At 33.4% G+C, this 144,179-nt stretch overlaps 7 protein-coding genes across 8 annotated transcripts; 4 read left to right on the top strand and 3 right to left on the bottom strand.

Annotated features, from left to right (window-relative positions):
* Positions 1 to 17,287: 17,287 nt before the first annotated feature.
* On the top strand, positions 17,288 to 25,173 carry nkd (NKD inhibitor of WNT signaling pathway naked cuticle). The gene is made up of 5 exons (XM_090102913.1): positions 17,288 to 17,626; positions 21,980 to 22,206; positions 22,725 to 22,835; positions 23,082 to 23,545; positions 23,887 to 25,173. The coding sequence occupies exons 1-5, from the start codon at positions 17,512 to 17,514 to the stop codon at positions 24,245 to 24,247; spliced, it is 1,278 nt and encodes a 425-aa protein (XP_089959039.1). The 5' UTR covers positions 17,288 to 17,511; the 3' UTR covers positions 24,248 to 25,173.
* Positions 25,174 to 25,178: 5 nt separating this feature from the next.
* LOC149907808 (metallophosphoesterase 1-like) lies at positions 25,179 to 30,527 on the bottom strand. Its single transcript, XM_090102914.1, has 7 exons — positions 30,193 to 30,527; positions 29,911 to 30,094; positions 29,685 to 29,826; positions 29,243 to 29,409; positions 29,087 to 29,172; positions 25,473 to 25,745; positions 25,179 to 25,343 (listed from the first exon to the last, which is right to left on the bottom strand). The coding sequence occupies exons 1-7, from the start codon at positions 30,289 to 30,291 to the stop codon at positions 25,209 to 25,211; spliced, it is 1,086 nt and encodes a 361-aa protein (XP_089959040.1). The 5' UTR covers positions 30,292 to 30,527; the 3' UTR covers positions 25,179 to 25,208.
* Positions 30,528 to 35,969: 5,442 nt separating this feature from the next.
* LOC149907809 (ras GTPase-activating-like protein IQGAP1) lies at positions 35,970 to 45,846 on the bottom strand. The gene is made up of 14 exons (XM_090102915.1): positions 45,459 to 45,846; positions 45,066 to 45,322; positions 44,640 to 44,717; positions 44,381 to 44,525; positions 42,508 to 43,587; positions 41,597 to 42,429; positions 40,599 to 41,455; positions 40,215 to 40,440; positions 39,103 to 39,267; positions 38,772 to 38,951; positions 38,360 to 38,500; positions 36,952 to 37,102; positions 36,483 to 36,876; positions 35,970 to 36,404 (listed from the first exon to the last, which is right to left on the bottom strand). Exons 1-14 carry the CDS (start codon positions 45,502 to 45,504, stop codon positions 36,050 to 36,052), a joined length of 4,908 nt encoding a protein of 1,635 aa, XP_089959041.1. The 5' UTR covers positions 45,505 to 45,846; the 3' UTR covers positions 35,970 to 36,049.
* Positions 45,847 to 46,374: 528 nt separating this feature from the next.
* Positions 46,375 to 47,204, top strand: LOC149907810 (uncharacterized). Its single transcript, XM_090102552.1, has 2 exons — positions 46,375 to 46,685; positions 46,895 to 47,204. Exons 1-2 carry the CDS (start codon positions 46,375 to 46,377, stop codon positions 47,202 to 47,204), a joined length of 621 nt encoding a protein of 206 aa, XP_089958678.1.
* Positions 47,205 to 49,389: 2,185 nt separating this feature from the next.
* On the top strand, positions 49,390 to 55,940 carry LOC149907811 (GPI ethanolamine phosphate transferase 1-like). 2 transcript variants are annotated; one of them, XM_090102917.1, is made up of 12 exons: positions 49,390 to 49,858; positions 49,927 to 50,385; positions 50,482 to 50,612; positions 50,764 to 50,969; positions 51,067 to 51,568; positions 52,840 to 53,015; positions 53,133 to 53,320; positions 53,435 to 53,658; positions 53,932 to 54,125; positions 54,202 to 54,306; positions 54,531 to 54,722; positions 55,666 to 55,940. In XM_090102917.1, the coding sequence occupies exons 1-12, from the start codon at positions 49,662 to 49,664 to the stop codon at positions 55,909 to 55,911; spliced, it is 2,820 nt and encodes a 939-aa protein (XP_089959043.1). In that variant the 5' UTR covers positions 49,390 to 49,661; the 3' UTR covers positions 55,912 to 55,940. The 2 variants fall into 2 exon arrangements, with proteins under 2 accessions (XP_089959043.1, XP_089959044.1); XM_090102918.1 differs by lacking the exon at positions 50,482 to 50,612 and having other exon boundaries at positions 49,927 to 50,065; positions 50,346 to 50,385.
* A 1,039-nt stretch (positions 55,941 to 56,979) lies between these two features.
* Positions 56,980 to 58,398, top strand: LOC149907812 (methyltransferase-like 26). Its single transcript, XM_090103407.1, has 2 exons — positions 56,980 to 57,409; positions 57,481 to 58,398. The coding sequence occupies exons 1-2, from the start codon at positions 57,363 to 57,365 to the stop codon at positions 58,118 to 58,120; spliced, it is 687 nt and encodes a 228-aa protein (XP_089959533.1). The 5' UTR covers positions 56,980 to 57,362; the 3' UTR covers positions 58,121 to 58,398.
* A 4,818-nt stretch (positions 58,399 to 63,216) lies between these two features.
* Positions 63,217 to 82,091, bottom strand: Sema1b (Semaphorin 1b). Its single transcript, XM_090102919.1, has 11 exons — positions 81,751 to 82,091; positions 74,743 to 74,882; positions 73,629 to 73,725; positions 72,946 to 72,997; positions 67,387 to 67,639; positions 66,773 to 66,966; positions 66,513 to 66,654; positions 65,744 to 66,425; positions 65,332 to 65,657; positions 65,005 to 65,194; positions 63,217 to 64,894 (listed from the first exon to the last, which is right to left on the bottom strand). Exons 2-11 carry the CDS (start codon positions 74,831 to 74,833, stop codon positions 64,672 to 64,674), a joined length of 2,250 nt encoding a protein of 749 aa, XP_089959045.1. The 5' UTR covers positions 74,834 to 74,882; positions 81,751 to 82,091; the 3' UTR covers positions 63,217 to 64,671.
* Between the last annotated feature and the right edge of the window lie 62,088 nt (positions 82,092 to 144,179).

The raw sequence follows: 144,179 nt of genomic DNA on the forward strand, positions 1-144,179 counted from the left end.
ATAATATGCAGTAATTTGAGATATCAAATCTTTTTTTACATTTTACTTTTCTTTTTTGAAGTTGTTTTTCTTTATCGTAGTTATTTTTAATGTACATGTACAACTATGATTTATAACATTTGATTTTTTTTAATTATATCTTTTTTTATCAACTGGCAATTTAGTTTAGTTTTCTCTAAAAATTTCTGGCAACACTCATGATGATATCGGAACGATTTTATCGGACAATGTGAAAGGGCAAATTGTATCCGATATCGGATATCGGCTATCGGCGTCCGATATCCGATATCGGATCGGATAATGTGAAAACGCTCTAAGAAATATACATAATAATTAAAAAGGTAGTCATCCCTGCATTCAAACAAACTCTTCAGTTTTCTAGTATCAATAGTTATGTATAAATAGTAAATATGTACATATATAGCAATTAGCAACTATAGTGAAGACATGAAAGTAATATCTTAATCTAATTATACATAATCTTCTCTTATCTTCTTATATATAAAAATGAATCGCAAAATGTGTTGGTAAGCGCATAACTCGAGAACGGCTGAACCGATTTCGATAATTCTTTTTTTATTATATTCCTTGAAGTACGAGGATGGTTTTTATGTAGAGAACACGTAAATATGTACCACGGGCGAAGCCGGGGCGGACCGCTAGTCTTATATATAAAAATGAATCGCAAAATGTGTTGGTAAGCGCATAACTCGAGAACGGCTGAACCGATTTCGATAATTCTTTTTTTATTATATTCCTTGAAGTACGAGGATGGTTTTTATGTAGAGAAAACGTAAATATGTACCACGGGCGAAGCCGGGGCGGACCGCTAGTCTTATATATAAAAATGAATCGCAAAATGTGTTGGTAAGCGCATAACTCGAGAACGGCTGAACCGATTTCGATAATTCTTTTTTTATTATATTCCTTGAAGTGCGAGGATGGTTTTTATGTAGAGAAAACGTAGATATGTACCACGGGCGAAGCCGGGGCGGACCGCTAGTATAATATAAAAATGAATCCCAAAATGTGTTGGTAAGCGCATAACTTGAGAATGGCTGAACCGATTTCGTTAATTCTTTTTTTATTATATTCCTTGAAGTACGAGGATGGTTCTTACGTAGAGAAAACGTAAATATGTACCACGGGCGAAGCCGGGGCGGACTGCTAGTCTTATATATAAAAATGAATCGCAAAATGTGTTGGTAAGCGCATAACTCGAGAACGGCTGAACCGATTTCGATAATTCTTTTTTTATTATATTCCTTGAAGTACGAGGATGGTTTTTATGTAGAGAAAACGTAAATATGTACCACGGGCGAAGCCGGGGCGGACTGCTAGTCTTATATATAAAAATGAATCGCAAAATGTGTTGGTAAGCGCATAACTCGAGAACGGCTGAACCGATTTCGATAATTCTTTTTTTATTATATTCCTTGAAGTACGAGGATGGTTTTTATGTAGAGAAAACGTAAATATGTACCACGGGCGAAGCCGGGGCGGACCGCTAGTTATATATAGATCTCATGTCACAATGTTTGTCCTCAATGGACTCCTAAGTCCTAAACCACTTAACCGATTATAATAAATTCGCACACCATGTGCAGTTCGATCCAACTTGAGAGATAGGATAGTTTAAACGGGGCGGACCGCTAGTATCTATACTAATATTATAAAGCTGAAGAGTTTGTTTGTTTGTTTGTTTGAACGCGCTAATCTCGGGAACTACTGGTCCGACTTGAAAAATTCTTTCGGTGTTAGATAGCTCATTTATCGCGGAAGGCTATAGGCTATATTATATACCATCACGCTACGACCAACAGGAGAGGAGCTACGGGGGTGAAACCGAGCGGAGCGGCTAGTAATATATAAATCTCGTGTCACAATGTTTGTCCTCAATGGACTCCTAAACCACTTAACCGATTATAATAAAATTCGCACACCATGTGCAGTTCGATCCAACTTGAGAGATAGGATAGGTTTTATCCCGGTAATCCCACGGGAAATGGAACTATGCGGGGTTTTCTTTGAAAACGCGGGCGAAGCCGCGGGCGGAAAGCTAGTAAGTAGTATTATATTATTTTTAATTTAAGAAAAAAGTTAAAATAGTGATTAAATAAAGATAAGTATACCTACCTACTTAGCGGTCAACTTACGGTGGGTAGGTACCTATACGTATGATTGTTTGTAACTGATTGTAGATGTTGTTTCTTTGCCACGCAGTCGTCACGTTTCAAAAAGCTTCCAAACAGATTCTAATTGATGTTCATTTATGGATTAAACTATATTTTATAATGAAATAAAAAGCAAAGGCCTGCATGCTGCGGGCTGATAATAATATAATGAAGATGCAACATGCGCGCATTATCGCGAAATATATCCGAGGCACAGAGTCGCGAACGCTAAGCTAGTGCTAATATGAAACAAAAAATCTTTAAGTAAGTATGTCAAAATACATAATATGTCCCTATGCCAGGTATGGCATAATTTCATATCAACTCAAACTTTTTAGTGTAAAAATAATAACTTTCTATAACAAATGAGCTTTTAAGCTGGTTGGGTGTTTATAGCACGACGTGTGCGGCTCCTTTGAGCTTCGCCCGCCACAGTGCCGTTGCCCACCTCATTAACATAATCGTATGTTTCAAAATCTGGCTGTGGAACAACTAAGTTGGTAACTTCAAAGTTCAAACCACAACAAAGTAAGTACGTAACTACCATGAACATAACGTAAGTTATTTAAATAAATTGACGGTTATATAACTTCAATTTATTTGATGAGTAGTTTTATTTTGTGAATTTTTGGAATAAAACTAACTACTTAGGTGCCACTAACATTTACCAATTAGTGATAATTAGTTTCTTACTGTCATCGAAGTCTATATACAGATTGTTTTTGCGTAATTCCTAAAATTGCTAGTTGCTACCATTAGTACTTACTTACATAAATGTATATATTATCTCCATAATCGTGTTGTGGCTTGATAGAGACTCTCTCTCTCTCTATTTATTATTAACCAATTTTTTTCATTAAAAGAAAAATGAAAACAACTGTAGTTACAACTAGTAGAAATCTACATAGTTTTAAATAATTTCCTTCCTACCTACGTTGAAGTCGAATACCGCGTATGCAGTAGTCACATTTTAGCTTACATAAATCAAAAACAGTTTTGTACCTTATCGACGAACAATCGGCGGCAGCGGTAGCTACCTCTGACGGGGTTTCGTTCCTTTAACGCTTCACCGTCCACGCTAATCGATTTGACTGACATTATCGTCTAACGATTTTTAATGCCCCGTCGTATCTACAAATGGTAAGGGTCCATACTCTAAACTTCTGATGCTTTGAATCACTTGACAACAATATTACAGAACCAAAACTAGGATAAACTTTCCGAGTCATTAATTTGGTATGTAATCAATTCTGCTTTCATTGCAGACTGCAGTATGGATAGATTGTTATATATGTATTTTTAAGTTGTTACCTATTAATTATTAATGCATTGGTAATTTACCTATTTATCAAGTAATTAAACATTGAACTCATAATAAACAGTAGGTAAGCACATGGACTATGAATAAACTTTATCATAAGAATGCATTCATGCATCACAATTCACAACGCATTACCTAATCATATTAGGTATTTAAAAACAAAAAGAAGTATTCACAATTATACAGTAGATTAGATAGATAGAGTAAAAGTATACGTAGTAGGTATATTTTAATTTGATGAGATTTTAAGCAAATCAAGAGATGGTGACGTGGCGTATGCGCGTCGGCGGCGGCGCGGCGTGTCAGCACATATACTTCGTCTAATTGCACCCCCGTGGCGTGATGGATGGCTCGAACCCCGCCTCGTGCACATTGCACCCTCCGCACACAGCGGCGAGCCCCGATACACAAGGGTTGTTCTCAGAAATTCCATTATCGTTCGCTTCGTTTCATTTGACAATGCACCGACTGTTACGATTCGTTTAAAGGCTCTTAAATATCCCAGAACAAATACAGATTTTAAAGAACGTAGGTATTTATTGTTCTTAGGAATTGTACGAACTTACCTGGGTGAGATTCCAGTAAAACTTAATTAATTTTTTCATTGTTGGTACTATTTTATACAGTTGGAAACTTATAAAGTGTTGCATCAAAACTTAAATATTTTATCAGTCGAATAGGAGATCTTACAAAAAAAACTTGACTGATGAGGTGTAATAAGGTTAAATAGCGTCAAAGAAGGAAAACTTTTCAAAAAACATGTACATCGCCTACATGTTTTTTGAAGAGTTTTGAAGAGAAGGTTAGCACTAAGTAGGTAATAAGGTGGTAAATTATTACCTACTAGCGGTCCGCCCCGGCTTCGCCCGTGGTACATATTTCGTAATAAAAGGTAGATATGTTCTTTCTCAGGGTCTAAAGATTATCTATGCCAAATTTCATCAAAATCGGTCCAGTAGTTTATGCGTGAAAACCATACATACATACAAACCTTTCCTCTTTATAATATTAGTATATGTAGATGTCCTATACTAAATAAGTTTGCAGTAAAATATTTCCAGCTACATTTAAAATACTTTTATAAAAATTAATAGGTATGTTTTTACACAAACATGTTAACCAAAAAATACATAAAAATTAACACTTAATACCAAAGATCGTAAATAGTTACACTAATAGTATACGTAGTATATTATTATTAGTCTGTGCTAATAGCTATATTATCACCTGCAACTGATCCGTTGCAACTCGATTCATTTTTATAGTGCCTACGCACTATAAGGGGTTCAGTATCGATTACACATCAACAAAATCCACCTTTTGCGTGCAGTATAATAAAAAGGAAGTGAAAAAACATCAATATTTAGACAGAATTGATTATATAGAGCGTACAACCGGATGCGAATGTACTCACTAGCGGCGCTAATAAATGTAAGAACAGGATGAGATTTTCGACGGAATCATGTTAACTGGTTCGTTCTCAGCGTTCTCTTGTCACAACATCAATAAAAACTGCAATTGCTTTTTTTACTCCAACGAATATGAATTGTCATAGATTGGATCGGAAATCGAGCCCTTTCTCGTTGAATAGCGCTCTGATTTCGCATTGAATTGAATCGGGATCAGGCACACTTCCGTAGCACAAACGCTATTTTAGTTATGAGAAAAGTAAGAACTATAATAATAAAAGCTAGATAATAAAAGAATTTCATTTAGTTTCTATTGTAAGTATTTATGTTACACACATACGGACCCTCACGACTGTAATTTCCTGCCCTAATGGAAAAGTTAGGTAAATAAAATTATACTCCAAGGGTTTGCCTCCACCCTATGGCGCCATTACGTCGCCTTCAAATCCTGGTGAGTGTCCTCTTCAATAAACTAAACCAAACTAGACGTGACTTTTACCCGAATTAGTCTTTAATAAAATTCAAGTAAATTTAAGTACCTACCAAAAGGAAATAGCATTTAATTTTATTTGAAGGGAATTATTGACTAGGTAAATAATATCCTTATTTATATTACCTATCTATATACACAGTGTGTTAAAAACAGAAATGAAGACCACATTACTTACTCTGTTAAAAAACTATATCTGTAGGCAACATCGTCCGCCGAATTTTTTGAAAACCGTAGGTACGAATTAAAAATGTAAGCAAATAGCTAACCTGGGTAATAACTATAATAAATTCGTGAAATAAGAAAGCATATAGAAACACCCACTAGAAATAAGAAGTTATTCTCTCCAGATTATTTACAAGTGTCCGTGATAATTCCTCTAAGGTTTACATTAGGCCGATAATATTTCTTTTTTTATTTACGCTATAGCAATGATTCTCGGCTCTATTTACACAAGTTGATAGATAAAGAGCGATACCGAAGCGGCGTTCTTGTCAAGAAAGAAAAAAACATAACAAATAAAGAGATCCGGGTTCTTAGCTCGCCTGTGTAACACCAGGGGTAGCTTTGATAAAATATCTAAACAATAGGGACATACCAAAATTAGACATGTGGGGCAGAGATTGCTTTCAAATCAACAACTAGTTGGCATTTAATTCATAGCAGGTAGTTCTCTTATATCTGAAGGATTTTGTGCTATAAATATGCAAAATTCTAATTCTTAGGTAGTTACCTAAGTATTGACTAGAAACTTTTCTAAATGTAAGCGAAATCTAAGTAGTACACTAGTTCTATACTAATAGTATTAAATATTATCCTAAGTCGTAGATATGTTTTGGGATATTGAATCACAAATAGGTACCAATTTTATCGAAAACGCCGCAGTACTTAGGGGAAAATAAATTATCTCAAAGAAAGCAAAACATTTTAACGTTAAACGAATTTGTCTTAGTGTAACGAGATTTCGATTTTCAATATTGAACATTGAGTTTTGCGTGCTCCTGCTTCTTCCATTTTCCAGCGGATATTACCGTTGAGTTGATTGTAATTTACTTTAGGTTTCCACTTCTCAGACTTCATGAATAAAATATTATTTCCAGAATAGCAGTTAAATTTCTGATCAGCAAAGTAAATTTTCCTAATCTACAGTCTATACTATACTATCTATTCAATTTTATAATGTTCGTAATCAGTATTAGATGTAGGATTTGGAAATATTCTGTGGCAATGTTATTAATAAAATTATCGAAGTACATAAGTATATATGTATAATGTATATATATGCAAAAACTGCTGATCAGTGATCAGATTCTGTATTATACTTGGAACTTGGATATATAGATTAGGTATGTGAATCAGGACGTCCTGTAAATAAAGATAATTTAGCCTTATTTTTAATCTGTTACTATTTAACATTTTTTCTTTAATTTGCTTAAAAATTGCTGTTAAAATTTTTACTTTGAAGGATGAGTTCATCCTATTATAGATTATGTTGTTTATAGAATCGTCAAATTGATCCGATTCAGCCATTTCGAATTTAAGAGAGTACAAATGGATTCTGTTTATTTAATTTTTTGTTTTCTTTCAAATAGACCTTTCAGTTCAGTATGGTTTAATATAGTTTATACTAAAACATTAAAATTTTGAGAACAGACTCATATGTTATCCGTAGTATGCAGCAAAACAGCTGATAATGTTAGTATACGCCATTTGTGCATGAATGTTGCATATGTACATATCATACTACATACAATGTAATAAGACATAATATGTTTATGCATACAAGACACCTTTGGTATTTTTGTCTGAATATAAGTTGAATCTTCTCGGAATGTCGGAAATAGCGCTTCCGAGTACTCTTGAGTCTTGACTCCGATTTCTTGTCGCTTGTCTCGTATTTATTTATACCTGCTTCTAATCTGATGGCGGCTTCGTTCACATATTGTAGTTTTGTATATATTATATTGTGTAGAAGCATAATATTGTGAATTGACGGTGTAGTTAGTAGTTATACCACAGATAATATAATGCTATACTTACCTACTAGTAGTTATACCTTACTTTTATTAAAGTAGGTACTTACATACTTTATGGAATACACACTTTTGTAACGGAATAATGAAGAGGATTGAAATAACTTAGCCGACTTGAGCTTTTGATATAAGCGATATTTAAGTTGAAGCATTTTTAATTTTACTCCGCATGTGTCTAGCGAATAATTTTTTATCATCTGAACCATCGAATACATCTTCATTATTTTTTGCCAATAACGCTTACAGCATTGATGAGATTGCCCATAGGCAGCAGGTGTGCCGTGTGAGTGTGACCGTGTGCGTGGTAACTGGAGAGCGGCATCGTCGGACCTTTGCCGCACCGTCGACGACGCGCGCGGTGAGATCAAAGCCGCAAGGGTCGACGCACGCGGCTCTCGATTCTCGATCCTCCCGTACCCCGTAGCGGCCCTTCCACATTCACAATAACGATATCTATGGTTCGTTTCGTGTGGCCGCCTGTGGCCTGTGTACCGGTCGAAACGGCGGATTGTGGCAGCAATGCATCGCCCGTCGCGTTCGGCGCGCAAAATACGCTCAAAGAGAACCTACCTCTTTGAACCGGTTATTGTTTACAAACGACCAGTGTATAATCGCCATAAATTACTCGAATGAAATAGCATTACTCTTGCGAAGCGTAGTCCCTCCAAATAATGTTTCTTCCGCATAATTGAAAGTTAATTTGCCATTAAAAGGTACCTAAGCTGAAATTAAACTAAAATTTAGTTACTCATTACATGCCTACCTATTATATATGTATGGTAAAAAAGATAAATGTTTTTACGTTAGGTACCGTTCGATTCTAACTAATACCTAACACTAATTAATTATACTTACCATACTTACTTGTTTTATCCTAGCTTAGTGAGAATGAACACGAATGAGTATGTCGCGTAATGTAAGTAATTGTAACTTGTAACAGTCACGGCCTACAGTCTACAGTCTACATTCTACAATTTATTTGCTAGGTAATTGCTATCGAAAATATTTTGCACCAATTTATTTAATTTTTGCCTTGTGGGGACTGGGGTAAAAGTTTAAACGTGTGTTCACATCTGTTTCACGATTAGTTAATATTATGAAGGGCGTTTAGATGGTCAGTCATCGGTGTCAGTGTCGGACCGAGATTATTTTTTAGCCTCTATCAGAGATCAAATTCTTGACTTCTAGTTGTACGTCGCAACTCGCAAGTAACGCACGCACTCAACTATGTGACCCCAAATAAAATAACAATAATTTTAGTGTCGATTGTTATCATTATCTTAATGTTAAAAATAAGCTATGAGCCTACGAATGACCCTACAGCTTACAAGCTACATTGAATTGAATTAATTACCGGGGTACCTCTTGGCGGGCGCGCCACTCACTGTCTTTACAACATAATTTGCACTTCGTGCGGCGAGATCAAAGCGGCGGCTATTTTCTGTCGGCGCTTTGATCACGATGAAGCCTTTGACTGCCGCCGCCGCGGGGCACGCCTCGAAATAGTCAATTTGGACACTTTTTATACGTATGCTCACAAAAAATAACGTAAATCGTATTATTACTTCTATACCTATTCATCATAAAGCGCATGTGGCTTATATTCAACATTATATTAATGAGTTCATTTACATTCATAATATTTTATGCGCAATATACCTATAGAGAAGTGAGAACCAAAATTATTATAAATTCGTTGTAGGTACCTGATTTAAAAGTGAGGCTTAAGTTACAGATAAAGTAAGTAGGTACGTTTAAGTTAGTACATACACAGTTACACTAGAAACAAAGAATGCAAAATAAATGTAATTTGATGAAGCTTACGCTGAAACCTTACATAGGTAGTTAGATATCAACTATCGAGCAACTTGTCATAATTAATACCCACCTAGGTGTAAGTACCTATGTCTTCTATTTGATAAGTCTAACTCTATAAAGAAATAGCTTATGTTTATGAGGTTGTAGAGGCTAATAAGCTAAGCTGATTTTAAAAAAATATTAGAAAATATATAAAATATATAGAAAACCACACTGTTTGTGAGAATTGTGACTATCATATATAGGCATTTTTGGCATTTGTTATCCCGGTTCTGCGATATGCAACTATGCCTGGGTAGGCGGCTAGTCTTAGTACCTACGAAAAATTATAATATTGTCAAGGGTCTAGAACTCTAGACACCTGTTTATTAGGTACCTATAGAACGGAACTTACGGTCATACAACTTCTTCTTCAACAATACTTTTATATCCAGAAAAAAAATGTTGGACCTTTTAGTTTTTGTAGGTTTTAAATTACCTTTTAAATGCATTGTACGGCTTTATGCTTATTTTATCACCTTAATGAGCCGCAGAGATTGTGAAGTTGAAATTCGTAGTTAGAAAAACGTTGGCGACTTTCGAGCGGTAGCCGACAAAGGGATAAAATATAGACGTAATTAATTTGATGGCGCGCAACACGCCTGGCCCGTACTGACCGGTCTCGGCATTCAGCGCTCTCCGCGATAGCCGATACCACGCTATACAGAGATAGTATCTGCGTGCAGCGGCTACCCGCGGCAGATACGAAATTACTGAACGTACACACAAATGCTTAAATGAAAAATATCACAATAGCTTTTAATATTCCAGGACAACAGCACGACTTCTTTTGATGTCTATAGCAGAACTTTTAGGCACAGTTTGCTATTCCGAGCTTTATTTCAACTTTTTCATAAGCCACGATTTACGTCGCAATCTACATTTAACATTGTTCACTGTAAGAATGGTTATTCATTCGCATTTGTTTACGTTCCACAGAGAGATATGATTTACCTACTGCGCTTTTTTAAAAACGCAATATTGCCATTTAAAGGCTTTATGGAATGATATGAATAAGATTTTACATTTTTACCTTACGTGTTTCAAATACGAGATAGGCGGTCTTGCCATAAAAGCGGAAACATCAAAAGATCCGAGATAAGTATCACCGCTCGGCGCGGGCGCAGCCGGAGAGCCCACGCCCCTATTTTTGGATACATTTAACAGTTTGTATCTTATCTGTTTTATAGATATACATAGCACTTTTATGGCCTCCGACAGAAAAAGAATCAACCCCTTTATAAACAAGATTGGAACTTTATACATTTAATAATTTAATTAATATGCCGCCAGTTTAACAAACTATTCGACCAATTAGGTACCTAGGTATTAGATTAGGTATGCGTTTAATCGAATTATAATTTCCATCTTATAGGTACTAACATAGACAAATATAACCTAGAAGACTTATGATAGCCATAGCATAGGTACTAATAACGAAACGAAACCACCAAATTATGTGCCATATTATGTAATATGTTACAAGATTTCCGCCGCGCCAGCGCGAGCGGCTTCGCCCGAACAGCCAAAACAATGATGATATTCTTTATCTTCAGTTTATCTTCATAGCTAGGTAGAAGTTATACAATTGTCAATTTTGCGAAGCGTGCTAGAATAGTTTCTATTATACATAGTTAATAGCACGTGTCTCAAAAACTAGTTTCGGAACGTTTGATCTGCAGCAAATTGTCGACATGAACGTCGCGTCGTTGTCACATTGCTAGTGGCAAACTGGCAAAGCCGATGCCGACAAAGGGTCGCGCGGTAGCACAAAACTATTGATATCATTCAAATCCCTTTGATACTTTGCCGACACATAACAGCCCCTTGAGAAATAGACTATGGGGTCTATGGAAACCTGTAGGAATTAACATGCCGTGGCATGGCCGTTTAGTTCATTGATCTGTTAACAAATCTACAATACGATATTTTATAAAGAAGAGATGGAACTGAATAATAAAAAAATATATGAATAAGCTAAATTTTTGTACTTTATTCTTTGTCCGGTGAATTTTTTTTCCTGTTTTTTTAGAAGTACTAAGCAACAAACAAAAAAAAGTAAGTAGGTAGGTAGTTACTTCCTTTTATTCTTGTTAAATATGTATTAGAGTAATAATGAAGGTTCATTATGTAAAGGAAATAATCAAACTAGGTGGCTATTAGAACGCAATCGCTTTTAAGATGCTCCGACATGTTCAAAACTGGTTTTGAAGTAAAACGAAACATTCTCGCCGCGAACTGAGCAAGGGAGGAACGGTAATCGTACATTATTACCGCTTTGATGTACCGCCTAACCAGTTACCACCGGCCACGGATTAAATAATAATTATGGCTATGAGAAAGTGTTCAGAATGTCCATAAGTATATACTCAGACTTATCTGCTTCCGACAAGTTACACAACAAGAATATCTAAACTGTAACTGATCATATTATACCTACATCGGTTGATCGTTATGAGTTTCGGCTATACTATAAAGTACCTATACATGTTATTATTTTTCACAACTGTCGGGCACACTGCACTTCCAAGAAATTCAAGAGGGCAAAAGAACAATTAAATAGGGTAATTGCGCTGGTTTGCCGTCCAGTTTCGGTTTTCGTCCATTTGACTGACCTGCTACAATCACGTGCGTGAAACTTGAATACAAACCTACCTTCCCGCGCAAGTTTGCACTTTTTACGTTCCATAATGTGTAAGCAACAGTACTATCAACATGAAAATTTGATTAGACAAGAAGAGAGTTCAAAAAATTAACGTAAAAGTGGCCGCTTCCCATCCGTGCCTTGCAGATGTCATCGCGCGAGAGAAAAATTTGCCGGCGAGAAAAGTTCATGGTAAGTTAAATCACTGTTTTAGCTAGTTTACGTAATGTTTTTGGTACGTATGTTTAGATATAAGCCTATTAAACGCAATTAGAAGTGTTTGTTATACTTTTTTTATAATATTCTTCGAAAAATTAAGTGGACAGATACTAGGTTACCAAATTCTCAAAATATTTGGTTTTCGTCCAAGTGGACGAAAACTCAAACAGCTACGTGAATATTTGTTAGGTTCTTTTTACTCTATCGGACCTTTAAAATACTGAATAGTTTCTCCCGAAGTGATCTTTATTGCTATTAGTTTAGATTTTTTGGTTTCCGTCCACTGCTTTGACAGTGCAGCCAAAATAAAAAAAATATTTAAAGAAGTGGACGAAAACTAAATTTAGCTTTAAACGTTTTAGTTTTCGTCCATGAATGAGTATTGGAGTGGACAAAAATTAAAAATAGCTATTCTTTTGCATTACTTTTCGTCTTTTTTACGTATTGAAAAGTTTTCTATTCAGTATCTTCCTTATAAATAATAATTGGTGAGGGCCAGAGTGCTGTAGGTACCTAATATTGTCATTCATTCAGTCATGTATCATTCTCCTTATGTGAAGTAGAGTCAATTATTCGTAGCATAAATGGGGGTAGGTCAGACATAATACACTGTATTTTTCTTGATTATCATTCACTTGAGTATCATCTTTTATTCTAGGTCTGTTTTGCCAATGCAATATTTTTTTATTCTACTTACTCAACGTATCCTAAGAAAGATCTTATTGTTTTTAGATGGCCTCGAAGGAGTCTAAGAAAGCTAGAAAAAAAAACGCTACGTAGGTACACTGAAGAATCTTTAATAAAGGCATCAGTAAGACAATAATGCATAGTTCAGTAAGGTATAGTATAGTTTATTTTAGTAGCTAAAACGTATTATTATGGCTGTGTTTAATATAGTACGTTTCATTTGATAAACAAAGTATTAGAATGAATATTTCTGTTTTTTGATGTAATTTCTCAGTCCTATAATTATTACTTTATTCATTTACATTGTAAGTAACGCATTCCTTTCTTCATTACGAATGATTAAACAGTCATCACTAACGCATATAAAGACTGCCAAGTGCTACATAGATCTCAGTGTTGACTAGTTATATTGATTATTATTAGTAAAACTAAACCTGTAAGGTAGTGAGAAATTGTGATGTTGATTAAATAAAAGTATATATTTACCTGTAATTGGTTTTTAACTTAATAGTTGACCTACCCTCCTTTTTCTACACGGTGGTCGAAAACTAGCTTACACTAGGACGAAAACCAGTTTTTTTGGACGAAAACTAGCATATACCCTACTTTTGCAGAAAATAATTTAAATAAAAAGATACATCAAAATGAGTTATTTTCACTTAATATCATCTTAAAGAAGACTATATGAGGACTAAATAAAAAAATTATATGTTTAAGGAAGGGTGCTCCAAAATATTTATTTCGCATCACAAAGTTGGCAACTCCCATAACTGGACGAAAACCAGCGCAATCACCCTATTTCGCGGTTGCCAGATAGCGCCTTTTGATGATTGATCTCTCATTATTTAGGTACAGGTCGAGTTTTTACTGGATTAAAAAGCATTAAATTAATCGCCACTCGATTATATTATCATCTCATATTGTGTTTAAACTTTTATACCTAGTAGGGCTGTCATTATAATTTTTTTTTCATTTGTTAGTTACACTTTAGTAGAACAAATGTTGTTACATAAGATGTTAGCTATCTTGTCCTGCGAGGTTGCTGGTGTTTTAAAAGTAACCCTGTACCTATATGTATTGCGGTGGCATCATTAAGAAAATGATCAGGTGACAGATTTACTGAATTACCTATGTATTACCTTGGTGAGTTTCAAATTCATTTGAAGCCAAGACGACTTTTTATTTTCGATTATGGTATTGATTGAATAATTTTCAAATATAATCTTCTGGAAATGGTAACCCTGTGCTAGTACTTTGCTCGCTGCAACCCCATCATTGAAGTTCATCGATATCTCTTGACCTGAATGACTGGCTGATGAGTGAAGCTCATCTAGCGTACCTTCCTTATTAATCGATTATTTTTTGTTTTATCAATCGTAATTCATTGGTTTTATGAATGAATCTTAAATGTTTTGACTAGGTAATTTTCATAATATTATGTTGCAGTTGTAAACAATTGCAAAAATTTTCATTGTAGTGAAAACTCCTTTAAATTTAAGTATTTTAATTATTTAATATAATGTAGTTAGGTCTAGTTATATACTTAACAATTTTACTCAGTTATTAAAAAGAAACTAAGAAATAACCCAAACGATTCGAAAGTGATATATGCCAATAAACGAATAGACACGATTTAACATAACATATCAAAACAAAAAGATAATCATTCGAAATGGTCTGGAATGTTGATAGTGGCGTTTTATTTCTGCTATTCAGTTAGCTGGCGTGCGGCCAGCTGCTGCGGTCGCTCCACTTCTCCTGCGTGGGCATTGCCCACTCACCTCCGTATTTACACCAAAAATTCTTTAATTCACACTCCTTTTATTTATATTCAAAAAACATTTACATAATTACCGTAAACATTTTGAATTACATTCCTATCACTCTATTAAACCCGTTTTCAAGATAGCTCTACCAATTGATTTTAAAGAAGCTTAAATGGGTGAAATACGTGAAATTAATTAGTGCTTGATCTTAACTGGTAGAAAAATTATTGATTATATTCATTGATATAAACAAATAGTTGTATTGTTACGTAAATGACATAGCAGCCTGAGCCCGTATCCTTCGGGGAAGGACTGCGCAATACGACGACAGATGTAAATGTCAGATCCAATTACAATGGATCACGGTTTTACGTTTTGTAGAAAACTCAATACCCACGGATGTTTATCGATTATATACAAGGTGGCAGCCACGACGCTTTTGCCCGAACTTCGAAAATGCCACCCAGGTTGAACGGTGAACCCATTACTCGAATAGCACGAATATTTTTCTAGGTAAAGTTTTAAAGGGTTAGGACGACTAAGTATGACGTCATTGTATTTCTATTCTGTTTGTGGGTTATTAACATTTTTATCCGAAACTCGTGCAATTTTTAGATCAACTTAGGTAAATAAATATAATAATATTTTATATTATGTACTTACCTACATTTTTTTATTTAATACTCTTAGATCATTAAGTAAGATCTAAGTTAATACTAGGTGTGACGTCATGTTATTAGAAAAAATTAAAGTTGTGACATTTTAACTATTCTATAAACTGAAGACAAAAGTAACTATAATAACTAAAGGTTCAATCAAGGAATTTCCTACAAGTTTATTACATGCAGTGTTTGTTATAAGTCATTTTTGGAATACGATCTCATCTCGGTCGCAGATAAATCGTCGACAATAAACCTAACACGAAGAGATCGTAAAATTCTAATTTGAAACCGAGCATAGCGTCCTAACTCCTAACTCCTACCCGAGCTCCGACGCAACCGGACCAGCGAGGCGCCGCTTGTCTGTTGTATAAAACAAAGTAATTTGTACGTTTTCTCTTTATCCTAATCAATTTGCTTCTTATATTTTACTTATGTTACCAATGTTGATAATATTATTGGCAATTTTTTTTTAAATATGAACATTTTGAGCATCGAACATCGCAACAAGATTGGAACATAGTATTTTTGTGTAATGTCACTATTGTACGAAAGTTCTTATTTTGTACAATAAAGAGTTAAGCAGTTACCGAAACGAAACTTTGTTCTCGTTAATGTACATAATACCTACATAGGTTTGTTTACTGAAACGATTAGCCGGAGTCTTAGATTTGTTGTTTATTTTGTAAATGTGTTCTCACTCCGGCGCAAATAAGGCAACTGCTACCTGAATCTACGTGTTAGCTTAGAGCTGCTTTTGTAGCAATTACATCTACTTCAATAATGACCACAGCTCAAAGTTTCGTGTGCTTTATTTTAAACTCGCATCAATTTCAGTTAATCTCGAAAACAGTTACGTCACTCCTTAGTACGACTAGGTATCTGCCTACAATATTATCTTTTTTATAATGATCGTGCGAGGGTCGTCGACCGCTCGGAGGCTGGCAGTGTAGCGGACCTGTAGTATGCGCGTGCGCCCTCTTCTATCTTTGCCCTATACATTTACTATACTTTCTTTGGCCTAGAAAGATATTCTTCAAAATATGAAAGATTTGCTACTTCTAACAATAATCATTTCTATGATTGCTCAAAATTGTAATTTGTATGAAAATTAAAACGAAAAAGTTGTATCGCGTAAGCTGGTTCAACAATTCATTAAACGCTTGAGGAATATAGGTACCTATTTATAACATAAATGTTTATGGTTTATAGTTTAAACATACATATTATATATGTATTAAATTTGGTTAGTAAGGTACCTAGTTTATTTCTAAAATTTTCAAATGAAATGCTTAAAATATTATCCCAGATCTTTAGAATGTATTTTATCATTTCAGGGAATTGTAAAACAAGTTTAAATCTTAATCGGATTATAAAATCGGATCGGATAATAACGAATGTTCGAATATCAAAGTAATATGTACCTATATTCTATAATATGTTTATTCCTTAATACTTTGCCGAAATGCTTTTATTTACTGCATAATAATATACTCATTTAATATATTTATAACAAGAAAAAAAGCTTAAGCTTTTATTCTTAATTTGTAAGTAAATGTGTTGTTATTTTTGAGTCACTGTCTGGGTCTCGAATAGGGTCCGCCTGGAATAAACAACTACCGCCATAAAAATAAAATAATAATAAAAAAAAATTATTATCATCCATCGAGATAGTATGTACTACGTACAATAGTAGTACATATATCTCGATGTTATCATCATCATATTATAAAATTTCAACACAAATAAGTACCTACGGTTGAATAAAAGTCTAAGAAAAACTAGTTGGTTTAGAAAAAAAAGATATATCTAAGAGCTGTGTATACATTAGGCACTGATTAAAATAAGCATTAGCATATTTCTTTAGGAACTAATAAAAGAATCAAATTACGCTTTGAAGGTAGTACAGGCTATTAGTTGAGCAGAATCACAGAATATGAGCGTACGGAACCGAAGCACCGGGCCGTTCGGTCGCACCGCGCCTGCCCGCACTATTCCGCGGTCGCCCCTTCCCTTCTTCCATCCATCAGTCAGTCACTTGATAAACAGCGTGAGAGGTGGTTGTGTTCTCGTCGCGCGTGCCCGACATTCACGCGTACAACTGGGTCACGAGGTCTGTTTACGTGTTGACAAGGAAATCTGATTTACTCAGTGTGGTGAATGATTGTAGTGACTGTGGTTACAAATATTTAGTGTAATAACAAAACGGCGGCGCTTTTGATGTGTACGTGATGTGTGCGTGAGCGCAGCGCATGACGTGCTACGAAACGTTGAGAGCTTCGGCACCCGCGGCGGACGCCCCCATGGCGCACCACTTCGTCAAGTGGTGGCGCAACAAGTTTAGAAATGGATATAAGAAATTTAGCAGTGAGTACTTTTACTTCAATGAAATTACTGTACGAGTAACTAGAAAACATAATATCCTATAAACATATTAAAATAATAGCTAATTAAATGAACGCTAAGGTCATCATAATATTATAGTTTATACGCTATTTTATATTTAGTTAATTAGTTAATGATTAGTATTTCTATTAATATTCTCGTATTTAACGTAGGTAGTCTGGATAGTCCTGAAATCTTGGAAAATATTTATTATTTAAAACATACTTAACATCTGACAAAAAATGTAATTTTTAATTTTTATATATTTTAAACTGTGAATATTAGTAATTGTTGAAAAATGGTTCGTGGTTACACATTGACTTAGCTACAACTAAAATAATATGATAATATAAAAAACTAGCGGTCCGCCCCGGCTTCGCCCGTGGTACATGTTTATTGTTTACGTTTTCTCTACATAAAAACCATCCTCGTACTTCAAGGAATATAATAAAAAAAGAATTATCGAAATCGGTTCAGCCGTCGTCGAGTTATGCGCTTACCAACACATTTTGCGATTCATTTTTATATATAAGAAGATTATAAATGAATTATGAGGCTATATGTTATTTTTAAAACTGAGGATAGGTAGGTATTAACATTGTATCACAAACGCATGCGATGTCATGTTTATTTACCTTTGATATATAAAAAAGCTAGTATAGTTAATAGGTCATTGTTATTTACTCGACGCATCGCGTCGTACAAAAACAGCTGATCTCATCTTAATGTTTTCAGTCATTTTTACAATTAAATCCTTAATTATAATTAAATGAGTAACATGTAGATACTGCTGAATTGAATATTTTTGTTAATATTAGTAAGTAGGTACTTGGTATGCTAAATTAGTAATATCTCCATGTAAAAGTAACGTAACAACAAATTTTAAATATTGTCCCACTTCTTCGTTGTGATTATTGATACTTAAGTGAATTTTGGCAATAATTATTTAAGTTTAATATAAAAGTTATCTTATTAATTATTTGAAGTACATATTGTAATATAGGTACCTATTTCATCTCAAAGACAGAGTAATCTTGTTCTTGAAGTGATTTGAACTATGTGATAATGTGAGCACGTTTTAATTCAAAATAATCATCTAGGTATACTAATATTATAAAGAGGAAAGGTTTGTGTGTGTGTATGTATGGTTTTCACGCATAAACTACTGGACCGATTTTGATGAAATTTGGCACAGATAATCTTTAGACCCTGAGAAAGAACATAGGCTACCTTTTATTGCGAAATATGTACCACGGGCGAAGCCGGGGCGGACCGCTAGTACAAATATAAAAGCTGAAAACTTCAATAAGCTATGCACCATAAAAAAAATAAACACTCATATTATGAAGACATACAATTTCTTTATATTTTCAATTTTCATATTATAAACCTAGTAATGAGGCATGTTTTTATCTAGCGATGAGTACATAAAAATAATGAAACTTCCGCTCTCGAAATGCTTTATTCATCTTAAACATCAAAGTAGTCTGATCTCCCTTTGATCTCGTCCTATTTAGTTTCTATTTCAATTAAAAGACGATACATTTTTCGTTTCATATCGTTCTATATTGTATACGTCAAGCCCTTGAAGTTAAGTTTGTAATATAGTTTTGAATGCAAACCGAGCCGCGCTCATTTGATTAACTTCAAAGAGAAAAGTTAAAAGCACTCGCCGAAGCGGAGACAATGATACCTTTTATTTGACATCAAAGAATTCTCCGCCCCATGCTTTAAACTTTTTTTTTTTTCAAATAGTATGTACCACGTTGATGTATAGCTTGCTACAATTTATAGTAAGCGGCAGACACAAAGCGCTTTTTCGGAGATGTTCGGCTTTTGTTGCATAATTTTAATGTGCCCTTAGCGTGCGGTTATTGTCTCTTTACATTTTTACAACGTTATTTTTCAACGGCCTAAACGTACAAATAAAATATGTTTTTATAACAATAAGCTTGCTTGCACCATTGATAATTTTATTAAAATACTGTAATTTCTATTTCACTCATGATTTCAAATTTTCTTTATTAATATCAGGTACCTATTATCTAATGCTCACACGGCCACGGGGCGCTCTCAATGACTTTAATATCGCCTTAATGAGGACATGAGCATGGTTAACGCGTACATTAATTAGCCGTATTCATTACCAATTAATGACATGTGCATTGTGCATTATCAAGCGTAACGATGCTAAATTTTGAACAAAGCGTTTTCATTCGGATAATCCAAAATTCATTGTTTTCATGACTTTCTTTTTATAAGATTAGGGTACGTACCTACATGGGAATCTGGATTATTTAAATAAGTTTACAGATACAAAAATAGCCTGAATACGGATAACGTTCATTAACGGGATTATCAATTATGAAGTCCTTGAAGATATATTTAAAGAATTTTACAATGAGAGGCATTGTTTTTAACTATATACCTAGTATAAGTTCCTACATAGATAGGACATTCATAAACTGCTTATAAAAATGAATTTTGGGTAACTAGGTATTTGTTACCACAGGACTTTTGACTCGGGACTCGGGAGAAAATATGATTTTGATGATGCTTTTTTAATTTTTTATTTGAAAGTTGTTCACATTTAAATTTTGGCCAATTCTGACAATTTTAAAGGCAGTTTAGTTTTTTGATCATTTTAAGAAAACAAACCACCACGAAGTCGCCATATCAAAGATTAGTAAATAGTTTGTCCATATGCTTAGCAGACGGTTTCTTTTGATATGTTTATAGGCCGGAATTAGTTGAACGTATGTCACGCCTAATTAATAAATCAGAACAAGAGTATCGTATGGCTTGCGAGTAGACACCATAACGGAACAATAGTACCTATTATCAGCATAGTAACTACCGACAGCGTGTCTATTTACAGGAGTAACGTTGCTGTTAATAAAGTCATTCATTCATAGCGTTTGAAATACGAATATAACGAAGTGATTACGGTTGATTAAAAAAAAAACATTCTGAGAAATAAATTGGAATGTGTTTGCAGTGTTTTTATTCACATAGCTATTAATCTAATAGCTAGTCGAAAGATAATGAAAACTGAAGAATAGTAACTGTTTATTATTGATTAGTAATTAATGTATGCCAAACAAATCTTTCATCGTCATATTTTTCTCGAAAGAATTTAAATTTTAAATACATAATTTTAATCTTATATATCTTATAATATAAAAATGAATCCCAAAATGTGTTGGTAAGCGCATAACTTGAGAATGGCTGAACCGATTTCGATAATTCTTTTTTTATTATATTCCTTGAAGTACGAGGATGGTTTTTATGTAGAGAAAACGTAAACATGTACCACGGGCGAAGCCGGGGCGGACCGCTAGTTACTTATACATATGTATATTATATCATTTATAATACATTAATATTAAATATGTACATACCTACTAGGTATTATATTATTTAGATAATAAATTAACGGTACTATAACTATTAAAATTAACTGATGACACCGCATAAAGTTTTCAATCCTAAAAAATAATAAATACTAAACGATGTTTATTGTAAATATCCGTCGTTGTATATTCGTCGATCATTTGCCTCCTCTAAAAGAATTATCAACTATTATTTCTTTATACGTGCTTTTATTGGTAGAATATAGTGAAGGTGTAATATCAGAAGGTGTTATAAGAAAAATAAAATCAGTGGCAGATGTTCGTTGGCAAACTCGGGTATTAAGGCATTGGACCGACGTCGATCCGGGCTCGCAAGGCCTTCCAGGAAATAACTAAGCCCGCCCTGTGAGCCCCTGCCTGCCGTCTTTACAACACGTCCCGCTCGCTTTATAAAAATCGTTTGTATTTACCGCCCGTTTTTCTAACAATTTTAGTATTCATGTATACCTGTATATTATATAATAAAAGATATATTATAATAACAATCGTAGCGTACCCATCATCGCAAGGTCGTATAGCGATTAGCGATGCAGCTTTTATTTAGATATACCTAGGTATTTTACTAATCTTATATAAATTATTATAATATAAACGTGAAAGTTTGAAGGTTGGATGTTTAATGCCCTTGTTCTTGTTTTACAAGTAAAAGCACGAAACGGATTTTGATGACACTTGGTAATTCTGTAGTTTTGTGTCAAGAGTAAAAAACGCATACCTACCTAAGTTATAAAAAAATTAATAAGTAATTATTTAAACTGAATCTTAAAGTTCATATTATGTGCATGGTTTATAAAATGTCAACAAGAATTTAATGAAATCAAATAAAGTTAAATAGTCTCGTAACGATACACGTAACACGATTATGTAAAATTGAATGTCTTTTTACACATAACTAATATGTTATTTATTATTTACTTTTCAGTTGGAACTGAAAGTGAGCGTACGGATACAGAGGAATTGGTCGGGAGGGCCGCTTCCCAATGCTCGGCACCTCCAGACTTGTTGCCAAGTGAAGCGCGCGCCCTCCTCCAGCCTGCCACTCCGCCTCCAGTACCAGTGAGAAACTCTGAACCTTGCTCAAAGAGAATATCATCGCCCGTGCAGAATGCGGACTGCAATGAAAATAAACAGCCAAGGCTCCGCTTCGAGGTAATTAAATTTATTATACCTATTATTTTATTACTAAATGGGAATAATATAAAATCGTAGGAATTTATGGTAACAGTATTGAAGATTATTGACCCATTAATTTATTTAAGTACTTAAAACAAATCCAAAATCCCAGTAAATGCATGGGATTATAAATAGAATACCTTTTATCATGGATTTTTAATAAATAATGAATACTAAATGAACACAAAATTACCATTCATCACGGAACATCCAGTTTATTGAATGCGAGATGAATCATCTATTTACGTCGTATCAGTCTCCGGGCAGGCGGCTTGCTTTTGTCTCATAATCAAAGATCGTAAAGGCGCGACTAGTTTCCTTTTAAAGCTAAAGATAAGGGCGCCGGTCCTCATCAGCCGACATGCGGTCGTTTCTCGGCGCCGTCGATTATCTATATTTTAAACATGGCAACTATCATAGTCCAAATAATTTACCGCTGAGGTCAGCACTTAAATGGGCACAGTCTAGTTAACACTGTTTTTATATTGTTTTAGGAGTTAACTTGTGACGTTGAGCTGCAACATCCGCAGTCTTCAAAACAACAACCGCTACAGTTTTCCTTTACGCTGTATGATCTTGATGGGCATGGACGGATGACTAAAGATGTATGTATCTAGAACATATTTTTATACCCTGTTATACTAATAACTAAATCAAAAATATAGCGAATATGCAAGGAGCATCTTCGTTATGTGATTAACAAGCTAAATTTCTCGCAAAATCGAATTTAAATACTACAAACAAACACTCATCCATTGTTTACATTAAGTAATGTAATAACTTATGTTTCTTGCACCTAAATCGTAAAGAATCTCTTCTGCAATAATACAATGGAAATGTTATCATTACAGGATATAGCTGGAATTGTATCCACAATATATGAATCTCTTGGAAAGTCTGTCACAGTTCCACATTATGGATCTAAGACTATACAAGTACGATTGACAGTAGTCCCTGAAGATGGACAACCTCGCAGTCAAAGGGAGAAAAGGGACGCCAGACGAAGACGGCGACGCGAACAAGCAACGGTTAACACGAGCGCACCCCCAGATTGTGCCGAACATAGTGAGGAAGAACTGCATGAAAGATTATCACATGAGGACGATGTCTCATCAAAGTCGTCATGTTCTGATCGAAAGCCCCCTCCCCAAAGGCCTGCACCCATTTTACGGCAGAGACATCACCGACATCCGCGGAGAGAACATCGAGAACGCAAATATACAAAGAAACGTTCGGGGAGTCTACAGAGGCGGGAATTACTGGAAATCATTCAGGCCAATATGGAAAAAAATCACCTGAGTTTTCAAGCATCAAGGTAAGCAATAAGCATTCATACTTGTGAATTTTTTTTTTCAAATATAATGATAAACTTTCAGACTTTGCAAAAAATGTTTTATCATTTATAAATTTATTTAATTTCAAGCAAATGTATTGGCTTCAAATCTGTGACTGTATTGTTGAATGAAATTCAACTCAATACATATGTATCTATTACTTTGCTTAAAAGTATTATTACAGTACCTACAGTTTGACTATTATTATAAAAAAGTGATTAACTTATGTCAAAAATATGTTCAAATTTAAATTTGTTTTCTATAAGTAGTTATGTTAATACTGTTTGGATGTTCTAATCTAATCCTTTGATTTTCTTTACAGAAAGCCCAGCGATCCATCCGCCTATGAAGACGACATTAGTAGTAAATATCAGAAGATTCGAAACAGATCTCATACTGTGAATGAAAAATCTCATACTTATCATAAAGTGAAAACAGAAAACACAGGAAATGGATATTTGGATCTTGCTAGTGGTGGCGATTCAAACTTGTGCAGATACGATAGATATTTGCATGCCGTTATATGTTCTTCAGCGAAACATGCACATACGGGTTATCATCAAAAGCAAACTGCACCGTCACGACACACGCGCGCGTCCCATCCAGCGAACCCGCGGTCTCGCTCCCACGACCTTTCCTCTCAGACGCAGCAACCGAGAGTACTCCAAATTATATTCTTATAGAACTCAATAAAGGGCGAGCTTTAAACAGCTCTGTCCTTTCGTGTTATCAGTGAATCGGACAATTGTGGTTACCAAGTAGGTATTATGAAGTATTGGCGAAGTTACTTGTGTGAAAAGAAAGATGACAATCTTTTTGTGAGATATGACAACAATATAATTTAAGAAAATCTATTAGCATTCCACATGATTACTTCACTTATAGTTGTAGCTTTAGTATTTATTTTACTGACAGACTCAAATAAGATCTGTATTTTATACAAATTAATAATTGTACTAAATTAAAATGTGCATTGAAAGTTGTAAGAACGTTAGCTTCTCTTGAAAAGATATTTATTTTTTGAGCATTTAAGAAAAGTGCCTTATAATCATTGGTCTTTCTTCACGAATGTCATCATAATGTATTTTTTAGTATTAAAATTTTGAAGCAGTATATATGCAATGCTCATTTGAATAATGTACTTTTTGTATACTTGTATTATAAGACTCGTTTAAGAGTTATAGACTGACTTTAGTTATAGGTGTTAGGTGCTTTATTAGAAATGTGTAAATTATTGTTAAAATTTGTAACATTACTGTATGTACTTAAAAGCTGCTCTCTTTACTCACTAATTATTGAATCATAATGTAAAAAGCAGCATATTTAAATATTATTATTACCATTATCAGTATTCATTCTTGTTAAGAATCTCATTTCTAAAACTTTCATCTACCTCTAATTTTAAATAGATAATTAAGATTAATTTATTATAATTCCTTAGAAGAGTCCTAAAACGTTTTGTTAGCTGTATTTGTGATAAAACATGGTGAAATAAAGTTATGTAAATTAACATCAAATTGTCAATTTTGTAAACCATACATGTAAAAGTGTTTAAGTGCTTGATCTTGTCAAAAATATTTATTGTCGAAATAGAAAATTAATTGAACAATTGCATTTTATTCCAAACTTTTTAATATCCTTTTGTCATCTTCCGAGGGTTTTAATTCTAAATACATAAACAACTAAACAAAGAAACATTATCACAGCTGAGGCTATCATGGTCACTTCCATTGGCAGTCCACATTTATTGACAGCATACTCATTTGGAGAAATCGACACCTACAAGACACAAAATACAACAATGTATCTCTATATATGTATATTATCAAAAAGCTACGAGGCAAATTTTTTTGAAGTAGTAACAAAACCAATGTAATAACGCTAACATAACTAATAATGCTAACTTACCAACATATATTTTGGATCTGGTCTATTTCTCCATGAGAAGGATGGTACAGAATATTCAAGAAAATCAATTTTATCATAATTATGTTTTAATAGGCACCCATGATGTGTATGACCACCAAACACTGCTCTGGGTTTAAGTTTCTTGATCACAAAGTCTGTTCCCTCTTTCGAAAGTGCATCTATTTTCAATCTAAATAATTTATTTCTTTCTGGCAATGGTGGGGCATCGGGCTCTGTGCACACAGAATCGGATACGCGATAGAGTGGAAAATGCTAAAAAAATTCACATCGCATGAATATAATATTTGCAGAACCTGTACAAATATTCTAATAATGCCTGAAAAGTTTATCTTAAGGGCTTGGTCTAGTAGTGCAAACAAATGCATCCTGTCATCCTATATGTAAATAATACAAATGTACTAAGGGAAAGTTGCTCCACTTAATTTTTAAAAATTAAATCATTCGTATGCATAATTTAATATTCGTAATAAGTACCAAAAATGACAATTTGAAACAATTTTCGTGAAAATTACACCGGGTGATTTTTTTTTTATCAGTACACAAAATTTGCGAATACTTTCTATTGATATCTTCAACTTCATGTTTATATAACTGATTAACTTTTACAAAGAAATTTGGACGAAATATAAAAAAATAAGCTTCCCATACAAAATGCATAACTCTATACATTTTTTTCGACCTAAGTTTCTTAGTGAAAGTTGTTCAGTTTAACTAATAAAACGGATAAACAAATTTTGTTGTATCAAAATGTAATGTTTGTGTTAAAAAATTATAAAATAGAAAAATACGCAAATGAAAACAAAAGATATTTATTTCTGACTAGCTTCCGCCCACGACTCCGTCCGCGCGGATGTCTGTCTTCGCGTCTTCTACAGATTTATTATATTATGTGTAATATATAGATTTATATTGATAAACCTAATAAATGTTTTGCTAGCATTCTGATGCTTTATGGGTTGCACTGGATTTATCTTTTTTTTTTTCAATCGCTTGAATGATATAGAATGGGTCCTTGATGGGCATCGAATGCTGAAGTCTCGAATCAATCAATTCTGACAGTAGGCAATTTATGTAAAATCTTGATAATGGTCCATCATTTTATTTTGCCTAAACGTTACATACTTTTTTATATATTCTATTTTTAACGAATTATTCACTCCAGTCCAAACAGCAAATAAGCAGACTTCTGCTTCTGCAACGTTTAGTTGTCCCTGAATTTAGAAAAAATAGTCATGATTCTTATCTATGACAAAAGTGTTATTTTTTGCATTGTATTTCAAATATTATTTTTTTTAACCGCATCTTCCGCATTCATGTCTTTTGCCGGAATTAGACATTTAACTTCTACTAGTCCCATTTTCCCTTTTTGATATGGGAGTGTATAAAGTAAATTTTTTAGATATTTCTCGTTACACTTTTAAAAAGTTATTTGTTTGTGTTTTAACACAACATATATAACACAATAAAATATGTTTTATTATTGTCATTTTGCTCATTAGGTAAAGTAATTTCGATATCAGTTTTAAGTTTTTTGATACCTGCAATAATAACGTCATAATCGCCTGCACATACTTATCGATTACACCCTGTATACAATCCACCATCCACATTCATAATGTTTTCCTGTCCTACTCTCCTTTACGCTGTTCACCGATACATTTGAAATGAGTAAATCTGCTACCACTGAAGGATGTTTCATTGTGATCAGCAAATTTTCACCACTGTTGTCGATTATTTGTTTTTCATTTTTAATCAGCAATTGGGAATCATCAGTTTTGTTTTTTGCAGATTGGTGATGTACCCTAAACAATACGTCGAAAAGGGAAAGCATCAACGAATTATCGTTTTCGTCCTCTTTTTTTATTCTTCGCGTCTCTGTTACTTCTGTTTGTTTAGTTCTCAACACCCACTGAATTTTCTATGTTATTGTGATCTTCCATTACATCTGAGTTTTGATGATGTGATGATAATCCATTCGTTTTAATATTGGTACTTAGAGTTGGTAGACTAAACTAGAAATGGCGGACTAAATTTGTCAGCGCGTCTGTAAAATCAGAATATAAAACCAACATCCTGTATTTAAGTTACAAAATTAATAATCAAACAACATGCCGCTACGTTGAAAATGACTAGAAGAAAAAATTCAAACACCTCGGATCAATTTTGGAGTAAACAAATCATATTCCCCGTATGGGGATTTCCCCGGATGAACTTGGGAAGTTCAAGTTCTCAATACAAGTTTATATTATATTTCGTATTTCTCAAACGAAAAATAAACATTTTTGGAACTTCAAAAAAATTATATTATAAGAAAATTTATGAGCTTACATTAGTTTTAAAGAAATATACATCCCTTTACTGACACCCCGTAAAATAAAGAAATTGTTGCCAATCACCTTTGCAATCTATTTGGTTTCATTAACTTTATGTTCGAACATAATTTTTTTTTCTAGTAGTTACACGCGTATTTTTTTCTTTTATTTTCCATATCGAAATCAAATGTTTAAAAATACGAATATTTGCACAAAACTAAGATAAAAATAATCAATTAACAAAAATATTAAATTTAATGAAGTAGAGCAACTTTCACTTCGGTATGAAGGAAAATCGAGCGTAGAGCACACGTCAGAACGCTCCGGCCCAAGGAGCGCGACTAAAGAAATTCGCTAGGATTTTTCCTCATTATTTTAAATATTTTTTTAATATTTAAAGAATTATAAAAATTCAAAAAAAAATTTTTTGAAGGATTAATACTCATTGGTCTTCAACCAACTCGAATAAATTAATGGAAAAAATAACTTTTAGCAGTATTTATCAATAGATTTTGTAAGGCAAAAAATGGGAAATTTAATGAATTTATAACGTTCTAATTAAGAAAATCATAAGTTTTTCGGCAATTGTATTCAGCAGTTTTTAATAACGACTATATAAGGATAATAATGCGCTGATCAGATTGTGTAAATTGTAATCGGTTGCAACGTAGTGAGTGCACAAACTTAGCTCGAAATGTCTTTGGGGGAAAGAGACTTATCTTGAAGGCCTGATTAAGGTAACATAAAGTAACTTTATAAATGTGAAAAAATTCACGCGCATTGCGTATATAACACTAATTGATAAACAAGAAAAAAAAAATCAGTTTATCATTTCATTAGCCGGGAAAAAATTGTCAAATAACTTGTTGAAAACGCAATTTTGCTAGACTGCAGCCTTAAAAAAAGTATCTTAGAAACCACTGGTTCCTATCTTAATATATATAAATCTCGTGTCACAATGTTTGTCCTCAATGGACTCCTAAACCACTTAACCGATTGCAATAAAATTCGCACACCATGTGCAGTTCGATCCAACTTGGTTTTCTCTGAAAACGCGGGCGAAGCCGCGGGCGGAAAGCTAGTAGTTTATATATGAGCAACAACTACATAATATAGGGGCTGATTTGTATTAAAAAATATTTGTTTGGCAGTCATCATCTATGTCAGCATGAATGAAATTTTTCAAAAGTATGAAAAATTTTCGTTTGGATAATAGCTGAATCTGTGTGGGGCGGGGCAGCTTGTAATGAAATTAATAAAATATAAAAATATAATATATACCTGCATAAGTATGGGTCTGGAATAATTATAATGTTCACCATCAAATTCACAAAATCTGTTGTCCTTAGAGCACTTAGAAAGTTTATCTGAAATATTAAAGCAACTATAAATTTCTAATTAGTTCCAACAAAGTGGAAAGATAAAGAAAGTCCATACTTGATATTAAAGATATTTCATTTCTTGCTTCAACACACATGTTGCATGAATCTCCTTGTAGTGCCATAGAATTAACAAGGACAAAGTGCGAGCCCTTCAATACCAAGTGCTGAACACTTGGAGCATTTAAAAGTTCTATAAACCTTTGCAGTGCTCTTTTCCTTATTCTAAAAATATTATAGAACTTATTCATCATCAAGTAAAGTAGAGAAGTAATCTGATTTTGTGTTAGGCCATTGCCAAAATTTGGGAATCATAAGTTAAATTAAAATAAATGAAAACTATTTCCTTGCAGATCGAAATTAGATGATGATTGATTCTTTGGATGTGATTTGATGAGAGATATATAAACACAGTTTTGTTTACTCTTAAGAGTTTCTTTTGAAGTTGAAAACTTTGTGGTGAACATAATAATTAATAGATGCCTGAATATTAGATATACCTGTTATGAAAGCCTATGTCATGATTACCCATAACAACATGCAATTTTGTATCCTGGGGCACAGGAAATAGTCTATAAAAACGCTCTACATATGCATTAAATTGCTTATCATCAGTCCATTCGCCTTCATCAAAAAGGTCTCCTGTAACAATTGTTTCTTTATAAGTAACTAATTGTATTAAGAGCATAGTAAAATCGAACTAGGTACATATATATTAATAATTACCCAATACAAACACAACATCAGGTTGGTGTGTATTTATAATGGCCGTAAATGCTTGATGCATTTGCCATTCTCTTCTCAACTTATCTAGCCAATGTCCTCTGTAAGGACCCAATAAATGAGTATCTGCTAAAATGAACGCTTTTAAAACTGGCCCAGTAGAGTTTACTAGTTTTGGCCAACTACACTGAAAATATTGTACATTAGGAAATAATATAAAATGATAATATTCAATTGTATTATTAAGTATTTAATGTGGAATTTAGTACTAATATTTAGTAATACCTGAACAACGACTACATAATATATGAGAAACTCACAATAGAGCCCAATACAAAGTAAACCAAAAATGGTAAACAACAGTTTTTTGGTAACACGTCGCATACTTATAATATAGTCATGTTACTTACGAAATGCTTTATGAAAAGAAATGTTAAATATTAACTAAATCAAGCTTCCCAGCAACATCAATAAGATTAAAGATAAAATGCGATTAAGCGATAAGGGAAATCTTGTTTGATAACAAGCAATGACAGGTGATGACAATTGACAAGTAAAATGACATATTATGCGGTTACGAAATGCGCCATGAAAGAAGTCCTACGGCGAACATGGGAACTATACTATTAAAGCAACACAGTATTAGATCTGTGGTATTATGTATAGTCTATGGTGGGATTTGGGAACAGAACGGCCATTTTTTAAGACCAAGCACACGTGTTGCCCCGCTAGAACAATGACTTCAACCTTATTTAATTTAACTTATTCTATAGAAAAAATATGGGCTCAGACGAAACGGAGGCATGTATTGTAATATGTACTTTCAGAATAAATCCGTTTTCATTTCACACACATTTGAAAAAAACACCACGTAATTTATGGACGCCCCCTTAGAAAGAAGTGGGAACATGATAGATTTCTTAGAATTTTTAGAAACTCTATTGTCTATCATTGTTTTCCATATTTCGATACTCTTTCGTAAAATGGAAAATCATCCATCCTCGATACAAATAGTGAAATGGAATTTTTAACACTTTTCACTTTAATTTTCCCTTACTCTGGGGGCATTTGAATTAAATAATAACCAATGCGAACATTATCAGGCGCTGACTGCGCCAATTCAATGAACTGTGCTGCATAAGGCTAAGGACAGATGAACGCGCGGAAACTGGCGCTTCCGCGCGGAAACAAGCGCTTCCGCGCGGGACTGCTGTTCAGGTCACATGAGTAGAAAGACGGAACAGAGACTAAGCTTCTTAAGAACGTGCAAAATTGTTACCTATTTTGGTAGGGTTGTCACAATAGGTTAAGACAAATTAAACAAAACTACCTACTACAACCCAACCTAGGTATGTACACACTTACGATACATACATACATACTTACAAATGCTAAACTTGTAATAATAATGAAAGGTAAAAACACACCATGTACAATTCTCATCTTATTAAAAAAGGACCTAATAAAATAAACGCAAGTATAGGTAAACCAGAATCTGATGGCAATTAGGGAAATCAAAATTTTGAGTGTGCAACCCTAGGGAAAATGGACTGAACGATCTTGATACTGCTTAGTTTTTATTTTGTCCTCAACATCATTAATCACATTACATTAAGTGAACAATACTGTACTTAATAATGAGATATCCACTTAATATTATGTAGGTACATACTTACATGTATAATGTACATATTACTTTTATAGGTATAGGTAATACATATTATTATTTACACATACCCATATTAATTGTATATTCATCATCATTATGCCATGTAAAAATATGGATGTAATGATAATACAGATCAAAACTAGATTGCTTATATTTTTTTATAAAATAAAATAAAAATAAAATAAAACTATGTTTATTTTCGTAAGTATTAACAGATACACACATTATAAAATTCACTTTAACAGCTTGGACTTGACGAATAGCCGTATTGGAAACTCCTGTAATAAGTTATCATAAAATTATATTGTAATCAACAAACAATATTATAGTTACCTACTTATAATATTTTTAATTTAAAGTACCAAAACGGGTAAGTCCAATTTACCAATAAAATATTCAAAATTGAAAATTGTGATGTGTTTGACCCTTCTTCATCGAATGTTTTTCTATACACATTATAAACAACACCTCTTGCTTGTGATCGCAGCGGCTTTTTCGACATTTTCGAAGATTTTTAGACAAAATCCTAAAAATTATTCATCAATTGCAAAGAAGACAAATAATTTGACAACCAATTTGATAGTTGTCAAATAAAGTTGCCACATGAAAATCTTTTATTTCATAAATATAAATATGCCATCAGATTCTGGTAGACCTATAGGTACTGACTTGAAAAAGTAATAATCAAAATATTTACTCACCTATTGTACTCCTTGAGATAGTTGAAGTATGATATATTTTTAGTTTTTCTACTATTATTCATACACACAGTACAATAAACAACCATTTTTGACAATGAAATATTACGTTTTATATTAAAATATTCAAACTTGCAAGTTGCAACTAATAAAACAAACAACGTGCGTCGTATCAACCCTGAGACTGTCCTCTGCCTGTGCAAGCGCAAACCGGTTTTTTCCAGAATCGCTGCGTACGCGACAAGCGGCCAGAGACACACACACATGGCCCCGCGTACTTGTAGTAGTGCAATCGATTCTCGCGTTTGTTTGAAGCTTATTCTCTGTTCCGTCTTTCTACTCATGTGGTTCAGGTGGCGGCAGCAGCTTGCGCGCGGGCGTAGCATCCTAATTCCTAGCGAGAAAATTTAGTGAAAATAGTAATACGCCATCGTATTACTATTTTCACATTATGCGTATTACGCATAATACATTTACAATACAAAATACAAAGTAATATTTAGTATCCATCATTTTTTTTTGTGTGGTGTTTCTCAATGTTAGCCAGAAGGGCTTCTACTGGCTTCTACATTTTAACGCGGACGCGGGGGTGAACTGAAGGTTCACCCTGGTAGCGACATGCGCAAGGGCGTCCGGGGGTCCAATTGACGGGGATCTCGAACGTCGGCTTGGGCCTTAGATCATTACTTAATGATCTAAGGCTTGGGCTGTCGCTTGAGTGGAGGAGGCCGGAAGGGCCCTAATCGGGCGGGAGTATCAATGATGCTGCTTAGGTTTAGTTACTACGCTTTAGCTATTTTATAAAAAAATGTTGTGTGGTTTTATGAAACCACGGTAAAAGTGAAACTGTTCGAACGGTTCCGAACACTGCTTTGTGTAGCGCATGTCGCGCATATATATGGAGAACACACAAAAATCTCGATTACCTGTTAACTGCGCATGCACTAAATTGATTAGTTTTTAAAATAACCTCTCCAACTCGTTGGCCTGAGGACATGTTCCATTCATAAACTGCACCTTCAGAGCCACAGGAAACTAGCGTTAAATCATTTGCAGACCACGCTAGGCAAGTAATCTAAAAAAAGTATTATAAGAGCTAGCGCACACGAGCAACTTTGTCTCAGCAACTATTTTGTCTCCGCAACTATTTTGTCTCTCCACCCATGGGCTAGTATGAAAGTGCGCGCACGTAGCAACGCAACTCCCCATACAAATTGATGGGAGAGACAAAATAGTTGCGGAGACAAAGTTGCTCGTGCGCGCTAGCTCTTAAAGTGAAACTTTTATTACATCGTCTCAAACTTTTTGGTCTGTGTAGCGCATGTCGCGTGTATCGCGGCTGCCGAGTAGGTATAAAAGTTTCACTTTAAAAAACGTGTAAAAGTCTACGTGACTAATGTTGTCTCATCGGAGACTGTTGCAACTGTAGCGATCGCTGTTCGCTGGTATTTTTGTGCCGTAGGCCGTAGCCGTAGCATAAATTAATCGCGTTTGCATAGTACATCGGCATCGTACAGAAGTTAGACAGTATCGCGTTCGCATAGCGACTGAATCTGGGCCCGTAGGGTGGACGAGAGGACACATCTAACGACAGGATCGCTACTGCAGCGCTACAATATAAAAATGTTATATGATGCCAACCATGTGTGTACATTAGTATTAAAATATACCTAAAATTAATTAATTATTGATGATATTTTATTTAAAAATGATTACAAAATAAAACAAAAATAGTCAAATTAGCCTCATTTATTGTACGAAATTAATTAACATTAACATAATTAGTTGAGAATGAGATTAGTTGTAAATATTGTACTAAACCTAAGGTCTTGTTTAATTTAAAAATTGTCAAAGCGTCTTAAAACTAAAATGTTGGTGCATTTAAGTTGTACAATTTAAACATTAATGAAGAACAAAAAAGTACATTCATTATTTAATTAGTGTATGTTAAATAATTATAAATTATACTACTAATTTATAACATACAACATACAGTGTAAAGATTATTCAATAGTATAATAAAAAACCATATTTATGGTTTGAGATTAGTAGTTAGGTACATAGTTTAAATACATTTTTGGTGTATAAAAGGTACTAAATTGTGTAATCAGATTGTAAAGCTATGTATTTACGTTTTACAGTAAATTAAAATATTTTCTTATAAGATCATCATTTCGTTACGGAATGTTAAAATCAGGGCCGGATTTCGGTGAGAGCAGCCAAGGCTACAGAAAAGAAATTGACCCAATAGGGACCTCAGCAAAAAACAAGCAGACAAGTTAACACTTTTCCTGTGATATACGTTTTCATTTCTATACATTATAATTTGTTTAAATATTTACAGGTATTGGAAAACTAGACCAATAAAATAATATGGAGTCTGCACTCCCTGGGTTGTTAATTGTTATCCCGATTTCTATATGTATACCTCGAAATTACCACTAAATCATTGCAAATTAATGGTGATAACATGGAACAAAGCAAATACAGCTCACAGTAATACCATGTAATACTACAGATTTGAATAAGTAATTTAATCCTAATCCTTATAATATAATTCCTATACGCTTAGATTTATATCCAATGACCAGTATGAGTATAATCACAGACAATATTAATTTTGATTGTCGTTTTTGGAGTAAACTAGAGTAGAAATTAAGAAACCACAACGGATAAGTTTCAAGCACCAGTTAATTAATTGGTAAGCGAATTTTCAAGCTTGTTTATTTGAAATAATATGAAATCAAACTGTGATCAAATGATTGTTTATCACCTTCCAAAACGAATGCTACAGCAGAATCAGCAGGATTAAGAAACATGTTAAATGTAATAAAATAATGATGATTTTGAATTCAATTACACTCAACAAACAAAACTTTATAATATATTAATTCATGATTTATGATATAATGATTTGAATCACAACAATACATGTAATGGTCCTTGAAAAAATAACTTACAAAATGAATAATTAGTACACACCATATCCTAATTGACCTAGCATAACCAATACTGTTTAAAAATTAACAGATCTTAATAGGATAATATCACAACAAATACACCATTAAATTCATTCATTCAATTATTATGGAATAACTCTTGGTCTGGCCAAGATCATATCACTATAAGAAATTGTTAACCGCGACCTGACGATCAACTAAAAATAATTGAAAACATACCAACTATGCGATTCATGTAAGAATAGGATCGATGATTCAATAAATACCCATGACGTCATAGGAATTTATTTATTGATTAACAATAACAGTAAGTAAACTTATGAATTTTATATCAATATAAGAGTGAGATATAAAATAAATCGTTTTTGTAATGCAAAAAGAATATCAAGATTTTTTTTTATTTTTTGCCTATTTTTGTAAGATCCATAACGTTTCTATTCTCAGTTGGATTGTTGTATTGAATTTCCTTATGATATTTCAAAAGAATATTAAGAAAGGTACTTAATAAATTTATAAAATTGTTTATGGTGTAAATAAACTTGTCAAAGGATTACATAAATGGTGTTATTAAATAATCGGACGACTAGCGTCCAAATTATGTCTTAGTGTCACACAATATAGAATTAATAGTACATCACTAAGCTTTATGAAGCGCAATAAAGAAAAAAATATTATGTTAGATAGATCTAGTGTATACTAGACTTTCCGCCATACTTAACAACTTTCCTGTCCAATATGCCGTTTATAGTGAGATGGTCTTGCCCAGATCTCAACACATTTGAGCTTATCCATTCGTCAAAGCTTTAATGATAACATTATTTATAAAATTTGCTATTCAATAAGAAAATTAATAAATTGACATTTATTTTAGCTTTGCCAAACATATCCATTATCGCACAGCCCTCATACTGCTTTTGCAAAAGATCTTGTATGTCAACATCAACAGATTCCATCTCTACTCCCATAAACTTTCCTTTTATTGTAAAAACACCATTATGATCTGTTGGAGTAATTTCAAATTGAACATTTTTGAACTGTGATGTTGAAAGTCCATCTATCTCTAACAGAATTCCCCTTTCCAACAATTTAGCACCAGAGTACTTTACTGTTAATTTTGATTTCAATTTTTGAACATCCTTACCGGACCTACGCAAGCACGCATGAACGCTCCTGAAAATAATAATAGAGTTAATCATAATAAAAATTATAGTACTTATTTTTATAAACATACACTATGAGATCACTTACCTTTTTCCAGCATGAAGGTTAGCAAGACACGATTTAATATACTGATCATATGATTTACACTTCTCTTCAAAATATTTTGTCTTCTCCAAGAGACTCTGTTTAGTTCGCGTCAACGTTGCTAACGCGCGCCTTTGCGCTTGTCTGTACTTCCCTTTGTTACACAAATCCAAAGCTATGGATGTGATTAAGGCTTGGTATCCATCTTCTCTCGTCACATAGCCTTCGTCTTCTAACATTTGCAAATTACGTCGTAATTTTGCGATATGTTCACGCAATGACATCGCTTCGTCGGGTCTCGCTTGGCCAGAATATATCCGCCTTTGTACTTTTTCACTGTATTTTTCTTGTTGTTCTTTCGTAGTGCCAATACATATTGCTTCTAGTAAATGTTCACCTATAATATCAATTTAATTGTTAAAATAACATACATTTAACGTTTCATTAAAAATTAGATCAAATATAATCTTACCGTTTAAAAAGGGAATAATAGCGACGCACAACTCTTTAGTTTTAATAAAAAGTTTGTTCAAATCGGTCATATCGTCAGAAGGCGCTTGGAATTTATTTACAAGAGCCAAACACACTTCCAATCGGGCATTTTCTTCGCAATCACCCACTTGCTGTAACGCATAATAATAATGAATATAACAACGTGCAACATGCAGCATGCTCATAGGCTTTAGAATTTTCGCCTTGTTGATTGAATACCGAGGTACTAACCACTGACCCACCCTTGCTCACGAATACGTGTATGTATGTACTTGCATTAGAAAATAATATTGGCTTGACTTACATTACCTACAAAAACTTGTTTTAATAGATAATTTTTATTTAATAGATAGAGTGATTCAAGAGGAAGGTTTATATGTATAATAACATCTATTAAATAAAAAAAGGAGAAGTACTTTTATTTTTAGGTTTCTAATGTGATGTCGTCAAAAATTAAATTTTTTCCGCTTACATTGCAAACGCAGGCTAAACCATACGAGTTTTATCAAAATAATATACTAAGTATTATACACATTGAAAAGGTCTACAGAAAAGTCCGCGATGGTATATGTCTATCTCTTATGGATAACCCACAATAACTTTTTTTTGTCATTTACTTTTTACGACAAATAATGGCTAATTTTCGAAGCGATTTTAACCAATACAGCATTAATCCTTAACCAATTAAATACCTTGAATACATTGTTCATTTAATATAGATCTATATGGCCCTTTACACCGTATGATTTAAGTGAATATTTTCGAAGATATTACAGATTTAAAAATTGCGGGACGTAGCGTTTGCGGCGGTACCGGCCGGCCGCCCGGCTGTCTATTTTATACCCGTGCGAAGCCGGAGCGGGCCGCTAGTATTACATATTTCTATTTACGCGGTTGTTTCATATACTAAAACAGGTATAACTTCGAATAACATTTGTGTTATAGAATTTTGCATTCGCACTTTATCGTCCATAATAAAATAATGTTTGGAGAAAGCTAATCTTATAATATTTAAACCAAGCAAAGAATTTGCGGTAGCCAGAACATTCGTTATTTACCTGGACAATATCATTTTTTTTTATTATAATATCTTATGTGACAAGAATTAAGTAACTTAAAAGAATTAATTTTTAAAATCGTTATTATAAGACACGAAAAATAAACACGTTATATTTGACAAACATTTAATAACATAATTGTTGCTATTGTGGAAAAAATATTCGCAAGTTTTTTTTTACATACGCATATTACATTTTTTTATCGAGGGTATCTCGAAAATACTTTCAAATGTCGAACTTTAGCTAAATCATTGATTTATCAAAACATAATAATATATTATATACACAAGAAGGAAATCAAAGTATAATTATTAATCCTTAAAAACTCACCATCGTAACATCTCTGGAAGCAAGTTGCGCCACGCTGGGCACATCCCCGAGCTCGTCGAGCAAGTCGTTGAGCCGGTCGTCCGCGTCGGGCGCAATCACGTCTTGGTATTCTATTAGAAGCGCATGGGTGTCTACTATTTCCTGAAAGAACAAAGTATTAAGAAAATTCAATTTTACCTTTGACTTATACCTGCATTTGCTATTGATTTTGCAGTTTCAAAAATAACTAGCAGTTTAGATTATCAGCTTTATTTTTCTGATTTCTCATTTTTGAGGGACAGTCAGTCCATCCACTTATTGATAACTTAAAAACATTAAGAAAACTTATCTCTATTTAAAATTTACGCATTTTACAGTTCGCACGAAGACAGGACTACGTTTGTCTAGTCCAGGTTGGTATAATATAACTTACTTGAATAGTTATGTAGATGTGTGGATGATGAAGTAAAGTGGCTTCCGTATATTCATCGACCGCGAAATATTCTTCCAATGTTGGGCCGCGACAACATCGTCTGAACAACTCTTTCATTTTCTCATGACACTCCACTATGAAAGGATTCAGACAGCGGAGGTGACTTGACTCCTCACCAAACTAAATAAATGATGTAATAAAATTTTAATGTTTAGCCTTTTTATTTACACAACAACAAAAAAAAAAACGTTATTTTACGGATATGTTACGTAATTTATTCCAGAAGTAATCAGAAAAAATATCAAGCGGATCAGATATTTTAACAACTCACCCCTTTTTTCGCCGCAGAGAAATGTAAAATTTTAGCAATAGAAGCAAGATTCTTTCGTTGGTCGGTAGTTAGGCAACTGCCATTCGGCATGTTGATTATATGGAATGCATCAGGGGCCACTATCGCAGCATTGAAGAATTGATAGTAAACCAGATTTCCAATCACCTGAAAAGTAATAAGCAGGGATGTAACGGAGGTAGTTTTATCGGAACCGAAATCGGAATCGGAGTTTTCAAATTTGGTTTATCGGAATCGGAATCGAAATCGGAGGCAGGGTCAGTTTGTTTAAAGACAAATAAAACATGATTTATAGTCAATTCTTTTCATTTTTATTTTTTATTATAAAATAAAAAACAACTGTGAAAAAAAAATTGGCATAATTCCAAATGAACAAAAGATAAAATTAATGAATTTAAAGTTTAATTAAAATTAAAACCCAAAATAGCGTGTTACATTTGGTGACATTACAATAAATGAACAATAGCTAAAGCAAATTAAATCAAAATGGACTCCAAAAGTAATGTATTGTACTTTATGAACAAAAGCTTTGATGCTTTGTAACAACTAACAAGTGAAAAAATAATTGATGATAGAGTGCACGTAGTGGGGGTCGGGGGATTCCCCGCGCGACATGTATGAACCTGTTCGGTACAGGCCGTCGCGCGCCGCCCGCTTTGTTTCGTTCGACCTCCGATTAACATCCGATACAAAAGTATCGGAACCGAAGTCGGAACCGAAAGTGTAATAATAATCGGAAGTTCCGACTTAACGGAACCGGAATCGAAGCTCCGTTACATCTCTGGTAATAAGACATTTTGCACTGTACTTGAGTTGAATAAGAAGTGAAGATCAACAAGTTGAAACTAGCAGATTTGATTGTATATTTTTATCATAGCCTTAGAATTGTAACAGGATGTTATCAGTTTCTATAAGTTCTTTTTCCCTCCCTCAGAAAAGCAAGGAATTCATTTTCAAATTGCAATACACTTTAAAGGATACCGCGCTACACGTGACGCAATAAAAGCAAACACTTCTGCAATAACTTTCTCAAAACATATGAAAAAATAAATCAAATTTTAAATAATCTTCTAGCAGAGAAAAACTAAACACACCTTTAGAACATCTTTTTCGGGTGTATGAGGAAATTTCGATGTCAATGATCTGTGTAAAACTCTTGCCATGTATGTAATACAGAAAGGCAATAAATCAGTGGATGATGTTATTTTGTCCAAGAACATAGTTACTACAGCTTTTAATTGAGTCAGTGCCTTTTCTAAACGAGTTTTAACTTCAGGATAATTGAGGGCTTCTTCTTGGGTCACGGAATATGGCAGTTTTCTGTGAATAGAAAAGTATTTTATCATATTAATAATCATTCCTTAGTTATGCGCTACGCAGTTATTTAAACGTGTGAGGATTTTTTCTTTTTATTTAATAAAGTTTCTATACACAAGAAGACCAAATAATATAGTACTAATTTTCTTAATAAAACTTACGAAATTTGGCCTGTTTTCATTTCAGTCTCATTTCTCCAAGCTTTATAAATTTCTACTGGACCTGTTTCAATGTTCAATTCTCTATCCTGTATTATTTTTTCCACTAGAGGTCCTATTATGGTTTGAAGGCTATTTAAACCAGATAATTGTCTCGACAAACTGACTGCCATTTTAAGGACTAAAGGTGTAGATGCTATAATATCGAAAGGTTTCGTGACCTTACAACTAATTTCCTCCTCTAAAGTAAATCTAAAGAGTTTTAATAACAAATATTCGTCTCTGGTATATGCGCCAAAATTATAAAGACTCAGAACGACATTTTGTAGAAAAGAATTCGTTTTATTTTGTGGTATACAAAACAATAGTTTAGATAAATATGTTGGATTTGTTTGCAATTCATAGAATAGATGTTGGTAGCCGTCTAAAAGCCTTTTGCTTTCTTTAGTGAGAGATTTTAGACCCTTAACCGCAGTTGCGATAGTTGCAAGGGACCCCTTTGCATCTTTGTTAACAGTCAACTTATTCATAGAATTATGTTTGACTAAATTGTTAAGTTTCAAGCCGTGAGCAGCGACTTCTTGTAAAGCAATACGATTTTGTACAAGAAGACCAATTTTTAAGTCCATATCGTCAATTTGCTTTGATAGTTCCTGATTTTTCCGAATTGACTGGACAACTTCAGATTTTAATGTCTGCAGTTCGATTTCCCTATCATAATCGTCAGTGGTAAAGTCAAGCATATGTATGAATTTCTTGACAACTCGTAATGGTGGGTTGGGAGAGTGGAACAACGAAGTGAATGCTTCCCGAGCACGTCGGCCTCGCCAAAGAGCCTGTATTTTGACTATTTTTTGTTCCTGTACAAAATATAAAATAATTATTACACATTACATTTAATTCAAAAAACTAAAAGTATAAAGATACATATGAAATAGTTAAATGATTGAAATTCACAAGAGATATTTTAAAGAGAATTAGACTGCATATTATAAATTTACCTGTACTTTGTACCAAGCTAAGGGGTTTAATTTTCTTTCTTGCTTCAATTTAGCTTCAATAGCTTTCATTTTAATCAAAGTTCCATATTTTCTTTGAATCAAAATCTGTCTCCACCATGATTGTATTCTTATTATGGATTCTATATTATCTTTAAAATAATTGTATCTTTCAACTTTTTGTCTCATTAAATAGCCTTTGCAATGTGCTTGAAACTTAATCAATGTTTTCTCAAAATGCATCTGTTTATATGAATTGATGTGGTGTTTATTTGTTTTTTCTATAATAGCTTTAATATCTTTCTTAGTCAAGTAGCGTGCGTGAGGTACAAAATCTTTTGGTGTCGTCCAACTGTATGTGTAAGATTCCACATCTATATAGACAGTATTACCAGCTTCTGTATGGCACACTATCCAAGGGCAAATGTAATGTCCTTTTTTCTTGATGGCCTTACAAAACATTTGAAAATACACCTCTTTACAGGAACTATCAACTGAACTTGAATCAGAGAGAAGTGGGCACATCAACATTTTCCAAAATGTATTTAGATCATTCTTAATTACAGCCAAATTCAATTCAACAATTGCATCAGTCAATTCTTTGACTTTCAATGATTCAATGTTAACATCATTAATAGCTTGAAGAATATCATCCAGCCAAAGATTTTGAGATTCTTTGTTTAACAGCCTTTTCTTCAATGTTCTCATATACAGATGATATTCTTCTTTATGTAGTGTTAGTGGAATTTTGAGACAAGGGCTCTTTAATAATGCTATTAAAGTGTTGACATTCTCTTCTGCAACTGCTTTGTTTATGCAATCAACTACTTCTATCACTGAAAACAAAAAGTGACTCATTACTTAGTTAATACAAGTAACAGTACAATTAAAATTTCATATGAATAAATACATACACTCATCATTATTGTCATCTTTCATGTTAACCATTTCAATTGTGTCTCTTACATCCTCCAATGTTAACAAAGGGCATTCACATTGTTCTTTAAATTTAAATTCAAGAGCAGAAACTAAAGCAGAAAAATATCGGCGGCGGCAATGCGGACGTAACATTTCTAAATGTATCTGCTTAGAGTTAAGGGCATTCCAGACTGCCACTTCATCCCCTCTTTCAACTGCTTCAGAGATAGAAGCTATTGAAGTCAAATAGGACACAGATGCAGCTATCTCACTTTCATTAAGATTTTTATCCAATTCACATTTTTCCAATCTCATCTCTTCATGTAATAATGGCATAGCAAACTTGTTGATTTTAAACTTAAGTCCCAATTTTGGATTTGTTAAAGCTACATATAAATCATCAGGGCTGCCTTCATCTAATGCCCTGTTGACATCAGATATGGCTGATTTATGGCCAACATGTTCAAGAGATTTGTTATTACCATCATAAATGATGCTTTGAAATATTTTATGCCAATTTGTGATGCTCTCTACATCAACATCTTTACTATTTTCTGTCAATTCTTGGACCACATCACAGTAAAAATCAAGGTTATTTGGGTTGTAGTCTTTTAATTTAACCCATTCTTCATTGAATATTTTATGTAAACTATTAACATCATTTCTGTGACAAGCTGAACACAGAGATTTCCACAAGAACTTATAGTTTGTAGAAGTTATGTGTCCTTGAATTTCCACCAATGTCAACATTTCATCATAATCATCAGGGACATAACTGTCATTGAGAGAATGATTATGGGCCACTTGTATTTTTTCATACTTTGCATTTTTCAAAATATCCTTATATGTATCTATCAACCGATTCTGGACATATTTCACCTTAAGCTGAGGGTTCAATAAAGCTGCTGTTATTGGTTTTTCTGTATCTAATAAATCATTGAGTTCTTGTAATGCTTTGTGGGTACTTGTATTGTCATCAATGCTATTGCTGGACAGGATGCCACTGATCTTTTGAAACATTGGTAAAGGATGCTTACATTTTTGCAAGTCCTTTGAAACAGAATCTAGTTGTTCATCTAAAAATGGGAAATTAACATTATAATATTTAAGTAGAATGTAAATTTTAAATATAAAGTCCAATATGGAAATGGGGCCTAGTGAAATATATAATAAGAAATTAAAATGATTTCGTTTTGAGTACAGTAACCAACATCAACAGGTAGGTAGCAATTATGTGCAATATTTAAAGCCTCATAGTGCAAGGGACCACAACTTTCTAGGTGACAAGAGTGATCAAGCAAAGGACCATATTGTGTTCTCTGAGAGTTGGGGAATAACACATCTTAATATACTATGAAAATAAATAATATAAAAAAATAATTTGGAAAATCCAAAAGTGCACGCCTCATAATTTTTTTTTAATAAATATTTATTAATTATTATTTTTGTTTATTTAATAACAATTAAACCACATCGAATCAGACCCTGAAAAATGAAAGGGTTCTATTCCTGAGCATACTCAAGCGTAAGAGAAAAAAAAAGACTCGATTAGTAAAGTATTTCGGTCGCTATCGTGTTAACAAGAAAAAGGATCCGCACATACAGACACACGGACGTCCAAGACAGAACTTTTTTAAACTGTTTTTTAACTAGTTTAAATAACAAAAATGACATCAAAAATATCATGAACGTTAAAAATAGTGTTTTTTCTTAATATGTGTGTGTATGTATTATCTTACAAGTGCAATGTATGATACATAAAGACATTTTAAGTTTGAAAAATCAGATGTTTTGCGCGAAGTGACAGTAGTACCCACCTCAACGCTTCGCTTATGAGGCGTGCAATATTAAAGAATATATCATTCTCACCTGTAAAAACAGCTTTACCAAAAACATCATGAATTATTGGTGCTTTGCCTAGTTTAAATAAATGAGAACTTAATGCATGGATGCAGTAAATTACTCTTGGCATATTCTTATTGTCGTATATATCTGTTGTTTCTGGTTGAAAGGTCTGATAAAAAAAATATAATACCTTTATTTCATTAATAATAGACAACATTATTTTATTTCAATAATAGATACTTATTATGTATAGAATAACAGAAAAAAACATAGTTATAATTACCGTAGGTAATTCAGTTTTCTGCAATACTTGTAAAAATTTATTTATATTATCAGTATGTTTAAACTGTAGTCCCATAACCTGAAATATACAAAAAAACATATTCCAAACACAAATTTAACATATTTACTTATTTTGCATAGATTAGACCTTGTCCTCAAGGTTTCAAGATTTTTTCCAAATAGTGAGAATATTTGATAAAATTAGCATTAAATATGAGCTAGTGTGACCGTATTGTTAATTTATTTGTTGTACGGAAAACATGACAAGCATTCTGCCATTTGAAAAGAGGAATGAATCAAACCACTACCAACAAGGCAAACAACAGATAATATTATATTGGTTTGTAATGCAAAATTTTAATGACGATACTAACTTATTTTTTACTTTAAAATGATATTAAATATAGTGTACAATAAAGTAAGGTACCTTGTATCGCCGTTGATCAATGTCGTATATTTTGTTCCAAGGAAGTAAGTCAGGTGCAATGAAATGGCCCAGCTTAGCCAGGTAAACGCCATTCCTTAAACATTCTTCAAATTCAACAGCTGTAGGTAAGGACTCTTTTAAACAGGCTTCCATCCATGTTTTGGCCTCTTCCAGGCGACAAAGGTACTCGTAAGCAATAGTTCTTTGTCGAATAACATCCATTTCCTGTGCTGTTTTACGAACATCTGTGTCGCCTTCTAAAGTTTAAAATATATTTAATATACACTTTCGAATATCTCACTTTAATTTACATTCTACCTCGTACGTTTATCCGTTAAATAATGCAATAATATGAATTTAATAAACAGAAATTACATTTCTTTGTAAACTTACCATCGTCGATTTTTCCAATAAGTGTCTCATTTTTATCCTTCCCCATGACTTATAATTTATTATATCGACATAAGGCACACCAAACTCGCACATTCGCTTTTATAAAAAACATTAAATTAAAAATTGTTAAAACTTAGAGCAATGCAATAAAAATATTTGTATTTCCAGAGCGGTTACAAATCCACAGATAAGACAAATTATGCCTTCACTGGTGACAGGATGACTCTTGGTGGTAAAAGTTTATTGCTATATCTGTATTTTGGACAAATGGATCAAGAAATGGATATTCAATACGTGTTCAATACTGTGTTCAATACCTTTTCAATACGTACTTGTTTGATTTTATGAGAACATAATTCATTTAGAAATTAAATACTTTTAAAAGTACATATTATTAAGCTATTGCATAGCTTCTATGGCGGGCCTTGAGCGCGGGGACCGAATCCAGAAATTGCGTAACGAAAAACCTCACGCTCCCCACTCCAACGGGCGCGGAGGTGTGGCGTGAAGGCATAGCAATTAGCATGCAAATTGAAAATTTGCAATAGCTTTACCTCGGCAGTCCCCGAGTGCCACACGTCTTTCATATATTCTATTCTATATTCTATTTATTCTATTATATATATTTATTCTATATTCTATTCAGTAATACAATATACATATTATATTTCTAAGTTAATGAAGATAGCAAATATTTCGACATGACCTACGCTACGGCGCTAATCTGTATGAAGGTTCATACTTCATATCTGGAAAAAACAACCTAAAATTAAAAAAAAAACAACGGAAGTCATTTTGCCTTCTATCTTCCTGTATAGTTCATTATCTTTAATTATTAAATTATATGCTCTTTGACCGTTGCAATTTTGTAAGGTTGCATTTTTTATTAAAAAGAACAACGCGTAATTATTAGAGTATGGAAGAAGAGAGTAGTGATACATTTAGAAAAGAATCTCCTTTCAATCCAATTTGTAAATGTTTTCTGGAACCTGCAATTTCTGACGAAGAAGTAAAAATTTCATTTCGTAAAGAACAGGTTCTAAACACGGTAGTAAGAACCGAAACATATCTCCGAGAGCGTCGAATTCCAGAACTTATTCGTTTTCTTCTCACCAAGTTAATATCTCAGGCCCCACCTAAACCAATTGCTTTTCTTGAAAAGTTGATTGATGATTGCATGCTCTTTCGGGCAGGACATGGAGCGGCGCCAGTTCTGTTTGAATCAAGGTAAATACTTTATCATACAGCTGTTGTAGTCTAAGGCTTTATCACTTCAAAGATAGTAGGTACAATAAATATACAATTAGACAAGATGTTTTAACAGTCTGCCTATCGGTTCAGAATTGTCATGAAGTGGTATCAATAACTGTGATCCATTTCAATCAAATCAAATATTTTTATATCCGAAGATCTTAAAATTGTTTTTTTATTTGCAGGCACTTAGAGGCGGTAATTAAAAGCTTTGATCCATGCCAACGAGGATGGTTAAGCGCAGGTCAAGTTCGCAGGCTTTATACTACTTTAGGATTAGTACCTGAAGAATTTGTAGAGGAAAGGGTGCCCGTTGACTTAGTTTTCAAAAGCGTAAAATGTTGTCAAGAGAAAGAGTTATATAATTTACTTGCTGCTGGAACAATCTCGGACAACTACAGCGATTATTTGAAATCTGATAATGTCTCTATCTCTATCAATAATAAAGCTCCAATGGATGATTACTTTTTGTACATTTTTTTCCTAGCGTTTTGACGAAAGTCATTGCTAATACTATTTTATACTATCTACTACTATAATCTTTTTGTGAGGGAGCTTTAGAGGAAGGGGAAAATAACCCAAAATAGGCATAAAATTTGAATGAGACTTTTTAGCGGATTTTAACCGTGATATTATACTGTATAATACTTATTCTATTCAGCTAACTTCCGGGAGAATATCAATAGTAGCGTTGGATATTCTAAGTTCTTTGAATTTCTATGGAAATACGTACAACTTAAGAAAAAAAAAATTGGTTGTCTGTAAAGTCGGTTTACTGACGATAGTTGAACGTGACAACACGTAGGTAGTGATTATATCCTCTTTGGTGACAACGTCCGATTGTGCTTGTTTGTCGCTCGTTCCACGCTCTCGCTTGCAATTCAAGCCACAGTAGTCACATACTACATCTCAGGCATTTGTTTTTCCCACAGATATAAAAACATTACTTGAAGGTTTTTCCTCTTTAATATTGATCAAAGCTTTCTCTATACACGTAAATTACGAACCCCACAGCCGGATACCCCAAAAAAACATATTTACGAAACTATAATATTTTAATTAAAATTAAACTCTACGCTTATGTCACCGGAGTTAAGGAATCATCTTTAAGATATTACTTGCTCTGTGGGAATCATTTTTATTGGAAAAAATTAGACATAGGTAATAGCGGCAGTACACATGGGGCCAAGGCGTTGGGCCAACGTGTTGGGAAAAAATGAAGGATATCAAGATTCCTGTTCACACATTGGCGTACTGATCATTCTGCATTGGCGCTTCAAGGATGGACGTAGTCCGTAGAAGTTCTTGCAGCCGCGGCAATTTATTTATACAGTGCGTTTAATTATTACGTACATGTGCATCAATAACAATGAATGTACTCTGCCGTCTGCGATGATATTATTTTCCAATCTCTATTGTCCTTTTTTATTTCTGTATAAATAAAACATTATTATGTTTAGATTTTTTCAAATGTTTAAAATGTGTACATTTTACACTTAATTTAATTTTAATCTTCTTATATATAAAAATGAATCGCAAAATGTGTTGGTAAGCGCATAACTCGAGAACGGCTGAACCGATTTCGATAATTCTTTTTTTATTATATTCCTTGAAGTACGAGGATGGTTTTTATGTAGAGAAAACGTAAATATTATGTACCACGGGCGAAGCCGAGGCGGACCGCTAGTTACCTATAAAACGAAACTTTAAAGATTATATAATATTATTATATTAAATGATAATAATATGTATTATTTATGTAATAAAGCACAATTTGATCAAAACCATGCTCATTGTATATTGTTATTTAATTTTTAAGAACAAGTAACTTTTTAATACTATTTTACTCATTTTATAAATATATATATTTTTTTTTATCGCATTGTATGAAAGTGAGATAAGAAAAACATCTAGAATAATATAATAAATAGAAAATAAAACATCTGATTTATTGAGATTGGTTTTTATTTTTGTGTAGTTCATGCCGTGGATTCCAAATTATTCCTTCATGTCGATACAATTCTACGAATTGTAAAACCTCATTGCTTGTCCACATCGGCGCCTCGGGCCTCCATCGATATTGGAACATGGTTAAACGTAAATTTCATTGACGCGCAACGATACTGTCTCCGCTGACGAGTAACAACAAACTGAACAAGACACCAACGTGTGAACGCTGTTTGTGGAGCGCGCCAAGATCCTTTGATGTGTGCACAAAAAACCGACAACATTCGGTTGGCCTGCCAATATTGGCGCCAACTAGGCTAATGAAGCCAACATACCGCCAAGTAGCTCTCTACACGTTGGCCCAACCCGTTGGCCCAACACGTTGGGCCCATGTGTACTGCCACCATAAGGGAAACCGCGCCCACATTTTATTCCCGTACGAACGGCGTATTCAGCAGTTTAGTATGAAGGCAGGGCCGTAATTCGTGCGAATAGCAAGCTGTATATAAAAGATGCATATTATGTAAACTATTCGCTTTGAGATTCGCGTCTTAGATGAGAGTTTTCGAATAAGAAGACGAATATTATATTTCGAGGCGAATGGTTAAAAATAATGTGTAAAGGTGTAAATGTACCATTATACTTGATACGGTCAAAACCGCACTATTGTGTATTGTGTCAATGTGGTGTCAATGTCATCAAATGTCAACTGTCATCTATCATCAGTTCATCACAAAACAATTTTATGGATTTTACTGCAGTTGATTCTAAATACTTTTAATAAAAATTAATTTAACCGGAAATTTTATGACTAAATAACAATTAAGTTTCATCAAATTTGTTCAATTTGTTCTATTGAATGTATTTTATGTTTTCTTCTATATTATATTTTAAATAAACCATCCCTTTGTAAACATTGGGTTGAAAGTGGTTGAAACTGAGGGTTGAAATGTTTGGTAATACTTTTCCGAATAGATAAATAAATTAGGAAGAAATTTTTTCAATATGTTTTTTATTGGCATTTTCATTCACATTGTATTTTTGTTCTCAATATTTGACATATATTTTAAGTCACCCATTGTAAAAAATGTTCCTCCTTATCAATCGAGACACGAGCCACTTTCTGATAGGCTTGTTCTTTTTGTAGTAGATGGTCTTAGAGCTGAATCATTTTTAAATTATACTACTATGCCATACTTAAGGTGAGTGTAACATCATTGATTTTAATAAATTATATGTGAATGTACTATATAGTATTTACTATTTTTAGATCAATAGGTAACTCATACGGACGTTGGGGTATTTCCAACACACGGGTACCCACAGAAACTCGTCCAGGACATGTTGCGATTATCGCTGGTTTCTATGAAGACCCATCAGCTGTCGCCAAAGGATGGAAAGAGAACCCTGTAGATTTTGACTCTTTATTTAATCAAAGTTCCTTTACATGGTGCTGGGGTGCATATGATATTGTGGATATATTTACCAAAGACAAGAAATTAGAAGACCATATTTTTGTAAAGAAATTTGACCCTTATGATCAATCGTTTAGCTCAGATAAAAATACTACATTACTAGATAAATGGGTATTTGATGATGTGAAGGAATTCTTACAAAAAGCAAAACATGACAATAACTTAAAGAAAAAATTACAGAGTAATAAAATAATATTCTTTTTGCATTTGTTAGGGACTGATACATCTGGTCATACTCACAAACCTAAAACACCGTAAGTGATTTACTATTTTTTTAATACTACAGAAAAATAAAAATATATTCAAGTATTTTGAGGGACTGGGACTATATACTTTTCTAAAATTTCTAGGAATTTTTTAACTACACTAAAAAATGTTGATGATGGTATTAAAGAAATGGAGTACCTTATAAGGAGTTTCTATAATGATGATGGAAAAACAACATTTCTTATGACAGCAGATCATGGAATGACTGATTGGGGTATATAAATTCTTTTTATTAATTAAAAGTATATACTTATTTTCATAAAATATTTGTATAATTTTGTGTTGTTAGATCATATAAGATCAGGTTCATCGTTGGCTGAGAATACTGTAATCTTCATAGTGAATAGAATAATTTTAATTTCCAGGTTCACATGGCACTGGATATGAGCATGAAACAAGAACTCCATATGTTCTTTGGGGAGCTGGTGTGCAACTAATTCAAGACGAAGAAAAACATATTGATGTTGAAACAAATTTCATGTTTCAGGAACATAGATTTGATTTAAATCAAGCAGACTTAACACCTCTGATGGCATCATTCCTCTCCATTCCTGTACCTGTAAATTCTGTTGTAAGGAATGTTTTAATTTTTCTATCAATTTTCTATACTTGTAAGAAAATGAAGAGATAATATGAATCAACTCTTTACATACTTTCTGTTCTTTTAGGGTCAATTGAAATTAAATCTACTTGATTCTTCATTGGCAAATAAAGCAAAAGCATTATACAGTAATAGTAGACAGCTGCTTGCACAATACAATACAAAGAGGCTTGACGTTGAGGCTAATGCCATATCTATTTTATATAAACCATATGAACCCTTAGATGGTAAGAAGGTGAAAGAATTGATAAGGTTCACAGAAATGTTGTTGGAGCATGCTGATTATGACAAATTGATTATGTTTAGTGAAGAGATTATGGATTTGAGTCTAGCTGGTCTTGTTTATTATCATAATTACTACCAGAATCCACTTTTAGCAACAATTACCATCTCCTTTTTGGGATGGATAGCTTATTTATTACGCACACTGATGGAACAATCCATGATATCACAAATTGATGTGTCCAACAAAAAATATCAAACCAAAAGTAATTTATACAAAAAGGCTGATAAAATTATTTTGTTCACATCAACATTTTTGGGTATACTCTATGGTTATTTAATTTATGGTAAGTTGTAATCATATATATGTATTAGTTTACATTCTCTTGGTTTATTGACAGATTCTAATATTGAATTTATATTTTTGGTTTTATGGCATTCAAATGCTTTTTAATTATAAATTAACAAAGAATAGAAAAAATTCGATCACGAGGTGGGACTCGAACCCGCATCCTTTCGCGCCATTCCGGGGCGGATGCCTGACCAACTCAGCCACTCGTGACCCGCCAGAGCAATCGAATTTATTCTATTCTTTCAGTTTTATGTGTCTGAAGGGACACACTGCGCGCCATCTATTGAGATGATTAACAACCATTTCAACCAATATGAAGCACTTTTCAGGGAATACAATATTGTAACGATGGAACACGACCTTTTTTGTTGAATTTATATTTTTGGTTTTATGGCATTCAAATGCTTTTTAAATATAAATTATTTATTTTTTATTTTATTTAAACAATTAGATGACAGGGATCCATTAATGTTAGTACGTGACTTAAAAGCTAATGTTAGTAGGTACAATATTCAAGTACTATCATCAGTTGACGGGGCACCCTATGCGTAAACCTGTCGCTTTGAATGGACAAGTTTACGCACAAAGTGTCCCATGAAAGATGACATATATCTCTCCGAAATTACCATCAAGAGACTGTTGCGACTGCGCCGCACTCTATCAAATGTAGACGCTGTTTTTTTGCGTATTATCGCCCAGAAATCGTCCGTATGCGCATTAGCGAACATTCCAGACGCACTGCAGTAGCGAGGCAGTCCCAACAGCATTCTAAACGCATTATTGTACATGACACGTAAGGCATTAAGCGATCTATCAGTATAGTAAAGTTTTATGGCATTCAAATGCTTTTTAAATATAAATTAACAAAGAATAGAAAAAATTCGATCACGAGGCGGGACTCGAACCCGCATCCTTTCGCGCCATTCCGGGGCGGATGCCATAAAACCAAAAATATAAATTCAACAAAAAAGGTCGTGTTCCATCGTTACAATATTGTATTCACTGAAAAGTGCTTCATATTGGTTGAAATGGTTGTTAATCATCTCAATAGATGGCGCGCGGTGTGTCCCTTCAGACACATAAAACTGAAAGAATAGAATTAATTCGATTGCTCTGGCGGGTCACGAGTGGCTGAGTTGGTCAGGCATCCGCCCCGGAATGGCGCGAAAGGATGCGGGTTCGAGTCCCGCCTCGTGATCGAATTTTTTCTATTCTTTGTTAATTTATATTTAGAATCTAATATTATGTTAATTATTTTATTTTCAGCACAAAATTTGCCACCTCAGTATTATATTTACTTCTTACTGCCAATAGTGCTCTGGTTATATGCTTTGTCACCAGTGAAGCTTTGGATACTGACTTTGAAGATGTTATTCCATAGACGGGGCTTCACCTTATTGGCTGTTGAAGTTTTGTGTTACACATTCGGTTCAATGGCTATTGTGAGTAATGTATTTTAGATGCAACTTATTATTTTATGAAATGTTTGTTTTTAATTTTTATAAATGGTTATTGACTATTGTTAAATTAATGCATGGATCATAACTGTTTATTTCTAGGGATATTCATTCACATATAGGTGGATGCTCAGTATACCATTGCTTGGCATGAGTTTGTGGCCTATGTTTTCATCAGCAAAACGAAATGTTAACACTTTACTGTTTCTCTCATGGCCAGTGGGTTGCTTGATATTAAGTATTTTTTCAATCTCCCCTGTTATTGGAAAGGATGTTTTTATTGAATTAGTGTAAGTGGATTAATAAAATTTTCTTATGTTTAATATTGAATAACATGATATATAATAATTTTAAATTTGTACCAGTTATTTAAATGATTAACATTGATCTTTTATTTGTTTTAGATATCTTGGTGGCTTTATATGGCTCCTTGTTATGATATATTGTGTATGGTTTATATTGAGCCCTAACTGTGAAGATAAAAATAACTTGAGAGATGTGATTCTTTGCGTGGTGCAAATGGTGATTCTTACAATTACATTACAAATTATATTTGTGCAGTCGAAGAAATTTGATGGTGGTGCTCCAATTTCACAAGCTTTGCAAACTGTTTGTTGGTTAATTACTGGTTAGTACCTAATTAAGAAAAATTTTCCTATCTACAGACGAATAGCATTACGAAAATATATTAAAAATCTTTCAGTTCATATTTATTTAAAGTATGTACAATAAAATTTTCAAAAAGGAATTCTTGTTTTTCACATACACTTATTTACGATGAGGTAGACAGTATCAATCAGTTATAATATTTCCATTGTAATTAAACTTTTAAATTAACGAACACCAATTGCTTTTGCAATGAGTTTTTATAAATACTAATTTTTTTGTAACCCTTTTTCAGCTCTTTTACCAGTGTTGCCACTTTTGTATAGCAAGAGACTTAATAACCGTATTCTCGGCATTAACTCTTCAACAATAATTTTTTATTTATTATTATCTGTCGCACATGAGGGGCTTTTTATTGTTGCGTTGATATTTAATATCACATGTTGGATGTACATCGAATTTAAACTTCTTGACATAGGCAGCAAAGAGGTATTTAATTATTATTATTGTTACTTGAACATGAAATTGGGATAAATTAAAATTTATTTAATTTTTGATTATGCAGGTCACTGATTACTATTTTAATTCGGAAGATCAGACGATGGAAAAGCATATTACATCTTTCGAAAGGAGTATAAGCAGCCATGACTTTAGAAGAGCTTTCTTTTTTGTATCCTTTTAATCTACTGTAAAGTGCAGAATGAAAATAAAAAAAGAAAAATTAGGCACACACCATTTGTCATATTCGTTGATAGCAATCGAATTCTGAAACCTTGTAACATTTTCGGATTAACCAATATATAAAGAATTCACCCACATTTCTATTTTTAACCAAATTATATTGCTGTAAATATACTTGTTCTGTTTGTTATGTATTTCCTTATCGTAAAACAGATTTTATACATCGTACTATCATACTTTGGGACTGGCAATATCGACTCATTAAATTCTTATGAAGTGCGATGGGTCCTGTGCTTTACGACCTCATATAAGCCATTTCTTATTATGGCTTTGATAATCATGAAAACTCTGTCAACACAACTGAGTGTTGCCTGTTGTTTCCGAGCTATCCAAAACTTAACAAAGGTCAGTAGTTCACTTATCTTTGATAAGTTCTCATGATTATTATATTTTTACTTACTTATTGCTCGCTCCGGCTACAATTCAGTAGACTATTATTTCATAGAATTCTTAAGTTAGGTACTTATTTTCTGCATAAAGCGGTGAGAATTCTATTTTAATGATTTTTATTGATACATTTTCGTCAACAAAAATTTTCGTCTGTTCGTATGTTTGTAATGGATAAACTCAAAAACTACTCTAAAGATAATAATTCTTCTACCAAAATTGTTTCCAACTAATAGCAGAAGAAGTAAAGATAGTACTAGATCCCACCGCAAGATTATTGTGTTCATAGTTTTTTTGATGAAACCAAAATTTTATGTATTTTTATAATTAGGAGAATATATATATCGACTAGGTTGCCAGTCAAAATTTGGCCGCAAGCATGTTTAATTAAATTTTTTCTACTTAATCGGTTTTTTGGAAAAAAATTCCGTTCACTTGTTATTTATAGTTTTAATCACGGCAAATTACATAAAGATACTAAAAAACCACGGTTGCCGTTTTTCATCTGGCTGCAACCCCTTGGCAGCCTTGTGCAAAAAGGTATAATTTCAATCCATTTATACGTTACACGTTCATAACGCACATTAATTAATCATAATATATCAAATTAAAGCTATTTTTTTTCTTTTCATTATCATATATGGTTGCCTTATTAAATCCAGCCGCAAATGAGGGTTGCTGGCTGTTAAAGATGATGAATATTAATTAAAATTGCTTGCGGCTAAATTTCGACTGGAAATCTAGTCGATATACATTCTCCTAATTATAAATATACCTACATAAAATTTTGGTTTCATCAAAAAAACTATGAACGCACTAATCCTGCGGTGGGATTTAATATTTTTTTAATTACCTAATAATTATTAAATGATTAAACTTATGCCTTTTGTTGTTGTTTCAGGCTCCAATGGGATATGTTCACGTCATAGTTCTCATATATTCAAATATTATGGGTTTGCAATTGTTATACCATGTTACAAATACTGGCAGCTGGCTGGAGATAGGAACATCAATATCACAATATGTTATAGTACAAATTCTTACATTAATAATTGTCCTTATTAATCAATTAGCTAAAATATTAACTGATGTTGATGCGGCTGTCCTGTTTATTAAATTATTTAAGAATAGAAAGAAATATGTATAGAATATTACATATTAACACAAAAAATCGAATTTTGTATTTATTTACGACCTATTATTGTTAAAAAAAAAGTACTTCGAACCCATTGAGTTACTATGAGAGAGACGTGATAACGTCTTTAAAATCGTTTTAGTCGGGTGACATGTTCAGAAACTTGTGTCACACCAAAACCTCACGAGCGCGATCGCAGGTATAACGAGAGAGAGACGGACCGATCTCCCGTCTCATCTCGAGCGCTGCCACCAATAAAACGTTATCACGTAAACATCTCGATCGTAAACCTACTTAACAAACATGAAACAACCAATTTTTCATAAAATATCGATTAGGAAATTACACTTTTGGTTTAAGTAGGTACTAGACGCAAAAAATTCTAAGTCAGGATATTATCAATTTTGAGGTTCCGTACCTACACAAGAGAAAACGGGACTTATTACTATAAAAGACTTCGCTATCGCCTATCTGTATGTCTGTCCGTCTGTAGGTTGTATCTCACGAACCGTAATAGTTATTTGAAATTTTTAGAGTTGAATTTCTTTTGCCGTTATAATTACAAATAATAATTAAGGATAAGGAACATTTAACTTCTCCGCTTGTCTGACTCGCACTTGACCGATTTTATCTTACAACTTACAAGTGAATAAATGAATAGAAATATTGCTGAAGCATTGTATAGTTATAATATACTGCTATAGTTATAATATACATCATATACTTAGGTACAGTAATTATTGTATATAACACAATAATTATTAACTTATTAAGGGAAAAGGTACAATCTCAGATTATGAAGATGTGGCCTCTGGATCTAACTTTCAGTTGTGACCATTGTCCAAGGCCTTTTGGAAACTACCTAAGTTTTAGTAAAAAGTATTCATAATATAAATATACACCACTTATTATTTATCATTATAGAATTTGTCTTTTATATGTTAAACAGTGTTATAAATTTTGTGATTTGATTTCTAAAAGCCTTTCTATCCTCCTCCGAATAGTTACTGACACTTGAAACTTGAGTCCTCGGTTGAGTCTCTGTCCTCTGATCTGTCGACTGTCAATGTCAAATGTCAACCGGTTACCCTGAATCCTGAAAAGGCTAGCGGCTAGAAGTAGAAGTAGAAGTTTTCTATTTTATAATTATATTTCTAGGCTATATATTTACGAACAAGAATAAAATATTTAGTCCATCACTTTTCTTAAAATATAGATTTATTTTCACTATTATAATACCCAGAGTACAGCGGTTGTGTTTACGGTTTAATTTTTAAGCGTTCAAAGATATTATATTTACCTCAAGAAGTTATACTAAAGCTCAATTATTTTAACTGTATTTAGCAACAGACTTGCCGAACTCAATAAGATACATTATTAAGTATTAATATTCTTAATTTACCACAACAAAAATTTTACTGAAACAATTTTTAAGGCCCTTGTTTTGGGCAGCTTCAAGACCAATGTCCAAAAGCAGAGATTTTGCATCAAGCATTCAACAAAATGATGGGTAAGTGCATGAAACTTAATATATGTACATAATATAAACTTTTTTAAACTTTGTTATTTATGTTTGCACAGGTATAATGGAGAAAAACTTATATATCCAGCTGCTTCCCGAAATAAAGAACCAATATTACAAGTTCTGAAAAGATTTATTCTATGTGATGTTGATCAAATTGAAGATGAAAGCCCATTGTTTCTGGAAATAGCATCAGGGTCTGGCCAGCATGTAGCTCACTTTGCTCCCAATTTTCCAGGTGTCAAATTCCAACCAAGTGACATTGATATGAATTTATTTGGAAGTATTTCCTATTATGCTAATCACTGCCATACAAAAAATATATTGCAACCTATATTATTAGATGTGCGGAACAAGTTTTCAAACTATGGTTTTGAAGAGAGTACAATTGATTATATGTACAGTGCTAATTTGATTCATATCAGCCCATATGAATGTACAATTGGATTATTTCAAAATGCAGGCTCATATTTAAAATCTGAAGCTCTGATGATAACTTATGGACCTTACAGTAAAGATGGTGTCATAACACCACAAAGTAACATTGATTTTAATGCATCTCTTAAGGCTAGAAATCCATCATGGGGATTGAGAGATATAAGTGATCTTATCAAGTTGGGAGAAGATAATAATTTATCACTTATAGACACTGTAGAGATGCCTTCAAATAATTATACACTGATTTGGAAAAAGGATTAGTGATAAAATTGCATAAATTAGAAATTAAATTACATATTTAACCAAATAGAAATATGTATTTACAATACACTGAAATAAGAAGTAGAGCTATTATGTATTATATCAGTGTTGTGATAAACATTTTAAAATCTTAGCATTACATGTATATTGCAATGTTAAAAAAAAAATAATGGTGCTTTTGCATATTTTCATTTTTATACAATTTATTGCATTTTCTGTGGGTTCAGATTTGCTTTGTAACCTACTTATATTTTAATTAAATATGTAAATAAGCTTGTGTACAATTTTATTTCCTAAAATTCCTTATCATTTAAATATTTTATATTGTTAATTTGGATATATTATGTAAAACACACTTATCTGCAAGACCTTGTAAATAGTAATACAATGTTGCAACTTTAACAAGGTCTTGTAAATAAGTGTGTGTTTACAGGAATGTTCTTGATAAAACTACACAACAGTGATTTTGTTTTTGATAAATTATATCACACTAGCTTCCGCCCGCGGTTGCGCCCGCGTGGTGTCTTCGCAATAAAAGGTAGCCTATGTTCTTTTTCAGGGTCTAAAGATTGTCTGTGCCAAATTTCATCAAAATAGGTTGAGAGGTTTAAGCGAGATAACGTAACAGACAGAGTTACTTTCGCATTTATTATATAAGTAGAGAAGTAGAGATAAATTTAATGTTATAAAGTGATTTATCCAGAAAAGTAAAGCACGGTCTGTTTTGTGTACCTATGGATCATCAAAAGGCTATTTGTGTAGAATCACTAATATTATTTACAGCACAGTACAAGTCAAGCTTCTAATGGCTGATGCTTTTATTTATTATGCAGTGATTTGTGTCAGTATCACACTTCTTTCCGGTGCAGCACTGGCTCTGGCACTTTGAATTTGGAGAATATGGAGAATATTTGAATATGGAGAATCTCTTTTACACAGAATACAGATGTAAAACCAGGTACATTTCGTTTATGTAATCAGGTAACCTATTACAGCATAATCTATTTTATTTCAACCAAAAGACTAGTATCAATGAACTTTATATTGACAATGACAGTGACAGGTGACAGCGTCACTTTGGACGGCTATTACTCGTATAGTGCCACAAACTTATCTGACCCGGTGACAGTGTCACTGATGTCGCTTTCTTTTATATAAACAAAAAATCTCAGAGCAATAAACCTATAGAGTACTTGTATCGAGCGTATACAATTTACATATATTTGTTTCTCTCTATCTAAAGAAAACGTCGTATGAAAGAATGAGATAGCTATAGACTACAAGCTACGTTTCAACATAGTCATGGCACCATTTTTACTATAGGTACGTATTTAGATAGATAGAAGGTGATAGTGATGGGATGTGCTTCAATCGATAAAATCGTGAATGCATTTTGCATTTACGGTTTCGTGAAATAATAAATAATAAAAAAAAAAAAAAACAAAATTAATCATAAATTCCAGTTGAATACATTATTTGTTTAATCCTACGAATATAATAAATGCGAAATTATGCGAGAATGGATAACTTTCTCTTTCACTGCTGAACCGATTACAATGAAATTTTGTACATACACACATAGGATAGGTTTTATACCGGAAATCCCACGTGAACGGGAACTGTGCGGGATTTTCTTTAAAAACGCGGGCGGAAAGCTAGTATATATTTTAAAATAAATTTTAAACTTGAAATGTAACTAATTTAAAATAAAGATCAATAAAGTTAAAGGAGTGAGGAGAAAGGCACAGTCAGCATGAATTTTAACAAGTTCATAAAAGGACAGTCTTAAAGAAAACATTTTCCTTATATCCTACTAATAAAGCGAAAGTTTGTGAGGATGGATGTTTGTTACTCTTTCACGCGAATACTACTAAACCGATTACAATGAAATTTGGAAAAATTACTTTCGATCCCGTAAATTCCACAGGAATGGGAACTATGCGGGTTTTTCTTTGAAAACGCATGTATATTAAGTATGTATTTAAATAGTAGTTTCTCATCTATGAGAACTGTCATTTAATCAACCGTTTAATTTTCACATAGTTACACATTTAAAGTAAATGTGTAAAAAAATTTCCAAATAAAAATTCACTCACACACAAATGTATTTATTGTCTAAAGGAACAAAAAAAACGTAAGCGTAAGATTGCACAATTCTTCTAGAGTATCCATCTTGATAACACGCAGGCTCGAAATGCAGTGAACACAATCTAGCAAATTTCGACGGCGTCCAATCTACACGTCTCATGTTTTATACCCATTTTTTATTTAGCTCTGGAAATCTAAAACAAAATGAATTTATTAATAATCTAAAAGAGAAACAACAAACTAAACAGATAAGTCAAATAAAACAACCACGTGGTATTTTTTATTTTTCTGCTGTAGAAAATTTACATCTATTATTTGCTACAACAACTACATATAAATCTGATATAAGAAACAAAATAAATAAATCAACGTTAATATGAAATAGATTTTTTGTCATAAATCGATAATATACGCTAGATGTGTTACAACACTACGGTGGTAAACAAAATGCCAAACGTGATAATATTGTGACATTTTTTAAAAATTATTTAATTCTTTTGTATTCCACAACCCCATAAAGTGGGTAAATGTTACAGTTACAACATAAACTTATAAAAAAGCGCTTGATAAAACCTTCAAATAGGGTTAGAACATAAATATTTATCAATTTGCTGAAAATCACTTACCGATGGAAAGATATTTTTTCATTGTTTTCATCCAAAACTCCCATTCGACTAGTAATAGCCGGTAGCTAAACATACAATAGTCATTTTAGCACACTGACAAATAAAAAGAAACACTATACACTTTATATTTTCTAAATATTTCGTTAAAAACACTTGACGCACTGAGCCCACCAGCTGGTTGGAAAACAAACTGACTGCCGGCGCGCTACGTTTGAAGACAGTGCAGATACTCTATCGCTATCTCAATCTGACTTATGCTGTTATTGACTAAGAGTAAGTAGATTAGAAAATATGTATTTTGTTCTGTCTCAATATAAGAACTCTATAGGTTTATTCCTCTGAGCAAAAAATATTCCGTATGAAAAGTCTGTGAAAATGTGACATTTCAAAATGGCGGCACGTAGTTCCAGTTTTTGCCACCGGGTCAGATAAGTTTGTGGCACTGTATTACAAAATTACAGATTTACCACTGTGTACAAACTACAAAATGTATTTTTTTAAGAAAAATCAATAAGCTATAATTATAGCGAAGTTATTTCTCAAAATAAATAAAGACAAATTAATGATGGCTTTTGATAAAGAGTTTATTATGGAACTTTTTTTAGAAGATAATGTATCATCTATGAATAGAGTTATCATTGCTGCTGCTAATGTTATTAAGGAAAACCATGATAATATAACATGTATTAATGATATCGTTAAAAAAGAAAGTGCCAATGAAGTGAAACGGCATAATTACCATAAATTGTTCAGGGATACTCAAAACACGTATGAGGATAATAAATTTTATGAAAACGTTCTTATTAATTATACCGATGAAGACTATGCTGCTAAATTTATGATGAAAAAGTCCACAGTTCAGGTAAACTTTATAATAAAATAATACTTTGTAATAACTCAGGCCCCGGAATCACAGTCACAATAGAAAATCTATTGTGTCGTGGCCCGATCGGGCCGTTCGGGGCTCAATGGGTTAAATAGAATTTTAAATATTGAATGTTTTTTGGTTTCAATTAAATCTTAGAATTATATTTATATTTTCTTTTTATTTTTTTCAGGCTCTAATAAATCACCTTAAAGATTACATAAAACCAGGGACATCAATTATTTCATTGGATAAAAAAGTCCATATTTTCCTTTGGTTACTAACAAGTGATTCTTCATTTAATGATGTTGCTAAATTATTTAGTTTACACAAATCCACTGTCAGTTATATTTTTCATGAAATTGCCACACTACTATCAGAACAAAGATATCATTTTATAAATTGGCCATCTCTGGAAGAACAACATGTCACTAGAATTAAAGTAAACAGTAGATATGGATTCCCCAACTGTGTTGGTTTCATAGATGCCTGTCGGTTAAAAGTCGGGTCTAAAATGAATCGGAAAAATAAGCCTGAAATTATTTTATTGCAAGCTGTTTGTGATGAAACATTAATGTTTTTTGATATCCACATAGGAGATATAGGTAATACACATAAAAGCAGAGTTTATAAGGAGAGCCAATTAGCTCATGAATTAAAAAATTTCATAGATTTTGATAATCATATACTGGGAAACTCAGAGTATAAGTTACGGAAGAACTTAATGACCCCCTTTACTAGTGATGAAGTGTTGACAAGTGAAGAGATGAAATTTAATGAAATACATTGGAAAACATGCACCTACATTGGACATGCTTTTGAACTGCTTAAGGAGAGGTTTAAAAAGTTAAATCATATTGATATTAATAAAGCTGAATCTATTAAGACATTGATTTGTGCAGCTTGCATCTTACACAATTTTGTTTTACTTCACGAAGGGAGCTCCTATATGAAAGAAGAAGCTGTGCTTAATGATGATGGGGTCACTATTGATCCAAGTATAGTCAAAACTGCACTAGAGAAACGGCAGTTTCTTTGTAATTACATAAATTATATAGATAGCACTTAAAAGTATACAAATCGGCATTTTACATCAACTGCATTATATTTTTTAAATGGTGGATAAAGCAATCAAGTGAAGGAATGTACTATTGAAAAATTTACTGAGTATACCTTCAAGTATGATGTGATACACATCACAAAGATGAAGGGACTGAAAATATTTAAAGGGCACATATTTTTTTCCTCAATGTTGAATATGAATAATGAAAGCAACTCTAGGTCAGAGCAAGATAAGCAATTGCTGGAGGCTCCTGAGAGCAAAGGGATAAGTGAAATAGCAGAAGTCCAAAAAATAAGGTCACTACCACTGCAAGTATAGTATTATTATATTATCTAGTAATAATTTTTAAAGAAGGTTTCTCAATGCCCTATATTTTATGTTAATTTTATATGTACATCACATAAATCGAAAGGCGCGGTTAGATAATTATTGTAAATGTGAAATAAAAGATATATACATTTTTTAAATTCATTTATTTAATACAAAGAATATAAATAATACATATTCTCGGAGTACACAGTCATTTTAATTGAAATGTATAAAATGCGTGTATGTAATAAACATGTATGATTTTACAATGATACCATGCCACACATTGATCAAAAAAATCAAAATTATTTTAAAAGGTGTCCTAATAATAAACTAACACTTTATATCTAAAATAATAAAAAAAAAACTTTATAATATCATAAAACAGAAATAAATTCCGTTAATTAAATAACCTTTGAGTCACGGTGGGAATACTTATTAATTTTTATAGATCTCTGATTTTCTCAGGTGGTACAATTAGCCTTTTTTCATTAGTATCAAAATATTGTTAACTTGTTCTTTTTATATAATTATAAATACTTGAATTTGTTAATTATTTTAATGAGTCAAAATCGAAACCATACTCTTAGTAGGTAAATCGACAAAATAATGTTAAGCTATAAACAATTTATGTGCTACGCATTATGGATGAATGGAGAAAACATATACATATAAGGACTATCGGGGATATCTTAAAAGCTTCGCAAACTTTAAAACATGTATTAACAGATGATTAAACATATTCTATTCATTTTATGCTTCCTAAATTACATTAGGCACTAGATTGGCAACCTACAAGGCACTATGCACTTAGCACAGCAATTTTAATCTAGATAACAACAACAATTTTTACTTTTTAATGTAATCAATTGTTTCTTTTTATTTTAATTACATGTTTCATTTGCTTATAGCTTGTTTCGCTCTATTTTTTATGCCGAAACATTAAAAATAAATTTTGCTAGATATGATACTTATGATTATTATTACCTAAGTATTATTTCGATTTTTGATATTTGAACTAATTTCCTATGTAGGTATATGAAGACCACTATTTCGCTTTATATTAGCATTATATACATATTCATATTTACAGAGCTGCGTAGCGAAATTATATATCTACGTAAATGTGGAATGTATTAGTTATAATAGCTTTACCGATTTACAATGGACACGGTAGTTAATACTGAAAAGATAACATTTTTTCACTATGGGTGTATTTATATATGTATTATAAAATATTACAATTCAATCCAATTATTTTAAAGTTTATACATACTTCACAAACTTAGATTTACCATTCATGTATCATACATTTCATGGATTTGTTTATAAATGCACGTGTATTTACTATTTACCACTGCAGTTTCTTGTCATTTAAAACTAGTATATCAATATTTAAACTATATAAACTGTACAACAATATAAAATATATTTTTATTATTTACAAAGGAAAGAGTCACTATCACGTTCACAACGATGAATGCAAACTACACTTGCTGTTCTCACCGATTTGCTCGGAAGACTTGGCACACGCGATACAAAGTCATAATTCATACTATCACTTTGAAATAGTTCCATACACTGTCTTTTCGGGTATATTTCATATGTAAGTCTTTTTAACTTTTTGTAAAGTGCCACATTTTAGATCCTTGTCGAGAGATTCCGTAGAATTGCGAAGATCGAGTGCACGCTCCTTACCAAGTTCAATGTGCAAATTATCTTGTTTTGCGAGGGGGCACACGTTCGCTACCATATTCACATTTTTGGATCTAGGTGGCATATACCCAGAATTCACATTCAACGGAGTTTCCAACGGACTTAATCTGAAAATAGTTAAAATATCGTTATTTTAAAATAATCGTAGGTAGCTATGTTCGTATTTTGAAGACACATTGATTCAAAGTTTATTAAATTATTATTGACATTAAGTTACCTGTTTAAATGATTGTGTTGTTCATTGAATGGCGAGGTATCGGTAAAAAATGGGTGACGAAATCGCCGAGAAAACAGATATCCGATTACAAAGCCCACCATTAATGTAACTAAGCATGAAGCCACTACAGCTGTTAAAAGTGCTTGTGCGCTATAAATGTTGCCATCTGCAGCTTCCACTGTCAATAAATCTGGAAAAAATGATAAATGTTATAAACAGTTCGCATTCTATCACACCCTCTTATCATTGAAGTTTTTCGAGAGGTTCCGAGGTACATGGAACGAAAATCATGTTAATTTGGTATTAAATATTATTTTATTAGTTTACCTGTTTCGTGCTTATTATCGTTCATATGCTTTTCTTCAGATAAGACGTTTGTTTCGACCACTTCGATTAAAATTTCATTTTGAATATCATCAGTCTTTTGTCGTAGATTCGGCTCAGATTGCGTTGGTTTTTTTGTCGCTGGGTTCCTATTGCTATGCCTATCGTTTGGCAAAAGAGCAGGAAGTTTATTACATATATCGGTCTTCCCATACTCCACGTTTTGTAAAAATCTTTCCGGATTCGGAAACTGTCTATTTCCCACCCAAGAACATTGCTGCTGCTTTGAGTCCCATGCACAATGAGGATCTTGTAATGCTACACATTCCCTAAAAATAGATAATTGCGTTTAGTTAAATATATAGAAATATAATCAAATCAATATTTTGAGTTAAACATGTGATCTTTTTTTTACCTGCATGATTGCACATTTGTGCAGTGAGATAAGGCCACGGCTCGTATGATATCTCCAGATGACACAATAAGTTTTTCTGTTGTAAGTGCGACGTGCATTTGTCTTATGGGCACGCCTTGTGGCAAAACTTGTACTTCAGATATTACAGCAGTCCTCACTGGATTTCTACTGTATTCGTCTACACTTGCATCAAACACTCCTTCATTGGAGGCGACATTCACAGCTTTAATTACTCTTCCGTCATCGGTACCAACATACATAACGTCATATTTATTTCCATTCATTGATTGAACTTGCGGATGTATGGCGATAGCTGAGAATCTGTATTGGAGGCTCACTCTTATAAGGATTGGACGTGCTAAGAAAGATGGAACTGCCTTGTCCATAAGTGGATGCGTTTTTATAAAATTAACGGCGGAGTCAGATAAAGTCCGACTGTCTTCTACGCATGATCCTGGTTGGGGATGTGGCACCTTTTCTTTTTCTAATTGCAACCAATTTGAGTTCATGCTTTCTTGCCCTTTAAATGGTCCCTCGAATGCGTCTAAAATATCTCTCATTGCAAATGCGCAAACGGCTGAGCCACCAATTGCGTTTTGAGGGGTAGTAAAAACTGCATAGACTATATCATTCCTGCTACCTCCACTTCCATATATACCGTTAATTATTTCAGTGGTTGCCTCTGCAAAAAAAGCAAATAATTATAATATGAAAATGATATCTATAGTTTATCCTATAAATATCTCCAATGTTAAATTATTCTACTCACGGATTTCATCGAAATAGAAGGGATAATCTCCAGGAATTGAACAATTCAGTCGCGTTTTTAGAAATGTTGTCCATCGATCACTAAAAGTGTGTGGTCCACCCTTGTCATTCAGACAAACTCTGGCTACTCTCGAGTAAACAGCCTGTGTGAAGATAAAAAGAAAATAAATAAATTATTTACACATTTAATAGATAACTACATAATTATAGTAAATCATATAAAAAATTCTTTAATTTTAACTTAAATTTAGATGAACTTACTTTTCCACAGTTCATGAATTCTACAGCAGTTTCGCGGTAAAAGAAGTAAACATGGCTGGTTGATGCCACTGCGCTAACGAAAGAAGGATCATTCAGTAGGCGTAAATCGGAATGTTCTGTCCTTACTGGTTCTCTATATATCAATGGATCAGTTCCAGAAAAATCAGCTGCCGTTGCCGTGTAGAGATGTCCATCTGGGAAATAAAAAATAAAAAATGAATAGCTGCAAATATACGAAGATATTATTAAAATAAATAAATTAAAATATTACCTACGGTTTTAGAAGTAAGTACATAGTTGTATTACCTACCTAACTACTTATAATGTGAAGTTTACAGAAAGTGCAATGTAACTGTACCGGTAATAATGTTGATTCATATCGTGAATCGTGCTCGGTACAGCCTCTCTGAAGAAGCACGGCTCTAATGGCATTAATATGCTGTTATTGCAAACTACTTTTAATTTAAATGCCAAAATAAAATAAAAAATACAGTTAATACATTGAGCATGTAACGTGAGATTAACCCCTTAGTGTAAAAGTGAAAAATTAAAGATATTAAAATTGGTAGATAATCTCCGTATACCTACGTATCAAAATAAGTCTTAAAAAATACCTGTAAAAATAGCAGTGGAATTGTGTTGCGGGCTGTATGGACATCTCCCGGTACCATCAAATTCTTCTAGGTGGTGATTAGGTGGATGCCGGGCATACCGCCGACACATCGGCTTGAAAGCATTGGTTCCACACACTAATAGCCGACCATGTGCTCGCGCGGCTACCCGTAGATAGTTTTGGCATTCATCTGCTGATTTGCCTTTTAATTGACAAAGTTCTCTATGTGCGTCAGTCGATTGCCATTCCAAACGCTGTAATAAAAAATAGTTCTTTATATTATTCTATTAAGGTACATTGTTATACTGTTTCGCAACATAGGTGTTATTTCACGGAAAAACACTTCTCTGAGAAATTCTATTCAAATTAATTAACGTACCAAATGCCAAATGTATATCGTATCAGTGCATGAAAATTTCATTGGTATATCGTAGTAGATACGCTTCCATATAATTTTGCCATTGTTGTTAATGGCATAATGCCAAAATTGCTTACCGACCTTACGCTTCCAAATGTAAAATAACATTATAGTTTGAATATGTGTGCAAATTCCAATACGTATTATTGCGACGAATAGGTAAGAACGATTCGATCGCGTGTTCATCAATCATGGGTTCATAACGTGACTACGATAATTCCATCAAATCATTGCGCATGCATGATGGAGATGTCTCTGGTAGAGTCTAGAGACCGCTTCATAGAATAATTAATCGATAATATTTATATGCGAATATATTTATAATACGTCATGTCTAATAGATGAATTATAAGCTGCACTTTCATTTATTTTAAAATTATAATGTCTAATTATAGATTTATAGTCGATATTATTCATAATTAGATAGCCCAATAACTACACTACAATACCTATGTATTTATCTACCTACTCATGGCTACGCACATCGTGAGAAAACCTATTCAAAAGTTTTGTATATATATGGGTCATTATACAAAAATGGGGTAACTTTTGAGGATATTTTGTTTACTATATTTTTTATATCAGATTGTTACAAATTAGGGTGTATATGATAGCTAATCTAATGAATATATTGTTCCAAATCGGGCCAGCCACTTTTTTAAATAGATTGTGAGATATTTTAAATTTTCTGGATTTGGCCTCCAGGGGACTGACGAGGCTAACATGGTACTGATAAAAAACTATAACTTGTAATATTCTTAAAGAAATTCAATGAAAATTACTACAAATCTCGCAGTTTTAATAATGGCACATGTCTTTTACGTACTTAACATGTTTAAAAATGATAATTAATAATATGTGATACTGGGAAAAACAATGTCTCAATTTTCAAAACAGCCTTCTGATATTTAACGCAACGTGAATATTCTTACTCTCTTACATAACTTTTACTACTTTGAATTAGTTTTACTTGATATTTTAAGTAATTCACAAACAATAGAAACAAAAAAACGGCCAAGTGCGAGTTGGACTCCTAACAAACCTATTTTTTATTATGTTTGTAACTTAAAATTTACATTTTTAGCAATTTTTCCTTTATCTGTGTTATAAGACGTTGCTATTTACCGAGTAGAAGTAAACTATAGTAGACTGTATACACGGCAAGCATCCTGTGTGTTTTTTTATTCCCTTGCGAATATTGAATTTTGTGGAAATTTGCAGTATTAACGGATGTAGGTATCTTTTGATTGCGTTGCGTTATAAGTTTGATTTTTTTACAGCCCCAAGGGTTCTTAATCTTGAGTATCCAATATAAATTTCAGATTGATACCTCCACGCGTTCCAAAAAAACGTCTTAACAGACAAACGGACAACAAAGTGATCCTATAAGGGTTCTGTTTTTTCCTTTTGAGGTTCGGAGCCCTAAAAATCTACCAATATTTATGTTAAAAGTACTAATTATTATAAAATTAAAAACCAAAGGCTCGAATGAAAGTCTCATCTGAGTTTTCATAAGAGCCCCTTGACATTTTTATAATGTTATTAAGTATATTAATTAACTTTTATGTTATTTTGAGGTAATTTTACTTCACAGTATTATACGTATACGTATTTATCTGATAAATATAAAAAGCTATGCCCTGAAAGCATCAAAATCAATAATTAAAAGAAAATAAGATCTTTTTAATAAAATTATTAGTAGTTTGTTTCAATAGCTCTTTTCTTTGCTACTGTTTTTTAAATGTTTCTTCCCTAGTCAAATTCAGTTTCTTTTAGCGTGGCGCATGATGTTTTTAACTGAAATATAATATAGAAATGCTTATACCAATAGCAATCAAGATAAAAGTTCCCAAAAATGATAGAATCATCAGTACTATGGGGCCCCGTCAGTCCTCTGGCGCGATATCTGACAAAGGACTGATGCCAGCGGATTGATGAAAAGGGACTTAATATGAGGTTATAATCACAAATTAGGTTTTTTTGCCTAATTTCTAATATCAACAAACTATATTTTTACAAATCATAGTTAACCATTTATATATGAAAATAAAAATCGGATTAACAATAAAATAACGACTCCCCATAGGACTGAAATGTTGACTGGCGCAGCAAGATTTTAGAGGACAAACACAACCCTAGCGCTGGTACAGTTATGACGGCCGTCAAAATATGCGGTGCACAAGTAACTTCATTACCAACATTAATACTTAGACAGGGATTTGACCTCGACTTGGTGATATTTAGCGAGAATTTCGAATTTAAAAAACACACAACGGACTGACTAGTGAAAACGATGACAAAGTTTAATTTTATTTTTTAAATAAGATGGAAAACATTGCGTTTTGAAAGTTGTAGTATATAATACTATGTACATCAAAGATTGTAGTGAATTAGTAAGTTTTCTTAAATCGATGATAATGTTTAAACGATAGTCACTTGATTGTTGGTTTTCGGAGTTGTGACATGCCAAAGTACTGACGTTTGAGGTATTAATTTATTATTTTTATTCATTTGTATTTTAAATAAAGGAGTGAAATTGAGTGACCAAATAAAGGACGCTTCATTGTTTTAAAATAGATTGTTATTTGAATAAAATATAATAAGACTTTGTTTAAATTGGCTGATGACATCGAGTTACCCCATTTTTGTATAATCACCCATATATATATATATATATATACATATTGATATATGGTAGTTGGTACAGAAGTTAAACAATAAAAGTAAACTATCTTTAGACTACAAGCCCGCATAGGACAAAAATATGGGTCAAATGAACCACCAGGGGACATATGTAGAACGATAGCAGAGCAAAAAATAATAAGATTCATCACTGTGCCGTCACTTGTAAACTGTCCAACTGAGTGCAGATGAGAATTGAAAAGTACAGGTAGACTCGGTAAATTTTGGTCATATATTTTTGTACGGCATTCTTAACCATCGATAGATCCATTAAAAATAATAAGAAACCGCTCAGTGCCGTACAAAAATGGTGGTCCACCAAGTCGGAATTTTTATTTAATTTCCGAGAGTTACCGGGGGTAAATTTGGTCATTTGACCATGTACGGCATCTGTGTCATACTATTGCTATACTGCTTTTAATCCATTATTCCGCAACGCCGTACAAAAATCATGGGGACAAGGGGAAAAAATCGAGAGTTGCAATCCCCTCTCTTTCCCCACTCCAGGGGGTCATTTGACTAAGTACGGCTTCGGTTCCAAAACATTATCTAGCACTCAAAAGTACTATTAAAAGCAATGCCGTCAAAAAATAATTGTTCTTTTAAATGTATACCAATAATCATCTTAATTTCATCGAATTCTTAATATAAAGAGCTGTAAGGTCATTTGACCCTGTACGGGAACTTTTTTTTTAACATGATATTGTAAAATTCAATTGTTGTATAGTATTGCCGTTCAAAAGAAACCGTTCTAAAAAAAGTTATAGAGAAATGCAAAACCAGAAATTTTGTTAAAGTTTAAACATCGAAGATTAATGAAATATAATAGTTTTCTACACTTTATCCGTTGTTTTAAATAGTATTAACATAGATAAATTAGGAAAAAACGATGCCGTACATTTTTGTGCAGACCACATCTTTTAGGCTGATGAAAGCGATGAAAGCTACAATTTTAAGGGTGCTTTATGGCCATTTGATACAGTACGGCATTAACATATTTTTACCCAACTACGGCAAAGCAAAAGGTGGGTTATGGTTGTTGACAGGTCATGTATGTATGTTCATCTATTCCCTCGTAACTTCTAAACTACTTATCAGAATTCGACAAATGAAATATCATTAGAAGCGTCTGAATTGTTCACTGGATAACCAGCGACTAGCTAGCTAAAGGCTATATGGGGTTTCACAAAATCTAATGTGGCGCCCTCTAGCGGACAAAACATACAGAGTAAAAAAATAAAGTTAAGATAAATATGCAGTGTTTGGTATCATTTGAAAGCGCTTTACTTGTACATTTTGAATATGTATATATTACTAGCATTTGCTTGTGACTTTACCTGTATTCATGGACTGATTGCATATAATTCACATCTTTTCGTTCATAGCTTTTTTATTAGTTCATCAATTTAACGGAGTCCATTCCACCTGACTCCGACTTTCCAAGGTGATAATTAACCACCTCGAGCTTCTTAATATTAATGTATATTTATATTTTATTATAAAAATATAAAGCAAACATTTCGTTATATGGATTTTTTTCTTTTTCAGATTTTTCCCCTTTGAACCAACGAAAATGTACGGCACATGAAAAAATATTATCTATGCATAAAATACTTTAAAAATAAATTTATTTCGTGTTGTGTCAAATGACCCCCTGGAGTGGGAAAAGAGAGGGGATTACAACTCTCGATTTTTTCCCCTTGTCCCCATGATTTTTGTACGGCGTTGCGGAATAATGGATTAAAAGCAGTATAGCAATAGTATGACACAGTTGCCGTACATGGTCAAATGACCAAATTTACCCCCGGTAACTCTCGGAAATTAAATAAAAATTCCGACTTGGTGGACCACCATTTTTGTACGGCACTGAGCGGTTTCTTATTATTTTTAATGGATCTATCGATGGTTAAGAATGCCGTACAAAAATATATGACCAAAATTTACCGAGTCTACCTGTACTTTTCAATTCTCATCTGCACTCAGTTGGACAGCTTACAAGTGACGGCATAGTGATGAATCTTATTATTTTTTGCTCTGCTATCGTTCTAGATATGTCCCCTGGTGGTTCATTTGACCCATATTTTTGTCCTATGCGGGCTTGTAGTCTACTTGTGAAACCTCCCGTTAGCAGTAGGATGTAGAGCATACATAATGGGTTAATATAGCGCAGTGACAGAGAGTCTTGTGTTTGCACAAGATTAGAGACATAAACCAGAAGCTAAATGCTGGCTTTACTTGTCATTTGGCTTACGAACGGTGCGAAATTATTGGTTATATGCATACAGATATGATACATATAATATATGTCGTGTAGTGTTATCAAACTGGAAGTGATAAGATAACACTTCATTGCATTTTGTTAAAATGAAATCGAGTCTTAAAAATATTGATTAAATATAAGTAGCTACATATTTAAAAACAAAAAAAAAAAATATATTTAGTGCTTGTTTAAATGCTTACCTGTTCAGTATTTTCGGAGAGGTCATATAAGCTGAGGTTGTAGACCATACTCCTGTAGAAAAAAAAAGAAATATTACTTCTTAATATTATAACTCATATAGCAAGTTCTGCACTCATGCATTGAAGTATGTAATTTAAATATTGAAAAAAGAATCGTCCCCTCTTTTAATCATTGAGAGCGCTTGCACATAGAAAATAGCCTGACTGTAATTTGACTGCATTCCTCACATATGGGAATAGAATAGAAATACCAATAAAGGCATCCGATACAGGCAATTATGTAAAAACAACGAAGACCATTTCAATACAGATGCACAAAAGTGGTTGCGCGCAGCTGCTCAAGAATATTTAGTCTGCTGAATAGAGACATTGGCATTCGAATTATTCGCATACACAATGAAAACATCGGAAGTTTATTGCGTTGCATTTATAGCTCATTTACAGCATGTGTCTAGCTCAGGAATAGGCTCTACAAAATTATATTTAATTTTCAATTATGCAGGTAGGCCGTAGGTTCATAATTTACAAAAAATCGTTTTAGAACTTAAGATCTATTCAGTATCTTTTAATATTTTGAGGTAGATAATAAGGCGTCTTAAGTTCATTCATTATAAAAAATATACTTATACTATAATATCAATATACATATATGTAGTAGAAAACTCAAAACAACAATCACTCACCTTCCTCCAACTAAAATTGAAAAATCATCTTTATCTAAAATACGGAAGTGGTTTGGTCCCGTAGTGTTGCCCACGAACTGTTCTGAAGTTTCATCGCCTGCAACAATGCAATTTATTAAAACTTCTAGGTAAGCTGCTAAAACGTGGTGTAAAGATGAATTATTTGCTCAGTAAATAAGCGAGTCAATAGACCATGTGTGTGCAGTTGCCCTACAACACCCGCTTAACCACGTTATTTGGATTCTGTTACAGAATTCCGCTTAGGGTTGCCAATATAACGCCTCATTGATTTAAGCACGCATAGTTTATTACCCTTCGGTCAACTAGTCGTTAAAGTTTGTATTCAAACATAAATATCGATCAGTAAAACGCTTAGGTTGTTACTTGTTCATTGAGCATTTTACTATGTTTATTAATAAAAATATACCTAAACTTTACATAAATGTATTAATTAGGTTTGTATTTACTATTTACTCTTAATTTTTTTTTATCTAATTTATTATATTATAATTGAGAATGTGGATCATATGTGGGTTTTAAACCTCACTTATTCATGCATTGAACAATGGTACCATTGTCTGACGATAAATATAACAATGAAATTTTTCGATTTCATAACAATTGGTTTGCAGTTCTCACGTGTCAATCTGTATAACTTTAGCTGGCTGTTTTACACCTACTTCTTTGGAAACGCATAAATGTGGAAATTTTAGTTAGGAATATGACCCATCGCTCGTTTACACAGTAATATTGATGTCAAGATTGATATTAGTATTGATGACGAATAATGAAACAATGATCTATCGTACTGGTGTTATTGACAACCATTCATTAACGTTTATGGATTGAATAAAAATTAAGCGGCAGTTTAAGTTGTCCTAACAATTTAATTGCATATTATTTTGTGTTGACATACTTTTTAATGTAAGTACTTGTTATTTCTATTAAATAGATAATGGTTCTCTGTAAGGACTTCAGTAAAAACAAAGTTGACTAACATGGTACTGGTAGATAACTACAGGTTTTTTGGAATGCAGCTGTCGTAAAGGTAGACCTATAAAAATATTTAACCAAAAACTTACGATTAATAGTTCTAAATCTCTGTTTCACTTACCATATTTCACATGTATCCGAGCATTGGCATCAGGCATCCACGCGTGGACAGTGGATGCTAAAAGTATTAGGACCGCGCTGGCGACGGCCATTTTGATTTAGAATTGGATTCTTCTTATTAGCTCCATTCTTTAGTGCACTCTGAAACAAATGCACCATCTTTTTAAATATTGTAGCAAAATTTAATCATGAAATTGTCTTATAAATAATTCAAAGGATCTTCCGTTGATGTATGCTGGATAGGGTTATCCGCCGCTGAATGTATTATACTTTATTTGATCGATACTCACATACATTATGTAACTTTTGAAATTATTTTATCAAACTCAATACGGCTAATATTGCTGTATATTTTCAACATTCTTTCGATGGACATAATTCAAGACAGCTACGTTATTATTTAGGTAAACTAAGAATAAGTAGTTTCAATTTGAACACAACAACGTTTAAGTATTGCATTAATTGTTCACTAGATACCAAATTATCGCAAGGTAGATACGTTGCGATAAGATAACCTATAGGTGCCTACACTAAATGCACCTGTTCCATGTAATGAAAGAACTTAAAATTACAAAGAAGCATCGTTACTCGTTAAAGCATTAATTGAAGAGTTTTACATGAGATATGCAAATAATCGTGTTTTAAAGAAACTGCTCGGCGAGCGATAATTCTCATCATCGCATCGTCCATATGAAGCACGCAGCATGCATCCGTGCGCGTCAGTCAGGATTCGCATTCTAGTTTTTTACACTAACTATTCTTGTGATCGTGAGAACTTAACTTGACTTTTTTCTGAATGGGAATATAATTTTTTTACTCGCTACTGCATACGCTTTGTGAAATCACTTTGTGCATTGCTTGCAATTTTCTTTGTAACATAATTGAGTAGATATGTTATACTCAGACATTTTATATGACGGATTTATTTAATACTAGCTTTCCGCCCGCGGCTTCGCCCGCGTTTTCAAAGAAAAACCCGTTCCCGTAGGATTTCCGGGATAAAACCTATCCTATGTCCTTTCTCGGGTATCAAAATATCTCTATACCAAATTTCATGCAAATTGGTTCAGTAGTTAAGGCGTGATTGAGTAACAGACAGACAGACAGAGTTACTTTCGCATTTATAATATTAGTATGGATGTATAACGAAGCATAAAGTTTCAAGAAATTTAATTACTGCAATACCTACTAAACAATTGTTGATATATAAACGACAATGTTTAAAAATAGAAACCCCAGACTTGACACATTAACATACATATTTAATAATACAGAAGTATTGTGCATCGTTTAATGTTACATATTCCCCGCTGCAATACCTAATATAATTAAAGCGTTTGTTATGTTTGAAAGGGTTGATAAGTACAATGTAACAGAAGGCGTGCGTGTGGGTTGCAATGTACGTTCAGATGCGATGGTATAAATAAGAATGTACCGTCAGCAGTGCTTCAACCTAAATTCCAATTATAAAGTTACTACAATAATTTCATTATTTAAAAATATTCATAAGTTTTTAGGAATGCGTCAATTGTTTAAAAATAAAGCCTAGAAAACAATCAAAGTTCTATCTAGTTTCTCATTTCAATTATTCACTCGTTTTAACTTGTTATTGGATTTTCATGTATTTCATTAGTTTCTGTGGATATACTCTGTGGAATAATTGGCGATGTTTATGCATGAGCCACACAGGAATGATATTCTTTTATAGAAACCAGCCTTGCCTGCAGTCAACGACATCTGTTATGAAGGGTAATAGCAAAAGTAATAAAAATGACATAGCGTACACTAGCATCGAATACAAAATAAGGAGATATACATTATACACGTAAAGAAGGCATTCAGATGAATACTTAATAAAACGGGTTGGAGTTCTATGGTTATGTAAATGTGTTAATCGAAATGCCGTGTTCGTTTATAGCTATTTTATCCAATAACAATGGTATTTTTATTTATATGTAGCCTTGTTGAAGATTAGATATAATTTATTTGGTCTATTTTCCATCTTATTTATAGAGAGTTGATTTATACGAGCAGCTATATCGTGTTATAAATGCCTATTAATTAGGTACGTTTTTAATACATTATGGCGGCTTCTCAACCGGATTACCCCACGTTGTGGCGTGGCCGAGATAGGGCTGTAATTATGAAGATATGTGGTTGATATCCGAGCCTTGGGCAGTGGTAATGCACAAACGTCCCTTGCGATCCCACGAGACTCGGGAAGTCGCGGTTAAGTTTTTTATCATGTATAGCAGGAGAAATGTATCATATTAGTTTTCATTAATCATATATAAAAAGTGGGTCAGTAATCAGTATAAGTTTATATTTAAGTATATGTAAAGAGGAAATTTTATAATTTTAATGCATTTAAAAAGTTAAACTTTAGATAAGGGAATGTAGTTAGTTATTGCAATAAGAATACTTTGATATGTTAAGACTCTACCTGCAACTTAATGTTAACACTTAACATTTAAAAATAATTAATGCTCTATATAAGTTTGAAAATATCGCCTTGACTGAATGTTTCTTAATGGGTAATAATTTTACACAATAAAATTTAAACTAGTTTAGAAATCAGAAAAAAATCACTAACCAGGTTCCATTAAGTTTTATAATAAAACCGGCTTCTATTAAGTTTTTTAATAAAACGACAAAGAAACAAAGTTAATGGTTATTTTATATTTTATATAATATTAAAATAAAGCCAAGTATGTTTTTCTTAAACTTGTTTTATCTTTTAATTTGAGATATTGTCGATATTATAATAACAGCTATCACAGACCAACAGTAGATACTACAAGAGCCTACAGTAGGTTTCAGGAAGAGCCGGTTCGATAGTATTTTATTGAAGACGCATAATATGAATAGCTATCTATTATTTAAGTTTAAACTTACAAATCAAGACTTTTCTTTAATACATTATACAAATTTGTATTATACAAAATATTGTTCTCATATTCGATTTCCTACCTACGTACTCTATAATCTTTTTAACTCTATAACTTCCTATTCGATGGTAATATTTTACGAACTTAATTCGTAAGACTAGACAGGTTCAATAGAAATGATACTAAAATTATTATTATACATATCGATGGACCTATAGGCGCTTATTTTATGCGTTAAGTATGCATTTTGTAGTATCTATTTATGTAAATAAAGTAATTTAATTTTTTTTCTCTATAAAATTAATGAAATTCGTTTCTTATTATTCGCTTTAGTAATTACTCTGAAGATGACGTTATCAAATTATTTATTGAAAATGTCTACATTATACAAATAACTTTGAACTTAATCATCTGTGAATTATCCTATAATTACTGTCATTTGTATATGAATATTTAAACATTATAAAGCAATTTACAATCGTTATATACCTATGTACACAATTTGTTCCACCCTAAGTATGCATCTAAATGAATATTTCTAACTCAACATTTGTTAACGAGCTGAAACATTAGTATTGGAATTTGGGCTGTAATAGATACTATAAAATTTTGTTATTAATATTTCAATTCAGCATATTGCGCAAATGTCGTACACAAAAAATCCAATAAAATATTCAAATGTAGGTAATATAATATGTATATTGCTTACATTTATACCTAATCGTACCTAAACGAACCACTATATTTTTTGCAAGTTGCTGTAAACATTTTATAACATATTAAATTGAATTCCTAAAGGGAATTGATCATACGGTTCAGAATCAGTATATCCAATCATATAACAGTTTTCTTATTACTATATGTGAGAGAATTACAACAGAGACTTGTTATGTGGCTATACCTTCCTATTAGAATGTACTCTTTGGTGTACAATATAATGTCGATATTGAATTGATATGGAATGCATGGGGTTACGGACCATACTACTACGGTTTATATTTCTTGAGTCAGTAGCTCGAAGGGATAGTCTCCGACATATACATATATAAATAAGGAGCACCACTTACGCTACCTGATATAAGCAAGTACTATATGTAAGTTAAAGATTAAAGCTGATGATTGAACGTTATAAAATGTAGTATGTGATAATATATTCTTAGCATACAAGATTTTCTATGAAAGATCGTGGTATTATTAAATACAATTATCATTATCTTGTGTCGTGTGTATGACGCATGCGCCACGCAGGACGTTGATAATGCGATTCATTCATTAAAAACTTAGTTGTGATTGTACCATTGATTTTTCTATTTATAAGTCCAGAGAAAGATATATTTAATTTAGTCAAGGATTGGTCATCTATCACTTTGCTACCAGTGACGGGGTGATTTTTTATGAGTACCTATAAAAAATAAACTAAAAATACAATAGTTTCAAAGGTATGAACTGAAAAAAGAATTGTACCTAATACAAAAACGTATTAAATATAATTACTTTAAATTGATACAGCTTTACTATAGTACATATAATACGATATTGCTAATGTTACCTGAGCAGACAAAAATAATATGGTATCAACAAAAAAATAAAAATGTTTTTAGGTAAAATAAATGGGTCTAACCGTTATATTTGCTACCAGGTTAAGTTGTTATTTAACCTCTATAATTAGAGCGACGCTTGGATAGAGTAATTACAGTTCGTTGTGAGTGGCTTATTTCGAAAAAAAAAAAAGAAAAACGTAAAATATATAGAGGAAGCCTTTTGTTTCGAGCGATTTACTCTATGTATCATTGAAACCTTATCTAAAAGAACAGTTACTAATTTTTAGATTATTTTTGATAACATGGCAGTGAATCAGTATTAAATGTCGTATTTTGACCCAGTCACGTGTTTCTAATGTGTGTCAGGTTTATAATTTCAATTTTAATGAATCAATACTGTATTGAATATGTTATACTCGTACATTAATGGCATGTATCACATTACTAATAACAGGATAATTATTTTGGATTATCCAAGTATAACATTAGGTTAGGGTTTATGTTGAAAATTTAGCCTTATTTTTGACATGACGTGACGACTTTCTTTTTTTACAAAAGTGTTCCTGCATTACAGGGTACATAATTATTACAATCAATGTTTATGTAATTATTAAATTATTAACATGCTCAAATATATTTTTAATATTATATCTAATATTTTAAAAGTTTTGGTTATTTACCATATAAACATTAGCTTATTCAAAACGAATAATTATAGAGTATGTTATGTAAGTATGTCTAGTAATAATAATATAATTTTCCTTTAACATTTCATATTTTTTTATACAATTCATTTTAACATTCACCAATCGAAGTTCAATGTAAATATTGTTTCGCCGTGACTTAAATTTAATATCCAAAAGTCTATTCCTGTGAAACTTGTCTGAGCAATAACTATGAACTTTAATCTCATTTCTATACCAATATACAAAAGTTATAGAGTTTGTTTGCTTGAACAAGCAAATCTCAGGAAGTACTGGTCAATTTGTTTTTATCACTGAAAATTATTTCAGTGTTAGATAGATCATTGATCGAGAAAGGCTATATGCTCGGTATATATCATCACACTCCGACCAATTGGAATAGAGCAATGTAGGTAAAACAAGACAACAAGATTTTTACTTGATTATCTAATTTTGTAATTACTATTTACTAATAATTATTTCAATATTACTGTATCATTACTGATGATACTCTGACTGATGATACTCTACTGATTACTCTTAATACAAATTGATATGTTATTGAATTAGATACAATTACCCATATTTTTAATGAAAATGAATTAAACTTCTGTAAAGTTATCTAGAACCTTTAAATAAAATAATTCGAAACCCAAAACTCTACAAAATCGAATATGTATTAAGAAAAACTAAACGAGTCCGTATGTACCATATGTAGAGACTCTTATATGTGAAATTACTAGTCAATAACAAGTCAATAACTGCGTTAAAAACAACCGACTTCAAACTTGCACTTGCAACATTTACAAATACAGACAAAAATGCTCATAAAATAAAAACTACTGGGCCTATCCGAATAAATTTTTTATGGGACCAATTCGACACCATCCCGCATCGAACAAAAAAAGAATCACGTAAATCGGTCCAGAAACCACGGAGTAATCGGGGTACATACATAAAAAAAAAAAAATATACCGGCCGAATTGATAACCTCCTCTTTTTTTTTGAAGTCGGTTAAAAAAGTTTACAAACTTTCCACCAAAACTCTACATAATCGGTCATGTTTAAAAATTCAAATGAGTAGATACTAGATATAACAACTTCATTTGAAACCATGCTAGTGTGTAGACTATAATTAATATGGTTGAAATTACACATCGAAAAAGTGTCAAAAACTTTACATAATCGATCATATTATGAAAATCTAACGAGTCAATACAGCAACAACATTTGAAACCGGGCTAGTTTGTAGAGACTCTATTATAGTTGAAAGTGAACAAAAACTTTTGTGCTTTAAGCTCTACGGTTTACCCCGTGGAGCGTTGACTTGCCTGCGTCCCTGTGCAACGGGCCCAATTGCTTTTGTAGGGACTCCATGATTTACGATTAGCTTTTTTTAATCTTTTTTGAACAAAAAATTTTGGACCTTTGTTTAATGGTTCTAGGCGACCATAAACGAGTTATAAATAATGTTTTGTTTAAAATAATGAAGTTTAGAATGTTTAAAATAATCATTACATTTAATAGTTAGTTTTAATATCTATGAAATGTTATAGAAAGTTTCGTGGATATTATTGCATATTTATATAATTATTGTACTAAAATACCTACTATAATAAGAATTAATAATATTTTTAGTATCCATGTAGTTACTTTTAATTGAAATAGTCACGTCTTGCGTTTAATTTATAATTTAGGTGTCATGCAAGTAAGCAGTTTATTATGATTATGCTACAGAATGCAATTTTACGCTGTGTCCTCTGTAAACGTTACATATGGTGACCCTAGTTTAGTGTCAACAATACCCGCTCTTCCCTTCCCTACATCTAGGACTTTTTGTAACGTGCATGCTCCACTGTCTACAATATTTATAGCAAACTCAAACGTGGACACTCACCCGCGTAAATTATTCACCGTCTTAAGTAATCCAAAGACATCCGTATCACTGTTTTTAGCTCACAGGTCATCGCATCGTTAGTACACACACTCCTGATTATTAACACTCTTATAACTTTTTAAATAAACGGGTCACCGACCACATCAGTATCACAAGTCGTGTATCACTTCGGCATCACAGAGTCGTAACCGGTTTGTTAGTAGGTGTAGCGTAGACGTAGCTTGGCGTTGTTTACAGTGAGCGCGCTCAGCGCTGTCGACGTGGGACAAGCTGGCACACACCAACGTACACTCGCGTCGCACTCAGGCCCGGCACTGGCCTGGCACTTGGCGGCGGGCGAGCGCGGGGAGCCCCGCTCCTCTGAAACTTTGTAACTCGAGGCCCGACTGGCCAACTCGCTCGACTAGCTTTTCTATCTCGTTTACTACATGCGCGTGCGTCGTTGCCACGTTCACCTCTCGGTCTCGGCGCTCCACGCGTTGCCAGTTTCACATAATTTTTTGTTTTGTGTTGACGCTTTTAAATGAGGGGCCATAAAATAGAAATGGATTTCAAAGAACAATTTAAGAGCCGAACGATAGATGTTGATACAAAACGAAGTGGATAGCCGTTGTAAATACTAACTCTATCAGTCAGGGAAAATGTATAAAGATAAAGCTTTTACGAATAACGTTAAGAGTTAAGTTGATGCCCTACCGGTTGACCTGCCTCAAACTTTCTATTGTAAGAGAAACTGACATAATGTAGAGTCCGTAGTACTAATATAAATTTGTATTTTTCCACGTTTCTAATAGAAAAACGTTCGATGGATTTATTAAATATACAAGCTTGCAAAGGTTGTAGAGCGCATTATATATTCGTATCCCTTATCTAAGGTAGACAGGACGCTCTATCTTAGGTCCGATATTGGGGAACGTGTCAGGTGCTACCATTTGGGTTGATACCTGCTCCTTTAGTATTATTATCAGATTTATTAAAGCTAACCTTTTTTATGGAACAGTGAAATAGTATATGCATTAACTTGAATCTTTGGTTCAATGTATGTACATGGGATATTTTTCTTTCTTCATAAATTTTTTATAGAGCATTTTGTATTTGAATAATATTATAGTTTTCTCGAGTCGCAGGTAATGTGCCTGCCATTTATACGCATCTGGTGGATCTTCATGTTCCTTTTATGAGATACCAGATTTAGATTATTTATTGAGCCTGGTAAAAATAGCCGATGGCTTATGTTAAGCGGGTTTACGAATGAAATAAGAAATATTCGATAAACAAAAATGCTGTTAACCCATAATGTAATGTAAGAGTGCATGTATTTGTGTTTTATTTTTATAATTATAATGACTTTAATCGGCTTTATAGCAAATATGTAGTAGAGGATAATAATATATTAAATAAGATATTACATATTACTAGCGGCCCGCCCCGGCTTCGCCCGTGGTACATATGAAAAATAGATGTTGGCCGATTCTCAGACTTACCCGATATGCACAGAAAATTTCATGAGAATCGGTCCACCCGTTTCGGAGGAGTATGCAGACTAACATTGTGACACGAGAATTTTATATATAAGATATAACGCCTCAAATCGTTGCAATCATAAAGATAGAAAACATTAGGCATGAACCAAAATTCATATCATTCAATATGTAGTCCTAGGAGGCACTAAATCATCTTGACTTTGTCCTACAGTGAAACTATGAAATCAACTTTCCTATACTGTAATTGAACGTTTCATGAAATAGTTCGTCTATAATAGAAAAACATTTCACCCAATCCCGGCCATATAAACATAAACTTTATCTACATTCACGATATCCATTTAAGTAAAGGCAAGTACAGTTGAACAGAGTTGTAAATGTGGGTCAGAACCAGTTTTTGTTCGAACTCATATGTAACAACGCACTCCTTTAAGTGTAGAACGAACGCCTATTCGGTAATTAGATACATTATGATATGTTATGGAACTGGAAAATACATTATCATCTCGTGGGCGGCCGGGGATTTCATTGTTTATTTCAATTACATATTATAAATTACAATTAACTATATGTTGTATCATCATCCTCCTCGCTCCCGGATTTGATGTCACCTATGTATTCTAAGCTCCTGTTATATAAATATACCTATCTATATAAAAAATACATGCGTATATACATGCCATAGAGTATAAAGTCACTTACAAATAAGTTAGCGAATAACACGTGCTCGGAACAAGGCATTGAGATTTATTTAACTAGTGATTTGATTTTCCTTACCTGGCTAAAAGGTTAGGTTACCTTCCTAACAAAAAATGTTCCGCGTATAATGGTAGCATATTTATTTTGAGTTATACTATTTGCGTATATTCTTTATCGTGCGTGTATTTTGCGTGTATTCTTTATCCAGCTATATAAATGATATTTTTTTGGTAAATCTGGCTGTCATGTGGCAAAGATCAAGTTTCATGTTAGCATTTTTTTTAAATTCATTCACTTTTATAATATTCCAAAATTGATTGACATAAATTGGGTGGATTTTTTCTAAAGTTAACTAAAATTATGCTATATTTTCTATTGTAGCTGAAACACATTCTATCAAAATACGTCCGTTGTATGAAATAATTAGGTATGTTGGCAAATTAAACGCAATGCGTTTATGAATGGCAATGGTTATAATATGAGCCATTATGTTTTACAAAGCAATGTTAACATTCTCCTTTAATAAATCATCGTCATGTTGTATTACAATTTTTACTCAAAATAAGTCGCTTTCGCTTGTTCTTCAGACGAAGCAACTAATTATTAAATATTATTATTAGTCAAAATAGATTTATATTTTTCGTTAAGGTAAGTACATCTTGTATATTAAATAATTTAATTTAATAAACCTTTTCGTTAAGGTGTACATATTTAATTGATGTATGGAAAGAAGAAAGGAAAGACATGTACCTACAAACTGTAGTTTGACTTCTGAATCCCTCTCATAGGTACTTCAATGAAGTGAGAAGTTTTTTGGAATACTTTCAATGTACCCAATTTTTTTTTAATTTCATTATCGCACGAAATAAGTTCAGGGTTTACATTTAACTTTTTTTATTTTCATACTGAGGTCGCTGTAACGTAAAGTTCATTAGCATAGTATCTAACCCAGTTCGCTGTATCTAGCTAATTAGAATTAGCGTCTTTGTCTTGTGATAACATTTCTTTTTATCAGACAGTGACATTAAAAACAAATTCGTGTTTCATATCGCGTGGTATTCGTACCTACTCTTGATAACGTTAATGAATTGGATTGATGTATAATTCTCTAAAATTATACTTCTATAAATTTATAATACTTAAGACTCCGCTTTCTGAAAGAAAAGAAAAAAAAAGAAAATCCTAGGTTGATTATATTCGAGTCTCGAGTGTTATATAACCAAGCATGTATTGCTATAAATGGGATATCTAATCGCTGTGGTTGTCTATAGATTTATTTTTTATTCAATCACACACTCGCCGTTATCTAATTAGGATAAAAAAATTACAAACAGGTATTCATAATCACCATCAGAAGCAGGTAGGTGCAAGGTGGCCATAGCGTGTCCCAGTCAATATTTGAGAGTCGAACATATAATATAACTCCGTCTAAGTCGGTCGCTCTATTCTCTAGATTTACGACAGGATATGTCTTATCAGCACTATATCATCATGTTCTTCGAGGACTATGTATAGTTTTTAGTAAGGGATAATAAAAATGAATTATCGAGGGTAAATATGAATATAAATATGGCAATAATCTGAATTTATATTTTACGTAAACTGAAACTAAACTCTACCATATTTATATTTTTTATCTTTTACAATAAAAAACAAACTTGAGGTTGGCGAATTGTTTCAAATCCAATTTTTTGTTCCATTCAAATTTGTTTCTTTTTAATATCCAAGATAGAATCTTCGGAACCGTTAAGAACGAAGATACACCGAATAACTTCTTATCTTTTAAATGATACAATTTATAATTAACTTATGACAGATATGGCATTTAAACTACAGTAGGTTCAAATTTCGGAATCTGATATGATACGCTTTATAGCGAAGCTTATTTGCATATCAGAGGCGGGTGTGGTTAAAGCTGAAGGGGACAATATATTCCGGAGAAAGACGTTACTATCTCATTCAGTACAAAATAGTACTAAGAAAGGTGGAGAATACTGGCGACTTGCCATTACCGTTTAGATATTTAAACGCGAATTGCTTGCAGTGCTGCAGATTAAAGTAATGTTAGATTATTACTTAAGTTATAGCTTGAATTCAATTTCAATGTTTAAATATTTTTTTAAAGAAATTAAGTTAATCGTACCAAAATAGTTTCTTTGTGTGGGACAGAATATTTAGACTGTTGCTTAAACCTTCTCCCTCCTTTTCTTTTCCTTCACCTTATTTTTTCAGCATTGAATGCTGTTTATAGTTTATGAATATATCAGAATTTATGAGTTCACGTAGAGAAGTTATATGAATTTCAAAGACTATCACAAGCTGTTCACTAAAATAAGATATCTGATCCCAAGCCAAGATTGCAGACACATTTTTACATAAATGGCATTTAGCGCTTTATTCACATTAGTAGGGGCGGAATATCAAGAAGGGTTTAACGGCATCATCCTCCATTTAAGCGAGCCACGAAACCACAGTTACATCGTTTTTCAACTGTTCAGATAAGACGCCTAGTGCGCCATTTGTCATTACCACCCCGCTTCGTGAGGTTCGTTTTTCTTAAATTATCACTCGTTTACAGGGCTAAACGAAAAAGGGTAGAGATAATAGAAGAATAAAAACAGACGGCAAATTTGTCGCGTTTCAATGTGCTTTGTTTCATTGCCTTTGCTAGTGGTAAAAAAAAGATATTTCTATGTTTCAATTTTAATTGCATTATGATTTCATTTTTTCGAGAATGACTTAGTTTTATCATCAACGGGGTATTATGATCATATATACACATGTGCAATTAATATGGTCCAATATTTGATGAAAATACAAAACCAATCTAAAAACTATGTACATTGAAAACTCAGATAAAATCTAATAAAATTTTCTAATTCAAACTTCAATTAGGTACCAACACACATTTAATTAATTTGATAATGAGCAATAAACAGTGTGTAAATTTAGTTGAAATGGAACGTTCATTTGATGATAAGCGTCTATTTGAGGTTGGTAAAGCGGATCAAAGCATTATTCTGAGAGATATTACAGGTGGCACAAAGCGCGGGACATGTTCACTGCCGCTGACGATCTAATTCCAAACAAATGCAAATTGAACGGGTGCGGGTGGGTACATGCTGGACATCCGCTTAATAGCGGAGCATTGTGTTCGTTTCGCTAATGGCCGGGTAATTGTTCCGAGGTCACAAACGGTCATACGCCTCACCTGGATTCTGCACTCTTTTATCACAGCTTCGATTCAGCATGCCATCCCGTATTTTGAGCATTCAGGCCATGTTACACGCTTGAAGAGTGCGGAGTAGAATGCGCTTTGCTTTCATCTAAATACGAAAATCAAACTTTTCTTTCAACATTTTATTTCCAACAATCAGCAAAAGATTGTTTTTGTAAAAACGTATTTTAGTTTTAGCTGCCTGATCCGGCTCACTCGAGTTGAACGGGGAGTGAAAAGATTTTGAAAAAGATCCCGTTATTCTTAGTAGAATACTATGCTAAGCAATAATATTCAACTTCTCTATAGCAAAATTTGTTAGAGCCTAGGCATTCAACGCAGAAAATCAGATAAGTACGAATATTTACACGATTGGCCGTCCTTGTTCGCTCGATGTCCACAGGAAATGCCTCATTGTGACCCGTGCCCATTGACCATCGCGATATTACACGCTGCTGGTACCACGTAATCATGGCCGGAGATACCGCCGTATCCTATTTAACAATTTTATTTTCGGCATCACTCCTTCGCCCGGTGATGAAACTTGCGTTCATCTGATTTAAGCAGCTAAATTCAATTGCTGTTCTTAATCGAAACTCAATGGGTCTATAGTTTTATTATCATATCATGCGTTTTGCAACAATTTGAAAAGGTTCTGTTTTTGGTAATGAATGTTTGTAAGCATAATGATGTAGTTTACGCAAGATGTAAACTTTAACGACGTGAATTTTGATTATGTGATGTTTAAAGTATAAGAGTGGTAGAGCATTATATAATTTTATTAAAAGTTCTAATCAAAAACCGAAATGGATTAAAGCAGCTCCGTGCATGTCGGAGACTATCATGCACGTAACAGACGGTTTAATTGTTTTTCTTTCATTATATCCTTTTTAGTTAATTATATTTTGACGAGGTTTTTCTTGGCGCAGATAGTGTGCTATTAAAATATGACGTCACGCATTGCTACAACTTCCCACGCAAAATTTAACTCTTATCGCGTCAATTAAATCGCATTGACCCGCTCTGACCGGACCTTTGTCGCCTTCTTTTAACCATTTAGGCAGATCATAGACAATATTTTTAATGACGAAGAATGTTCATAATGATGATACCTCTAGCCGTTTTTAATCGTCTCTAATGGCGTTTGAATGTATTTAACTTATATTTTATTTTATCAGTTTTTCGTATTATGAGCATTCGACAAAAGTTTGCATTTAGATGTATGATAATCTCAAGACTTGGTGTAGTAACGTCCATGTGACTAGGTCAATCATCAGTATCATCATTGTTCATTTGAGTATTAGTGTTCTTATTAACTGGGTTCTATTAAAACTATAGGTACACCCACATATCTGTGGGTACACCTATTAAGAAGTCAAATATTGAATTTCGTTACATGGCCCACTGGACACTACGACGTTCCTATTTACATCAAAGTCATTTACTTAACTTACTTAGGACTTCGCTTGATAATTCTAACATGGGTTAATCCCATTACCGGACTTTGAGACTTTAAATTGAATTAATTAATAATAATTGGTTACCTTTTGAAGATTCTTCAGTCGAAGTAGCAACTTCGAGCAAGGAACTATCATCAATTTAATATGGCTTACCTACTGTATTACTGTTTATAAATTAATTATTATAAAAGTAGAAATACATGTGGCCAATTTTGGGATAAGTAGAACATAATAATATGAGCACAGGAACAGCTTGGAAATTCTAAATATTACACAGCATACAATTACATACGTAGGTACCTACTATAAAAGACATTCAAAATAATAAAATGAAATTAAAATTTATAATTACATCTTAGCTTCCGTTTGCACAGGAACAAAACGCGTGTAATCAATCTTAAACAGTGAGCGTGAGAAAATAAAACTAAAGTCAATGGCCGTGAGATCGCAATAACAAAAGTGGCTTCCAACCCGCAAAATGCATTTTCCCACTAGCTATAAATATTTGTTGGGAAATACTTTGTGTCAACGCTAAAACATGGTGTCTGTTTCTAATCAGCAGGATTGAAGAGATAAGGACAATGGCTTATTTTATTCCCACGTGTTAGGTACAATGGCCTTATGTTCTTAGCGATCTGTGAAGGATTTTACATCAAAAACTCATTTTAAATGAAAATTTAAAATTAAACGTTAGCCGCTAGCAGTTGTTTATTTGTTTGGGCAATGAACTAGTAAAAATTTCATCTATTCGTTTGGGTTGAACTAATGTTTTTGATCTGAAATTAAACATCTGTTTTCGACAATTCGTTTTTCAATAAATAATAATTACAAACATTTGTTGCTTGAATACCAATTCAAAATTATATTGGTGTAAAGGAATGCTTCTATATCATCATGTTATATAGGTATTATAAACGGCGTACCTATCATTATTTATAATTAATTTATTCAACACGGTTACTATTATCATGCACTTGGGATGCTTTGTTATTGAATATACATACATGTAAATAAGGTCACAATTAATGCATAGACGTGTGGGCATCTATACACATTCATTATTAAATCGGTGCCATCTACAAATATCAATGGTTACGCCCGATAGCATTGTTAAAAATATCGTCAATCGATGTGTGTGGTATCGTAGGATCACATTTGTTAGGCTTCGAACATTTAAAACATAACCGCACGCTTTATTTAGATTCAACAATCGCGAAATTAAAGTGAAAGTGTGTTAACCAGCTACAGTTGCAGTGGTCTCACGCACGAGTCTAATTGCCTACATGCTGGCGTTGGACATCCGTCCTAAAACGTTGTCCTTTTGTGGCATTTCGCGATGTTTTGTATTTATGTTGAGTGGCAAACGGCGGAAATCCATAATGGGATGCGTCACTGCAACTGCATATTCAAATTCGTCAAATAGACAAAACATTTTCTGAACGTGCTTTTTTATTGTGCAAAAATACTGGCCTATTTGCATTAATGATAGTGTCCTGCAACATAACAGTACTGGCTTTATATCGCTGACGGTGCGCTATTAGACGCTGGTCTAGTGATTTACTATAGAAATGGGACAAGAAATACTATATAATATAATATCAGCAATGGCCCACCTGAATGTAACCAACGTTTTGCTTTTTACTTCAACAATGAAATACTTTTATACATTTCTGTGTCGAAATATTCGAGCTTTAGCTTGGGATATAATGTGCCTACATTTAATAAAATTGAAATAAGCATTGCCGTTATTTATACGAGAAAGTAGTTTTCTGACAAGGAATAAATATTCAAATATTTTAAGGAGAAATCAAATTTATATAAAAACTTATAATTATGATTTCTGTAACTAGCTTAGAAATACATACGTTAAAATACCGTACATATACCGTAAATACATTCGCGGTGGTAATACTTCAATAAAGTGGAACATGGTGGCATAAATATGGTCTTTGTGACTTCAGTGTAAAAGAAATGTCCATAAACATTTTATATTATTCTAATTTTTCTCATAAACTTTATTTATTTTCCTTATGCGCGTTCTATTTTCACGTACAGTCGCGGATATTACGCGTTTTAATTTTAACTGCTCTGACGCCGAGCGAGCGAAATATTAAACTTGTAATATATCCGGCTCTGCGGATGAGTAGATACATTAACTGTTGCACTAATCGCTTCACACAGACTATGTGAATGTAAAAAGCAATGACTGTATTTGATGTATCATTGCATCAATTTGTAAGCAGAATGTGACAGTCTCGTCTCGTTTGCACCAAAGCTAAAGCTATTACAATATGTGAGTGGAAAAGATGTTTTCAAATTGACAATTTGACTCTCTTTATGTGCAGTTAGCTTGCAGTGAGACCAGTGAGACACATAACGATGATCGTTTAATTTTTCTTTAAATGATATAGTTGATATCGTGTAAATAAATATTTAAATATGAAGCAAATGAGCAATACAATAACAAATCAGCCCACAACGTTTCATTTTAGAAGGAAATTAGTTGAAACGTATAAACAACAAAGTAATGAAATGGTATCGTTCGCGGAACAAATAAAGTGCGCCTAGCGAACTAGTGTTTCCTTATGGCACAGACTTGCAGACTGTTGTTCGTTCGCTGCTTCATGCAACTACTTTCCGGGACAAAAATAATCCACAATCGACGGCATCCGCTATCGAACAGTCTGTATAGGTACCAGTCATGATCAAAATATCTTCACGGCGTTGATGCAACCGAGGAAATATGGACTTTACTTTGATGGCAGTAACAACTATTATAAATGCTATGCACTTTGTATAAAAATACTGTCATGTTACGGTACACCTTTACCAGTCCGATGTTTTTAAAACACGTCGATTCACTATAATTTTAACATGAGATTTAGATTGGTTTTATATATAGGTTTTAAGAACCTTTCTTATGTCATAAGGAAAATATTGTCTTTGCGTGTGACGCATAGTCTTATTGGTAAGCTGCTTCTGCTATCGGAAGTCAGGACCGGTTCTCAGCATTCCTATAAATCCTCCAACGCACTATCCCTAGCAGTTCACTGACACCATAATACTACACTATAAAGGTAAAACGGTCCAATTGAAATAGAACGCGACTTGTGAGGTGTAACTAATCAATTTTAATGTATAACAAAATTCAGAGATCCTGCTCAAAAATAATTATCAATGCCCAATAAAATAAGCAATCTATGTGTGATTTAAATCATTAAATATCTAACCACTCACGCTTTTAAAATTCAATGCATAAAAAATTTATTGGTTACGTTTCAAAATATTTTAAATTTGGTATCCATAATATAAAACTGAACATGAGAACTTATCAGGTTCTCATTAAAGTTTTAATCAAAAATAAAAAACGAAGTGATCATAGAGCAAATAAAGTTGTTTTACACAATGGTATGTACTTTATAAAATTCATATGAGAAATTCGAAGTCATGTAATTGACTTGCATTCACCTTGTTCGCCAAGAGCCAACACTAAAGGGAAAAAATGATGGGAGAATAAAAAATCAAAAGGTAGGTCTTTTATCCAAGTACTTGGCTCGGCTCACAGGCACGTGTGCGCGTGATCGATCTATCGGAGTTGCGTGACCTATCAGCTTTTGTTCTCGTCAACCGTGATATTAATAATTACTCTAGAAAAATCATTACAGCATTATTACATTTTAAATGCGTTAATCTTAAAGTTGTGAAGGAACAGCTCACCTGTATATTTTTTTTGGAATATGCTTGTATCTAAAGAATCAGAACATTTTGTTAAACGTTTAGAGTTAAGTATTATTCCGCTAGTTAACTAGACTGAAAGTAATTTTAGCATGTTATTGCTAAATGCATGTTGTACAGGAATTGATACATTGTCCGAATGAATCATGTCTTCGATGTAGATGTTTCACCCAGTGCAAAATCATAATCAAAACATGTTGAAGCCATTGATTTTCAAACAATCAAACTGGTATTGAGCTAAATGTAATTAGATCATACATTATTTCAAATAATTTTTTTTATGTTTGGGTACAGGTATGGTTGGTATGGTTAATTTAACGTAGCCCTTAAAGACATTAAACGAAAACAGCCTTAAGAGGCTGTTCTGTAGAAAGCTACATAGTTATAATAAAATATGTTAATATGATGCTATATTCTCTTTTAAAGATATCAGTTTGTGAATTTCCCGACAGTATATTAAGAAGAATTAACACCAAAAGGTATTACAGAGCCTATAAAATTAGGTAGGTAGGGCAATTCCAATTATCCATGCAATTTTAATTACGGCAACAAAGGGCTGGGACGCAAATGAATGCGGTACCCACCTTGACATCATTATTGTTAATAATGTTAAAGAGGAATTTAGCAGCACAAAATATTACGGCAATTAGTGCCCCAGAAGCAAGGTCAACTGGCAAATTGTTGTTAATCTAGATCGATCCTAAATCTTGCAACTTGCGAGTTAAGAATATTATTCAATCATGAACTGCCTACTCGTGCCAACCTACAGCATTGTTGGGATTTAAATTTCGCTTTGCATGACACTCATATTTCAATCACTTAACTAGCTGTGCTTTGTACTCGCTTAAATAGAATTTAATGCACTTTTAATGTTCGTTTCAAAGTGGGAACCAATTAGTCGCGCAATCTTTCGTGTTACCGCGATCGTAGTGGCTAAATAAATTGCTGCGTGTACAGACCAGTGTGCTCGTACATAAGCTATTGAGTCAGAAAGAATTACATCACATACCGACATATTTCCTAGCCGTGGTCTATATATATTCATTGTCTGCATAAAATGTATCATTCATGGATATAAATCATACATCTAATGTTTGTTTGATATGTTTTGCAATATTGGATGCTAAGCATTTTGATGTAATGATTATTATTTTGAATCAGCGTCGGACATAATATCAATGATAGGTGGATATGTAAGTTGCAATAAACAACTTTATAAAGTAAGAGACTTGGATATTTAAAATGAAAAATTGTCATTAAAACACGTGTAGGTACTGCAATTTGTAAAACTCGTTATGTAAAGCAATATTCACAATTCGAGGGAATGTTAATTCATCTATTATATAACTAATGAACAAATAGATCTAGGGCATAAATGTATTTGAATTGTATTTAATTTTATAACTGAATTTGCACTGTGGATGATAAAATTGCTAGGAATTCGATCACGTTGTTATTGGATGTGTGAGACGACGGAAGCTTTTCTTCGAGTCCCGACACAAATAACTGATTACAAAAGAGCAGCAATTGAGATGTCATAAACGCAGGAAACAATCAAATTGAAACTTATGCCAGTTTGTCATAGGGTAGGTAGAGCATTCCGTTGTTCTGAGATCCGACCCGACCCGACTGCGACAGAATGTGTAATCCATACTATAATATTATAAATGCGAAAGTAACTCTGTCTGTTACTCAATCACGCCTAAACTACTGAACCAATTTTCATGAAATTTGGTATGGAGATATTTTGATGCCCGAGAAAGGACATAGAAAATGACGCAATCCCGGAAATCCCACGGGAACGGGAAATATGCGGGTTTTTCTTTGACTGCGCGGGCGAAGCCGCGGGCGGAAACCTAGTATTTCTGTAAACCACTGCATTGAAAAAATTTTCTATGTACATTTTGGTAGAGTACTATTGCAATCGTATCTCTATTTGTACCGTCGTCTGTAATAAATACATGGGTTATTTGGTAAATAGGTATTTTAAGTAGGATAAATTGCGTAGCATCCGTGGTTATGTATATCATAATTATATGGCAGCCAAAGACCGGATATATTTATTATTGACATACTTACATAAAAAATTCATATTCAAAATGTACGTCCCTCACTACTGGGTGGAAAATTCGACAAAAATAATTTCAGTTAGAGAAAGTGTAGAGAACTGTAACGATTATTTCCGCTGCTCCTATTGTTTGCAAATGACTCATCAATGTTACGAGTGTGATTATATTACAAAACTACGTAATATCGTGTTTGTACATACCTACTATAAAATTTATTAAAATGTGTTCGCACACGTATATGAATTGGATATCTATACGCATCGAAAAACAGAACGGAAACCGGGCATCAATATCTTTCGTTCAGTTTCCTTATGAGAAAAAATATATTTGTCATATGTGGGAAAGTAATAGGATAAATCTTCACGGACGAAAAGCGGTGAGCTCTTCGAAGCGTGTGCGGTAGAGCGGCGGGTGAAAGCTGAGGTTACCCCACAGACTCCAAATGATGTGACACAGCACACTTCCCAGTCTGCGGTCAAAATGACTAAACTGTTCGTGAACTTCTAAAATCGTTTTTTACAAAGCGATGTCGAGTAAAGCCATTAAGGACAAAACTTTGGAAGTACACAAAGCAGTGATAATTTTTCTGAACAACTGCGATCGCGTAGATTGTTTTTAGATAATTTATTAATTCGGAAACTTTTGTTTGTCTAATTACATTTTTGTTAGATGATGGACGAAAAGCGATTATTAAAGTTTAAGTGAACGGACATGGCCTGCAGTATTTCATTAGCTAGGTGCAATGAGGCACAAATTGGTGGACGCAATCGCGTCGACCCGGCTTGAATCTCATTAACGGCCCAGATTGATAGCCCTGGAAAATGCTTCAAATTATTTTACGCTACATTGATATTGAATATTTTCGACGGCGGTGTTATAAAAGCGGTTATTAATTACACATTTGAACTTTGAAGTATATTTTATTAGCCGTTCGTAAATAATGTTGGTTTCGACAGCATCTCAGCCAGGTAGGATCAAAACTTAGTCGGAGATACGGAATAAAAATCTATACACATATTTATAAAACAAAATTTTTTGAATGTTTTTAGATTTAGAATTCATGATTTAGTTGATAAAAAATCAATTTCTTTTACCACTATCATTGCAGCATATTGTCACGTACGGTAAGCACGACCAGCGACCCTACCGCTGTTAATTTAAAAGTCTTTAAGAAAGGTTTACTCTGTATGAAGTCTATTTGAACCCGGTTAACAAACTCGTATATAGGTAACTGGTAACGGTTTGTTACGCAATAGACCGTCGACCCGCACTCAATGGAACCCATTCGATCACTTATTACCTATATGCATGGAACGAGTTACGATGTTCCCCCTCCAACATATCAAGCTGAAGACGTTTTGATATTAAACTATAATAACTTAATGTTGAAATCTACCTTTAGGAATTTTTCATTACATGTTTGATGATTAGCCATTATAAAGTTTTTGTTACAAGCATCGCGCCTATGGTTAATACAAGACCACAATATTAAAATATCAGCATTTATTTAGCTTATAACATGGCATACAATTTGGGTAACAGTTAATAAGGTGCATCAAAGTTCTACTTTTAGGGCAATGAATGGTTTTTATTTGCAAAAACGTCACACATAAAGATTAATTCCTAAGGCGATCTTCACAATGCCCCGCATCACGCTGCAATCTGCATGTTGCGTGACTGCGTGTTTAACGTTACTTGTAAGTATCTCCGTTTGTATAGAAACCACGCACAGTCCACTATCCAACACACTGAAAATGCAACCACGCGCGTTCATGCGGATCACGCGCATACACGCGGAGAAACATGTATCCCCGCGCGTAGGTGCGGGGCGAGACGCAAGGTTTGGCACACCGAATCCCGCAGTGCCGTGCGTCGTGATGCTCAGTATTGCACGACAACCACAGAGAACGGCGAATAAATGAGAGCCGCCGTGCGTGAATCTACAAACGCACCTACGCGCGTGAGTGCGCAAAAAACCCGCACGAATCACGATGATACAGATCTGCACTCCCGCAGGAACGCGCGTAGGTGCTTCGACACGCAACATGCAGCATGATGCATGGCAGTGTGAAGATCGCCTAAGATTAATTCTTATTTGTGTTGCGCATAAATATTGTATCCTATTCATTGATCACCAATAAAAATAACATTCAATTATATGCCTTATATAGAGAGTTTAATTGATATTTTAACATTCCTTTTCAAGAATGTGGCAGATAACCAATTTTAGTCAATTATTTTTTTCATTGAAATAGATAAAGGTGATTAGATTGCCGGATTTTTTATATTATGGTAGGTAGATAAGTTATATTCATGTGCTGTGAGGATGTGTGCTAATTTCTGCGATGTAGAACCATGTTTTGTGATTGCTATTAAGTATTAACTCACACCCTTTGATCAAAAATCATTCATACACTGAAGGATTTGCTCAGGGGCGATATAATTTAGCCCCTTTAGACCTCGGAAGTTCCTGTACAGATGGATGGTCCAGTCCAGCTGACCAAGTTATTATTTCTTTAGTTTGTAGAGTTTATTGTAAATTCATCTCCATAATTCTATCAAGCGATTACTATTAAGAAAAAAAATAGAAGAGACCGCTAGATATATTTTATTATTTATTTTATATTTATTACGTTACTATGTATACAATCTAATAAATTTATTAGGTACATATTGTATGTAAATCATTGAAGCCCTTGTCGGCTATGCATTATAAATGCCTTTAAATAACTTTACAAGAACCCTGAAACAAAATTGGATTTCAGAATCTTGCTCGCATCGTATCACTTGCCTTTGGCATCAAAAAGGATCGTCTATGATTATTCCCTTGTAGTCCCTTTGGGAAATAGCCAATATTAGTGAGTACACATAGTTGTTTTCACGCACGTACACAGCAAATGGATTCCAAATTTTCTAGGGATACGTGAGGTCACGCCGCTAACGATCAGTGTACCTTATTCAGTGACGTTCTTTTTTTGAGGAAATTGCCTTCATTGTAGACTGCCCAAAAGAAACCCAACTTATCGGCTCCATTAATTGTTGCGTGATGTTTTTTTTTATGCGTAACAAATACATTTTTTTCTATTAAGATATACTTAGTACTTACCTACCGTAAAAGATAGCAATTATATAACCATGTTTTTAATTTACTTATTCAAAATAAAGTGACGATATAATGTGTGATTTTTAAACACCTATTAATTGTTTTTATCATCACTTACAATCAATTAAGACTTATTTGGGCATACCTATTTATATAACATGTAAAAAATTGAAGACAATTGACCGTCATAAAAATTGTTATGGAGTATTAAATGTGTGCTACGGTTCATAGTAAGTGTGATAGGAATAAATTATAATAATTATGGATGCAGTAACAGGCCGAAGACCAACATTAAACTATACGCTCATATTTGTTATTCACAAGTGGATGTTATTCAGAGAATTGCCGTTCACGAGTATTGTTTATTCGACGGTTGTTTGACTTGGGTTTGTTACGCTGCTTGTATATACGGAGTTCATTTGTGTATGCAGTAAATAGCCCAATTCATGACGTTTTATTGAAGGAATAGGCCTTTAAACACATTAATCATGAATTCGTATTCAATTTTGCAATCCAATTAAGTTTGCAAATGTTATTATTTATTTACTAAATAAATTAGAAATCCAAATTATAATATAATGATTATGTAAAGATTATATCTATATTGTCAAATGATAATAATTTTAACAGGACCCTATTGACAGACGATGTTTTAATTGAATTGCCTTGTGATTTCCTTTACTACATATAATACTATCGTGATGAATGTATAAGCCAAATTCGCAAAAGTCCCCAACTGCCTCATGTCCGTCTACGGAAACCATTACTCAACGTACGGATTCTTTTTCATTGGATATCAGTAATGTCGCGATCAGTCAACCGACCATTATTTATCAGTCGCTTTTCTCTCCTCCATTATTCGCTAGATTACGGTTCAGCTTTATCTCATTCGAAGAAAATGTATTCATTTATTTGAAATGAAAACTTTCGTGGAAGATGGTAAAGAGATTTGAAGAAAGATGGAAAATTTTGCTTTAAAATTTATTTTATTTATTAGAAGCATAGCAAAATATATAATATTTTGTACATATTATGTAATACGGCTATGATATGGATACTTGTAGAAAAAATTAATAGTGTAAATAGAAGTGAAATATTGGAAGAATTGCAATATTTAGCTCTGTAAGTCGACGGAGAATAATGGAAGACAAACGACTCAGATCACAAAAATGTAATGGTCGCATTTGGCTTTTCACAAAACATTTGGCTCATTAGCGGCTCGCCTCGTATTTTGTTGTTTATGATGATAAACTTCGAACTAATTTATTTAATCTGTATCCATTCCAGAGAAATGATATACGTTTTATTTGCATAGAAAATGGCTAACAGAACATAAATTAGGTTCAAATTTTTATGCGTACGCTGTCCAACATTAGCGAGAACCGAGAGCATCAAAGGGTTTATACGACATGAACAGGCGCTCTATTTTCGTTTACTCCTAATCTTGGCTGACTTTAGCGCAGAGGACGCGTGATCCCGCCGCTGGCTCGGACGTGAATTGCATGACGACATCGCACTTCTCGCAGTGAAGACGTTACCACTCCGTTTGCATCATATCTGCTTTACATAACAGCACTCTATTGCAGTCACGCTGAATGTCAACTTCGAGGCCGAGACCTCTTTAATAAATGTCTATTCAAATCATTCGCTCGGATTTTATTGTATGGGTGCACCCGAGAATAATTGTCTGTGATTGTTCAAATTAATCGTAATTACGATTGATGTTCACGCTATTGCTGTCGGATAATTCTTTAAGTTTTTTACATTAAGGTCAGGTTTTTCGTTTTTGTAAATGATTATGAAAAATAGAACTGTGCGAACTTAGACTGATGAAAGATTAGTATTATTAGGTAGGTACTTGTATATTATAGTTTTAAAAATGACTGGAACTTAAAAGTGTTCCTAATTGGTTTTAAAATTAACCTTGTACCTACGTATTTATCAGAGCTTTGTAATTAGATACAAACTACCTGTAGGCTGTACGTAACCTTGTAATTAATGATTAAATCTTCAATAGTAAATAATTTTAAGAAACTGGTGATGCAGTATCAGTGATTCATAGCTGTTAAGCTAAGGACTGAATCATGGACGGCGCTAAAAGATGTTCTGAGAATAGCAAATACTTAACCTTGACAATCAGAAGTACTGGTACAGTCAGATCTGATTTGATTTTCTTATTTTGGACTTAATACTACATGCTTATCTGGCTTTGAAATGTTCGTTAAATCCATTTGGTCCGGGAGCCAGCAGCAGATTTTATGACCAAGTTCCTCTCAAGCGGTAATTAGTAAAATGCATCAAAGTATAGTATTATGAAGCCTCGTGAACGTCAGCTGGAGCTCGGTTGGGGGGAAGAGCGGTTGTAGCCTCCCGTATCAGCTGACGGTTTTTCCACCAAGATACAGCCAGCTCACATATATATTTATCCACAGTTACATATAAGCTATCATCAGGTAAATTTTTGTTTGAGAGGAAATAACGGAAAATAATTTTTTCTTTAAATTTAACTTTCATGTTCGAGACACCAGCTGACGTATAATACACCATATTGTAACCAGCTGACTATTTTTTTTCGTTGAGATATTGGGTTAGCTACAATTTGACAAATTTTTAGCTGAGAGGAAATGAATGAATGAATGTATTTTTTTTCCTATGTGCGTGGGAGGCTACAACCGCTCACCCCCCCAACCGAGCGCCAGCTGACGTTCACGAGGCTTTATAATACTATACTCTCATGCGTCTGACGAATTATCTCTTGAGAGGAAATAGTTAACCAAATTTGCACCTGGCTCCCTAACCAATTCCTAATTTACTTATACCAATGTAGAGAATTGATGAGAACACATGCAAATTAAAATAAAGCACTTACTTGTTAGTTAGTTATGTTAGTTTTCCAGAACGATTTCTATTAAATTTTGTAGAAAATCCATACTTTAATATTATAAATGCGAAAGTAACTCTGTCTGTCTGTCTGTTACTCAATCACGCCTAAACTACTGAACCAATTTTCTTGAAATTTGGTATGGAGATATTTTGATACCCGATAAAGGACATAGGCTACTTTTATCCCGGGAAAATGACGCAATCCCGGAAATCCCATGGGAACGGGAACTATGCGGGATTTTCTTTGACTGCGCGGGCGAAGCCGCGGTCGGAAACCCAGTTATATATAAAAATGTTATTTAAGAGCCATTGGTTTTAAATATCGGATGAAAATTTTGATAATATGTCCCCTTTTCCAAATATAATTCATGTGAATAGGTGCTATTTAACCGTACTTTAGGATTGTCATTTGCACGTTCGTTAAGCCGTATGTTTATGAGGTATTTGAGGATCAATCGGTATCGGTGCTCGTAAGGATCAAGAGCGTCAGATGTGTAGGTGATTCTGTCGAATAAAGATAAATGGGTCTATGAGTGCGGGTGCCCGGGTGTGAGGTGCGGGCGGAGGAGGCTTCGGCTAATTGGCTGTCAACAACGAGTCCGGTTCCGAGTGCTGTGCTTATAGCTTCGAGCATACACACTGACTAAGTAGTCGACGACTTATTGACATTGGCACATTTTCGTAACAATAAGACGTAGAAATAAACAATGGGGTTTCTAGGTAGGATGTAAGTTGAAGGCGTATTGAGAGACATTTGTGTGACAGGTAGGCGAACTAATCCGTTTTGTCTTGCGAAGGACAAATAATATTTTTAATCTGTAAGCGTTGCGGCGTGCTCTATGGTCACGTTAGTTGCAAGAGTGGGCTTCATTAGCATTATGCGCTCATTAACGGTACAGTCCAAGTTTCATAAATACTGGTAGAACTTGTTTCTTATACACGTTTGAGTTTGTTTTTATATAAGAGGGTCATATAGTTCTTAATGGGTGACATGCTTCTTTCACCAAGAGATATCTATAAACTGATAAAGTTATATTATTATCTTATATTTAATCTTATTTTAGGTTTATATTTAGAATATTTTCTATTCCTACGCACCAATATATACGCTTGATAATACTATACGAATAGTCTAGTATGTATTATGATAAATGCTCATAACACGATTAGAGCTTACACAAGGTCATTTATTTAGATCAACATCGTGAATGTTTTGGGTGTTTGATGGCCAGATTTATTTGGGTTTATGCGTGCTGTTTGTAAAGCCAATAAGCTAAAGCCAATATGAAGATAAAAAAATTGGTTGTACTAATACTGTTTCTTAAAACTGGTTGTTAGGATTTATTCTAATGTAATTTTATTTCATGTTAAAGTCAATTTTGTTCTCATATAATACGTAACTCAAATATAAATTGCATAGAGCTGTAAAGAGTGCCCCTGACCACAAATTATGGAAGAGGCAGTAGCTGTAATGTGCAGCGGTTACATAATGCCAGTATTGTGGCTAAACAATGCTCTCATACCACTCATATAACATGCTTTCGAGACTTATTTTTTAAATTACAAAAGAAAATATAAACAAGTTGCATTTGCATCTAGAAACGATTAAGGTCTACCAAGCGGAGTACTTCATAAATTAAAATTAATTCAAGGAAAAACTCAGTCTTTATAAGTATCAGAAATGTTTCCTTAGAAGTACGTTAATACCTATTTCTTAAGAACTAGAGTTTCTGATTAAATTCAATAGATATTTATTATATTTGTAGGTATTATGTAAACACCCAACAAGAACTGAAACAGGTTATTTGTATTTTTTTAATTTTAAAATAATTACATAAATGAATATTAAATTTACACGGTAATTATCGATTAAGGTATCTATCATCTCTTTTAGCAAGATCAAGCTTTTTGTAGTCCGCCATTATTTCGAGGCGAATAGAATAATATAACGATGAATAAATTATATTTTAATGGCGAGTGGGCTGGTTTTTTGTAGGATCGGTGTACCTTTTTTGTAATCAATTTTAGATTTGGAGTGTAGTCGTGACTTCAACTCATGAATCTCAACGAGCTTCCGAGTAATTTATATTATTTTTCATAAACAGCCTTATAAGGAAATCATTGTAAGCGCTCATGGATTAGCTAAACATTAATGTTTTCATTTTACAGGAAACCTTAATAGTTATCGACCGTTGATACTTCAATTAGTGCCTATTGATCGTAATTAATATGTTGATATTGACTTTGTATACAACAGTTGTATAGAGTTAATACCTGATCATGATAGCCTTAAGTTCTATCTTTAGAAACGCCAGGAATAAATAATCGAAATTATTTAATGTACCTGTAGAATAATTAATCTATATTGAAGACTAGCTGAGTAACTAGGCTTTATTACTAAGTACCTAGTCTTTAAGGCGATTGTGAAAACTGTTTTCCATGAAACATGAGACACGATACCTTAGTGCTTTGCCTCGAGCCTGATCAAGCGTGCTAGAAACGCTCCAGTGACTATAGATATATCATTAAATATCTCATTTTCACGTGGTGGGAAAGAAACCTATAAAGATTACAGTTCCCACCAGGTTTCTTCTATGTAAGTTGTCTGATTTGAAAAATATCATAATTGTTTACTTTATAATTAACTTTAAAAACGTACCTTTTTAAAAGTGTAGTTTAAAACAGAGAAAGTTCTCATGGATTTTATATTATTTTCGATTTTTAGAAATAGATAACAAATTTTAATATTATACCCACAGAACATATTCTACCTATCTACATATTATTAGATATTTTTATTGCATTTAGGATGAGAGTAAAGCGCATCACACACGGTGAAGATACTATAATATTTTATGTTTTAAGATTCTCTAATATAAAATATTACAGTATCTTAAGGTATCCGGTATCAGCGTTCTGACCATCATTTTTCTTTTTGTCATTGCGTACTAAGACCCCTGTAGAACCGCCATCCTGTTACAAATGACCCGAAACACTGACACAAAATTTCGGGTGTGTGATGCGCTTTAAAGCTCAACGAAGCCCTACATCGGTTGCTTGTAGGCTTATTTTTTTTTCAAAACAATAAATTTGCGAAAGAAAACATAACATACCTATCACTTATCATACCTAAAATTAAAGTGAGGTTATTATCTCAGTAGCTACTTATTATTTTTATCTAACTAGAACCGCAGTATTAATATGTGCAAGAACCCAACAAAAAACTGATACTCTTAGTTTAGAAGACACGCCAACCAGTGCCATAACCATAATAAATAATAATATAAAACACGATATTCAAACGGGTTTACGTTCATTTATAATATCTTTTATCGCATATTTTTATAATTTCCGGTGGAAAATGTCAACTTTGGTTTATAATAATTATTATTTAGTTAATTATATTTCATTCCCTCTACATTTAAATTAAATTAAAAACATGAATAAAGGATGGAATTTTATGATGCTAATCCAATAATCTTTGAAGGATTAACGTAAACCTATTGAATACTTTTATAATGAGATATTAGTTTTTATTACATATCATAATACCTAAACATACGATGATTATTATATAAATTCCATTATCATTATTCTTATAGAATCATAACGTTTATTACTTACATGTAACAAATAAGTCATTAATGATTTTTTGTGCTTATACATAAAATAATGTTATATTGCATGACGAATACTAAGAATCTCTCTAAGCAATAAAATTAAAGCAGTAAATGGAAATCGTGTGTACACTCTTTTCTCAAATGAGACGCATTGGGGAGTCTCAATTATTCCACCGACAATATCCCGGAATGTCTAATTTCTTCACGTAATTTGGTCGGAATTTGTCCCCAGCCAGTGGATGCCGTGAACTATTTTTATTGTTTTTGCTTGTTTCCCATTTACTTCCTTCCCCTGGGAACAATACAACTTGAAGCGGGAACTAACCAACTTTTCTCGAAACAAGTGTATTGTGAATTGCACGTCGTCTCTCTGCCGGCGTAACAACGTTTTATTTGATGTCTTTCTTTTTGATTTATACAAGGTTATGTGCTAATGTTCACACAGGTTATTTGTTACCTTTGCACGAGCAGTACTGCGTCAAGATTAAGGAGAAGTTTAATCCGTCTCACCTTTGTTAAGAGCGCGTTTCAGATGTTCTGTAACAATAAAAAAAGGTTGTTGTTTATTACAAAAGTTTACGACGTTGCGTGGCTTTGACATTAAAGAATTAGAAGCTTGCTGTAAATATCAGGTAAGAAATTCTTAGTACGAGTAGGTAAATACTTAGTTTAATGATGATTAATTAGTATTGTAAAATCGTTTCCTGGTTGATGTCAGAAATACATCTAAAGAATTGACTTTTTATTGGCGGTATGGGTTTTATTTTTGTATGCTTTGAAACTTTTACCGCAAAACGTTTTAATGTATCCTTACCTATCTACCTCTACTACCTATCAGATTTTATGCGTAAATAACAAAACTGGCACTAAAATTCGTAAAATTAACGACTAAAAATTGTCATCAATTAACAATGTAAACAAAATATCAAAGTATTGACTCAGCATTACCTACAGTTTATGTTTGGGAGCAAAATAAAGGGAGACAAGTGATTTTGGAATGATGCCAAGATGGGGCCTGTCGAGCCCCACTCCATTTGCGCTTTACATAACTTCGTATTCAAGGGATCATTAATCTTCCTAGTTTCATGCCAAACCAACTTTAATTTTAATAAACGGCTTTACCAATACACTGGTATTTAATTAACATACCAACTTGTAATTAACATTCATGATGTCTTTAACCTCAATTATGAATTTGGTAATTTAACACATATTAATCAATCAAATCGCATGCAAGAAAAGTATTAAGCTATGTAATATCAAATTACACTTATATTATTAAGAAGTACTTAAAGACTTAGATGAAAGGTTTATTATTCATAGATACAATAAAAAATGTGTTTTTTGTTCATTACAGTCTAGTTTTCATTTCTTGTTTAATAAATTAGGCAGACACAGTGCGTAGTGAAAGTTTTGTAATAATAAAATTATTACTGTCACAAAAACCTTATTATTTCCCATATTCAGATGTGCTCTACTAAGAAACTCTAAGTTAGTTGGTATACTTGATAATGTATTCTTCGTTTATACAGATGAAGGCTAAAATTAGTCAGTTAATTTACAAGCGCTGTACTTTCCTCTCAGCGTCAAAGGAGATAAAATACTGTGCTTTGTAAGAAACGTAATGAGCTTATGACTTATGCGACGTTTTGTTCAAATTTAATTAAATATAAAATGGCTTTAATTCATTGTTGAGTAAAAAGGTCAATGCTATTACTAAAAAATTTTTACCGTACAAGATAACTTCAACTTTACTGATTTCTCTTTATTGGTTAATATGGTTAACATTTATTGTTGTTATTGTATAATATGATATTATGTTCTCTACTTATTCTTCCACAAAACTCAACAATAACAAAGCAAATTTCCGCAAAATTTGTGTCAAAATAGAAGCATTCAGTGCTAACTATATTCCACGATAACTCGGGCATATACGTGACAATCTGGAAGCTGTTTGTTACTGACGTGTAAGTACAATGCCTGATTTAGGTGTCTCCTGGGAAATGCCCTCCAATAGTACTCTATGCGATGCGGGTAATACCCTTAATTCGGCTAATCCCGCTTCAGACTTGAACCAGCGGTTATTCGGCGTACGTCGATATGCGTCCCGCACTGCCGTTTCCCAAACAATGTGATCTTATCTGTTAGACGCTCCAAGGCTTTGGGAAATAGGCCCTATTGTAACATGATTATTTATTTCTCTCAAATATCGTAAGGATAAAAAGGTTAAATATTTATTTAATAGCTTAGTGATATGTGATGCACATGCACATGTGAGTGAATGTTAACTTAGTATTTAATCGAAAATATTTATTTTCGAGGGTATTTGATAATTTGCTTAGAATTTTTTAATTATAAACTTTAAAGTGAAATCAAATATAAAGCTACATGAGCATTTCAAACGATTTCGTTAAGTTTCTTTCTCAGCTTTTCAAGAAATCGTTATTAAATGCTTCAATTGAAATCGCTGCCAACTGCAAGTATTATATCACAAAAATGGAAACTTCCTTTTTACACGATTTCACGAACCCATGATATATATAACAAATTTATAGATGACAATCTCCTCAGCCGTGCACAGGAGCAGACGCAGTCGGTGGCTATCTCTGAGCTATTTTTATTATCACAAGTTTCTATCGACATGCAAATCTCTATCACGAAACTTGCTAGCGCTTAAACCAGTTTTATACTTTACTGTGTGAACGTTTTTATAACATTAGGTTGGTATCATGAAGCTTTTGTCGTGTATGTACAGAGATAGTGCTATTGCACTATGTGCAAAGTGTACTTATCTACAGTATTCAAAATATTATATACTAGCTTACCGCCCGCGGCTTCGCCCGCTTTGTCTAAAACCTAATACATAAATTATATACTAAAACCTTCCTCTTGAATCACTCTATCTATTAAAAAAACCGCATCAAAATCCGTTGCGTAGTTTTAAAGATTTAAGCATACATAGGGACATAGGGAAATAGGGACAGAGAAAGCGACTTTGTTTTATACTATGTAGTGATACCTAGTAATAAAAAATACATAAACAGAGAAAATTTAGGTTTCTACTTTCAGTTTCACTTATCAGCAAGCCTTTTCTGTAGAGGAGTATTAAAGTGATTTGATAGGTGAATTCGCAGTGAGAAATCGTGTGTTTGCAAATTGGTACTCACTGAAAATCATAAAAGTGCATGTATTGCTTTGTTTTGGAAATCTATTTGTTCGTATGAAAACAATAATATCATTCTGAGTAAGTATCTAATTAGACAGGTAAAAACATTATTTGAGAGACTCTACATGTGTTACTTTCTATGTGAAATTACAGATTAGGATATTATTTTTTTAATTATGAATTCTTATTTCGAAGATCTGCGATTTTATTAATTATTTATTACTTTCTTCTAAAACAATTTAAAATTCTAATTTTCGCTTAAAGCACGTTCATTGTTCATTTAAATGAGCAACCTCATGTACCTTATGTACGTGTACTTAACCTCGAAATAGGTTTATTCACAGTATATAAAACATATTTCTACGAACAGTAGCTTTGTTGGTTATTTTTTATTATGGGTAATAATATGTTGCACACAGCGGTATTTTACACTAACAAATTAAACTGGACATTTTTACTTGCTCGTTCTCTAAAAGCGTGATTTAAATATTCCTTGCATTTGTAAAATTTAAATGTTCAACTGTTTTCTTGAAAACGAGCTTTGTCACTGTAAAAAAGGGCTAAAATTTCGAAGACTTTTTTTAGTATATTTTAATTTCTATCTTGCATACTTGCACAAAATGTTGTTAGGATAATGTGTGTTTTAAACTGAATGTGTATAATTACATAATAGATCTTAATATGTAGCAAGTGGAGCAGCGCCAAAATCATGAATGAAATTATATAGGTAATGCAAATATAAGGAAACTGATATATTCCAAGGATTATTTGATATTTTTAAAAATTTTGAAGAATCTATTCGTGATGCAAATTCACTAAAACATATTTGAATATCCAAAGAAACGACTGCTATTATGAATATAAAACTTGTTTTATAAAATATAAAAATTTAAAGACGATGCTTATAAAACTATAAAATCTTGCTGTTTCTTGTTGCATAGAAGTCATTGTCACTGTTATTATACTGTTATCTTGTTATCTTTCATGACGCTAAAATCATGCTGCTTTAAAATTTACTCTATAATTCTGTATGCACATAATTTACATCCTAAGAGATGGAAAAGGAAAGTTAAACCAGTTGAAAATTGTAATTCAAACTTATACACTCGAGCAAAGCCCTTAAAATTGTTAAAAGTTTAAATATAGTCGAACGTAGTTTAAGGTCAAACGTAGTAATCGTATAAAGTATCATAAAAATGTGCTGACTCCGGGGAATGGCGTGCAGAATGCGAAACTTTCGTTGGTGGAGGCAATTATGTACTGTATACAAATAACTGTTAAACGAGCTACCGACGCAGTTTTTCTAAACAAATTTACAATTTATTTATATTTTTTAGAATTGGTTTCTCTTTTTAATACGAGTTTGATAATGTACTTACAGTCTTGAACGAGTTTTTGAACCAGATTATATTGGAACGGTTTAAACATACTTTGATGGCTTAAGCCCAAAAATTAGCAGCATAGGTGTTAATTATATTTTTTACAAGGTGGTTCTCCCTAGCTAGGCGTAGTATTTTTTGTTCGAGACGAAACGAGCTAACCAAAATCATTTAAATCCTTGATTAATTGAAAATAGACAGATTAAATCCTTAATTTATTGATTCTAAACCTAACATTTTAAAATAATCAAGAAAGTTTTATTATTATCGTATAGATAACTTACTTTTTAGATGACGTTATAAACTTGCGAGGGGAATATAAATGTGTTATTCTATGATTGAAATTGCACCCCGTATATTGGAAATTAGAAGGTAGAAGATTGTTCGATGTGACAAACAGTATACCTAGTGTTCAAATATTAGCAATGCTCTATACGGGTGTAAAATATGGTAATGCTTCATACATATTAGTGTACTCAAAGCCGCACTACAGGTAATTTTAGCGCGGGTTTGAAAATTCACCAGAAAATTTTTTCAAGGGTTCAATGTGATTACGTAATCACATTGAACCCTTGAAAAAATTTTCTGAATCCATCTACGTGGTGCCTCTGAAACTGTAACGTTATCATTAATTATTAGAATTAAGTTAATATTAAAGTATTACAGTACCTATATCATTAATAGTAATTAAGATATTATGAAGATAGAGCACGTCGTTGTAATTAATTGAGAATTCAAATCTGGTTGCGTGTGAGGACGGCGTGGTACGACACGCAAATACCCATGATAGTTATGTCTAACTTTAATATATTATATGTACATTTGAAATGCATATATAAACAAGTTATTAAAAATATGACGGTTCACAAAAAAACCGTTAAATATTTGTTTAAATTAAATTGTCGATGCGTTCATATTAGTGAATCTATCTACTTGATTAACAATATGAAGGAAATATTTAGCGAATTAAGTTATTATGACAAAAAAACTGTAGTTAATTAAATGAACAATAATTTATAGCGTAGCTTTAAAAGCTTTCACATTTTAAAAACTAAAACGTTCACGAAAACACCATATTTACCTTGAAGCAAATTGCAATGGCAACGCTTGCACAATTTAATTTGTATTGTTTCAGTATATGGAGAAACATTTTGTTTATCTCTGCACGAAATCGATAACTACGTTACATAAACGAGGGTAGGTATGTGCCTGTGTGAGTACTAATTATGGGGTAAATTGTAAAGCGAAAGGGGAGCTCGGAGCGGAGAGTCCAGTGAGTCACCCAGAGGCGGCCAGACGGCGCCAATTTGTTGGCCACGCACTGTCTTATACCCCTTCTTCGCTTTAAAATTGCAACAGTTACCAAAGCCATAAGTCGTTCAGCGAAATTATTATTTGCGCCTATAGCAGTCTTGTTTAGCATGCAAAGGGTTTTACGGCCGGACGCGTTACGTAAATATCTTATGAAGCTCCTTTTTTAGATAGCTCAATAAACTTTTGCGACTAGCGCTTTTTCGGATAATTGTATAGTGAAACGGAGCTTTTGCCTCATTACTGAGCCATTTGATTTATAATTCAGTACTTCTTTAAGATTACGTGTTAAAGTGGAAATAGATAATTTAACAAATAATATAAAACTGAGGAAGTAAAATAGTTGCATGAGATGCAAAGGTATTCATCAAGAATACAATTTCAATACAAACGGATTTATACAAATCTGTTTGCGGTTACATCCCGGTTCTAGGCACTCAGCGCTCTACCCTAAGCTGGCGATTGAATGATCTGTATCTATAAGGACGCATTAAGTATGCTAAGCTGTTGCGACAATACTATGAATAATGCTGGCAAGTATTTACGTTTTTCTAGAGCACTTTATATGAAAGCATGTGTAATAAATGCGAGTTCACATGAACGTGAATGCGCAATTACACCCGTCAATTTGCACGATTGACCTCTTGTTGCGGGAGACACGAGATTTAGGAAAAATATCAGATCATTTTTATTTCCATACTAGCGAGTTGGCGACCGAATGACGCAGCCAGTGAGTGACAGTTTTCTTCAATGAAAGCAGGTGTTATTTCTCGAATCGGGATACCAAAATAGTATGCGATTAATAATTCTTCATTTTCATTCTAAAATTCGAACAACATTAACAACGTGATAGAATTAACAAGATAAAAAGTAAAACAACTAAAACCCAACTACGACAAAAAACGACGCTGAAAAAGTATAAAACAAAAGTTAAATTGATGAACTAATAAAGAAGCTATGAACGAAAAGATGTGAATTATATGCAATCAGCCCATGAATACAGGTAAAGTCACAAGCAAATGCTAGTAATATATATATATTCAAAATGTGCAAGTAAAAAGCTTTCAAATGATACCAAACACGGCATATTTATCTTAACTTTATTTTTTTACTCTGTATGTTTTGTCCGCTAGAGGGCGCCACATTAGATTTTGTGAAACCCCATATAGCCTATAACCAGCGGACAATTAAGACGCTTCTAATGATATGTCATTTGTCGAATTCTGATAAGTAGTTTAGAAGTTACGAGGGAACAGATGAACATACATACATACATACATATATACATACATACATACATACATAGCCTGTCAAAATCATAACCCTCCTTTTGCTTTGCCGTAGTCGGGTAATTAATTTATAAGAATTAACTACAATTCAATACCTAATAATTTTAGCTGCGGCTTATTGAGATGCCACTTTTCTGTTATTTCCGTGTCTTTTTTTCTTGCATTGGTGTACGGTCTGATTTGGATTTGGTGCTGGTTTTGATAAAAACTGAGTATCAATGCCTGCGCATTATTGTGATACATTACGATACCATTTTTGCACGTGTTAAAATATAGTTTAGAAAGTAAATACATATTCCCTTTTTCATATTTTATTCCTTACATTTATTTTTTTGGCGCCGCGCGATGAGATTCTATTATAAATAAATGGCGCGTCGTTAATTCAGAAAATAGAAATAGAAAAACAGAAAACAAATAGGAAGCGGGCGGTAGACACCACGGTAGACTAATGTATTAACGATCTTTTTATAGATTGAATAAGAGTTCATGCGCGCAGTTCTGTGGATGTGACATGTTCGTATAAATATTGGCCTAAGATGATTTTAAAACAGTTTCCTTCGGATATATTTTATACATTGTGATGCATAGGTAGAGCATAGCTATTTAAACATTTTCTGGATATCGTTTTATTTGTAGATAATAAATGGGTTTTCAGTTGACACTTTATATAACTAGTACTTACCTAAGCACAAGATTTACTTTAAAATATTTATGGAAGATAAAAAAGCTGAAGTCTAAACAGTGATGATAATTAATTAATTGACAATATATACGAAGAAAAATAAAAATACTCGCTCACTCTTCTGAAAATAATATAAAGAAAACGTTATTTCTAATTAGCAATACAACTTTGATAGTAGCAATTATATTATTGTATTATAGCTACTATTGTTTACGAGATGATTGAAGTGGGCCCGCGGCTTGGATCGCGTTTATAGCAAACATAGCTTGAGAAACTTTCTCTTGGTTCAATGCTCCCATGTACAATATGGGCTATGATATTGTCTACAACGATCTTTTACTTTTATTTTTATTTTACTCTTTATGGAGTTGTAACGACATTTTATATAATATGTGGCGACATATGGTATACATTATAATAATATAATGCGTGTCTTCCTGTCTAATAAACGAAACAATGTACCTATTACATTAAAGCACAGATAATAAATTAATACTGCACGAGCATAAAGAAAAGAAATTAGAAAATATATAATTTATTGTGCCGATTTGTACAAGTTCACTTTTTAATAAAGTAAATAAAAATAACGATGCAATAAACTGTGTTACTGAAAGCCAATAATAATAAAATATGTTTCGACCTCAACAGTTTAATGTCACCAACCATTACCTTGCCTTCTTAATGGTTATTTTCACTCAAGATCCACATAAAATGTTATACAGTTAACCATGTTATGAAGGTGTCTCGTTCTTGTAGATAGATTTACTCTTAATTTGTTAACAAGACCAAATACAATCAGACTGGTAAAACGTGAAGTCAGTCTTGTTAAAATATTTATATAGGTAGGTATAGTGTTATTAGGTATATTATTTTCTGTGGTATAGGTACTTAACTACCGGTAATGAGAAACGCGATAATTAAATGTAAACATTATTATTAAAATGTTGCATGTTAATCTATTTAATAATAATCAACAGGGTATTTGAAACAAAATTATCTATAACTGATATTATTTATTAGCTAATTAAGTAAATGATGCAAATTTAGCGAATCGTTTCAGTTTCCAATAATTTTGCACTTCTGACTGTCGAATTTGTTGAAATAGTGGTAATTATAATGGTGTTATATTTGTGGCATTATTATAGCACATAAGTAGAATTATGTGTGGTATTACTAAACGTATGACTAGTGCGTTGAATAGGCCAGCATCGAGTGCCTATTTTAATGCTCTTGAAACAGTTCAATCTATTCATAGGTATTGTTAAACTTGTTTAAAATAACATTGTGAATGTGCATTTCCACGAACGTTTTACGATATTATTGACGTCAAACTTCGTCTGGTTTAAAACCAGTTGCACTAAAATATTTACCTTCATTGCCATTACATTCAGACGATGGCAACATTGATGTGTTTTCAATGTAATATTATTGAGAAGAGGAAACTAGATATTACGAATGTTCAGTATGAAACACATTTACACACTATATGCATGAAAGTTAAGGAATAATGTATTGCAATGCAAGAAATGAAAACAGTTACTCTACATTTTTCCGTGTAAGCGTACTGGTAAATACTTAGAGAAACCTCAGTAAGATTGCAGTTATATTAAATGATATAGAAACAGTATACGGTGTTCAGCATTTAAGATTGCATCCAATTAGACACTGATCATACAGTGGTGGTAACGGTGGCTTCCCTGCACCGCTGTGCACGCCCCCAACGCACCTTAATTGCACCGGTACAAAAACGGTAATGACGCTATCCCCTACACAAATTACTACCCATTACTTGATAGAAAATGTTACATGTATTTTATAAAACAGTTACAGGTAAGTTGTTTATTGAATGTTTCCTAAAATTTATCTCAGTCAGAATTGTATCTGGATTTAAATAAAATATAAAAATGAGGCGAATATGTTGTACAAATGTACTTGTATCGCACAAAATCTATTGATTAGGAAATATTGAACTATTGAACATCAATTGGTTTGATTATTTCAACAAAAACATATTTTATGAAGATTGAGTGTGGAAAATCAGATTTTCAATCTTGTGTTTGAAAGGTTGTGGCGAAGAGCTTAAATAGAGCGCATTCACTGACTTCGCATACATAGGAAAGAAAAATTAATTAAATACATTTTGAGATAAAAAGTTGAAATTTGAAAAAGGTACATTTGTTAGAAAATACGGAATTTTGCGAATAGGTAATAGCTTAGAACTTTTCTAAATTAATACATATAAATAAAAAACATTATTGAAGTAATAATGTTTTTTATTCACAATATGTATTATAATTGCCGAGCGCATCTTATACTAAATTGATATCAATATCTGGAATTTATCCTATCTCCTCAGCGTACTCTAAACTGTAAGAAGACGATAAACATAATTAAATATTAAGAGGCTATTTGCAGCTAAATCTGGGCTAAGCTGTAAAATAATGGGATGCTGTTTACACAAATTTCTTGCAAAGTAGGTATATATGGATAATTGCAAAGAAAGTATATGGCAATTAGTGTCTTGGAAAAAAGGAATATTAATTACATGAAATGCGAACAATAAACTTAATTACTCTATTTTATTGCGATTTAAAATACGCAGGCACTTTTATATGATGATTTCACAAAATAAGTATTGAAATTAAATTAAATTCGTAATATGTATAAATATATTATTTTAATGTCACGAAAAATATTTATGAAAGAATAAAATAAGTACATATTACAATCTATACTAATATTATAAATGCGAAAGTAACTCTGTCTGTCTGTCTGTTACTCAATCACGCCTAAACTACTGAACCAATTTGCATGAAATTTCGTATGGAGATATTTTGATACCCGAGAAAGGACATAGGCTATCTTTTATTGCGAAATATGTTCAACGAGCGAAGCCGGGGCGGACCACTAGTTAAATATAAATGTATAATAATCAATATGAGCGGACAATCCTACTAATATTAGATATAAATGCGAAAGTTTGTTAGGATGTGTGTGTGTGTGTGTGTGTTTGTTACTCTTTCACGCAAATTAACACATAGGATACGCGTAACTTGGATTAACACATAGGATAGGTTTTATCCCGGAAATCCCACGGGAACGGGAATCCCATTCTTTGAAAACGCGGGCGAAGCCGTGGGCGGAAAGCTAATTTCTTATAAAAAACAGCTTTCAATACAAGATAATAATACATCAAAATATATAAACAATATATAATAAAGGAACAAAAACTAATTTATGGTCTGTACAAGCGGGCAATTTCGCGAATCCATTTGGATATTTGGTTTTACGCAGTGTCGGGAAAAGTTCAAATTAATAAATTTAAAAACGCGAGGGTGCGACTTTATGTTAGGTACGTCGCTTTTTATTGCATAATTCTACGATAACATCGCAGAGTATAATTGCAATTATTTTCCATTTTGTTCAAAATTATATGAATGTGTGAATACTGGAAAATCAAACGTCTTTTATTCCCCATATTAATAAATAAACATATTTAAATATTTATGTATTGTTCCATTGAATTGTTAAAATTTATAAACATTGCCGTTTTATTTTAGCATCATAGAGTTTTCCAATAGTTCGGTCTGTACACTGTTTTAAAGCTCTACCCGTGTAACTAAAGTTCAAAGTATTTGCCTTATTCGTGGAAATATCAATGTTTCCAATAAAATGAGACAACTTTTAAAACGATTGAAATAAGAGGTCAATATTGTTATTTATTTACGCTAAGAAAAGGCGACCCGTCACGGAGGCTTCTAACCATCGGGAATTCAGAGTTTTGTATAAGACGTATGTGTCAGAATAGATACAAATTAATAAATTATATACTCGTATAACTAACACCGGCGGGATTCCAGGCGCGTATGAGTAGGGTCAACCTTTAGGGAAAATAATCATGTATCACTCAAAACGGCTTTTGATATGTTTTGCGTATTTGCTTTAATTTATAAGCGACATATGTGCAGTATTTTTAGCGCAGCGTCAGATGCAGACTGCTCACTGCAGTTTAGTAAAAGGTTATAAGTTTCTTATCCCAGTAAGCCCTTGCAGGTGATAAAGCAGCTGCTCTTGGCATACGTACAGGTTAATTAAACGTTAAAATATTTGTAAGGATGTATAATAATCTTTCGTTTAGAGTTTTTATTTAGATACAAAATCTAAAATAGAAATATATATAGCATATCAGGTACCTGGTAAAACTAAATGTAGTTTTTATAAAAATAATAAATTACAATTTCAATGACAAAAAAATATTTACCATTGGCTTTCCCAACAATCGAACTGACAAGAGTACTTTGGCCACGACCCCTGTATCAACAGTTCAGCTTTCCAAAGGTCAACAAATCTGTTACTAAATTATTGTACAAGCAAATTAAATTTCATTAAAGCGAATCGTTTCTTTTTTAATGTTTTTTGTTAACTACCTTAATTATTTTGAATTATTAACCGACTTCATTTTTAAAAAATAATTACTGGGAATATGAATAATTATATAAAACAAGCTAAGACTAATCTCATTATTTTTCCATGCTAATAATTTTTTAACACGACCGCGACGGGAGAGAGATGCCCTCAAATATTATTACTGTTGTTCTCCTATCATAAGGTAAAAAAGATTATCGATTTAATTTAACCTAAAGAACTAATTTGAGGCCACTATAATATCTAGGTATAGATAAATGAGACTTATTTATTCAAAGATGACGGCTAATTACTGAGAGCATCCAGATTGGAAGTAAGTCAGTAACTATAGGTACATCAATTATTGCGTAGTTTATTGTATCAAAGTCAGTTTCACTTTAATTAAATCGTTTTATATTTCAGTGCGATGTTTTGATTAACTCAATGGAACGGGCAGACGTTCTTTAGTAGTATTTTATAACGCTATAAACAAGATGGTTAGAAAGGGATTACTTAAGTAAAGTTTAAAGATTACTTAAAGTAGATTACTATAGATTTTATTATGAAAAAATTAAAGGTTTTTCCATAATAAAAAAAATACTTGACTATTTTAAGTGTCAAGTGATGCCTAAAGAAAAGGTGTCACCATTGGGTGTCTTTGTTGAATAACCGTAAAAGATCTATTTATGCTACTTCACAAAACATATAAAAATTTTATTTGAAATGAAAGGAGCTAATAAAAATGTATGTATTCCGTTAAAATAATCAAGTTGATAATATAGTTAATAAGTTGATTGAATCAATTCAAAGCATTTGAATAAACAATAAAATCAGTAGCAACACCTTATTTGCGAGGCGGTATATCACCGATGAGAAACAAACCATTCGATCGTATATATATCGTTTTATTATCCAATATTTATTCGGATTGCGAAGGCCTTAAGGGGACAACTTTCCAACATAAGATCTACTTCCATAATTCGATTACCACATAAGTGGTGCCGCCGTCGAGTCTGCACAGCTCGCCGGCCGATAAATTTCATACATTTTCCTCAAAGTATTAGATTAGACCGTAATATTTTCCAAAAGCGCTGATGTCAGTTTGTCGCCTTCAAACATTCCAATTTAATCTAAGCTGCACGAGAAAACATTGTACTGCGTAATTATTGACATACCTAGTGCAGGCCGGCATTAATCAACATCAATAGAGTACGGCACGAGTGACCCGATTGCACTATTCACTTTGCTAATTGTTTGTTTCTGCACAAATGCTCCCGTCTAACTCATACAGATTAAAAAATAAACCGCACAGCCAGGTTCTGACATGAAAAACAATTTAGTGAACGGAAGCCTTGTTTCTCTTAATAAAAATCACATTAACCAAATATTTTGTAACAGCGAATGTTCCCGCAATCTAATGAGACAGGTTAAATAAAATGATGTGCCTATATACATTTGATGAAACGGACAAGAAATAAATAAAGGTGATGATAAATCTTGACACACCTTATCTTATAACACTCTGTGAACAATAAACACATCTTTATCTTTTAGTGGGTAAGTGGTCTCGTTACCAGGAAGTGAGAACATGTTATATTTATGAAGATTCAAATATAGATTTTTATTTGTAAAACTACATTTACATGAAATATTACAATACCAATACAATAACGAAGAAAAAGAAGTTACTCTGTTAGTAGGTTAAAAGGATATATAATAAACGTCTAGTAAACTATCATTGCAAATTCAGAAAATCTATGTGACGTTATATAAATGTAATCTTGTGATACATTTACCCATTTGCGATAACTGAAAAGGATAGAAAATAAAAATTATACCTATATTGAAAGCCACTGTTAGTGAAATGTATCCACCCACTCAAGTTTTGTTAAATGTTGTGGTAAATGGTAAATAATTTCTATTAATACAGATAGAATTAATAATATAAAAAAAACTTTTAATCCTTCCGTACGTTACGTGCCTGAGGGTATATTCCTCGTATTCATGCTGGTTATTATTCACACATCATTGCATCGAGTGAATGTATGATTCAAAGTCGTTCAATGAAACGTTTATGATCACACCTTTGTCTTACAAACGTATGCATACGACATACCATCTCGATTTTCAATAATTTACTACAAAATATATTATCTAAGTTCATATAGATACCTATTTCCGTCCTCGAGCGTGTGATCTGTGCTCACAATAGCATTGATTTACACATCATTTCAGTTTCCTTCATCTGTTGATTCGTTTAGAATGCATACATAGAGCACGAAATTTATGAGTAGGGAGTTCACGATATGACCCATTTTTATATATATTTTTTACATTTGTCATTTATACTGACTATATAAGCTATAGGTAATAGCAAAAGCAATAGAACATAAGTATCCTGAAACCGTAAACATCGTTATAAAATAGTTTCATAACATCGCATTAGATAATTTGTATAATATTCTATAAATGGAGAAAAATCAAGCAATAAAATAAGTAAAGAAATCTTCATTAAGACGCCTACTGTGTCCGGTGAGTCTAATCCAGTTAATAATTTCATTCGCGTCTCAGTTGCGTGGGCCGATCTCCGATATGAATGGGCAGGTGTCTCTGCCACCTACACAATAGTTCCTCATTTAGATATATTTATTTACTGTATTGAGTACTCCTTTAACACGGTGAGCTATGGTTTATTGTTGGAGTAATTGGATTTTATAATAACTTGTTGTACCTAATCAGTTTTTGTAAAGGAACATGCACGTAGCAGATGTTTATGACTCTAAAACATAAATTCAAAACTTAAAAAAAAAAAACTTAAAATTGAAAACTTAAATTTTGAAGCTTTATTGAATGAGGACAGATAAGTTTTTTATCATTTTGTTTATATCTAATTTGTGTCCATTATATAATACATATCTAAGCCAGTATCATAATAAAGAATAATAATTTTATGGCGAATTATCTTGAATAGTAGGTATTAAGTGTAACAGTTGCTCAATTTCGCTTAAAGCAACTGTCGTTTTCGTTTCAACGTGCTATGTAATCGATAATCGAGTTTCACGGTTATTGAAGGCAATGAAAAAAAAAGTTTGGTCGGGTTGTGAGTGGCGACGAACGAATGAACGAGTGAGTCGGGTCAGATAAATGCCTCACGATTTGCCGCGGCTACATTTTTTACGTAACCTTCGCGCTTCGGTCACAAACTCGTACACTTTTTACGAAGATTATGAAAACCAACAAGTTTTTCTAAAAGAATGAGCTAAATAATTTTGGCGCATTTTATTTGCTAGCGACGTCTTTAGTCCTAATTATGTAACTAAATGAAATGAGGTCGTGGTACGCCGGCGGAATACAAGAAATGAAAATGTGGTGCTAATCTACCTAATTCATTTAATTTAATACGGAAAGATAGAATTTAAGAAAAATTCTTAGCAAATTAAATGAAACAAATTATCATAATAGAAACATAATAAAAGGATAGCAATTTGCTATTATAAGAGACAAAAGAACTTATCTCTACATCGAAGAATTTTTAATAATTAAACCCTTTAAATTAATTAATTTCTCAATTCCTGGTTGCAATTTTTTTTGCACTATGAGCTCGAAGAGCAATAACTTATGAAGTGATGATTTATTAATTATTTCGATATTGCAATTTGAGATATCATCTGGGCAATTATCGTAGTCGATTTAAGAAGTAAAGCATAAGGTCGTGGAGCGATTTCTTTAAATGGCATGTGAGCTTTTATCAACGTCTTCTGGTTCTGATTCGTTGAAACCGCGTATTGATGGCTCAATTACAAGAAGCGCTGACGAAAAATCCTTTTATAAAACCGATTTCATACCTTGGAAAACTGTTCTAAGCTTCATTTATTTAAAAGATGTAATCGAACGTGTTTTTTTTATAGTTACATAGGATGCGAATAAAAATAATGATAAAGGTATCAATATAGTATACATACATATGCATGCCTAGTTAGGAATTAGACGTGTAATTTTGATTTTATGGCAATTTATAAACTTAATTTTACAAATATGTATTTTTAAAGTGGCGTAACAAATATTATAAGTACTCAGTATTTAACAACGAATACATTTCTTGTGTGCTCTATCTAATTTGCCTTAGTTTCCTACTCATTTATATCTCTTAAAAAATAAGTTTAGCTTGTAATTATCATTTGTCATAGATGACACGAAGAGGCATGAATGTCTTACAGATTAATTGTGGGTATTACATTTAATTAATGATACGAGAACTAAAATATAAAGCAAAGGTTAAGATAAATCGTTTACGCTTATAAAAATCTAATCAACGCACATAGTTGGTTGCTTAATATCTATTTAATTTCAAATAACCTTACCATGCGTGTAATAATTACAAGTATTTAGTTTTCTTTAGATGCTATACCGTTTCCTTTCTCAGAATTCGACGAGGGCATGTGATTTGATATATGCTAATACAACATACTTCGTCATTATAAATAAAGTAATCAATGCATTAGCAGCTGCAGTTGCAACGCGCTCAAAGTCATACAAATTGATTACCCGTTAATAATCTTTCTTTGTACAGAGAATTGTAAAGCGCTTCAATTCTACCAAGCCGAACGCTTTACGTAATTGTAACATTCGAATTGAATTTGTCCTCATGAAATAGTCAGTCCAATTTTAACAAATGTAGTTTATTATCTACTATATTAATCTGTGCCGCAATATCATAATTTTATTTTAGTGGAATATTCGTGCTGTTGCGTCGCGTGTCGAAAAGGGTCCGCCGGTGCCAGGCCGCTGGTGTCTCGAGTTCGTCGCTGTCATGTCTCCGGTCACGCCACCTCACCACCACCCTCATTGCTTTACTAAATGTACGCTCCGGCAGTCAATTAGACGGGTTCTCTAGCTGTCTAATTGCTTGTTAAGAGATCTGATAAATCTCGGCGACTTGTACTAATTAATATCCATTCTTATCTATCGGACCGAATATGGGTAGATTTTAGATTCTTTTTATTTTATAGATGGCAGCTATGGCCTATGTTCCTGTTGCCATAGTGATTATATCATTTATAAGTCAGGGGTGAATACCATTTGAAAAAAGAAGAATTCGTTATATGCAAACTTGATGCAAACTGTAACTGCTGTAACTTCGGAGAGGGTAGGCTATTGAACTCTATCCCTGCTGCAGTTGAAATGTATTTATCTATCTTTCATAGAATATAGTAACAGTTTGTATTGAATTAGACATGCATTTAACTAATAAAACAGAATAATTATGTAAATTGATTTTTTTTTACTATAATTTGACACGTGGAAACTGCTAAAAGAAGAAATTAAACATACCGTAGTCCGTAAGGTAACACGGCAATAAGAGTGCAAAGTTACTACAAGGTGTATACGAGCAGCATCTCGTTTCGCAGGATATTTTTTAAGAGTTATCTAAATAGAGACTTCCTTGATATAGGTAGTAGGTACTGTATCTATAAGAACGGCAGCTGCGTGTTGCCTGTAAATCAGCGTCTGCGCATCCCGTGTCCTGGCTAACCAATAGGAGAGCGTATACGCCACGCCGCGGGTGCACCTGCCGTTAAAGGAAGTTCTAATGGATCTACGTGCCACCTTTACATGGTAAGCTTGTGATGCATTTAGTTTTTGTTTCATCGAATAATTCTTTGCATTATTACGTTTACACAGATGTCATAAGAGGATACTTTCTGTCTTATTGTTGTTCCAAATCCTTCTTGGTGCCTATATGTTATCTACAGTAATTATCAGCAAATCTCGCATCAGTAGAGTAACTAGTTTGTGGTCTCTATTGCGAGATTTTAATAGATTTATAAGTAAATATGTTGCGTCTTTTCCTGCAAACGATTAAAATTCAAAGCCTGTATAAATATAATTACAAGTTAGGTCTGGACCGAGTCAAGCTGACTTTTTATCACAGTAATTATGTTTAATGTCGTTTCAACATAAGGATTTCGTGCGCGAATTATTGGTATGCAATCTGAAAGGTACTTTACCATAATATGAAAATTTTAATTAAAGGAAAAAGAAAATGATGCAAGTGTATTGTGTATAAAAATGCGTAGTTTGTTTTATTTGATATCAGAGCACAGGTGTTTAGGGAGCACAATCAGCAGTAAAAAGATACGACCCCGCCGCGGTGAAATTTCGAGAAGCCGCATGTTAAGATTATACACAATGGTTTACAAAGCTATTGCTTTCTGACAAAGATTTTGTTTTTATTATTTGGTATGGTGTATTTTTAACATTGCGTGTTAAACGATAAGGTAGAAATTTTATCGTAGGTATATTATTTCGATAACAGACAGATCTTTTTAGCTAGGTATTGGTGGATTTCCTGTGCAAGATAAAAGGTAAAGGTGATGATTTTAAAATAAGATCTAGAATGAACATTCGCACAAGCAATAGCCGATGAGCAATAATGCTACGAAAGCTTTTATAAAGCTGCATGTATATACGAGACTACAAAACTACGAGGTACGTCTCACAGAAAAGTCTATTAAAATTGCATTTTTGATATTCAAGAAACATTTCTCGTATAAACTCTTGAAATATTGTACAGGTACTAAGGAGATCTGGTTTAAATCAGCTAATGCACACAGCACAGGATTTATAACTGCTGCAGTCTAATAACGCCAACCACGTGCTTTTCAGGTGTGGTCGTTAGGTAATATGTGTCTTATCTGCTCCCAAGAGGGATGAATATAGCGTGCATTATTCCGCGTTATAATGTTTAGTTTAATAGAGTGCTAGTGTGATGGCCTATTTACATTAGTCGATAACTTGATAGGTGCTGCACCGAACACGTGTGAGAAGTTCCCCGAGGAAAGGGTTATGAAAGCTGTGTTTCTGAACGACGCAATAGTTTACAGTTTACACGCTTGCAAGCCTTACGCTTTCACATTGTGTTGCATTTACAAATTATGCAACGATTGCATCGGGTTCCAATAAAACCAATTGGATAGCATGAAGTTTGAATGGTAATTTAGATTTTTACAGCTCGTTTGTGTTGACTGTTAATTAAGATTTATTAAAGATAATTTGCACATGTGATGTCATTTCTTGATTGAATAATACTGTATAGGTACATAATTATAATAGATTATTAACTTGGTTCCTATAAAGAAAGAACAATTACACACGCACACTTTCACATAATTCTCGTAACAATTAGATATGCATCTTTACAAAATATGTTATGGAAATAAATAGTGACCAATAATATGAAGATTTACAATTATTGTGAACAGTCAAACTATTAATAACACACTATATTATTAATTATTTAGAAAGTATCAGTATGCAAATACGAATGCACTTTCTATTGTAACTTTCAATATCCGATGGGACTTCTTTACGTGCTTCGTAACTTCCTGACTTTGCAATGACATTTTTGCCTCACTATAGATACAAATCAAGGGCCTCTCGACCCGATCTCGACCGACCTAATCGAACTCTCATTCATGCAAATTTATTACATTTTTTATTAACAAAAGATTGAACAAAACTGTAAAAAAAAAACACTTATAAAGCCAAATAAAGGCAAGCTTTGTTTGATTAAAGTTTGACAAAAGTTTGATTTAGTAAAAATTGTGAAAATTTATTACATTTGAAGCAATTTTACATGGTAATTTTTTTTTTAAATGAACGTTAGTTTTATGTCTTTTCGTGTTTTGTTATTTAATAAGAATTAACATTAAACCTACATACGTATAATATATAACATTAGTTGCGATTAAACTGTCAAGGTTGAAAAGCGACATTTTTCCACATTCATCAGGAATCAATAATGTTTCCTATAAATCGCAATTAATCGCCAATTATCTATAGTTCAAATTGCAAAAAGGAATTCTAGACATGAGTTTAATTGCCGCTAGAAGACCGCGTGGCGTCGTTTGTGCAGATGGCCAGCTGCATCAGCCAACGCATTCCACATCTACGTGTATATTATATTCATTATAAATATATTGCTTTAAATTATTTGCAAATTAAAGTGTTTACTTAATCATTTATAAGAAAACCAAGAATATCAATGCTGTTTGTATAGATGCTTAAAAAATAAACAACGCAATCAAGATGAGACTCAATGACCTACAATAGAACACGTTTTTAGTATTGTGATGTGATGCTCATGACCTTACAAAATGTTATTGATTAATCTGCTTCAATGCTCATATTTTTTCTAAAATGTTATAATAGAAAAAAATCTGAAGCAATCAACCTTGACGCAGTTTTTGTCGGTTACCCAAGTGCGCTGATTAAGTGAGATAAATAATTAGAACGAAGGAATACTTAGAAAACAATCTAATAATAATCGATTACACACACCGTTATTTTTCTATCGATAATTTCATGGTTTGAATACCTATTTCATCCGTGTTATCTGGTCGCGATAGTTAGCGCGTGAAATAAATAGCTGCAAAATTAATTATCATTGTGTTTAATTGTCTTCAGCCTGATTTAAAGTGAAACGTTCTCAGTTGACCAGCTATTAAGGAAGTAATCTTTAGAATAAAAAACTAAAAAATTAAATTCATCATCAGTGCTTGCGGAGTCCTATTTGAGGGACCATGTTGAGGAGTGTAATGTATTATTTGAATTGCGACATGTGACTGCAGATGAAATTGTTAAAACTTTTAAAACATTAAACTTAAAAAAAAACATGTGATCTCTGGGGAATGTCTGTGAATTTAGTAAATAATATTATAGAAAACATTGCCAACCATTTAGCGTTTATATTTAATCAATGTTGTGACTGTGGTATATTCCCAGATTTATTAAAGTTTAGTAAAGTTATTCCTTTATTCAAAAGCGGTGACCAAGAAGACTGTAATAACTATAGGCCTATTTCTATTTTACCAACTTTGAGCAAAGTCTTCGAGAAATTGATTTTAAACCAATTATGTAGTCATTTTGTTTCAAATGGTTTACTGCACGCCAAACAGTTTGGTTTTACAAGGGGGCGCTCTACCACTGATGCTGGAATAGCTCTTTTGTCACATATATATAAAGCATGGGAAAATTCAAAGAATGCTTTGGGGATATTCTGCGAGGCTTTCGACTGTGTAGAACATTCCACTCTATTACGGAAACTAAATTTTTATGGTATCAAAGGTTTATCTCAGGACCTCATAGCTTCATATCTTCAGAACAGGGTACAGACCGTTGTTGTTAATGGAGAGAAATCTTGCGGTGCGCCGATTAACATTGGTGTTCCGCAGGGATCTATCTTAGGACCGTTTTTGTTCTTAGTGTATATTAATGACCTACCTTATTATTTGCAGGATATGTGTGAAATAGTACTGTTTGCAGATGATACCTCATTAATATTTAATGTGGATAGATATGACACAAATGTTGACGAAGTAAACTCTGCTCTTTTACGCATATCTAATTGGTTTAATGCTAATAATTTATTATTGAATGCAAAAAAAACAAATTGTGTAGAGTTTATCCTTCCAAATGTAAAAAAGGTCAAAAGGGATATCATTTTAAACGGGGAGGTATTATACCCTGTCGAGTCTACTGTTTTTCTTGGTTTGACACTAGATGAGAAGCTACAATGGGGGACCCATGTTGCCACCACCGCTGCTAAGCTCAGCTCAGCTGCATATGCAGTTCGAAGAATAAGGCATCTCACCGATGAAGATACGGCTAGATTGGTTTATTTTAGCTACTTTCATAGCATTATGTCCTATGGAATTCTACTATGGGGCAGGGCTGCAGATATAGAAACTATATTTATATTACAGAAAAGAGCCATACGCTCTATATATAATTTACGTGCTCGGGACTCACTAAGAGATCTCTTTAAGAATATTGGTATCCTCACTGTACCATCACAGTATATATTTAATAATGTTTTACATGTACACAAAAACGCGGACTTACACACAAAAGTAGGAGATAGACACTGTTATGGCACAAGGAATAGAAATAAAATTGAAATTCCATTTTATAGGTTAGCTAAAGTTAAAAATTCATTTATGGGCCAAGGTATACGTTTTTACAATAGAATTCCTCATAGTATTAAAGAGTTTAGTAGTGTTAAATTTAAAACTTATTTAAAAAATGTATTAGTTCAGAGAGCCTACTACAGCATTAAGGAATATATGGAAGATGAAAATCCATGGAGGGTTGTCGCGTAAGAATAACAGGACAGTTCTTTGGCATATTATGATAATATATAATATTATGTAGTTAGATGTAAGTAACATGTAATGTAAAATTATATTGTATATGGACATGACTTTAAAAGAGCAACTATGGAGTTTCTTGCCGGTTCTTCTCCATAGATACCTACTGCTTTCCGAATCGGTGGTAAATTTAAAGAATGTAATGACGATTCAAAAGTGCTTCTGGAAGAAGTCTAATTGAATAAATAAATGTTTGAGTTTTGAGTTTGAGTTTTGAGAATAGAACGTGATAGACAAGGGACATGATGGCCTGTAGTCATTTACAACATCAAGGAAGCCGAGACTTGTGTTTATGTTTTATGGTACTAAGAAGAACATCGTGTTTGTTCAAGATGCCAGTTTTATTGGTTAAACATCTCTCTCGGTTTCAGTGTAATTGAATGTAACTTAATTTATTGTCAGTTATTTCCCCTTACAATGGATCGTTGAATAAATAGTTAGATGATATTATGTACCTAAGTTAGGGTTTATTTTTAACTGTGTATAATATTATATCTTATTTATTTATATAGAAAATTATTACTATCATTAAAGATCTATTAGTTTATCTGAGAGTTAAGTAAGTTAAGTGAAGTCCCGTGTCCCCGTAGTGGGGTAAGAGGCAGATGCATTATTCATGCATCTGTTTCACTGATCGATTTTCTTTAGGGACAAGTAGGTGATCAGCCTTCTGTGTCCTGCCAGACCGAGACATTTTTTTTTCTTCGTCTCCACCGGGAATCGAACCCAGGACACCTCGGTTCTACGCTCAAGCCCCAACCACTGTACCAAGGAGGCGGTCAAGGCGGTTATCTAAGAGTTGCCGGTACTAAATTCTACAAAAATATAATATCAAATCACAAATATTTGAAGAAAATACCTAGGTATTGTAAAAATTAATTAAAAGTACAAGAAAAGAGTATAATATATCTATCAAAACTAATATTATTCAAGTCTAATTTTTGTTTTCGTAGTTTACACTCACGTAAAAGTATCGCAAATGCCACAAATACTGTAACGTGATTTATAGGTCATAAACATGATTTATCGTCACTTCTATTGTATTTGCTTCAAGTACTGAGCAAATAAGTAAAGTTTAACGCTGTTTCGCGCTCGCTACAAATTACGGGCAATGACCACCAACATGTGCCGGCTAATCGCTTCACTAAACATGAAGCTGAAAGGTCTACGTTGTTATCTCGCATTTAGCACCTACGAAACTGGCGATACATTGAAACCTGCTACAAACTCGCGTAGTTACCTGCCTATCAATGCAACTCCACTCATAATAAGCAACGGTTCACGTTCGACCTATTTCCACCTATTTGACGTTTACTTCCACGGAGAATAGTGAAAGAATAAATTCTGAGTACAAAATCGATTACTACAAGTGCACACAATGATATTGCTTTCTTTGTATAAAAGCTTTATAGCATTAAGAGTATTTTTTATTATAGTTAATGGTATTTTTTTGTTAAGAATAGTGGCCAGATTATGCGCACGAGGTGCAACATGTTACATGGGTGCCATTCAATCCGTTGTGCACACTAACCAGTCAGGTAATTCCCAGATAAATCCCTCAACGCCATCTAGTTTTAAATTGAGTAAGCTGTAACAATGAACACAATATTACATTCTATGTATTAGCACAGATAATATTACAATACTGTATTATAATTAGCATTGATAATAATATAATAACTATGCTAATGTAAAAAGGTAGAGTTTGTGAGTTTGTAATTGTAGCGTGTAATAATCTCAGTGTATTCTGAACTGATTTAAAACTAAATATTTTACAGAGTGTATCTATATGTGTGTGCTGTATTTTTTTAAATCCTGTGTGGAGGCGAGACGACCAGCTAGTTAATCATATTTGTCAAAAATGTGTTTGTGAATGTGTGGAGATTCAGTAATTTGTCAAAATAATATAAGCTGGCGATTGATACCTACGGGCGACCAAGTTCGTTCCGCTGCTTCAAGTAAAAATGAGAAAAACTTAATTTAATTAAATATATATATAAAAATTCTAACTTTCATAGAGTATATAATAAAGTAATATTCGTGAATATTATTTGACAGTACACCCCAAATTTGCGAAACAACCAACCGACACTTGGATTTCACGATGATATTAATATGTATTATGCAAATATAATACATTTCAAGTAAGAACATGAGGATTATTAATTTTGGCCCTATTTAGATCGCGACGCTCCAAGGGTAAGGTTGATTAATCATAGTTCTGACACATTAGATGTTACGCAGCGGCGGGTAATTAAATAGTACCGCGGAATTCGAGTACGCACGCTAGAAACACGGAAGATAGATCGAGACCAGGGATGTTAGGGAGCTCCGTAACCGTAACCGAAACTATCGGATATCCGATATAAAAAAATATCCGTAACCGTAACCGAATCCGAAATAAAAGTTTCGGATAATATCGGATAGGGGCGGAACTTAATTGAGACACGTTATGACTTGTTGTTTTGATCGGCCGGGTGCAGCTGACACACAAGCCGCGCGCATTACAGTTTTATTTTAGATACATAAGATAACACTCAATATTTATTTACAATAATTTTCATTTTAAATACACACTGATAGCAAGATTGAATTATTCAAAACTCACAGACTGATTGTAATTTCTACCAAATGGTGACATACAGGGTGTATTCGTTAAGTGTGCACAGGCGATTATTCCGTAACTATTGAAGATATCAAAATACTTTAAACTGATGTCGAAAGCCCTTTACCTAATGAGTAAAATGATAATAATAACTTTTTTTAAATTAAATCGGGAAATGTCCAAAAATTTTACACCAATCACTCCCATACATTTAGTATGAGATATTACTATCCCAAACATGTAATATGAAAAATTATGGTTCTTTTTTTTGGTTTTGTGCTTAAATAACTTCGTAAATTTAAATGAAAATTCATTTAGAAACTGTAAATAGAGCTCGATGTGGAATACATTGGTATTCCAAAACGAGGACGTCACTTCGAACATTTGCTTTGAACGGAGAGTTTAATGTAATTTTTTTCGATATTTCCCGTTTTATTTTTAAAAAGTTATTATAGTCATTTTATTCATTAGGTAATGTACTTTCGATATCAGTTTAAAGTTTTTTGATATCTGTAATAGTTACGAAAAATTCGCCTGTACACACTCAACGATTACACCCGATAAAACCATAATTTTAGCTAAGTATTTGTATTTTACTTTTGAAATTCCTTAAAATTTTAATATCCGTAACCGAAATTATCCGAAACTAACGGATAATCCGAAATAATTTCATATCCGTATCCGTAACCGTATCCAGTATAATAATCATTCCTATATCCGTATCCAATCCGTATCCGAAACTTCATATCCTTAACATCCCTGATCGAGACTATGAATAACATTGTTTTAATAATAGTTATTGAAACACAAAACTCTAATAATGTTGTTAATTAACAATTAAACTTGAAAATATTTACTTAATGGTATTATATCTAATGTGACTTAAAATCCTGCATCCGCATTGAATATTCAATGATCCCCTCGAACACCGCCTTTATCCCCAATCCATCTAACAAACAAAATATTCATTACTCGCAACAATAACACTCCGCTCCCAAAGCAAACCCTTCACCTATTGTAATGGATTTCATTAAAAATTGAAACCAGACAGTCCTGCAACGATTTATGATCTCATTTAGACATTGGCTTAATATTGTTCGACAGTTGCAACATTCATACTGTCCCAACCGGTCCAACGAAGGCTGCGCCTACCTATAACTTGTACTAGAACTGATATATATACAGAACGCAGCAGACACAATAAACATGAAGTTTTATTACTTGGCCGGGTTCCACGCACGGACGTTAAACCGCGTATTTACAGGATAGTTTGTTGTTAGCGAATAGTGTTGTCCGTTCATAGTCCTGCAAGGCAGCAAGGAAGATTTCCGATTGCGTGTAGAGGGTTTATGGTGCAATATTTATCTTCCGACCCTCTTATATTATGTAATGAACACGGCTCGACATATTATACAGCTTCCCTAATTGAAATGCTCACCCAACATAAAGTTTCAATTCTTTGCTATTTAAAATATAATCTTAGTCAAGAGAAATCGCAAATATTTGTATAGAAATAAGTAAGCAAAGTTATCTCAAGAAGATCAATCTTTGGAAACAATAAACATTGAGATTTAGCTGTCGACCGCGGTGTTGGAACATTACTACGATATTGGTCGGCACTCGGCAAACGCTCTTCAGTTTGTCTTCGTTACAAATGGACGTCTGCCAACTTAACTTACAAATGCAACGTTCGCAACAATTGTAGTTTAAACCGATTTTTCAATTTTTATAAGAACAGTTAAGTGCGATGGGACTATGGTGCTTTTTTTATTTCGACATTTTCTTCTTTAAAAAAAATAAGGTTTTTTGTAAGATTGTCATTCGAAATTTTTTGTTACACAATTCAATTAAATAGATTGTAGTTGACAGTCACTATTGGTGCGTGAGTGAAGTATAAAAAAAAAACAACTTCCGATACCTACATCGTCAAGCAATACCATGTTAGTTTTTTCTATAAACTCTATATTATTATTGTTTATTTTACGCATGATAAGATCATCTAGCTTTTAATTTCTACGAGGTTCCTTCTTTTTCACATTTATGTTTCAACACTATTTACCAGCTAAATGGGTTAAATAAAATAATTTTTCAAAAAATATTTTAGTCATGAAATCATATCGAGTGAACTCGAGCGATAGAATTTATTTAAGCCAGTCATGTGAATAATGTGGAAATTCAAACGGTAATTTTATACCAAATATTTAACCCTATAAGAATTATACTAAATAAATATACCAGTATCCAATAATTTTTAATATACATATTTGAATTTGTATTCTGACGTGTAAATCGATATTATTGTCTACGCGTAGAATGTGTTTTTTATGTATCCCTGCGGGAGGTACACAATGAAATAGTAAAGTGCTCAAGTGTAGAGCGCGGTTGGCGTCACTGTGACACAGTTTCTATTTAATTCAGCAAGCAGTAATCGCAATGGACGCTAAATATAATTATACATTGGCATTCGCCCCACGCAGCCGGCCCTCTGACGGCGCACACTATCCTTGCACGCATCCAAATAAGCGGCAGGCACCCCTCCGGCGTACCGAACCGACGCGGACGACCATTTAATTTTATGTTCTGTATAGTAATACGTTCTAAAACAATGACGTCGATGAGCGTTGCATACTTATGAAAACACTTACCTCCTAGTAAATGGTTTTTTAAAACATTTACCTATACATACACACTGCATACGTCTCTTTTTAATATTTATTTGCGTGTACGTGACCTACCGTGTTGATTTCTATCATCATAATAAATCTTTTAAACGTTACAGTAAGTTTCCATTTAGAATCTCATTTAGTTTTTAGAATAAATTTGTAAAGGTTTCTATTTAGTAGGGACATAGAAAAAGAAATCGGGGTTATAATATTTCATTAGAAACTAAGGTTAGCTGCAGTTATGTAGGTATTTTATAGAGAAAAAAAATCTGTAATTTTTTTTTTACAAAATCAATTATTGAATCTGAATCTATGCAAACGTTTGGAGGCTGCGATCATTTCACGCTGTTTAAACTTGTATCGAATTGGCAAGTTCTGTGCCATGGTAATAGAACGCCATACATAGCAAGAGCAGTAGATACAGAGCAGTAATGTAAACAACGGGACAAACCGCTAGAGGCGCGCCTTCGCAGACCAGTTTAATGAAGAGATTTGGCACGACGGCACGAGCTTTAACGGTTTCCGTCTACGGATGAATGCATACTACTATAGCTCTTATGGCTTAACGATTACACGCTATTTTGCCAAATTGTAATGTATTCCATAATCACAATAATTTTGACCATCATTTTCAAGCATTGTTCAATTGTAAAAATGAAATTAAAAAAATGTGTATCAGTGCCATTATTAGATTCAATAATAAAAGGCTTTTGAAAGCCAAATTGTACATTATTTAGTGCCAGGCAAATACATTAGCGTCTGATGATTTCTATCGATAATTGAAGTTGTTTGATTAAGCGTTAATTACTTCTTGTTTAGTCTGAATTATTGTAAATAATAATGCTTAATAAAAATAACCTTGAAGTCTTTCTTAAAAAAAACTTGATTGATTTCGTTTTGTTTTGAATAATTTATATCGCGATAAGCGGATCATACGAAAGTTCAGATTTAAAATAGTTAGTATTCTTTGTAGCGCGGTTATGAATTTAAATTTTAAATTTGCATGCTCAGAATAATTATAGGTACCATTAATATGTTGGAGTAAAGTTTAACAAATTAAAGCCTGTTAAAGAATTTTTTAATGTTCAATTTTACGCGAGTATAATATTTAATATTTTGATCCAGAGTTACGAACACTTTACAGAGCCGCCATTTCTGAATAATGTAATACATATACTTACAGCTCCTTTTAAATCTGATTAAAAATCTGTTGTGAAGTATAAATTATACAATTATACAATATAAATTAAGTCAACAATGTTCTACGTATTATAAAGCTTACGTTACTTTTCAGCACCCATATAGAAATATATAGTGTCTGGCATGTTTGAAGTGGGTTTCCTAATTTTGGGTGCTCCTGAACAACAAGGGGTGGCAACCCCAAATGTAACAGTCGACAATAGCACGCCAGACGCCGTCGTCTCCCAATTCTACTTCATTTGCATACTCCACTCAGTCCCGCCGTGTAATACTGCCTTAACATGGCGCTCTTAGTGATATCGAAACCTACCACTCTAACACTGAATGCCACCAAAGCACAGGCCGCTTTTAACAAGTAAACAGAGAAAAAAAGAACTTTGTTTAGTATGTATGTATGTTGTTAGAGTTAAGATGCATCTAAACGCTACATGTGGTAAAATAAGTTTTAAAATAGGTCGTGACGTTTTGGACTTAAATTGTAACAAACGAACAAGAAATCAAAACATTCCTCTGTAGAAGTATAGATAAGTTTAGATAATGGATCAGAAAACAAGAAAACTCATAAAATGTTGAAACAACATGTCAAATATAATACGCCTACTACTTTTACTGATCGCGATTCTTTTGTCAGATACGATCAGTTAAGATGACCTTTCTGATATTATTGATAAAATCAGACGGTAATTCATACTTTAATTTTCATGACGAAGTCTTAATTATGTGATATGAATCATTTTTAAGCTTATTTACACTTCTTTATATCTTGCTATCTCATAGGCTATGGGTAACAAACGATATCTTTCAGATAGATACACATTAGCACGGAAAATAGATGAAAAAAAAATGTATGCGTGTACTAGAGTACACACGTAAGAAGTGAAACTTCTTTATGACCTTAAAAATGTCACGAGTATGGCGTAACGCAAAAATGTCACGCGTACGGCGAAACGCATAAATGTCACGCGTACGGCGTAACGCGAAAATGTCACGCGTACGGCGTAACGCAAAAATGTTACACTAAATTTTTGTCCACCCCCGATAAAGAAGTTTCACTTCAAAAAAAATAGATAAAAAGTCTCTTCTTATTATACGGTAGATAAAGCATACGTATAAAACGTGTATGAAATACATTTTACGTATTTAATACGAAGTTCTATCAAATAATTCTCTTTCTCAAACCTTATTTTAATAACATATCATTTGCTCTAAAGAATTTACTTAAGTTAATTATTATAAATATGTATTCATAACAGCGGCATATCCTCCATCGAAGGACAGAAGAATTTATATTGAAAACAACTAAAAAACACGACATAAGCCATGCGATCGCGATGTAAGGATAAAAAATAAATACGAGAAGACAATTAGAAAAACGACAAAAGCGCTGGAAGCAATCCAGTCGACTTGCTCTTAATTGGATGAGACCAGTTCCTCTAAATGACATCTCGCCGTATCGCTGGCCCTGCTATGCTTACCTTGCCTATCGTACCACCTATAAGGTTAATTTGCTCAATACTCTGCGCTTCTGTTAAATTAATTTATTCAAATGTTATCGGTACCTGAGAAAAAGTCATCTCTGTTAATCTGTTTTTACGCGTTCTCTTTCGTTTGTTTATGGAAAAGCAATTACGATCGACTGTTCTACTCCGCTCTACGGGGTGCCTAATTTATTTTATTGTAATGTAAAACATGTTCATGATCTATCTATGATACATATACTTGTTGGTACTCATATGATAATATATATTACTATCGTTTTGAGCCTTGCCTGCTAGCAGAAGCTTAGATGATATTTATAAAACACTTAATAATTTATTGTTTGCAAAATCTTTTGTTGTTATAGAAACGCTTTACATAAGGCTTAAAATATTACTTATTTATTATCCCACTCACAGAAAGCATGAAATATTTGAAGTATTTAATCAGCCGCTTACGTCACAAATTCAAGGTTTAATTATTTGCGTATAAAAGTAAAGTCGTTTATTTCATTTAAAAGTTCTCCAGGTAAGTTTTATACGGGTACGATAAATCATGGTAAATCGCACACGGTTCCATTTTCTTGTGCAGAGCTGTGTCACGCGAGCGCCTTTGTTCCAGTTGACACACAACGACGGCTCAGACCTCCTACGAGCTGGTGCCTGCTGCGGTCTCGGCCAAATGACCAAAATAAATCTATAAATTTACATATTCTTTATTTTTTAATGTGGTTTCTTTTTAAAGAGGCCAAAACTAACTAGATTTACACGCATATTACTATGTATGCTAATAAAATGTATTAAATGTTTTTTCGATATTCTCGGCACTCATGAACTTGTAGATGATAAACGGAGTATTTGAGTTACTGCTAGAGAAAAGACGAAGTTTTTTAAGACAACACTTCTTTCCTATTGTACAATGAAAAAGTACAGTTGTCATACAACTTTTTTGTTGGTCGATGAAGCTCAACATTCTTTGTACTTTCTGTCGATTTTCCTATATTTTATATACAAGATAAAAGCGATTACATTAAAAACCTGCAGCTCGATTTTTTATTAATATACTTTAGGAATGGAATCTAATATAATTGCCTTAGTCCACGTGTATTATATAGATCGTTTTATGGAATAATAAATAAACTCAGGTCGAGGAAAATATTCCTAAGTTTTTAATCATAGTAAATAGTAATATTTAATGTTTACTTAAGAATTAAAACTCTACTATAAATTATCGTGCGATAGCACAATATTGGTACCTAATAAAACCTGATAGCATTTATTACAAAATCAACGAATTTTTAAGTACGTAGTGTACCAATATGAAACCGAAAATTTATTCCATCATGTAAGCGATTACGTGACTTTTATTAGACTTGGACTAGACGCGTGTTTCGTAATTGTACAGAAAGCTTTGAGAACAACCGGCACAGCGTTGCTTTTAGTGTTGCTATGTCAAAGGTACTTGTAATGTGTACAGGTGGATACCAGCTATTATCTAGTCGTAAATTACAGCCCAAGCTTGATATTTGAAGGTTTTTGGTGCCGCAATTAATGGACCGCCTTTTATACTGCGAGTTTCAACGTATACATTAACCGTAGAGAGCGCATATCACGACGATATATCTGTTATTAAATATGTGTTAATACACATATCAATCACACTTTTTATGTTTTACCACTATATTATATTACCGCTTCGTTTTTTTAATGGTAAGAGCACGAGAGTAGAGCTAAGGGCGCTGGGATTTATGGTGTGGAAATTAACAAAAAGAAACTATTCTTCAATGTACATAATGTCTGGTAGGAATTGGATCGTTCGTTACACGTTGATCAAACTTACACACATGACGGTTTAGTCGATTGGTAGCAAATACATCTAAGCAAATACGAAATACGTCTAAATTTTACACGGGATTTTATTTACGCGATATTCGTTGAACGCTTTTCTATCCACTTATTTTTAAATATTGCGTTAAAAAGTAAGTCTAAAAGCGTTACTTACTGACTGTTACTTAAAGAAAAATCCTACAGACAGTATATTATTGGCCTTATAGAAGACAAAATTCTATTGATTATAAATATTAAATAAGATCTGAACTTGACGCCCATACATATTTCGATGTGTTGGCGGGAAACGCGTGGCACGTAATTTGAACAAGCCGATGTTGGGGCGGTCACGACATGCCTATGTACGCAATTATTGATTTTAATTCATTACAAGTGTGCTGATTATGAAGCAGAATAAACATATAGCTATCATAATGTCAGAGATTGTAATAAAAATGACGATTTTCCTATCTAATTGAGTAACTTAATTACTGCTGCCTCTTCCATTCCTGCGTTCTCTTCAATGTTTATTCCATGTTTCTATAACGTTAAAAGGAATACTTCCATTAAGCAGGAACGGACACAGTAAATTTTTGAAGTTTCCACGTAAATTCGCTGACGAAGATCTCGGAGGTGTCGTTTAATTATGGACTAAACTGTTGTGTTGGTGTAGGCACTTTGCTAACCACGAAGTCAAGCAATAACTCTCCTCTTTTGTGTAATTCCCATCCCATCGTTCAGTGTATGTACACCTGACGTTAACTAAAGACAAAAGGCTGCATAAGACAAGTGGACTTAGGAATAATGCAGCGTTTAACAAAAGAAATCACGAGCATCCTTTATCCGGTACATGATATAAAGAATGGTGATTAGATTAGCTTACAGGAGATGTAAGATGGAAAAGCCTTCTCGAATGGGGATAAAATTCTATGAAAATTCTTTTACATAAAAAAATATGAAGCTGAAATTTTGTCCATAATTGACATGAAATAACAAACGTATAATTCGACCTACCATCATAATTGATATTCGACGCTAAGTATGGTATTATATTATTACCTTCATAAATCAGCGTAGGCAGGTTACACGCGCGCTTTTTCATACGACGAAGGATTACAATTTTCACCATGGAAACGCATATTAGATCCAATTGTATATTCGGTGTGACACTTGTGTGGCCTCTGGAAATGTTAGTATTGGATTTTGGCATTGAGCCTTGTTGAATTGAATGATTTGTGACTTTTGTTGTCAATGTTGTTATAGTTCCTAACATTTGTGCGTTGTGATAGCTTAACAGAATTCTCACCAAAATTTAGGTTACAACACAAACAGTATGAACACAGAAATACTACTGTATGTGTATATAGAATTTTAAAATAAAAACATTACCTTGGCCTAGATAACAACAAATACCGTATGTTATAATCAGTATGTAAATGGGAATGTAGAACTATTATTTAGATATAACGTGATCCCTTAACAATTGTCAACTAAACAATGGGCTTTGTGTACTTGAATTGCTTACGTTTAAAATTAAACTCAATAGCTTTGAACGTTTGTAGATCAATTTTACATGATAGATCTATGCTGCAATGATATTAGAAAGGCGTTGTATCACGTTCAACTGCTTTTATTATTAGTTAACTTATATGGAACGACTGTTGTCGTACCTGATAATTAGACTTTATAATTAAAATATATTTGCAGTTGACAACTGAAATTATTGCAGCCGAACAATTTTATTGATGTTGCAAACAAAATTTGAAATTCAATTAATACTCTATAATATTGGAATAAAGACTTTGTTATTCATAAATTACATTTCTTCACAATGTACTATTTACAACTGTTAGATGAAATCAAGAACGCACATCACTAGTCGCGGCCACGTCCCCTCCCTAATGCTGGAGATGTCAGTCTATTGCGCGGGAAGAAAGCAGTGTGACGCGATATTCCGTTTGGATATATTAAAAGCTATTAATTCATTAAAAGTCTTTATTTAATATCTTATTAGATTCAGAAGTGGTATGTTTCTCACGAGCATAAACGATATATGTGATTTTTGGCATGATTAATTCGTTAACAAAAGTGTGTTGAAGTTTTACTAACCTAACTAATTGGTGACGGAAAACTTACTTGTTGAACTTTAATTTTGCAATAATGGATGCTTTTCACTGTTAAACGCTTAAACTAACTTTGGTGTGGGCTTTTGTTGTGTTTTATGGACAATTGTTGCTTTCTTAATGATAAATCTTATTGTGTGACCTTGCTCGCGGTACACGTGGTGACAAGTTTGAAATATAAAGTTGGTGTGGTATATTGTGCAAGAGACCTTGGTGAGCTCCATCCATATTGTTTTTTTTTCATATTGTCTTAATTCTGTTTGGATTACTAGAACATTAAATAAACAATAACTAGTGAATATTAAAACATTCTAAGTGTGTGGACTATTATAATAATAAATTTTAATATTTTGAATTTATAGAAGATAATTTAAAAAACTTAATTTCTATTTTATTTCTTGTGTGCGTTATATATATTGGACAATTACTATAGAATAACATAGAGGTGTATATGTGTGAATCAGAACAATTTAATAAAAACCTAAGTCTAATTAGATTCTTGATATAGAAAAATTTGTTATAAACCTAATTTTAAGTATATTGTAATTAAATAAATAAGAGTAATATGGGTCGCTCCAAGGATAGGAAACGGGCTCATAGTAGCTCAAGTTCTTCATCTTCTTCTTCTGGGGAAGGTGGGAAAAAGCTGAAAAGTAGGATAAGGAAGAAGGAAAGGAGGATCAAGGATTTGAAAGAATTAGTCAGACAGTTAAGAAAGAAGAATATGCCCGCTAGGAGTGGGACACCGCCCATATCTAATTCGAGTACTAGTTTTGATAAGGATATGCGACCTGTTGTGCGTTATGTAGGGCGTAACGACTTTGTACCAGAATTTAACCCCCAAACAACATCAGTATCGATTGAACATTGGATTCGGAACTTAGAGAGCACAGCCAAGATGCATGGGTGGGATGAACGTACCCTAGTATGCAATTGCACCTCAAAATTGAGTGGGTACGCTAAAGCGTGGTATGAACAACAAGCTTCATATGAGATTAATTGGGACGAGTGGAAGGAAAAGTTAATAAAGGCATTTCCTTTCACCAAGAATAAACTTTCTCAGATTAGGGAACTCGTCAATAGGGTGAGGTTGCCAGATGAGGACCCAATTGAATTTTTCTACACAAAGCTGGGTATTGGAATGTCTTGCCATCTGAGTGATGAAGTCATAACTGAAGCTGTCATTGGGACACTTGGTAACAAGCTGTGGGAAGTTGGTGCTAAGTCAGCCGGGTGCCGTGATAGTGGTTCTCTTTTGCAATACTTAGCTAGCATTAATTCTGCAGATTTGGGCAATGATAATGGTCAGCCAAGCACCTCCAGACCTAGTGACCAAAAATTAAATAAAACAACAAAATGTTTTTCATGTGGCAAAATTGGCCATAAGGCTAGCAGGTGCTATAGGAGTACTAAGAAGACAACTCAAATTCAGAACAAAAATAAAACTGACAAAAGATGTTCATTTTGTGATCGGGTTGGTCATGTTGAAGCTGACTGTTTCAAGAAACGAATCCAGAAACATTGCAATTTCTGTGATATTAAGGGCCACACTCTTGATGAATGTAGGAAACGGTCCAGAGCGAGTCCTCAAAACAAACTGGTCCGAAAAGTTCAGACAGTATGCAATGATGTCTCAGACAAAAAGTATTTTAAAACTGTACTGATTAATGGGAACCCTGCTGAAGCTTTTGTTGATTTTGGTAGTTCTTGCAATACTATGAAGCATAGTTTTTGTGAGCAACAAAAATTGGAATGCACAACTAATAATGACATGGTTATAAAGGGTTATGGCGATGCTCTTACTCTACCTCTTGGTTTGACTACAGCTGTGTTGACGGTGGATGGACTTGAGTTGAAGACTAAGTTTTATGTTGTACCAGATCAAGTTCAAGATTTTGATATTTTAGTGGGACAACCATTTACTGAAGCGGAAAATGTGGTGGTGGTTAAGACTGCTTCTCAACTTAGCGTCTTCAAAAGGGATATGGCTTTGGAACTCGCAGAGCTGTGTGAAGACATTGAAAAGGTGCGCCTCTACCCTTATGTTGATGTTGTGTTAAATCCAGGCTTGAATAAAGTAACAGTCAGAACTGAACCATTGGCTAGGGGTATCATGGATGTGAAGCCCAGTGAACAGAGACTGCCAATGCATGAAAAGGACATACTGAGTGGGGAAGTAGAGAGTGAAGATGGATCAGTCGTTATAAAACTTATAAATAGGACACATGGACAGATTGAACTAAAAAGTGAAGAATGTGTAGCTCGAGCTGAATTAAAGAACATGGTCAAAGAACCAGTGAATGTACCTAAATTGGGTGATCACTTGACTGATGAGGAACAGGAAGCTTTAAACTCACTTCTCAAGCACTATAGCGGGTGTTTTGCCGGCAACGGCATGGAGTTAGGGAACTGTAACATTGAAATGAACATAAAATTGACAGAAAACAAGGTAATTAATTACAAGCCATACCGGATGTCCTTTCATGAGAGAGAAGTGGTAAGAAATATTGTGGCAGAGTTACTTGAAGCTCGTATAGTGGAGAAATCAACTTCGCCTTATGCAAGCCCTGTACTGCTAGTGAAGAAGAGGGATGGGGGCTATCGCATGTGCGTTGACTATCGAGCATTGAACAAAATTACCGAAAAAGAAAGATATCCCCTACCTGTTATTCAAGATCTACTGGACAGACTTGTTGATAAGACAATGTTCTGTTGTTTGGACCTGGCGAATGGCTATCACCAGATTAAAATAGCAGCAGACTCGAGACCTTACACGGGTTTCGTCACACCTGATGGTCATTTTCAATACCGGATGATGAGTTTTGGGCTTTGTAACGCTCCCGCCGTATTTCAGCGGGCCATGAATGAAATACTTGCTCCTGTTATTCATGAGTGTGCGGAGGTATACATTGATGACGTCATAATTTGGGGTAATGACGTCTCTAGTTGTCTGGACAATCTCAGGAAAGTTTTAGAGTTGATTGATGCTGCTGGTGTCAAATTGAAGCGGAGTAAGTGCTCATTTCTTACCAAAACTGTAGAATATCTTGGACATGAGATCCATGGAGGAGAGATACGACCATCTTCTCACAAAATAACAGCTGTTGCGGACTTCAGGGCTCCCAGTAATGTCCACGAGCTTCGTCAATTCTTAGGGTTGGCGAGCTACTTTCGCAAGTTTATTAAAGGGTTTGCTACAATTGCGAAACCACTTACAATGTTGACCAAGAAGACTGCTGAGTGGAGCTGGGGTACCGAACAGACTGAAGCTATGGAAACATTAAAGAGGGTACTTACTTCTGATCCAGTCCTTGCAATTTATAATCCGAATCGTGAAACACAGATCCATACTGATGCTTCGAAGTTGGGTCTGGGTGGAGTGCTACTACAGCGACAAGAAAATGGCGACTGGAAAGCTGTTGCTTACGCGAGCAGACAGACCACAGCTACTGAGGTAAATTACCATAGTTTCGAACTTGAGGCGTTAGCTGTCGTCTTTAGCATTCAAAAATTCAAAGTGTACGTAACGGGCATCAAATTTCGAGTTGTGACAGATTGTTCAGCTCTGCGACTGGCATGGTCAAAAAGAGACTTGTCACCTCGCATAGCGCGTTGGTGGCTTGATCTGCAAGAATATGATTTTGACGTGGAGCATCGACCTGGGACATCTATGGTACACGTGGACGCGCTCAGTCGAAATCCTATTACAATTAAGCATATCGAAGAGAAGGATTTTATTAACGCCTTACAAGATGCTGATGAGGATATTCAGTCAACTATTACGAATTTACACTTGGAGTTAGACGCTAATAAACACAAAAAAGAGGGGTTATCTAAGGACTACAAAATTGTAAACGAATTGTTGTGCCGTATTGTGGATGGTTCTGCTAAGCCTGTTGTGCCTAAAAGCGCGAGATGGCATATCATGAAGACCTATCACGACAACAATGGTCATTTAGGTGTAGAAAAGTGTCTGGAGGCTATTCAAGCCAAATATTGGTTTCCTAAAATGCGGAAAAGTGTAGAACGGTATGTGTCAAGCTGCATTGGTTGTCAGTTCGCCAAGAAACCGACTGGTAAACAGCCTGGGCTCTTACACCCGATTCCAAGAGCTCCTGTGCCTTTCGACACCCTACATGTCGATCATTTAGGGCCGTTTTGCAAAAGTAATGGAAAAACTTATATTTTTGCTCTGATAGATGGATTTACAAAGTTTGTGTGGCTAGAAGCTGTTGCCAGCGCCAATGCAAAAGGAGCTATTACTGCCCTAAATAGGATAATTCAAGTTTTTGGTTATCCCACAAGGATAGTGAGCGACAGAGGCACGGCATTCACCGGACGCGAATTTAAGGAATATTGCAGTGAGTTCGGAATAAAGCATGTTCTGAATGCCGTGGCGACTCCACGTGCGAATGGGCAGGTTGAGCGCCTGAACCGCACCATTCTTAATTCGCTAACCGCTCATATGGGCGAGGAGCAAAAAGGGTGGGATAAATACCTGCCTAAAGTACAGCTAGGCATCAACTCGACCGTGAGCCAAGGGACTGGCAAATCGCCGTTGGAGCTATTATGTGGTTTGAGACCCCGTTTAGCTGGGGATATACAGGGAGCGTCATATGCGCCATCAGAGATAGCCCCGAACAGAGAGGAAGCCTCCCGCAAAATTATTGATAACGCCGCACGAATGAAACTGCGGTATGACAAGGGTCGTCGTGCTAGTTTACCAATTGCAGTTGGTAGCTTAGTGATGGTTGAGCGAAAAATTATGCGACCAGGGTTGTCCAGTGGCAAGTTGATCCCTAAATACGCGGGACCATATAAGGTTACTGCAGTTTTGCCTAACGATCGTTACGAAGTCACGTCAGCTGCTAAGGGCAAAAAAAGCCTATAAAAACATAGTGGCACGTGACAAACTGAAGTTATGGCGAGCTCGATGTGAGTCGTCATCTGATGATAGCGCTACCTAATGGTGTATTAAATTATTATCAATGAGCAGTTTCTTTTGATTGGTTACTGCGTTGCATATATTGTGCCAATTAAAGTAGTTTGCCTATGGGGCCTTATACATTTGATTTTTATGTAAGAATTATGCCTCCGGGGCCTGTCACTGTCCGCAGTGGTTACCTCCGAGTATCTGATACAATACTTGCCTCTGGGGCCTAGTGTATTTGTTAACACTTGTTTTCGGAGCCTGTTCACACTGAAATAACTTATGTTGCCTGAGGGGCCAAAGCATCATTGTCGTGTTGTACGCTTGCCTTAGGGGCCTTAGCATAGTGAGCCAATGTCTTGTTTGCCGTGAGGGGCCTCAGCATTAACTAATATCCTTTTGCTTGCCTTAAGGGCCTCAGCATTGACAACGACTCGGTTGCTTGCCTCAGGGGCCTTAGCACTATCACCGAAGCCTGCGGTTGCCTCAGGGGCCTCGCAGAGTTGGCTTGCCTCAGGGGCCTTGGCAATATCAATAAATCCTGCATTGCCTTAGGGGCCTCGCAGAGATGGCTTGCCTCAGGGGCCTTAGCAATATCAACGAATCCTGCATTGCCTTAGGGGCCTCGCAGAGATGGCTTGCCTCAAGGGCCTTAGCTGAAGAGCTGCCGAAGCTGTCCGTTCGAGAAGCAAGAATCGTCGTGTCCGCGGGAATGAGTGAGTTCCTGTGGCCGGCCGGGTGAGCTTCCTTCGGGGACCGAAGGGTTGCAGGATGGCCGAGCTGTTAGATGAAATCAAGAACGCACATCACTAGTCGCGGCCACGTCCCCTCCCTAATGCTGGAGATGTCAGTCTATTGCGCGGGAAGAAAGCAGTGTGACGCGATATTCCGTTTGGA

The sequence above is a fragment of the Colias eurytheme genome, chromosome 6, assembly GCF_061535395.1.
Source record: "Colias eurytheme isolate Ceu_HAF_F1 chromosome 6, ilColEury1 Martin Lab GWU primary, whole genome shotgun sequence".
Classification (NCBI taxonomy): domain Eukaryota; kingdom Metazoa; phylum Arthropoda; class Insecta; order Lepidoptera; family Pieridae; genus Colias; species Colias eurytheme.

Coding starts and splice junctions, on each gene's coding strand:
- nkd (XM_090102913.1), top strand. CDS start 17,512: ATGACGTGCTACGAAACGTTGAGAGCTTCGGCACCCGCGGCGGACGCC. Junction 22,836..23,081: donor ATGGACGGATGACTAAAGAT/GTATGTATCTAG, acceptor TTATCATTACAG/GATATAGCTGGAATTGTATC. Junction 23,546..23,886: donor CTGAGTTTTCAAGCATCAAG/GTAAGCAATAAG, acceptor TTTTCTTTACAG/AAAGCCCAGCGATCCATCCG.
- LOC149907812 (XM_090103407.1), top strand. CDS start 57,363: ATGTCCAAAAGCAGAGATTTTGCATCAAGCATTCAACAAAATGATGG. Junction 57,410..57,480: donor AGCATTCAACAAAATGATGG/GTAAGTGCATGA, acceptor ATGTTTGCACAG/GTATAATGGAGAAAAACTTA.
- LOC149907811 (XM_090102917.1), top strand. CDS start 49,662: ATGTTTTTTATTGGCATTTTCATTCACATTGTATTTTTGTTCTCAATA. Junction 51,569..52,839: donor CTATGGTTATTTAATTTATG/GTAAGTTGTAAT, acceptor TTTTATTTTCAG/CACAAAATTTGCCACCTCAG. Junction 54,126..54,201: donor TTGACATAGGCAGCAAAGAG/GTATTTAATTAT, acceptor TTGATTATGCAG/GTCACTGATTACTATTTTAA.
- LOC149907809 (XM_090102915.1), bottom strand. CDS start 45,504: ATGGGGAAGGATAAAAATGAGACACTTATTGGAAAAATCGACGATG. Junction 44,718..45,065: donor TTGATCAACGGCGATACAAG/GTACCTTACTTT, acceptor TGTATATTTCAG/GTTATGGGACTACAGTTTAA. Junction 42,430..42,507: donor AGATGACAATAATGATGAGT/GTATGTATTTAT, acceptor TTTTGTTTTCAG/TGATAGAAGTAGTTGATTGC.
- LOC149907810 (XM_090102552.1), top strand. CDS start 46,375: ATGGAAGAAGAGAGTAGTGATACATTTAGAAAAGAATCTCCTTTCAAT. Junction 46,686..46,894: donor CCAGTTCTGTTTGAATCAAG/GTAAATACTTTA, acceptor TTTTATTTGCAG/GCACTTAGAGGCGGTAATTA.
- Sema1b (XM_090102919.1), bottom strand. CDS start 74,833: ATGGCCGTCGCCAGCGCGGTCCTAATACTTTTAGCATCCACTGTCCAC. Junction 72,998..73,628: donor TCAATTTTAGTTGGAGGAAG/GTGAGTGATTGT, acceptor TTTTTTCTACAG/GAGTATGGTCTACAACCTCA. Junction 65,195..65,331: donor CGATAATAAGCACGAAACAG/GTAAACTAATAA, acceptor CATTTTTTCCAG/ATTTATTGACAGTGGAAGCT.
- LOC149907808 (XM_090102914.1), bottom strand. CDS start 30,291: ATGCGACGTGTTACCAAAAAACTGTTGTTTACCATTTTTGGTTTACTT. Junction 30,095..30,192: donor ATTATGTAGTCGTTGTTCAG/GTATTACTAAAT, acceptor CAATATTTTCAG/TGTAGTTGGCCAAAACTAGT. Junction 25,746..29,086: donor CCAGACCCATACTTATGCAG/GTATATATTATA, acceptor GAATTTTTTTAG/CATTTTCCACTCTATCGCGT.